A 128,291-nucleotide genomic window follows, 5' to 3' on the forward strand; every position below is an offset into this window, starting at 1 on the left:
CAGTTGGTGAAAGGGAGCCATAAAATTAAAGAGCTTTTGCCCTCACCCATCCCAAAAATCCTTCAATAGGTACTTTTCTGACAGTAAGTATTTCCTAAAATGTTGAAAGTATTTTGTCAGCAGTGATATGTTAAAGTTTATCAGTCTATGGCAGTGACATGTCTAGAAATACGTGTCAGACTTTCTTGAAGTTTACATTTTATTTATTGGAAGAGGTCATGCTGTAGGAATGTCTTGACTAGTTGTGCCATTACTTCAAATCAGCACATGGTGATTTCATCTCATGTTGCACAGGGGCATTCATACAAAATGAGAAATAACTCTCTGAGTAACAAACCGCTGCTGAAGTGCCTCTTGTTCATTCTTTGCAGAGTGAGGCAGTCGTTCTCTGTTTCATACTGACAGGGAAGGCAGGGTCGACGGATTGCAATCCTACTGATATGTTTTATTGTATAAAGTCATTTGTCTTGAATATTAAATGTTGGTTTTAAGCTTTGTTGCAGACATTTCCCTCTGGGAAGACAGAACTAAGTGAAACTCCTATGAAAGAGTCTTGAAAGAAACAAATAGCAGCCATAGAGCTAATGAAGGAGGGAGCCAAAAAGCAGTATGGGAAAATAGCCTGAAAATATGTGTGTGTGTGTTAATTAGTAATAACAGTAAATACCTGCATAGAAGCCCTGTGTGATCAGGAGCATGTGCTGTAGAGTTTGAGGAATTAGACTCCCTGGAAGAGGAGAGGGTCTGCACTAACACAGCATATCAGTGAAAGGGGAAATAGAGTATTGGTACAACGTTTTTTTTTGGCTGTGGTTCAGCTGCCTTAATTTAGGTGTGAAAAAGACGTGCAAGCCTAAGTTAGTTGCCATAGTCTTTCCGGAGGGGGATTCACCTCGTTCAAAAATAGATCAGATGAAGGATCCTCTGGAGGTGTTGTGTTCCTCCTATTGACTATAAACAGAGCATCAGGTGACTATCTCAGATGTCGAACTGGGCAGCTGGAGTTAAATGAGATGAGATTCATCTTGCTTTATTAAGGTAACTGAACTAAATGTTTCTGCGTAATTCCTTCGGCTTTAAGCAGAGAACAGAACTGACTGGTACGCTTCAGCATCCTGTGAAGGTGCTGCTCAGGTAGTACAAAACTATCCTAATATTCGAAGAGCAGGCAGTGTGCTCCAGAGCTGAGATTCAAAGCGAAGCTCCTGGTCCAAGAGCAGCAGACCTTCCTGGTGAGCTGGAGAGAAAGGATGGCTTTTTGCTGAGCTGTGTTTCTTGTTTCATTATGGTCTTTTAGGCCAAGATTTAGTTGGCATTTGTAGACATGAATATTTATAGAAACTAATTCTCTCTGTGGGCTCTTGGGTTTGCCAGCTGTGAAATGAAATAAAAGAATTATCTTCAATTTACTTTTGAAAATGGGGGTGCATATATGATACAGTAATTTTGTTCTCTTCTGTCTGAACCAGGGGCTTCTTGTGAACAGGAGGTACCATTTTGCAGAACTGCATGGTTTTGTGGTTGTGTATGTGGGTGATGGAAACGTGGAAAAAGCACTACTAAGCATTTTTGCAGAGAAAAAGTATTGCTAGCTGCATAACTAAAAAATGAGCTGGTCAAGCTTCACAGCACAAGGCCAGTTTATTTTCTGATTAAGTAGTTTCAATGGAACAGCTGTAGGGAAGAATTTGGCTTATGAGTTTAATGATTAGTTGCTGTTTAATTGCTAGCTGCTCCTAATGACAGAAACTTGCCACCAGAAATGTTCTTTCTCTCTGATCCTTGCTAAGTTATTTTCAGTTCACTGGAGTTCAGTATTTACCTGGCTAAAAATTATATCCCATATATAAAAATTATATATGGTGGAAACATCAAGTGCATGTTCCTAAATCTCATTCCAAATTGTAAGGTATGCGAGTTCAACATGAGGAATAAGATCTCAGCTGATAGGTGCATGGATTTTTTGGAGGCTATTCACTGCCAGAATCTCAAATGTCACTGAAGGGGATAAAACTGAGGTAGAATAGATTGGGCAGATCTGGGCTTTCCCCTCCTTAATAACTCGTCTCTGACCTCTGCGATTTAATTGTCCAAGTCTCTCTGAATGGAGACAGCTATATTAGTTTACCGCACTACGTGTGTGCTCAGGGTTTGGCACCAGCATTCACTTTTTTCCCAGAAAAGATGGCAAATTCTTCCTGTATTCAGCCCAAGCTATTGATAGGAATATGCTTGGAGCTAAGACTGATTGAGGGTGGCCACAGACCTTTGGGAGCTGCAGCTCCAAACAGCTGCATTAAGGTCTACATTGACACTGAAACAGGCACTAACTTTCAAGTGGTAATCCCCTGTTTTCAGGAAGTTTGTCTTGGAAAAATTCTGAAATTCTTCTAACTCTGCTTATTTTCAGTAGTTCGTAACATGCTTTTTTGTTTGTGTCTATGTTAATTATGCTGGTGTCAAGTTTACAACTCTGCCACAGTAAATCGCTGCCAGTCTTGGTAGCAGAAGCAGAGTCCTAGTCTCTATGTGGGTCTGTGACTTTATGAAAAAGGGAGGTAAATATCCCAAATATTTTAAAATCGACTTGTGTGCATTCCATTTCCAAAACTTGTCCAGTGGATAAGCTGGTCTTTGCCAGAGGTTAGCTGGACACAGCTTTCCCAGAGCTGGCAGGAGAGCTGTAATGCTTGCTGCATTAATGTTGCCGTGAACTGGTATTTCCACATGTCATAATGCTGCGCAACTGAGATGTATCATGGTCTGAGGAGCAGAATAACCATCTTTGCTTATGGCTATGTGAGGCTGGGTGGAGAGGTGAGGTGGACCCGACTGCATTACTTCCATTTCTAGAGCAGGCTCAGTAAGCAGCCACGCTGTCACACGTGCAGGACTGCTGGCAGTGTTACCTAAGAGGGATTGCACAGAGAAGGGTATTCAGATTCCAAACCTTTTAATGAACACCTGGAAATGTAACATGTTTGAAATCCTTGTCTAAAAATTAAGGAGGTAAGATATTGCATTACCCAAGTCCAGTTGAGAGCCCAGTATGTTCATGACGACTTTGCTTGTCTTACCGTGTCACTTTCATCTTGCTCTTTTAGTTTCCGCATGCATAATTTGAAAGCAAGTAGAGCATACTTCTAGACACATGGAATGGCTGGTCACCTAATGCAGTTAAACTTTACGAGTTTTAACGATAAAACAAATGTCTGTTATTTGAAACTGAAGAGTTAGTTGTCTGAGAAGAAAAACAATAGTGAAATGTCTCACTGTAGGTTTTCCTACCCGACATGCACTGCTCCCTGCTATTCCAGTTTTGACCATTTACTCTGACAATAATGCCCCAGCCATTGAGTGATTAGCCATTGTCCATGTCTTTTTTTTTTTTTTTTTTTTTACTCTTAACCATTCTGTTTTATGAACTGCTGGTTGATAGGCTCGCAAATGCATTGGTGCAATGACTGTTTCTTTGAGCCATTCCAAGCACTGTGAAACCAGGGACTGTGCCACACTCTGTGGGAGCTGATTCATATGAATTTCAGTGTGTAATACTGCATATTTGTCAACAATCTGAAAGGTTTATAACTGGGCATTTGTGTCAGATTAAAAGATGAGCATCTCATGGAAGCCATACAATAATGTTGATGTTGACTGTTTGATGCTATTGAGCATGAGGTGCAACTGGTCCTTCTTCATGCTGTTGATACTGAGACTTGCAATGGCTCTGCTTGTAGCTTCCTCAGCAAAATACCGACTGTAATTGAAATACGAGTGATTTGCTGCCTCCATGTGCCACAGGGGTCCACCTCGCACAGTGTACCCCTGCAGCACTTACATAATCTCATGTAGATAGATGGCAACGTATCTTGGATTCCTCTGCTGGAATGCACAAGGTTTCCTGCTGTCTCACAGGCACAGCTAACTATCAAAGGGGTGGTACCATAAAGATGAGCAGCTGCTGCTCGCCAAACTAAATGATGCCAAAGCCTTGGTAGTTAGAAAGCAGAGTATTCTGGACTTCATTTTCAGCAAAGGGCTCTACCCCTTTGCACTAGAGGAAAGCCACCTCTTGTATTCTGTTCCTTGTGAACTTCCAGAGGTGAGTAAGCAACATTCAGGAATTAGTATTACCTCTCGTGTCGTCTTACTAACCCTGCTCTCTAGGTATGGACCTGCTGACAGAGATACTACAAACCAGGGCTTTTTTTCTCTCCTGAAACATGTTTCAGTTTTACTAACACCACTTCTTAGTGTGTGTTAGTAAAAACAAAACAAACAAACAAACAAAAACAGTAAACCGAAAACCAAACAAGAAAAAAGGAAGAATTGTCTCATACCCTCTGTTCTACATCATGCTAGTATACCATGCATTCTTATTTCATGTTTTGACAGTTAGACAAATACAATTAGACACAAACGTATTAGACAACAGTGTTGCAAGCATACTGTTTTGTACTATGTATGAATTTGACTTGTCAAGATCTTTGATTCTACTTTATATATTTTTTTTTAATAGTATATGAAATACTGTGTCTCTTTAAATTCAGTCTTCACTTGAGCATGTTTTTTTCTAGAGTTGTTTTTCATTCTGTTGAAACAGGAGTAGTCATGCTAAACTAACAGCACCGTCAAGTCTAATGGGTCTATATTTAGAGTGTCTAAAATAAAGACTGACAACAAATGTGATATTTGTGGATTGCCCTGAAGGGCTGCAGTGTCCTGGCATCACACAAAGTTGCATAATCTCAATTGACTCTCCAGACACTGGAAATGAGGAAAGACCAGTTGGATCATCCAAGGAATTTTCTGCCAGGGCAGGCTTGTTCCCTGTAATAGCTCTTCCAAAGTATTGTTTTTTGTCTGGATTTAAATAATCAAGCAGGACTTCCTGAAACTGGGAGACAGCCTCACATTTTAAGGTCACCTTTATATATAACCATCAAACAGGATCTCCCTTATAATGAAAATCCCTTTTTATACTTTTTTTCCTTGAAAAAATGCTGGTGATACAGCTTAGAAGTTATAAAAGATGTTGTATAGAAATACAGTTATATAGAAGTTATATATATATATATGTAGTTGTTAGTTATACGGAAATACAAACAAGGCTTGAACAGAAGGTGGCTTTCTAGCTCAGTGTTCCTGATCTCCCTTACCAGCCAACATGCAGCACAGGAAGACTTCTTTGCTTTCTTTCAGGGCTGCATCACTTCCTCTATGGTCCTTGTCTTCCTGATGCTTTCACAGTTGGATTCTGTGTTTTTCCCTCACTCTGAATCTGTTCTCCCGTTCTGTGCACACTCACAGCTCAGTGAGATGAATGCCCATCCTCTCCGTAAGCATAGAGCCTCCAGTGGAGCAGCTCTGTCTACAGAATCTAGTTTCTCCCTTGTGTTGAATGTGGGTAGTGTTTGAGGGCTTGACTTCTTTCTTTCTTTTTTTTTTTCCTTCCCCCAGCTTTCTTAGTCCGAAATTAGTTTAGTTGGCACTGATTGATGGTGACTGATTATACCCACCATTTTCAATGAAGATTTTAGATTTTTCACCTAACTTCTAGCATGAGCTTAGTTATGTAATTCAGAAGACAAAGCCCTGATTTCATTTGAAACCAGTACTGAGTCACAGGAAGAATTTTGCTGTCTGTCCTTCTACGGATGGAGGCAGGATCAGTTTTTGAGTTGTACAGTCAATACTGGTAAAGCAGTAATTTGTTGCAAGGCATATAGCCAATACTGGGATGTTAGTACCTGGCAGAACAGGATGGCATTTCATACCAGGATGTGTGTTTACGAGAAGAGTGTTTATCATGCAGCACAGCATTCCAGTAAACTTATGATCACTTACTTTTGTCGTTAGTTTCTTTTGTCGTTAGTCCCAGTTTAGAAGAAGGATAGGTACAGACGGGGCTTGTGTGATCTGTGTTCACCTCTTGACAGCTGTCTTCAGTGATGTCAGGCTGCAATGACATAGTTGGTTCAAGGTGATTAATTGTAGGACAGGGAAGGTGTGTGGCAGGGGAGTTGGAGCTAGATGATCTTTAAGGTCTCTTCCACCCAAACCATTCTGTGATTCTATGATTATGCTTTTTACATCAGAGAGATAACTTAAAAAACACACCTTCATAATCATTGCAACTGTGCAAGTGAAGTACGAAAGCTTTTGGAGGGTTTGGCAAATAGAATACATTGGGCCAGCTTGGCTGTGCACAATTTAGACAAGACTGTATGAAAGAATCAATATCAGATGTGCAAACCAGGGTGCTCAGTGGGAGCTTTCTTCTGAAAAACATGTTCCTTGTATGCTTCACTTTTTTGAGTTTGAAAGAAGAAACCAGTTTTCAAACCCAGTTCCCTCCCGATACTATGTATTGAAACATCACTTATTGTAGCATTAAGTTGTGCTGTAGTTGTGACTATTGCAGATTCACCATCCTGAAGCAGAGAAAAAAGTGTGAGAGACATGTAATGGTCAGGTGTAGAAGTCTGAGATCAGGGTGCTGCTTTGGAGTTCTGCCTCGTGGAAGCCTTGAGAAGACAAGAGTGGTAAGGACCGTGCATCTGCCCTCTCCTAAGGGGTTGCTATCAACCTCTTACCCCTTACTGCATTTAGATTTCTTGTGCCTACTATTACTACCGACAGAATTTTGTTCAACAAATTAAGACCTGATCTGTAAAGTGATTCTGAATTAGTCTAGCCCTTGGGAAGTCAAACTTTTAAATTAGTGTTTTGCTTATTTTTTTCTCCTATTTGTACAATAGTGACTGGAAAAAAAAATTTCCAAGATTTCAGAGATGCAAATGTTTTGCTAAACAAATTGGCATGTTGCCTCTTTCCTGTGATCTTTCCCAGTCTAGTTCTAAAGCACTGTTGTTCTATGCAATAAGAGAAGCATTTGGCTGATCTTTGCCTCAGATTCTAGTTTGAGTTGGAAGGCTGGCAGTTTGAGAAATTATCCTTCAAGTTTTAATGCAATTACATGACTGGATGTTTCAGTTACACTTTGAACGTATCATGGACCCACAGTGACCTATATTTAAAGTCCTGTAATGTAGAGAGCTTCTGTTTTCCTGATGTGACTGGGGATGTGAGCTATCACTACCAAACATTTTGTCTGGCATGCTTACTTGGTTTCTGCCTATTATACATTACTTCTAGTTGTTTAAAAAAAAAAATTAGATTCCCATTCCTTTTTTCCGTATTGCTGCTCTTCTACAGTGCCTTTCTACATTTCTCAAGTTCTTGGGAGTACAAGGAATAGAGGAAGAGGTAGTACAATTTTCTTCCAGTACCAGGTTTTGAATCCCTCTACACAGGATCTTGCCTGACTGGCTCTCATTATGAGGCATCCAGAACCTGTGAAGTATGTCTAAGCATGACCTTGGCAGGAGACTTACTTTTGCCATCTGTATTGCCTAAATATCCTGGTATTGCCTGCAGGAGAGTATCTTAGGTGTTTTCTTGCTCTCTCTGTCCGGAAAACAGAGGACCTTCTGTGGCAGATAAATTGTGGTGTAGAGAAAACAGCAGCTGTTGACCTTTCAGATATTAGCCTTGACACAAATATTCCCGAGGGAGATGCTTATGTCTTTCTTACCAATGCATCCCCTACAGGCTCTCTACTCTTACTGTCAGGAAATGTGAGCTCCCAGCAAAGCCGAGATGTGTATTTGTGGTGGTTGGGTTCTTGTGGTCTAGAGAAAATAAGGGCATTCCAGGTCACCTCAGCTTTAACTGTGCTTCTATCACTGACTTGCAGTGTGGATTTAGACAGATCATATCTATTGGAGTAATTTGGTATGGCCATTAATTAGTGTGGCTGCACTGGGTCCTGTGCTCAGGGAGACCACTACCACTTTTCTGTCATTCCAGCATGCCAGATGGCTCTAGTCAACTTCAGTACCACACTCTGCCTCGCTCCATCTCTGTCTAAAATTGCCAGGGAACAGTAGTAATGACCTACCTTGTAATGGCACAAAGCGGATTTGACCAGGCTCTGAGAACAGAGCACTATCAAGGTTCTTATTAGTGTTCACTTAGGTGTAATCTGTAATGGGCAAAGCCATCCCTGCTTCCAGAGAAGCTGCAGGAGTTTCACAAAGGGTGTCTCTTTGGCTCCCTTTGAGCCCTAATTCTTCCTTACATGTTGAGAGCTTTCATGTAATTGTTATATGCACCAGGTAGTGACTGAGCTTCTAAAGCTGCATGGGAAGTCATGGAGCTCATGTAATAGCATGCATGAATCAGAGTAAGTAAAACTGGAGTAAGTTCTAAAACCTAGAGATACCAGCGATTTTCTCGGGGGAAGTTATACGCTGGGGGAGCTGTATGCATGGAGAAAATAGAATTGTCAATATTAAGAATGCAGTAATCGAATGACCAAATATGACTTTATTCTGGTCTTCATCTAGGTCATTCATAAGGTAACTTTACCTCAGGCATTTAGGCAGAGGCTGGTGCAATGATTTTTTTCAGTAATAATAAAATCCAAGTCCAGTTGCTTTTTTTTCACTGGGTTTCTCAAGTTTTGGGGTTTTTTTCCTGTCCTTTATCACTGGGGTTTGTTTTTGCTGTGGCACCCTGAAGTACTTGAGACTCTTTTGATGCTTGAGGACAGGTTTCCAATTAGGAGTTTGTTTATTATTCAGGTCATGATGTGCTGATGGGCAGTGATTGTTACAGGCCAAGTTGAGAGGAAGAGCCATGAGCTCTCTCTCACTTGGAAATTTGCCCAAGGCAGCAATCATTCCTCAGTTCTGCTACTAGAGTTGTTTTGTCTGTACAGGTTTGCCAAACACGTGATCAAGATAAAATTACATATTTTTCCTTGAGACTTTTCTGGTGTTAGTGAAACTTGATTGTTACAACAAAAACTGTGATCAGAGTCTTTCCTTTTTTACTGTCCCTTTGGCTTAATTTCTTTTTCTGCTACGTGGAACTTAACAGCTTGTCTAGTTGGTTTCCCTTCCATGGTCCCCTACAATAACCAAATGCAAAGTGCAGTAACCAGTTAATGTTTAGGTCCCTGGGATTGTAAGGGGATGTATAAGCAAGAAAAACAGCATCACTGTATGGATTACAGGATTTTTTCAGTGGTGCTGCCATGTAAGGCAATATACTTAGAGAGTCTATAAATCTAGCACAAACTTGCTATTGGTACTACATTTGCAAAACCAAACCTGAATTTAATCCTCTCAATTTTTATTCTATTTTTTTTTCTCCTTCTGTTTTTCCGCGTGACTGTAATCTAGTAACTCTGGGTAGTGATGATAAAGCTTACTGTAGCATGCATCATACGTATGTAACTTGAAGCAATTGGGAAAATGACCCTTAGTGCTTAAAATTAGACTGTGCTAAGCTGTTTCTTTTGAGCAGAATTGAAATGTACTGAGAAACAATGTTCGAGTTTGCTGTCCAAAAGCATGAGTAATTAAATACTTTGAATGCTATGTTTACAAAAACACCATTCCATTACAGATACTTCTAAAGTGTCTCGATAGTACTATGAACCATTACTACTGTTGGTGTTCGTACTCATGTAGTGTGGTCCCACCTAAAGTGAGGGCTCATTGCACAAGGTACTGGGTGTGAGGCTTCTGGCACAAGATAATTGTGTCACTTGCTCAAGTATATGGTTTTGTCTTAACAAAATAAAGGGAGGAGGAGGATGGTCTTTCTTTTCATCTGTTGCTAGAGCAGAGTTGTACAAAAGGGCAGATAGGTAAGCATGTCACAAGAAGAAATGGCTATAAACTGTGACACAGATTTGAAATGAGAGAAGGTTTCTACTTATCAAAGCAGTGTTGTCGTTTTAGAATGAACCTTCATCAGTTTTAAAAAGGGTTTATGTAATGTCATTGACCAAAACATTAGGAGGACTAAACAGGCAAGGAGTTTTGATCCAGCTTGTCGTGGTTTGAGCCCACCCAGCTGGCAACAAAGCCCCTGGCAGCTGCTCCCTCACCCCTACACCCACCCCAGTGGGATGGGGAGGAGAAAATACAACCAGAAGGCTGGAGGGTTGAGACAAAGAACAGGGAGGGCTCGCTCCCCAGTTATGGTCACGGGCAAAAAAACAGACTCAGGGAAACATCAATGTAACTTAAACACCACCACCACCACCAGTTTACCCGTCAAATCAGAGCTGGATAATGAGAAATACATCCACATCTTAAAAACACCTTACCCTCACCCCTCTGGTCTCCCCGGGCTCAGCTCTGCTCCCTCTTCCCCCCCAGCAGCGCAGGGGCAGGGAATGGGGGTCACAGTCCGTCCGGCACAAGGGGTCTCCGCGGCTCCTTCCCCCTCAGGGAGAGGGGCCCTTGCAGCCCTCCCCTGCCCCACCGCGGGGTCCCTCTCACGGCAGACATTCCTCCTCCAGCTGCTTCAACGCGAGTCCTTCCCCGGGGCCGCAGCTCCCCAGAACCCCCCAGCCGGGTCCCTCCCAGGGCTGCCGCCCTCCCACCGATGGGCGGCTCCAGCACAGGCTGCCTCGGAGCCACGGCTGCTTCAGGCCTGGCCACGTGGTCTGGCCTGGGGTCCTTCATGGGATGCAGGTGGGCATCTGCTCTGTTGCTGATCTGCAGGGGCTCAGCTGCCACCCCACCACGGGCTGCAGGGGAATCTCTGCTCCGGCACAGCTCCCCCTCTCCTGCCTCGCTGGCCGGGGTGTCCGCAGGGCTGTCTCTCTCCCATCCCGCTCCTCTCCTCCTGTAGTAGTTCTGCAGATTGCAGCATCGTTGTGTTAACTGAATGCTCAGTGGCATTGGTATTGTGCTGGCTAAGGCTCCTTGGTTCACAGTGGGGTTGGCTTAGGTTGTTTTCTAAGGAGGCTATTGGAAAGTGAGGAGAGGTGAGAAAGAATTTGGGAATGAGGTTGTATCTTTTCCACGTAGTCTGCACAGGAGTTAGCTGTACATGATTCATGACTCTGTACAGGCATTTAGGTCAGGGGATGGGATTGACGCTTTTTTGTGAAAGCTGAGAGAATGCAAAATGCTGGGTTTTTTTCATATTTTTTTTTCATCCTAACATATGCATCCTCCAAGTGCTTCTATTCTGAGAATCTTTGACATTAAGATCTACTCAGGCTGACTTTTCTCCCTTGCAGGCTGCTTGTCTAAAAGTGATGATAACCCTGATAAGTCAACACAATCTCCTTTACTTACCAAACTGGGAAGTCTGTAGAAAATGCCAGCCATGGGGAAGTTGTATAGCTGGAGTATGCACTTCATGCTGCACAGTACTGTGATGCTTTTCTGGGCTCGCAGTTTGCACTGTCCATTTTAAGGTTAAGTTTTCCTGTCTGGTACTGAGTGGATTTAGAAAAGTATGCTTGTCATGGGGCAGTAGGGTAAAAGAGCAAATCCATCCTAAAATAGTGGTATAATTCTCCCATGTATCTGCACAGCTGAAACAGTCCATTTTCGTGCTTTCTTTCATGGCTTTTTTCCCTTGACATTTGAAAAAAAAAAAAGAGGAGCTGTAGTGGAGTCTGCGCATTATGGGCAAGATAAACTGTTTCCTTTTTTCATTTCCTGCCATTTCATGCTTCCGTCAGGACTTTTTCAGGAGAAAGGAGAGGTCAGTATTCAGTTGTTTGGGAAAAGGAGTCTTGGTTACAGATACTTAAACAAGCCCAAAACAAACAGCTTAATTTGTCACACGAGGAAAGGAAAATACCACGGTCATCCTCTCCTTCCCTCACATGGCGTCCAAGTGACCCTAAACATCTGTTTATTCTTTTTCTCTTAGCTTGCCTCTGGTTTTGGCTTTGTAGTTTCTATTAATAGTACCCAAAATGGATGTTATATGAGGTAGGCAAAGGTACCTGCCCACACTGCGTGAAGGCAGATGTCCTGCCATGGGAGTGGAGGAAAAGGGATTGGGGCTGAAGCGCAGCTGTTTCTCCAACATCAGAGAACTGGTTGTGTAACAAGGGAAAGATATGGAGGGTGACTGGCCTGTGGGGTGGCCATAGGCTCTGGAAAGTCTACGGAGAGAGGATCAATTTTTCAGCAAATTGCACTTAACGATCAGGATTGTCTCCAGGAATCCTTTTTTGTGTTTGCTGGAAACTATACGTTTTGTGTTCAATTCTGCTTGAAAAGATTAATCTTCAGACAGTGAACACGGACCTGTGAATTCTCTCTGGGTGTCAGACTTCCAAACTTTTGCAGTTTTCAGCTCTTCCATGCAGCTCTTATTTGCTGACCCGCCTTCAGCAGACTAATAACTTTGTGACCCTGAAGAGAATAATCGTATTGGAAGCCATTTAATTTTCTACTTCTTGCAGAAAATACTTAAAGAGGGAATGTATTTAAATATCGGTATGCTCTTTGGACCTAAATATTATTAATGTAAGGTAAAGGAAAGTCTCAGTGAAGTATCTGTTCTTGTACACCAACGTGAAGTTTCACCCAAAAAACCCCTTTGGTTAGGTGAGAGACAGCAGGCCAAGAAGCTCTTGGCTTAAAGCTCTTTAAAGTAGCCGAGCCTGAGTTTTAGTATTTTCTAGTACTTGAATACCATGGCAACAAGAGCTTCAATGCTTGAGATAATTGGGACAGAATTCACACACTTCCCTGGGAGGAGGCAATAGTCCTCTGAGAGTTTTGAAGTGGTCTGCAAGTCTAAGGCAGTCATGGGAGTTTGTCAAAGAGAATTACTCTCCCTGGACTTGACCTTCCCAGTTACTAGTCAACAACCAGAGCACTTTGCAGTGCGCTATTCCCTCTAGCGGATTCCCAGATCTGTGTGGGGTGCATCCTATTGGAGTGCATCCTAATTAAAGTTGCTGCATCTGAAAACGTTTGCTGGGCTACAGCAAAATCATGCTTAACTCCAGAAAAGATCTATGATGGTTTTATTTTTTTTAAATTAAAATGTGAAGTTCAAGTCGAGCTGCAGAGTTGAAAGCACAGGTAGCTGAGAGGGCATCTCTTCATACCCAGACCATGATGAGAATCATGGGTAACCCATCTCAATTCCAGAACCAGCTGCATGAATGTTATTGATAATGAGACATGCAGCTTATTGCTTGCTCTTGAGGGGGATCAGACATTGTAAGTAGCAAGATGAGCAAGGACATGCTCACATCTTGAAACTGGGATTGAGTTACATCATAATCAAAATTAACTGTTTTAACATGAAGATGTTTGAAGATGCTGAGATGCTTTAATCAAGGAGTTGCTCAAGTGTAGCCCTCCTCTAGATACAGGTGACATTGCTGTCTCACAGGTGGCAGTATTTTGACAGTACTGTGCCTGTGGTGCATAAATTGGTGTAACAGTCTGTATTATTAAAATGGTGGCACTCATTTCTCCTGTTTAATTTTCTGACAGACTAACTTACTCCTTTCTTATCTTAACAGCACTTGAAAAGAAAAGAAAGTGCCAAGGAGGTGTTTCCCTCCGTTGGCTCATCTTCACCGTGCCTCTCTCCCATTCTGCTTCCACCTTATAATCCCCAAGTGAAGATGAGTAGCCTGCTGCAAATATGACGTCTCTGACTAGTGTCATTGCCTCCCACCAGTCTGAGTGGGTGTCCTTCACTGATGAGCTGCTCCTCCCTATTAAGCCACGAGGTAAGCTATCTCTTGATTTTCTTTGTTTGAATTAGACCAACTACTGTCACATATTTAGCATCACAGAGCTTGCCTTCTAAGTGGAAGCAGTGTGTTCAGAGTTTGAATTATCTTCTGCTGCCTCTATATAATAGGAGAATTTGGGCCAGAAATGTAAAGTACTCTCCTAATGTGAGATTTCCTTAGCATAGATCTTACATGGGATATGAATCTGTTGTTCGAGATTCAAGGTAGTATCCATCTGACCATGGAGAAGGTCTCACCTATTATAATCTAGTGCAAAACTATGTTCAGTGTTAGTCTAAAAACAAGATTATGTGAAGGAAAATTTTCTACCTACTTTTAATAGCAAAATTTAGATATTTCAATAAAAACAAATGAAGTAATGGTGAGTCCTACCAATCTTTCTTTTTTGTCTCTTACTTTAGGTAGCACTGAGGAGCCTCTGGAGAAACGTTTTTCTTCCTCAGACACCTCCTCAGAAGAGAACCACAATGCGGATGGAGAATTTCAAGACTCCTCCCACGCAGAGCTGGAAGATGCAGCTGACCAACCCAAGGTGGATTCTGCTGTGGTTGGGAACCATGTGTGTCCCAGTGCTGATCTGTCGTCATCCATCAGCTCTTGGGTTCAGTTTGAAGATGCACCATGGACCAGTGCTCCATCGACCCACCCACAAGCTGGTGAGGCAAATGCACGAAAAGGTCCATTCCAGTAACATAACATAATACAGGGATTTTTTCCTTGCTTTTTGATTTCTCAAACGTTGAACTTTTACTAGTTTGTACTGTATTTTGACACACTTAGTATTATCAGAGTTTCAAAACCAGCTCGTAATTTCGCTCAGGGCGAACTAGCAGTGTTTACTTTTTGTAAAGAAAATGAAAGGCTTCTGTGATTCCTTCCACCTGTATCTTGACCCTGGAGACTGTCAAAATGCATTCATGGGGAAACAGCATAGTGGTGTTTTCAGTAGGGACATTTCTTATGTACCAGCATGAATAGCCATGTAATAAGCCTGAGCCATCTTTGCCCCTGTGATCTGGAACTGAAGGAATGGTGATCACTGTCCTCTGTGGCTGTAGTCTTTATCTGCTTATAGTCCCCATACAGTTTTTGCTGGAAGCTTAGCGAGACTAACAATTAGTGTGCCAGTGCCTGTCAGTACTTTCTGCTGTCTTTTAATGCTGTGATTTAGCAGCTGGAGAATTACAGAGACAACTGAAGTTGACCCTGATTCCAGGACTGCATGCAGTTTTCTTCAGATGTAAAAGTTCTTTCTGACATACTGTAAGTGTGCATGCAAAGCCCCTGGATTGCCACCTCAGCTTGTGCTAACCGGTACGGCTGTATGAGCTTGTTGCTTTTCTGTACGAACAGTCTTCTGTCCCTCCTCACAGAATGCTGCGGACTAATTGCCCAAGAAAACATTAGTTTACTTTTTCATGTTTAAATTGAGATTCTCTCTTAATAATTCCACTTTGTAACTGCTAGTTATTAAAGCAGTTTAAAGAGTTACAGCTCTACTCTGCTCACTGAGTCCATCCAATACTCCCTGTGATATGAATAATACTTCTGTCAGAAAACTTGGATTGGCACCTTTGGGTTGGATTTTGGGTAAAACACAGGAGTTCTACATCCGCCCTTTTTGTAGGTGCTACAGACTAGTCCATTTGAGACAGTGGTTAGGCCTTGTGCAGGAGAAATGGGTGAATCTTCAGTTTCTCTTAAGCTCTGCTTGAGACCTTCTTATCTTTATTTGTTGGTTATTTTTCTTAGTTGTAAATACTTACTGATCCTCGTGATGAGGAGAGAAGGAAGACCACCTGTAACTGTAAAACTGAAGTGCTCTACCTCTCTGTTGTTTAATTTCATGATGTGATGGGTTGACCTTGGCTGGATGCCAAGTGCCCACCAAAGCCACTCTATCACTCCCCTACTCAGCTGGACAGAGGGAGAAAATATGACAAAAGGCTTGTGGGTCGAGGTAAGGACAGAGTGAGATCACTTGCTGATTACTGTCATGGGCAAAACAGACTCGACTTGGGGAAATTATTAATTTATTACCAATCAAATCAGAGTAGAGTAATGAGAAATAAAACCAAATCTTAAAAAACGCTTTCCCCACACCCATCCCTTCTTCTCAGGCTTAACTTTACTCCCTATTTCTCCACCTCCTCCCCGCTGCAGCAGCACTGGGGGACGGGGAATGGGGGTTGCGGTCAGTTCGTCACATGTTGTTTCTGCCACTCCTTCCTCCTCAGGGCAAGGACTCTTCACATTCTTCTCCTGTTCCAGTGTGGGGTCCCTCCCACGGAAGACAGTCCTCCATGAACTTCTCCAACATGAGTCCTTCCCACGGACTGCAGCTCTTCATGAACTGCTCCAGTGTGGGTCCCTTCCATGGGGTCACAAGTCCTGTTAGCAAACCTGCTCCAGCGTGGGCTCCACTTACCACACAGGTCCTGCCAGGAGCCTGCTCCACCACAGGCTTCCCACAGGGTCACAGCCTCCTTTGGGCATCCACCTGCTCTGACATGGGGACCTGCACGGGGTGCAGGCAGATACCTGCTCCACTGTGGACCTCCATGGGCTGCAGGGGGACAGCCTGCCTCACCATAGTCTTCACCCCCGGCTGCAGGGGAATCACTGCTCCGGCACCTGTAGCACCTCTTTCCCCTCCTTCTTCAGTGGCCTTGGTGTCTGCAGAGTTGTTTCTTTCACATGTTCTCACTCACCTCTCAGGCTGCAATTGCTGCTGAGCGGTAGCTTTTCCCCCTGTCTTAAACATGTTATTCCAGAGGCGCTACCACCATTGCTGATGGGCTCGACCCTGGCCAGCGGCAGGTCTGTCTTGGAGCAGGCTGGGATTAGCTCTGTTGGACATAGGAGAAACTTCTAGCAGCTTCTCACAGAAGCCACCCCTGTAGCTCCCCTGCTACCAAAACCTTGTCACACAAACCCAGTACACCTGATTAGGTGATTCTTACTCATACAGCCACATACTTTTTCAAACGTAGCTGTTGGTTGCTCTGACATATTTCCTTCCTAATGTTGTGATGTCCTTGTTGACTGGAAAATTCTAAGTGTACCCTCTTATTAAACAAACAAAAAAAAAAAGTCTTTGATCAGCCTAAGTAAAGCTAGCCGTAACAAAGAGATTTCCATAACTAATTTCATGCTGTATGACTTGATTTCCCATCCTTAAAGGGATGTGTCCCAGTCTTAAGACATGTGCTTAGCAAAAGCACTGCCTCTTGGTTTCTCTTTTCAGTCACAGGAGACACTAGGTTGTAGGCAGAGGTCTAGGATATCCAAAAGAGGTGATCAGAGAAGGCTTTTCAAAAGCATTGTGGTTTTGAAGAAGGCACCCATTTGTGCCCCTGTAAATGCTTGTCCTAAGTGATCGCTGCCACTGGGGGGGTGTTTACAGGCTAACTTTTAGCATATGACTGAGATTCATGGAGGAGGATGGTTCCCCTGACAGTCAGATCAGGACATACTCCATGTAGTCCTCGCATGGAGATGTTTTTCTTTCATTATATAAGAACCCTAAGAAGGTGATGTGGGTATTTTAAAATCCTTATTTATGAGCCAGTCCCACTCCTATTCTGGACCCTGTATTATAAAGGACCAGACCAGTGCAGCTAACAGCATCTAAAGGGAAGATTGTGGGGCAGAAGAAGTGACAGCCCTTGGCTATCTACTCTGAGGGGCATTTGACAGCAAGAGGTAGGATAAACTTCAGCTGCCTTGTTCTCAATTAATCTGCAGGTCACGTCTCTTTTCTATGGGTGGCAGCAAAGCTGGAGACTTTGTGTTACAACCACAATACGCTGACACGCTCAGTGGAAAGCCCATGGTGACAGCAATTATTCATTTCCAGTAGCAAACAGACCGCGCAAGAACAATAGTGAATAGCCAGATGGAGGGAAGAGTATAAAGGCCAAGTACGGACGGACGCATCGGTGTGAGAAGGATGGAGATGTTTGAAACCTGTTTCCTGTACAGGCAGCTGTGAAGAGCAATGTCCTGAAGGCCCAGCACCCCTGGCCGCGTTCCTGTCAGGGCTCCAGTGCTGTTAGGAAATTGTCTGTCTATCCATGCTGAAGCAGCTGCACAGCTGACTAGATAATTACCCAGGCTGATGGCCAGGCTGCCTGGAAACACATTTTGAAAAGGGCTTTGCAAAGTGGCATTTCCAGAGTGCTGTGAAAGCGGAGAGGATGGGCCCCAGGAGAGAGAGGTGCTGTCTTACTCTGACCTTAGGGCTGCAGCATTTTTGCACAGGCTTCCCTGAAAGCAAATCTTTGTCTCAAAGTGCTCACAAACAACAACAACAAAAAATTAAAGACAACTGCCGTACAGTGGTTATCCTGTAGGAAATATGTTCAAAAGAAAACCAAGGCTAATGCTGGACCCTTGTTGTCCTGGGAAAAGTGAAGGCATTATTGGCAGAGCAGAAATTAAGGGGACTGTTAGCAAAAAACAGGGCTGAAAACACAGACAAAGAATTTGGAAGGTGAGAAGAAAGGTCAAAACCTGAGGTATAGAAATTAAAAGCACCCATTGTGAGCCTTATAGTGGAAATTATCTTTATTTAGGACATTCTTGTAAATGATTCATTCTACCAGGTTCAGGCAGAGTAAATGCTAGGCAAAAATCTTTCTTTCAAAATATTTCTGCTTTTCAGGTTTGTGCATAGATAACTGACAGCTGCCAAATGATGTGGATTTCTCTCTGGGGAGCAGTAAATCTTGAGCAAGGCCACAAAAATATTTAGTCACAGAAATGATGCATTTTCCTTTTGCTGGTAAAAGAAGAAATTTTGATTTTGCCATAGTTACTATCAGGCTAGTCAAACTGATACCAAAAAAGTGAAAAATGAGATTTTTAGGCTCACCCAAATGTTCCTGTCACAAATGTTACATAATCTGTAAATGATCACAGCCAGCCGGTGACATAACATTTGCATTTGTTACACAATGGGCCTCCAGCTCACAATCTCGTATTCGATCGGTGTTAGCTGCGCTCTTGAATTCAATGAGGTATTCAGCAAAGCACCAAAATTAGAGCAAGGCAAGATCTGTTACATCATCTGTTCCACCCCCCACCCCACCCCCTGCTTCTTCCCGAGAGCTTTGTGTGGTTTTAAGTGGCTCAAGTAACTTGGACTCCTACCATCTCCCCTGAGACACTATTCCACAATAAGGCAAATCTCAATTTAACAATTTTGTGCTGTTCTGTCTGAAAATAGGAAGTACATGCAACACGAAATCAGTAGCTGAAAACTAGACCGACTCTGATGCTGTCCTAAAATCATAAAAATCTGAGGTCCTGTGTGATAGGAAAGGAAATGATGCTCATGAGGTTGATGGCAATACGGTGTAGGGATCAAGGAATTGGGTCCTCAAAACGTCAGAGAGGAATGAATGCTTAAAAGTAAATCTGCATATTAAAAGCCAATCCATTGTGTTATGAGCAAACATGTCAAGTAAAATGCATGTGGAAGGAAACATTTTTTAGTTTGGGAAACAATGAGTTCATTTTCGGTATCCTACAAATGCTACAGGGTGTGGATGTTAGGGACAGTTGTGGCACTGGTCTTTCAACGTAACCAGATTCCTGAGAAATTCCTGCAGCTGAAGGGTCATGACTCTGCATCTATTGACATTAGAGACCAAATTCCAAATTTCTAGGAGAGTTACCCTACCTTATTTAGGAATTTGATTTCAGCACTTCCTGGAATCTGGAGAGCAGCAGGAGCATCTGAAGAGGGACATAAACATGTGTAGATGTTTACTTTTGTCTGTCTTGCCTTTTGGGATTGATATATAGTTGTTTGGCTCAGCATAGGGGAACATGCACTTTTACTAGTTCCAAGGGTTGGTGTTGGGGAGCCTAGAACAGTCATAGGTGGAAGTGGACTGTAGTAAAATTTTAAGGAACATCTGTTGCAGAAAAAGCTCTCTATGGTTATGGTTTTCCAAAGTACAATTCTCTTTCTTTAGAAAAAAAACGAATAATTACATTCTGCCAAGTGGCACAACTTATCTGCAATATAATTAATTTGACCTTATATAGAGGTATTCTGCAATACTATTCCAGTCAGTCTCCCTCTCAGACAAGAATTATTTTTGGAAAGCACAAAACAAGTTGACAGTACAGGAGTTATTAAATCTTACATGTTTCTAAATTAGCTTATGTTTTTCATATTGCTGTGACTGACTTTAAACAAAAAAAAAGAAACACTGCAAATCTGAGATCTTTTTTATAAAATAATTCCACGTTTTCTAGAATTCCAAATATAAAACACACTTTAAAAAAACTTGGCTCTTGCTAGTGGTTCACATATGAAGCTCAGCTTTTCAGCCTGTCCTCTGTGTCCTAATAAAGCACTCTGTCAGAGGAATTTCAGGTGAAGTTTTAAGGGTGGCTTTTCAGGTGCCTCATGCTATGTTTAACAAAAGGGCTGAAAGAGGGACTGACAGATTATAATCATGTACTTGCCATCCTTTCTCTACAGGCATCAAGCACAACACAGTGCAGAATTACTGGAGGGAGAAGTGGCGGGGGGAGGGCTGGTCATGTCACTCTATAACACGACTGTCAACGTGTGCGATAAGGAGACAGATCTCCTGGCTTTCGGCTCCACATCCTTAGGGATGACTCTCCTCAGAAGCGGCTCAACACAGCTCACAGCTGTGTGAATATAAATATATTAGTGCCTGCTTACCTGAGGGAACAGTGCAGCTATACAAAATAAATTTGTGCTTCTCAACTGGCAAGGCAGGGAGCACTGTTTGGATATTCCATCCATACAGACAGCAAGGTTTCCATAATGGGGTGGTCTCCCATTGCACCACTTGGATGGAGCAGAGAGATAAATCCTCTTTAACATTAATTTACCATTTTCTTCCAAAGTATCCGTCAACCTAACGTATTACATCCTGAGAAGCGAACCTCTGTGTTAGTTCTGTAACTGCAAGATTTGGGGTGCACTGAGATCTTTGTTGTTTTAAAAGATAAACATAGATGTGCTAACTTAGAAAACAGTTATTATGCTGATGTTAAATTAGAATTCATTAGAATTAGTTTCTACCAGTACACTTTTCCTTAGTTCAGGAAGATTTTTTTACTGCCTTTTTTTTTTTTTTTCCTTACTAGAATCACCCGTTGTTCCTAATATTTGAGTGATATTGTGGGCAAAGAATATACAATACAAAAAGTATACAATACAAATTCATAGCAGTGGCTGTATAAGATTGTGTTACAAACTCTGAATGATGATTAGGCAGGACTTAACTGTTTGACATGCAAGTCTGGCAAGTGAGTAGAACAGGATTTTTGGCCTACACTGAGCAGTTTGTTCAGACTGCGGCACTCCATTCTGCATGTTCAGAAACAAAAGCCATTTCTAGTGGATATCAATAGGTCAACGTCAGTTTATTTTTATACTCGTCCTCCCATGTGGAGCATTCCTGAGATGATGACTACATTTGAGTGGGTGTTGCAGATAGGGAATGCTTAATTAAATATAATAAAACCACTTTTTAAAAATCTATGATACTATAAAAACCCCACTCTGTTGCACAACACTGATATTCAGATCTTGTCAGCAGTGGCAGAAACATGAAATCTTCCTGTTCTGAAAAGTCACAGCTTCTGCAATACTTGAACAGCAGCAAAACATACAGCTGCCAGCAGTATGGGATCTAAGGCAGACAGCTGAATAGTGCTGGAAGGTAACAGCGCCAGGCACTCGTTAAGTTGCTGTGTGTTTGTTATAAAATAACTGTGTTGCTGTGGATGTTGGAATTTATATTTGTGGAGTCCCAGTACACTGATACGGCATGTCTTTGGAATAGTTGTGATCTTCTGGAAGACCGCCCTGTAAGTCTCTAACCGATACCTATTTGTTTTCTGCATCCAGTGTCTCCATCAAAAGCACCCAGCTGGACTTCCCCCTCCTCCAACTCTTCTGAGAGGCGAGCCCGTGCCTCAGAGAGCAGCTGGACAACCAACTCAGAGGACACCAGCAGCCCAAGCATTGCTCCCTCCTACACAGATCTGCAGTCAATTAATACTGAGGACTTGACCAGTGGTGGAACGTCTGCAGCAGATTCAGCTGGTAAGAGGGGAGCCTTCGAGCTTCCATCTCTTTATGTTTTTGATGTTACTCAATGTAGTGAGCTACAGAGAATGGATCCAAAGCAGAACAAACTCAAGGATTAGGCACACTAACACTTCGTTCTAGTCCAATTCTCAAAAAAATCACACCTGGATGACACACTGGTGGTATGTGCAGGATTCCAAAGTAAGAGCCAAATGCAACTGTGTGCCTGTTGGTGGACTTGTCTGAGTGAAATGTTGGAGCATTTCTGGTTTTCTCCTACCGCATCAGCTTAAGCTGATCTAGGACTTAGTTCTCAGTATATTGTAGGAGAAGCTGGATGCCCTTCCTGAACTTCTGTGCAGAAATTTTCTTAACTTACCAGTGCATTCAGCTGAGGCAGGTCCAACTCAGCATGCCCCTCTGTTTCAGGGAGTGCCAAGACACAGATCCAGGCTGCTGTATCCATTCTTTGCACTGTGCTTTGCACTGTTGCTGTAAAGTAATTGCAAGAGAATGTAGAAGACGACAGAGGGTGGTTCAGTAGCAGATTTTCATCGTATAAAGATCCTTTCTCTGACTTTGTAGGCATCTATTCAGATGGTGTCCTGATTGTGGAAAAACGTGCTGTATGGTATTGTAGCTTGTTGCTCCTCAGTTGTACTCTAGATAATCTCTGAAGCAGTAGAAATAAAGCAGAGTGGTGCCACCCATGTTGTGCAGGGTTGGGGTAATGAGAGCTCCCGAATGACAAAGCAGACTTTCACAGAACATAAAAAGAGCTGGCATATCAGGACACAAAAAGGAAAAAAATACAGAGCTCCAGGAGGAAGCACCTGCAGTATGTTGGAAGCTGTTCACCCCAAGCTGAGGAAGGTCAGTAGCTACCCAGTTTGGTGATGAAAATTTATTGCTGGTGTCATGATAGCTCTGACAGAGGTATTTAGTGTGTTTTCTCTCAGGTGGTGAATGTAACAATATGTGTGAAATAAGATCTGGTTTGGTAGAATAGACTTCCTAAGCCCCACTGAGGTCATATGTCCCTTCCATAAGAAACATATACATACATCACCTGAAAAGAGTATTATTTGATGGTTCAGTGAAGCTGGATTGGACATCAAGGCAGGTTCATAAGCAGCAGCATGGTAGGTACTGGCTGGATGCTTAAGCCAAAGGATTTGTGGAGAAGTAGTATTTACTTCAAATATGTAGAGACTTTTCTTTCTTCAAATAATACAGTTACCACAAGTCTTTCTGACCATTTTTATTTTAGAATGCTCTGTCTGTACCTCCTGAGTTTGGAATGGTAAAAAGGTAGAACAGGCAAGCTGGCATCGTGTGCCAGCTGTTTGGGTGCCAGTGTGGGCATCAGTTCTGTTCTGACGAGCTCATGTCTATTAGGATGAAGTGTAAGAGTTTTCATCTGGACTATGTGCTGGATGTTGCTGTTTTATTTATTTGGTATACGTTGCGAAAGAGTGGCTGTTGTCACTGGGACTGTCTCCATGTGAGCAAGGGAAATGAGGGATGCCCAGTTCATATGTAACTTTGCGTCATATGGAGAAATGGAAGGCAAAAGTGCTGCTGTGTATCGCTGGCGTATATATGAAATTATTTGCTATATATGGCCAAAAGAGAAGTTGACAGTTCAGTAAAAGCTTTGTGTGCAACCTTCTTACTCTGCTTTCTTTCCCAGTCAGTCACCAATGACGTATTTATTAGCAAAACAGTTATTAAAAATCCTTCCAATCACCTCTAAATTTTTAAAAGTAAAAAAGTAGGTAATATAGGCAAGGCTGTGTCATTAGCTAAAACATACGATACACTACCTTAGTAGTACTGGAACTTGAAGTAAGAAATACATTGAGTCTTCCTGCCACTGGGTATGGAGTTTGCAAAAGGGCAGCATGAAGAACGTGCATCTGTTTGTTCCCGTTCATGGGGTGGCTCACAACCCACCCCCTGCGGTGCCTGCTGGCATCAGGAAAGGTTTATGGAGGTGAGGAAGCTGAGGACCTTGTGGGTATGGAACTGTTGTACAGTTCTGGCTGCTTTTCTGTTGTTTACTCCACCTTCATCCCACCCTCACAGTGCATAAGTGGACAAAAATGCGTGGTCACTTTCTTCTCTGCTTCCTCTCTGCCTGTCTCCAGAAATTTATTCAATTTATTTATTCAAACCTGACTTGATTCAGCATTTGATTTGCATTTCTCTTCTCAAAAGACTTGCTGCCACAGTCTGTAGTGGAGTTTGAAGGCTCCATCAAGGCACTGAAATAACATTTATTTTGTCCATGAAGAAGAGAGGCATCCTCATGCTCTATGTGATGGTGAAGTTACGTTGACTGTTAGCCAGTATGTTGACTACGAGGTCAAGCTTAATGGAGGGGAAAAAAATCGGATTCATTTCACTGCTAAAAAACCCAGTGAAAATAAGATCTACTTAGTGATGGCAAAAAATTGAGTCTATAAGAGTAGCTCAGGTTTAGTATTGTTTCAAGCGAGAAAAACCTACAGTGAGAAAAGTGTGAAAAATTCTATTCAGTGGTCAGACACTGGGTAAAAGAACTGTATTAGCAATGGTGAATTTTTATTACCTGAACAGCATAGAAAAGAATCCAGGATACTCTGCTCTGTCACTTCACCACTTGTCTTTATTTATCCTGCATGTAAAATGTTTAAGCGTCGACCGCCTGTCAAAGTCCAGGGCACAGGGTTTTGCATGGGAGGAGACAAAAGCCTGAGGTAGGTCTGACTGCAGGCATATGCAGAGCTGAGTCCCAGCAGTGAGAATGCACATCTTGGTGTCCAGGGTTGGTAGGCTCCAGGCAGGTGAAATTGGCTGGGAATCAACTTTCTCACAGCTGACACAAGATCTGAGTGTGAAACAATTCCATGGGCTTGAGCTTTATCTAGCACATGTGTTTATGTAAGATGCGACCTAGGAAGATACCTGAGAAAGGTGGTAGAGACCTGAATGATCTCTCATCATGGGGCGGACTGCAGAAAGGCTCCTGGCTGATGGAGTCAGGATAAGCTCAGTGACCTCCTCTAAAGGCAGCAGAGTTCACAGCAGTGAAGGTAAGTATTTCACAAGCAGAGCTGAATAAGAAGATTCACATTTCAATCAAAAAGTGCAGCTAGAAGATGCTGCACTTTATTGCCTGTGCTAGTTTGAACTCTGGCACCAAGAAGTCTTTTATATTATCTTCATCTTGGTCAGCATGAGGGGCTATTTTAGCATGCAGCAGCTTGCCAGTAAATTTGGGTCAAATGACAGCAGACTGCCCGTTTAACATGGGCATGTTTATATGGTTATAAAAACAAGCACTTTACAACAGCTGGGGTTTCACAGTGTGTGTGAAGCTGTATTTGGTGCTGGTGAAGTGGCCCGTTGCCTCAGAGCTTCCTACCATGTATCGCCGTGTCGCTCAGCTTGGATCAATGAGCACAGAAAGGAGTAGGAACTTTAGACGTTTGTGCTGCATTCTGCAAGATAAGTAACACAGGACATCTCTGTTACTGATACAATACAAGTATTTATTCACTGTGAAGCAGATGCCTGTCTTGGCTTTCAAAAAGGCCAAATATCTACATGTCAGAGGAGCAAGGGGGAGGCCTTGTAGCTATGACTATAGATCTGGAAGCACTGAGATCTGTTCTGAGGTTGTGCACAAATACCTCACAGCTTGCTTTGGATTTCTGCATTTCATTGTTCATCTCTAAAATAATATTTATTTATATAAATTAAAAATAAATATTGACTTGTATACAAAAATAAAACTAATTATATGTGGTCAATATGTATATAATAAAATAGATAATATATATTTGTGTAGATAATATACTATATATTCTATTATAATTTTAATAGAATATATAATAAAATCTATCTATATTATATAATAATGCTCTGTGCGTGTGTGTGTATATGTAAAAAGCTGATTAGCCTTGTAGACGTAATTTCCCTGATAATTATTTTAGGTATGTTGTTGCTAGTTCTGTTGTGATTTGTATCTTAGGAGAGCTGCAGCTACGCCGTGTTTGATGTTGACAGTTCAATTTGGTGACCAGTTGTTCTGTTTGGCATTCTCCTGAAGCTCTGGGACTATTGGGATACTGAGAAAATCACTGTGTTATTATTTTCTGAGAACATCTGCGTGTTTGGAGATAGAAAGTTTCACGTGTGACCTCTAACGGCTCAAAAACCAGAAAGTTAATAAATAGCACAAGGAATTAATTTTGCAAATGTTGTTATTTTCAAAATAAATTGCATGGTTTAAGGGGATTCTGCTGCCTCTATTTTCAAACTTGGAGATGACAATTCTGGCAAGCTCAGCTCCAGCTATTTGTTGGAGATAATGGAGGGCAAGTACTAACTTGTCTTTTTTGCAAACCTTTTCCCAATGCTTTCCTGCCGTAGTTTCTTACAATTATTTTTTCTGTAACTGTAGCTAGCTAGGTACTGAGTCCTGATATGATGATTGCAAGAGTGGTGTTCGGGACGTTTCAAACAAGCAACTTTGAACAGATTATATGGCTGTGCAGTGTGTGTGCGCACTGAATTCCAGAAACAGGCTACAAGCTCTGAAGATACTCCATGTTAATTACCAGAGCAAGGGGGGAAGCAGCATACGTGGATGGTTACCACCTTCCACCCAGAACTGCACTTAAGTTACGCTATGCAACTATTAGCCAACTTGTTCTGGTGTCCATGTCCCAGACACATGAAAAAATTTGTATGTAAGAGCCTGCCAAAGCCAACTCGAGAGACTATGGAGGGGAACATCAAACCCTTGCTTAAAGGAGAAAAGGACTCCAGAATAGCATGAAGAAATAGCACCTAAAATGTGTTTCTGCACAACTCCAACCTGAAAGGGCTAAATTCAGCACCAGGGGCAGGGGTTTTGTCCTCGTCATGTCCGATATGAGACACCAGCTAGCAGTTCAGGAGTTTTCTGTCCTAGTTGATGTCCCATATTTTTCTCAAGGCATTTCTAACTTCTTTAAGAGTAATGCAATTCTATGGCAGAACTGGGAAACTACGTCTAGGTAATTCACAGCAGTAGAAAAGTTTTGATCCTAAATCAGAGCTGTGTCCTGAAAATCATCTCCTCTTCAACACTTCATGGCCGCTTTAAGGAATCCACAGTATCCCAGTGACCTCTGCAGCAGTGTTGAATCCTCATCCCTGTTTTGCAGTGGGGGAGCCTGCAGCTCAGCTGTGCAGGCTGGACCTGGGTGAAGTACAAATGGTCTTTGCCATATAGTCTGGCAGTCTTCCTCTCTGAGGCAGCTGAAGATTGCAGGTATAAGCAATGGACCGGAGTCACTGTCTCAGTCCTTCCTTAAGGCAGGAAGGAAAGGCACAGAATATCTTTCAGGAGGAAGGGGGAAATGTTAGAATGAGGAAAGAACAGGTACAACAATAAGCAAGAGTTTATTTCTATCTATTCAGTAGAGAGAATTACAAAATAAGCTTGGTCTGCTGTCATCTGATTCGTAGACTTTAAGGTCAGAAGGGAGGACCATGATATCATTATTATCATTTAATCTGGCCTTCTGCATATCTCAGGCCAAAGAACCTCACCCAGTCATTTCTGCACCAAACCCATAACTTCAGTTTGAGATATAGCATATCCTGGGCAAGTATCTTCTTAATATCTTTCTGATTAACATCAACTGCAGCAAAATTTGCCAGCTCAAAAGGGTCAGCCCTTACTAATTCCTACTAGGCTAAGTCTTATCCTGCTTACTCCTGTGAATTACTCAAGCCTCCCTCCACATTCTGAGGCCACCAGGTCTAAGACAGGGAAGAGGCAAAGTGTGAGAGGAGAAAGTGGTACCATGGAAGAACTAGGTTTGATTTTCATTATTGCTTGGAAAGGTTTTAATTAAAAACATTTTTTGTTTATATATATATATATATATAAAAAAATATAATGATTTTTCTGTTTAATGGAGTGTTTTCTTGCCTGCCTGCCAGGATAGAATCAGTTCTGATCTCATCCAAGTCATTGTCTCTGTGCTGCAAACAGCTAAAGGGGCATCTCTTAGTTCAGGTGTGGAGTTTTCTCCTTCTGGCTGTTCTGAAGTGCAGGCTACAGTAGCTGTGGATTTGTAGCAGGGTTATACTTTGTAATAAAAGAGCTAAGCGCTGAGACTACATGGTCTTCTTGATGAATTTCACTCTTTCCGCACCTATTCACTGATGGTTTTATATAGTCAGATCAGTTGAAAGGAAAGCGGACAGAATTCCAGCCCCAGTCATGGGACTGACCTGCTGATCTCCCTTTATGTAGGCAATATCCCAAGAGAATAGATGTGGGTAGATGCTTTGTAGTGTATCTCATGCCAGTGAGAGAGACTAGGTGGTACGAAGCCCTCTATTTGTGTTTGTAAGGCTGTGTGATTCCTCAGCCACGGTGTTTACATTGGCTCCAGTTGCTCTCTAATGCAGTGCGGAAAGCCACATACCTATGTGATAAGCCGGAGGAGTTTAGTAGGAGATTTTGCAGCTGGGCAGGACATTTCAGTTTGAAGCTTAATTGGAGATGGAACACTTAAGTTATCTCTGATTGCTGTGTTGAAAGAGGAAAGACTAGGTTTGTTTGGAACAATTCTGCAGGATGCTAAATAGCTTTTGAACTTAAGGCTGCTGGGGGGGAAGATCACCAAGGCATCTCCTGACACCCAGCTCTTTTGAAGTGGAAAACATCAGTGGCAATCTTCAGTGCCTTTTGCATTCAGTTCCTGGCAGCATGCTGCTGTACCACTGACAGGAGGCAAAAGTGGCACTATAGCAGTATAGCAGCAGTGGTGGTGCAGCGTCCCAGCTTTGTGCTGCGTGGTGATGTAGCCTGTGCCGCACGGAGCTGGCTGCACCCCAGGGAACCCGATTCTGCAGCTCTCGGACAGCAGCGGGGTTCACCACGTGGAGAAATCACCCACCTGAGAACTCGCATTTTCCACCATCAATTCTACATAGCAGAGAAGCAAACAAGGTTTCAGCAGTAGTGCTAATTAACAGGAGCTGTAAATCATTTCATTTGCTCTTAATTGGAGATCCCAGTTCTGTATGGAATTTCCTGTCTGAATACGAAGGGGCTGAATAGAACTGGCAGTGTAAAACAGCACGTGAAAAGGCTGGCAGGAGCAGACAACAAGTAAGAATGAGAAATTTCATGATGCCCAAATGCATGGATTTGCTTGTTTCTCCCTTACTGTGATATCATCTGAAACCTAAGAAAGGCTCAGGGATTCGCTGGACTACACAGCACAGGAATCGGAAGAGTGATGATGAACGCCTTTAGGCGATCAGTTATAGAGTCGTCTTCTCACAGAACAGCGTGGGATAAAATGGGAAGGAGGCTTGTTAAAAAAAAGAAGAACGTAGGAATCATTTAAGCAAAACCTCCAGCCTCTATGTTGACAATTTTTGTGCCCACTTAGGAACTTTTTGTGATTAATTTTAATGTCCATTTTTATCAGAACTTCTGCATCCTTTACTCTTTTATTCGGCCGCAATGTTAGGGAAAAAATGTAACGCTTTCTGCTCTTTCAAGCCAGAAATGAAGAGAGTTGGATGAGAATACTGTAGGGAGATTGATGATGTATGTCTTTACTTCACCATCTCCCATTTTCTAGCTGATCTACCCTTGATCAAACCAAACAGTGTTGGAGCTTGCATAGTGAGCTTGTTCATCCGTTATTAGAAGCAATTTGGTCTTAATTGTCCTTATGTTTGACAGATGAGACTAAAATCACCTGCCTATAGACGTAAACTGGCATTTGCATTATGACAGTGCTCATTACGTGAGAAGAAGAGGAGACGTCATACTACTTTCTTCGTTCTGATCTCGGTTACCAAGAATGAGAGTTGTGATCCTGGATTTTGTGACGTGGATGCCAGTCCAATTTACTTGTAAACTTCCTAGTGATATTGCAGTAAATCTTATGGAGACTAATTTGAACTAGTCACTTAGTATTCAATTTTAAAAAATGGTTTCAAGTGCTCAGCACCTATTGTGAAGGAGTACAGGTCTGGTTTTGGCACCTAAAACTGTTTCCAAAATATGCAGGTCCGAGCTATTTCTATTATGGTGCAGAAAAATTTTCAACATTCTCTGTGTACTCCTCTCCAAATCTAGCCATTTAGTTTAGTGCCTAAAAGTAGAGTGGAGATCCTGTCAACATATGTCCTCTGTGTCCTCATGCACATTTCAGGCTTTGTAGAACTTGTGCCATTTAAGTGCAGAATTTAATCACCATTTTATTGAAGCTGGTGTATTTTCACATGTAGACATTTCAGAAGGCTTTAAACATGATTCCATTAAGATTTTTAGTAATAGAAGCTATTTCCCAGGACTCTGGTGTAAATGTATTCACGACCATTTCCTATCTACGTGTTCCTCTGCCAATACTGTCTTTCAAATAGCTTTTTGCCTTCTCCAGTGTAAGCCCTTTAGTATATTTATACAGTGTAATTATATCTCTCTGTGTGTTCATTTGCTAAACTGAATGAAACAATCTCTTTAGTATTCTGGTTCTCCATTCTCCTCCTCATCCTAGCAAGCCCTTCTCAGCTCATGTTCCTGTTTGAACTAATCCTTTGTGGATGTGGTGACCGAAACTTTGCACAGACTGAGGTCTCACCATAGCCTGATACCAAGATATTACTGTTTTTCCATCTTCTGGAATTCTCTCTTTGATACATCCCAGGATCTTACTTCCCTTTGTGATACTGCATCAGGCAAGTACCCTTTCAGATTGACTGTATATATCCTAGATTGCTTTCTGTCACACATAATTGATTAGTTCCTTCATTATAAGAAATATATCTGTCCTTAAATGCCTCATTGTGAACATTGTATTATTTATTACATTTCATCTAATTTCTGTTACTCCAGTCCTCAAGATGAACCACTCCTTTCAGAATGATGTTCAAAGTTTTCTTTATATACCCAGTTCCTCCAATTGTGTGCGTTCAGCAAATACCATTAGCATGTTCATTTCTGTGCCATGATCTTTATTTAAAAACATGGATAAACATAGTCTTAATCAAGAAATTCTACTTATAGCTGCTCTAACCTAATATTTCTCATAAAACTCAATGGCTATCTTCCTTTTAGCTTGTTTTTTCCTTCTGTCTTAATACTGGTATCGGTCTCCATTTTAACTCCTTCGCAGGTGGCACCACATTAGATGCTTTTTCTAATACAGACAGATCTATTTTTTGTCTCAAAAGTCTGTTGTCAATGAAATCTGTTAGGTTTGGCTGAAACAAACTACCTCTTTTAAAGCTAGCTTCCATTCCCTTTTTTATCTTAGGCTTTTCACTTTTTCCTTCTAGTGTCTTGCATACTATTGCAGTCAGACTTCAGCATCGTACTTTCTGAAGTAATTTTTACCCCTTATAAATATAGTTACTATATATGCACTTCTCCAGTTGTATGGTACAATCCTCAGCTGAACCAATTCCTTTAAAATCCTTGTGATGAAAGCTGTAATTATGTATGTCAGTTCTTTCAGAGTTTAGGAAGGGAGCTTATCAGACCACCTGATCTGAGCACAGTAACTTCTCCAAAATGTTTTCTTACCTCATTAATGCTAATTTCCATTTCCACTCCCTCCTTTTGGTTATCTAGCCTTCTTCCTGTACCCTTATCACTGTGCTCTGCATCATCATTATTATTAAAGAGCAGTGGCAAAGTATTCATTAGGTTTGGCATGAAGTCTAGATGCGTTAATGTTTAATTATCACCACAGCCCCACTTCCTTGCTCTTTATATATATGCATATATGTGGTTTGCTTTAGCTCCAGTATGTAATATTACCACCAAAGATTATTTCTGAGAAAGGTAGGGCCCATTGAGACCCAGCTTTCCAGGTCGACTAGTCCTGTGTTTTATTGAGCTTTTATCTTCAATAAGAGTTCTAGTTGGAGGGGAGAATTAAACAGCAAGACTGACAAAATAAGTAATCTCTCTAACAAACAAAAATATCCCTCATTTTGGTGGCTTAAACATTAAACTAGGGATGAAGCTAAACCTGCTTTGAAAATCAAAAGATTAGGGCAGGATCATTTTCTGCCAATTAGTGCATGCATAACTAAACCAACATTGGGACTCAAGGGAAGAAATAAATCTTCAGCACTTACATTAGTGCAATGGCACAGCCGTTACGTGTGCTGTGCACTCTGGTCGGGTGAGGAACATGAGGGGAGGAGCTGGAGCTGGGCAGGGGCATCCAATGGTGGGGAGAGGGGCTCCATGTGGATGAAGGGTCTGATGTGCCAGGGAGCTGCGGATGTGGTCGGGAGTCCCTTTTTGTGCTTCCTCTGCTTTTTCTTTTCCCCTCCTTAGTGCCTTCTGCTTCACCTTGCCTTAGGATACAGGACCTGTCTCCACAGCATCCCATACTTGGCTCCTCATAGTGGAAGGTGGGAGCAGGAGAGGAGTTGGGGCCAGGGTCCATTTCCACTGCAGGGAGGGGAGAAGCAAGGTTAAGAAAGACAAGGTTAAGAAGAGCAGGAGCCGGAGGCTTTCCGGTCCTCCTGCTGTTAAGGGTGTGAGAACTGCTGTTGGCAGGAGAACCCCACACACCCTTGGCAGGACGGGGGCAAGGACCAGAGGGCAGGTGGGAATCAGCTGTTGGAAGCAGAGCACACAATCTCTGTCTCTGGCACAGGGTGACCAGCAATCTGCTGTGCTTGGCAGTCCGATACCGTTGGCTGCCATTTGCTTTTAGTTGGCTTCACGTCTGTAGACGCAAGTATGCGCACTGGCACTCGGAAGAGGCATAAGCTCACTGAGCATGGACTGTGAGATTGTGACCTCTGTGGGTGCAACTGTCTGTAGGAATCTCCTCTCTGGTTGAAATCTCGGTGTGGATAGCATTTGAGAAGGTCGGTGCCTGTAACAGACTCCTTTTGGCTCCAGCCCTAGGGTTTGTTGCTCGTTTTCACAGATACGGTAATTACAAAGTGCACTGTTTCTTGAAACATCCTAAGGCAGATTTTGGAGCAGTGGAATAGTTTAATGTATGAGCAACATAAACAGATAAATTAACACTTAGGTGTCTTCAGTGCTCCATACCAAAAGTGAGAAGTGTAGGGCAAGAAGAGATCGGTGGTTACTAACAAAGGGTGACTCATAATATAAAATGAACATGTTGAAGTAAGTGTTTCAGCAAGTAGCTGTTTTGATTATTATCTGAAATGCAGATAATGTGTGAGCTTAGACTTGCCACTTTCCCAGGTTTCAGGTTATATTAAAACAGACCTTTAAAAGTCTTGGTTTTCTGACGACATGAAGAAGATGGCTCTCCCAGCAACACTGACACGGCCAGAGAGAGCAGAATAGCTCTGAGTCTGCTGTTTTCAGACTGCTCTGCTAAATCTGTGAGTCTTTTGAAAAGATGGGGTATATGCCATACTGTCATTAACTGCAGACATCTGATAGTCATTAAAATAATCTGCACAACTGTCCGTACAGCTCTGTCTCTACGCAAAGAATAGGTACCTAGCACAGGCAGATGCCAAGATTTAGGCCACTTTCTATATATGTTCTTTAAGTATGTCCTGAATTTAAAATGAATCCTCTTTTTCTGAAAATTTTTAATGTGCTTGCATAATGGTGAGTGTGGTGCTGAGATATACATGCTTTTACAAGAAACGTATGGTAAGAAGAGTGTCATTTTGAATGAAGTGAAATAAATTCATGTTCTTGCATAAGCACCAAGAATATTCTTGATTCTCTTCACCAAAACATATAGCCTGGTCTTCCACCTGAGAAGCCCAACAGAAATGTTCGTTCAGTGCAAAACGGACAAGGATTTCTATGTGGTTGTGCCTGCTACGTTCTGCCTCCACTAAACGTGCATTTATATGCTTTGTGGTAGGCGTGAGTCTTTGGGAGGGATCAGGATGGAAAGGGAGCACATGCCAGCGTGCATGGTGCAGAGAGGCACATGGTCCACCTGGCAGAGCAGACAACTGGAGGGTGGTAGCACATTTGACAGGCCAGCGAGCGTGCCAGCTTCGCTGCTTCGCTGCACTTCAGGGCAGCACAGTGCCGTCTCCAGCACAGCGAGCTGGCTCTGGAAGTGGGGCATGAGGTTGGCCCAGGGTCCTTCATTGTGCCTCCTCTGCGGCAGGCCCTTCGCCAGCTAGCGAGAATTAGGATCTGGGTGGGAAAGCTTACACAAAAGAAGTAGAGGGGCTTTACTGGAGGCTTTGCTTTCATAAACCCATCACTCCTCCTCCCCCAGCTTGATGTGTTTGTTCAGGCTTGGTTGCCTCCAGCAACGCATTATTAGCATGAACTGTGGTGTATCCTGGGAGACCTGTAGGATTCCCTGCAAATCTTTTGAGTTCTTCGTCTCTGAGGAGGGAGAGACACAAAAGCATTTTACTCCGTTGATGCAGTTGTATGTACATTTTCCCCTTCTTTGAATATTGGTGTGTCTCTTCAGCAAATGCTGTAACTAAACTCCACAGTCTTCGTCTTGCTTCTTCGTGTCAGTCAATAGAATATACTTTTATTGGTAAAGCCACCAAGCTGCACTGCTTTAAAGGCTGTATTTGAAACCATGCTTAGCTGAGGAGGTTTCAGCAGGGCTGTGCACTTGTTAGCTCTGTACGCACAGGTCAGTCCTTGCTGATGGTAGACTTAAGGCTTTCAGGGTAAATGTGGCCTTAAGGTAAATGCAGATTGCATCATTTTTGAGCAGCTTTCTGCTTGATTTAGCATGGCTATGAAACCAGTGAAGACACAGTGACATGGATTAGCAACATGGGTGTGTACTCAGGGCTCTGCTAAGACCATAGATCTTTGCTAAAACCTGTGCCACTGCAAATGCTTTAGATATAAACGAGTGTTATGAGATCCTCCCCATAATGTGGTCAAACCCTGCAGGTATGCTTTCCATCTGTGCTTGGTTTGAAATTACAAGACTCAATGATTTTCCTCAGAAATCTGCTTCAACTCCTTTGGTTGTTTTGTGTCCTGGGCTTGCAGGGACGAACGTGTATGTCACATCATAGTTAAAACATCATGAAAAGCACCCTATTTCCTGATTAGTCACGTATGTGTCCAGAGATGGACAGCGTCAGATGAACTGATCTCCCATAAAGGTCAAGGCAGGTTAGCTGAGAGAGGTCAGTGCTCCAGTAGTTAAGGCATCAACACCAGATGGCATCTCAATAACTGAGCAGAGTCAGAGGCAAGGCACATTCGTGTTCCCATGAGAGTGATGCTGGTTAATGGGGTGCTATTGGGAGGGCAAGGGGGTTAAGGAAATACAGAGAAAGTGTCTTGAGTATGGTGTACTTTCACCAGGCAGTTCAGTTACCAAGAGACATGGATGCTGAAGAGCTGTGCAGTTTCTTCCATGTGCTCTGCGTGCATTTTGCAGGAGTTTCGCAGCAAAGGACGCTGAGCACAGCTGGTTTCTAGAGGCTGTAGTGCAGAGCTGTGGGCACACTCACTGCCATGCCCCCTGTCCTGCAAGGCTGCATTGTACCTGTGCGAGCTGGCTGCTGCCTGCAGCTGAGGCTTCAGCTCTGCCCTCCATCCCCCTGCCAAGCTGCTCCTAGCCTGGCAGGGGCTGGGGTGCTGCTGGGGCGCAAGAGTTAGCTGTGTCTGCTGGGATTGACAGTCCAGCTGCATCCACAGGCTGTCTCACGCCTCTGAAAAACCCAAACCTGAACTAATGGAGCAAACAGGTGTGAAGGGAGCAGGGTTTTGCCTGAGCCAGTAGCTCCTTGTCTGCTGGATAAAAGGAAAAGCAGGTTGATAGGGATCACCACAACCCAAGACAGCAGGGAGAGGAGTTGCTCTTCAGCAAGCAAAGGCACTTGAGATTAACCCATAAATTCCCAGGGCTCACTTCCAAGGAGTTCTGAAGTCAAAGAGCACGGGACCAGGTCCTGTCAGGCTCTTCCTCCCGGACCTGGAAACCCAGCTCAGGTGCCTCTTGACTTCTTTTTTCAGGGAAGAAGTGAGGACGAAGGAAATATGAGGACAGATGGCTAGGCTATAATTTTTCTGCATTTTAATTCCTTCCTGACATGTTAAGTAGTGAACAGCTGTAATCCACAGGCTCCAGCCTATCCCCTCCTTTACAGAAAAGTTTCAGGGTGGTTCTTGAGCCTCCTGGCTGCCAGTACTTTCTGAGGAGAAAAGGGAGCCAGCAAAGGCTTGAAGCCCTGGTGAAAGACAGCTCTGTTTCAGGTACGATAGTTGTAAATTATACTGCTTCCTTACATGTTTTTGCAGTTTAGTTTTAAGGAGATAAAGCTATTTTTCACTTGCTGATCTTTGTACACTTCTAGAAAGACTTTGTATTCTTTCTCAGCAGTGACTGTTGTTTCACGACACAAAGTCTATACTTCAGTTAGTGAAGTCTGTGCAGCACTCTGGGATCATTTTGGTTGGCTACTGCCGTATTGTATGTAGATGAGATCGTAAGTCAGGTCATTCTTTTCCTCCAGAATTGCCAGCCTTATGCATTTACTAGATTTTAATAAAGCACTCTTTATGCATTTTCTGAACAGCCCAACAGCCTGTCTGTTGTACAGACCGCACTGAAATACCATCTTAACAAAGACGGGTAAAATTCCTACCTGTGTGGGCTTCATCCAAGTTTCTAGTGTTGTCCAGGATGTCTTTTGATGACTTTTATGCACCTATGATGCAGAGGGATTCTGAGCAGAGATAAAACTTTGCCTTCAATTGCTGAAATATCTTAAAATCCATCATCTAGCTCTAAGAAATGCTCTTTTACCCACAGGCTCCCTTTTCCCTTCCTCCACTACAGGATTTTCTCTCTTCCTGTCCGTTTTTCCTCTTTTGGGTGCTGCGTTACTTCTATTCCTTTCCAATTTAAAATAACTTAAATGTTTAAGCAGTGTGATGCAGGCAGCTTCAACTTGTTCCTAGTTGGTGAACCTGCTGCATCTTGCCTTCTGGCAGTGAAGGTGAAATGGGTAAAGAGACTCTCATTCCCCTTTACTTGGCAGAAGACCCCTCTGTGTGCAGAAGAATTTCTTCATATTCTGCTTGAGAACTTAAATTGCTGTTCATTGGCTGGATAATTACAGTAGCACTGTTGCAAAGTAATGAAGTAATGGTACTCTGAGAAAATACACACCAATTCTAGCAGTAGCTAATGCTATGCTTAAGTGCCCTGCAGTGTCATTTAAATTTCATCAGTGATGATAATTCTTGCGCCTTACAGGAACCTGAAACTGCAATTTCTAGCTGTTTTCTCTTTCTGTATGGCACTTTAGGACTTTGACTCTTATATCTGAGTTTCTACTGTTGCATAAGAAAAGTGTCTTACCTTTAAAATTCAATTTCCTGGATGAAAAATTTTATGGATATTTTCATTTTTCAAAATTCGTTCAGTCATTCTCCCACCCCCAGAAAAAACTTTATTTCCTGTACTCTAACACCATGACTCTACTCCCACTTAAATTAGCATAAACTGGAAAAATGCCACTCAAGTTAGTGAACAAGTTTTGGAAGCAACTGACCACTACACTTAACAGTGTAATCATATAGTGCCCTGTGCAACATGCTAGAGAGCCACATAATACAGGCAAATTTACTAGAGTTGCACTAAACCTGTCCTATAACCAAAATGAAAGTGTAAAATAAGTTTTTGTGGCATTTTTAATCTAATTGCATAGTAATCATCAGGAGGTAAATACTCCTCACTGTTTTTCCTCAAAAATTTAAGAACCTACCACTGCCTTTATACTCCTGTAGGTTTTTGTTTTGAAAGCCTTCAACTCAGAAAATCACAGCTCTGTTTGGAAAATGCTATATTCTGTATTTTTTCATATAAATGGAGCTGGCTTTGTGATGCATTTAACGAAGTCAGTTTCCGCATTGACTATGTGCAACCAGAAGGGAAGATGTTGAAAAAAGAGGAAAACATGGTGGTGAATATACAGAAGTGTTTAAGGTCTCCAAGCTGTATGCTGAATCTGCCAGTATAGTTTATTCTAAATTTCAAGTTAACACCTGTACAAAATGGTGAACAAGGCATGTTCCTTGCTATCTCACTTTCCTCTGTGATGAGTGGCAGGACTTTTGATAATACTCTTTATTACTAGTCCTATAAGGATAAAGTAATTTTTAATTCCTGTGATGAGGTGAGATGGTGGGAACAGTGGTAAGGTGGTGGGAACAGTGAAGATCCTCCAACGTGATTTTCTACACTGTGGTTTCTCCCGCAGAAGTTTGAATACAAAGGCTGCCTTTATCAACTGCATGTTTATTTTCCTCAGCTCCTCATACTTTATAATTTGGCTATGCATTTTAAAGAGCATCAAATGGAGCAGAGATTAGAAATCAGCACCCTTTGTGTCCTATTGAAAGCAGAGCAGCCCCTCCTCCTTAGGCACTGCAGAGTTCTTTGCTAATAAGGCTGACTGAATAAGTCTTCATTAAACTCCATGTTGCTGGGCTGGAGAATTTATTTGGCCCTGTCATCTGGTCAGACCATGACCTGGACAAATCAACCGTGATGCATCAGATGCAAAAAGCCTTTGTCTGGCTTCTCATGTTCTTAACACAATTAGTAGCTCAGCTCTGTAGCTCTTCTCCTTGTGCAAGGTAGGGTTGCGCCATTCCTTGGTGCAACTACTGCTCTCAAGGTATGTCACTTGGAGCATCCCTCAGGTAATTCAGTAGCCTGTGATTTTAGCCACGTAACTCCCAATCCCATGGAAATGAGTGGCAGATGAGGATAAAGCTGGTTACACCCAGTTGTCATAATCACTCTGTATTCTCTGTGCTGGCAACCTGCTAGGAAACTTAATAGGCCAAAATTTCCTCTAAATCGGTGTAAAGAAACTCGGTTATGCAATATGTCTGTCATTAGGGTGACTGAGGCTTTCCTCCACTTCCAAACACTGTGGTCCAGGTGTTCACCAGCTCTTTTATCAACCAGGACTAAGTTACAATGGGTGTGACTTCTGTGTATCATAGCAGACTACACACAAGTCTTTGAATAAAAATCACCTTCCACTTGAAGGTAAAGTTATTACAAAAAATACCAAATTAAGCAGACAGATTTTTGTAGCGGTCATTAAAGCCTTAGCAGTTGTTTCACAAATATGTAATTCCTAGAGCATGTCGAAGTTTGCTTTGCTCCAGAAGAATTAAAGGACAGAGTTTTAAATTGTATTTCTTTGTCATAAATCCTGAGGATGATGCTTTTACTTTGGCACTGGTTATGCTGCTTCTTCAAATTAGGTGTCTGTTCCCTTTAGTGTTACTGTACTGAAGGGAGTGGTATGATTTCCATTCATTACAGGTCAGGAGTTAAGATTTCAGGTTTCTTCCCCCAGGGACTGGTTGAAGCCTTTCCCTTTTCTGTGTCTTAAAGTCACAAGGTAGTGGAAGCATGCAGTGGGTGAGCCAGGATGCTCCCTCCTTCTGTGTGTCTATGCATATAATTATAGATATTTCTATATATGTGTGTATGTGCATGTATACATGCTCTTATTTGTAGATTCTTGCAGGATGTCAAACAAAAATCTAAGTAGCATTTTTTGTTGGAAGGGATGGGTGAGCATCAGACAAACCCAACTGAGTGGCTGTTGAATCAGACGGGTCTTAATGGTGCTACAAGTAATACCCCTGTCCCACCCCTGGCTTTCTGGCCCACCTCCGTCCCTCTACATACACAGATCCAGGTCTCCTCAGCCCGCAGCACAGATGGTTCGCAGCACCAGGAAAACTGTTTTCTGTCAGGTGGCATCCCTCCAGTGTGTGAGGAAAATAACATTCTCAGACTCCTCTGAACCATCCTCGCCTTTGAGGGGGACAGAGCTCCTGCCTGCAACTCGGAGTTGGAGAAGGGCTTGGTTACATGCGATAGGAGATGCATCCGAAGGGATCCATTTCTAACCACAGCAAGGTTGGCATGGATTTGAATGGCAGGCATGGTCAGGACACCCTTGGGGGTGAAGGAGACGTCTCTGAGAGTTCCCAGCATCAGATACGGACCAGCTGGGCAGTGGTCTGTGCCCTGTGAACTTCTCTACACACTCTTCTTCTCACAGACCTTAAATGCTTACCGGCAAAATACTGCTTCAGCCCCGTGGAAATACGTAACAAGCAGAAACCCATCTGAGACCATGTCTCAGAGAGCTTCTGGATATTAGTGGGTTTGGCTATTCATATTTTCGGTCATGAGAAGACATACTTAGCTGTAACTAGTGCCTGGATTGAGTCATGTGTGATATAGCTGAGGATTATCTGGCATTCAGTTAATCTTTCCTCCTAATGTATCTTGATGCCTTTCATTCCTAATGAGCTTTTTTTGCTTTGAATATACCCTGGCCTAATCCATCTTGTCCTAACAGGATAGTACTCCAAAAGCCTGTTCTGGGCCACTGAGCTTTAATTTTGCCATCTTTTCCTCCCAAGAAAAGGATCCTGGGATGGCTCCTCTTCAGAACTTGCTGGTTGCAAGATAAATTATAAACACAAGCCAAATGCAGCTGACAGGGGACTGTGTTCAGCTAAATTGTACAGGCTGGGCTTAGTTCCTTCTCTCTTTCTCAACTGCTGCAGGATGAACACAGGCCAGCAGTGACAAGACACTGCCTAAGAGCAAGTCCTTATCTGCTATCTATGCTTCAAATGCCTCAGGAAACACACTTGAAATAGGCTTTAATCCAGGTTTCATGTTTTGTAAGGATGAATATGAATAAAACCTGGTGAGGTGTGGTGAAGAATAGACTTTGTCCTGGGTAGCTGGGAGAGCCTAGGGACTCTGCAGTGATTTGTTCTGCAATGAGATCCATTACGCTGTCAAACCAGGCACCAGCAATAAGAGTAAAAGCTCCACTGGTTAGCTAACTACAGCAATATCTGCCAAAGAAGTGTCAAACATCAAAAGGACAATCTTGGAAGGGGTGAACTAGACACTCAATATTGATAAGCTGTTTTTAGTTTTTCTGCAGGGGTTGTTGGAAAAGTTTTGTGGCCGTACCAGTTTTGACAGAACTTCCATCAGGATCCAAGGTGAGGTTTTGGCAGACTGGACCCAAACTGGCAATAGCAGGGTGGGTAGGGTCCTTCTCTAGGATGAAGGACATGAAGCTCAAGTTGCGCTCTTGTGTAAACAAGAATAGAGTTGAACCTAGGTTTCTCACAGCCGGGTAGAAAGCCTGAGTCACCAGCCTAACAGGCATTTGGGAGTGAGTTTATCCTTCTGATTTTTCACAAAGGCAGTTGAGAGTCTTTGAGGTTCTCAGCTTAGAGATAACAACAGCACTTTAGTGCATTTTTTTTCAGAAAGCAGTATTTTTTGTGTGTTTGTTTTCTGTTTTTTTTTTTTTCCCCCACAAATTTGGTTGTACTCCTAATTTGACTTAATTGCTGTGCGCATTTAAAAGTTTTTAAACAAAGTTTATCAGACAAAGGGTCAAGGGACTAATACCCCATGAGGAAAAAACCTCTGTTTCCTAAGAAACAAGTTTGCTTCAGTATGTCCACGACATCCCAGCACCCCATGCAGTGCTCCATCATGATAGCCAGATTAATTATGGACTTTAATTGGGAACAAGAAACAAAAGAGGGAGTCTAGGGGAAGATGACTTCATCGCCCTGCTCATCTTACATTTCTGTTTCACACAAAAAAGATCGAGGCAACAGACAGAACAGCAGACAAAATTATCTACATAAAGATTTCCCTTGGCTGAGGAGAGGAGAGGAAGGATGAAATGAGAAAAGGATCATTGTTCATCTGGGAAGTCACAAGAGCAGGTCTGAGTTTTCATCTTTTCCAGCCAGCATGCTTGTTTAAGCCCCACACCTTTAAAAGTTTTTGTTCAAGCAGTTTGTCCTTGGACTAGTTTCTCCATCTCGTTCTGCCTTAGCCTCAACTTGCTACAAGCCTGGGAATTTTTAGCCTCTGTGAAACAAAAAGTGCTTTTTCTTACACTGATAGGGAAAGCCCTATCTGCTATGTGAAACTGTTACAACAAGGTGCAGAAGGGAAGTGAGCAGTGACAGCGTTGCATAAGGGACAGCTTTATGGTGGGCAGACTTGAGGGTATTAAAAAACAAATGTTCCCGCTCTGCCATTAATTATCTAATTTCAGATAAGTAGTATAGGCTCAAGTTTGCAAAAGCCTAGAGGGAGAGGCTGGCACAAGGGGGGACAGTATGTGGCCACTCTTAATTTGTTTGGGTTTTTTTTTCCTGGGAGGCATCTAACCGCTGATTTTGCCCTCTTGTCTGCCAACACAAATGTAGCCCATGAGTAAGGCAGTCATGTCTGTTCTGCAGGCACCAGCTTTGCTGCATGCTCTTCTGCACCTTTCCCACCTGAAAGACTCCTGTACGACACACTTGTCGCTACAGTAGTACCTGCTCATGTAGTCATTCGTTCCATCATCTAGTCCCCCCTTCGTCGTTTAATTCACACTCACCATTTGACCAAAACCCGAAACTGTAGCTTGGTCTTTCCTTGTTGACTCTGCACGCTGTCATGCTCCACCATTCAAACCATAAAGCCATTTACCTTTTGCATTTAATTCAGTGTACTTAAAATGATTTCTATACTGATTTATTTTAATGATTAAATGTAAAATCAATAATTTATTTGTAAGCCAGATACTTTCTGGCATGATTTCCAAATTATACAGATAACCTTGCCTTCGAACGCTGTTTGTTTTCCTTAGTTGTCAAAATCCCAAATACATTTTGTTTCTCCATAGTAACCACTAGGAGGAAATGAGAAAAACCTGAGTAATCCTAGATAGGTCACAACGGAGCGGAAGGATTCTGGCTGTTCCTCAGAGGCAGTGACAGATTGTCCCTGTGGTTTTCAGTCTTACATCCAAACTGCTTGGGGCAGTGGTGGGGGCAAGGACAGAGATGATGTAGGCTAAAATGGGACATTTGGGAAGACCTAGAGGTGTTTTTGGCAGGTGGAGCGCTCTGTGTTGATGGACTTGTCTGTTTGGTGGGTAGGTTAGGTTCCTTTCTTTTGTTTGGCTCTTATGGGAGGAACTGGCAAAGATCTTCCGGGATTGTGATGTCTAATTCCCTGCTATCACAAGTGGACATATCGTGTTATCACCGGCATAAGTTCGTCTTGTTTGGTCTTTAAAAACAGGATTTTTATGCCTTTTGTTTTCCTTCTGTAAGACTGCACTAGAATCTCATATATTTCCAATCATCAGAAACCGCCCTCTTTTTCTATCCTTTAGTTCAAGGGAGACATAGGAAAATATGCAAAACTAGAGATTAAAAATGACTGACTGATTGATTGAGTGACTGACTTCTTTAAAATGTGGTAAGTACTTTGCGTTTAAAAGTTATCTCTGTATTTACCCAATCTGGAGTAAATCCAAAACAGTTCACCGGAGGGAACAATGGAAAATCCCAGTCCTAAAACCAGCTGGTGTCTGAAGAGTTAACTGGACAAGGTGATTCAGCTGCTGACACAGGGAGCAGCCTGCTGCATTTCTTGCAAGGTGATCAGCTGAAACGTTTTGGGGTTTGGTTTGGGTTAGTTTTGCCCCCTGAAAGGTAGCTTTTATGCCAAAGAGACAAAACCAGAACTTGGGGTTTTTGCTTGGCAGGGTTTAACGTGAAGTTTCTCACCCATCCCGCCTGCCGCCCCCAGCCTTTCTGTCTGTCTCCCACCTCCTGCTTTTCGGGGTGTGCCAGATCTGAACGTAACCTGGACATTTTTTCATCTCTCCGCCCTGCCCACCCGGCAGAGAGGGGCGGATTGGCAGGCGGCGAGCCAGGGCTCCTGTCCCGGCACGCAGGCTGCATACCTCCCCGCTCCCCACCTCCCTCCCGACCCACCTCCCGGCTCCCTCCCCGCTCGGCTCCCGCGGCCAGGGACAAATGCAGGCAGGGGCAGCCGGCCAGACTGACACGGCAGCGGCTGGCACCGCGAAACTGAAGGTATCTGAGCCCCGGGTAAGTGCGGCAAGGAGAGAATCTGTTCATCCGAGCGGTCTGGATTTGGTTTTTTGGTATGGGTAGGAGAAGCAGGCTCTGGCCTTGGTGTGGAAGAAGCGTAGGGTACCAGCAGGGGCCAGCCAGTGGCTGGGGAGGCGGGCGGGTAGGAAGGATGGCTGGTGGATGAGCTACAGAGAGAGATGACTGAAGAAACGTCTCAGCTCATGAAGTCCAAGGGATCCTCTAACACACTGCCACTGACTTGGGAAAGTTTTGTTTACAGGAAGAGTTTGATGCTGAACACTGGTGGGATGAGTTAGAGGGTTGGGTTTTGGTACTCCTGGACCAAATGATTACAAAGGGGATTGTAAGTGGTAGGTACACAAATAAATCAGCATGTAATGTCCTCCTGTGCCTTATTCTGAGCGCCTGCTGCTCTGGTACAAACGCAGCGTGTCTTAAAGCCGAGGAGGATGTGGGGGAGGAGGGCAGTTTGGTTCATGAACTTTTGTGGGAGGTTTTTTCATTTCTGATCAGACAGAGGAAAAGTAGGCTGTTTCCTTGTTGGTAAAAGCTCTGTGGTATAAGAAGATAAACTGAAACATACAAAAAGAGCTATATTAATTTTCTCCAAATACAACTGAAGGGATAAGGGAATTCTGTCTGTGCCTGCTGAGGTGTTCAAGAAAGGGAAGGTTTGGAAGCAGGTTTTGCTGTGCGATTAACAGCTCTGAGCTGCTCTGTATAGAATGTCAGTGGGTGAGTGAGCAATTCAGATTCGTCAAGCGCTGCATTGTTAGGGGGACTTCGGCATTTGTTGAAAACACAAGACATGCATTGCCCTCGTGTACGCAGGAATAAGCAGCTGGATTTACACGTAAGCGTAAATTTGGAACCGAGTTCTGAAGTGCAAAAAGCAAAATTGAGCTGACTATGTTGTGTTCTATAAGAAAGGATAATTTGATGCAACTCCTTTTTCTTCTGTTATTTTTAAACAGCATTTTGTACTGCAGTGCCATTATGTGTAGGAGCATGTACGTCTGAGCACTTTGAGATCAGGTTGTGTGAGGACATTCTCACAGTTATGATTATATTTGGCCTCCTGAATACTGGCCAGGCTTTCTTTCTAACTTTTACTTTCCACTCATTACAGCCAATTCCTAAATGCTAAGTTTGACATCACCTCTCCATGCTTAATCTAGTTACATTAATGTTTTTCTGTGAGGGAGCAACACTAAAATTCATTCAGGTATTTCTAAATTCATCACACAACAGGGGAGTGAGATGGAGCTACTTAAATAACCATTGCTATATTTTTTCCCATGCAGATTAAAAGGTCAAAAAGCTTTAAAGCAATTGTAGCTGGAGGTTCTGCATATCACAAACCATAGCACATCCCTAACTTAGTTCCTGTGAGAACTAGAATAATCTTACCTGCCTATAGCACTCCCATGACATGGGACTTTGCTGCAGTTTTTGGTAAATCAGTTCAATGGTTAATTGCTCTCACTATTAAAACTCTGCATGACTTCTAATCTCAATTTCTCCATGTTGCCTCCCAAGTATCGCATATCACTCACTAGATCACAGCAATTTTTCTTTTATAATTTTCTGTGTAGGTGCTTACAGACTGATTGTTCCTGAATCTCCTGCAGAGCAGATTTAATAGATTGAGCTTTTGTCTTTTGCTGTGCGGTAGGGTTTTTATTCCTTTATAGTAGCTGTGGATCTTTTCTGAACTCTCCTCAGTTTTTCTACATCCGTGAATTCTGGACAAAAGATTGGGTCATAGTGGTCCAGCAGGATCCAGGCAATGCTACGTAGACGAGTAAAGTGTTTCCCTTCTGCTTCATATTTCTCTCTTCCTAAATCCTAATATTACATCAGTTCTTTTAGCCTCAGGATTGCACCAGGGGTGATAATCATCCAAATCTTTTCCAGAATCACTGCTTCTAAAGGTGCCCTCCATCCCTTAACATTGCCCTACTTCTCTCTGACCCTCCTTACCCGAGTGGAATCCATACACAGTATCCCTCAGTACATACTATTGAGCACACCATTCCGGGTAAAACACATCTACAGGTGACAGTAAATGAGATGTACAAAATTATTCCCATGTAAAAGTGGCTCCTACTGGCTCAGTGTCGCAAGAGAGGCTCCCATTTGTCTCTTCAGCAAAATTGCTGCTCACAGAATACAGGACTTCTGCTTTACATCTCTTTTATCGGCTGCGTCGTGCAGAGTGCAGACAGCCTAACCAGCCGAGGAGCATCTTCACTGAGTAGTGAAATCTGCTTGGCATCTGGCCATCGACGGGCAGGCATGGCCGTCCCCTTTCCAGGTGGTCCCTTGTTAGGAGTGAATGAAGTAATGTAGATGAAAAGAATCAACCTGAACTTTCTCCTTCCCAAATTTAAGCCAAACTCCAGAGCTTTTGCAAAGCTGGAAGCTGTTCAATTGAGCTTAGCTTATTGTCTGATTTGCAGCTGCCTCAGCATGTACAGGTTCCAGCTGGGACCAACAGAGAATCACTGAAATGTTGTCAGGAATGCTGATCCAGAAGACTTTCTGTCCTGACGTGAAGTTCAGATACTCTCATGATAGCTCCTGTTCTCAAGAGATTTTCAGTCTGCTTTGCAGGCCAAAAAAAAGATGGAGAAACACTCAGACTTCAGTGTGCTTACATGAATGTAGTTTACAAACCATTGGAGAAGACAACTGCTGCAGGCAGGATCCTTGTTCCTCCAACCGAATCAAAAGGAAGGCCGCTCTTGGCTGAAAATGGAATTGCTTTGTCTGCTGGACGTTGTTCCCTCCATTTCTGTACATGGGCATTACAGTGAATAAGAAGGGAAATAAGATGATAACAATTGATCTCTTTTTTTTTTTTTTCAATCAAAGATCATGAAAATGTCGTATCACAAAAGCAAGCATAAGATTTCAGTTTGGACAGTGAGTCTTAGGTGTGGACTATATCAATCTGCATACTGTAGAGCTGCATGTATGTACAGAGATTCGATTTTGAGAGCCAAAAGTTAGTTAACGCATACAGGATTCCAGTAAATGCCCTCCTATTAAAGTCTACACTGAATTTACAGAGGGCAGTGCTACCAGTGCTATCTATATTTATTCTTTGTGCTCAGGCAGTGTTTGCCACTTCGATTAAATGACTTGCTAATGGATCAGACTGTAAGCATGCTGTGCGGGAGAAAGAGATAAAATATGCAGAATTAGTTCTTGCCAGTATGTTGAAGTTGCAAAACCACCACTCGGCATCCCTGATCAGCCAGAGCTTCCTGGAAAGTGACTACAACTGAGGACATCCTGTGTTTTCTCCATGCTTTCTGGTGGACCAAGTAGGATGCTACATTTTTAACCTGTTTGTGCTTGTTAGTTTGATCTATTTTGAATTCTGTAATTAGTGCCAAGGCTTGTCTGCACAAGCAGGTACTCCAGAGGAAGGCCTTTCCCGAAAACTAACCTGCACCCACTCGGCACCACCAGCGCCCTGCAAACCTGCTGGTTCTGCTGCCTTCCCCATCTGGAGGAGACCCCGTTCCTCCGCAGCACAGCAGTCGGGCCTCCTTCCCCTTGCTGGCAGAGGGCAAGCAGGGATTAGCATTTCTGCCTGTTCATTAATGCCTGTGCACAGCCCTGGCCGGGCGGTGGGGCAGCCCCGTGGCGGGGGGCAGCCCTATGGTGGGGGTAGCCCGCGGCCCGGCTGTCCTGCCCGTTCACCCCGCTGCTATAGCAACAGGTCGGGAATGCCTCCGGCTGGGCCATCCCCGGCTCCATTCACAAGGGTCTGGTTTGCAGACAGCTTTATTGTGTGCCGGACAGTAGTCTTTCCATCGGCTTCCAGCAAAGCAGCCTCTTCCGAAGACAAAAGGCCCCCCGGCACAAAGAAGAGGCTAAGCAGGGCCAGAAGTTTAAAGGGGGGGGAAAACGTAGGGGAGAGAGGAGGAAAATCATTCTGGCTTCTCCTAAATGATAGCTTGTGAAGGAGGAGAGGGGGCATAATTAGGTTTTGCTGGGCTTCGGTAATTGCTTCCTGATGCCTCATGAAACGATTTAAGAGGAGGCCGGCTCGCCCGCAGGACTGTGTGGCACAGTTTTTACTCCAGCATAGTCAGGCTGCTGCCATCTGACAGCTGCTCAGATCCTGTAATAAAAGAGTTGAGTTTCAATTTGCTTTATGGGTGAACCAGTTTTCATATCCAAAATCAGCAGAGTTGACCCGAAGGAACGTTTTTGTTCAGATCCAGCTCAGAGATCTCAAGCAGAGATTTCGCCACGTGTCGAGTAGATACCTTGTTTTCTAGGGTTGCCCTCTTATGTTGTGGTGCACAGATGATGGGGAAATTTAGGGGGGAGGATACTGCTGAGTTAGTGAATTTAATCTTCCAAGCTGTCAGCATTTCTAGAACATTAAAATTCTGATTCAAATAAACACACTCCCTTTCAGTACAAGCTCTTTCCTTGTCCCAAGCAGAAACACACTTTTGTTAAGCCAGAGTGAGGGCAGAATTCTCCTTTATGCCTTCAAGCACTCATATGCGTGTTCCTTAACAAATCCTACAAGAAATACCATTTCCCATGAGATGTTAAATTCAAAGCTTTCCATAAGGTGCGTGTCCTTGTCCACATGACTGGCCTTTTTGTTTCCACCATTTGATCTCGATGTGACCTGGATGAGTGGTACCAACCTGCAAACTGGGGAGATGAAGTGCAAAGAAGATCAGATTACATCATGTTCCTAAACCCCTTTAGATATTTCTTCTAGACTTGTTGACCAAGTAGATGTCCACTGATGGTGCATTTTCACCTGATATCTATTTCTGCCACTTTATCTAAGTACTTCATCCACCGTACCCAAGTAAGCCAGCGGGCAAAAAAATTCCCCCCACCCCACATTTACATAATGTACTGAAACAATTCTGCAGCATTATCTCATGAAGAAAAAAAATCTCTTTTCCTAGGAGAAAAATGATTTCTTAAAACATTAGAATGTAATGCTCACTAGTGAACTGAGGCAGTCATTCTCGTCCATAGCAGTGGTGGTGTTCTTAGGCAACTCCTGTCAAACCTCCTCCAGCAGTCAGTGCCAAATATATAATAAGATACTGCTTTAGGGTGCTTTAAATACCTGTTAAGTGTTTGTTGCCCATTCATTTCTTGAATGTCCATTTGATCTGTTTATAGGAATACATTAATAATTCTTTTTTATCATCTTATAGTCTGGGTACCTTTCTTTTCAAGCTCAAAAAAATCCTCATATTATCTTATCCCATGTTCCTCATTTCTGTAATCCCTGTTGTTTCCTTCAGGCAGACCTCAGTTCTTTCAGGGCTCTGCAAAATCTCACATGGCCCTTCAGAAAGCCGCTCTTTGTTTACAGGGCACAGCAGCTGTGGGGCCCCTGTTGTTTTCCTTCACATCGGTCACAGTCTGTGCTCAGCCCTTGTCTCTTAACCACCACTAAACTGGCTACGCAGTTTGGTGGTACAGGCAGCAAGGTTTCCTACATTGTCCATCTCCCCGCCCCCCGCCCCTCATCTTGTCCTGTGCCCTGAAGACCTGCTAGGTCTCATCCACATTTCAAGAATGCAGAAGTTTATTTCCACTTAGTTTTCTGTGGTGTATTTCATACAGCTGTTGCCCTGACTGCCAGAGCCCTGTCCCATCCAGCCCCTGTACCCTGCCTAATTCCTCACAACTGCTATCCCAGCGTGGAAATTTTCAGGATTCCTTGTTCATCACCTTTAAAGCTGACAACTTACTCTCTTACGTATATGGGTGTGTGCAAGTATACACATATATGGCAAGGGTCTCACTAACTGAGATAGCTGACATTTGGGGTCTCTTCTTCTCCACAGGATTATTTTAATGTTTTTTGCTCATTGTTTCTATCTTACAAAGAAAAAAGAGATGACTTGGCAAAGCCACTAGCTGAATTCCTCCCACTCTGTACCCCCATCAAAAGAATGGGGAGCATCATTTGGGGAAGAAAGAGGACACACAGATAAGACTAGGCGGTGATGGAGGGATCTAAAACGTAACAGTAAGAGAAGTCGTCAGCGTGGCTGAGAAGTTATGCAGCACTGGCGTAAGGGAATTTGGGCCCTGTGTACCCTGTGTTTTGCCCCCAGGCAGAATCATAGCTTGGAGGGGAAGATGCCTGCTAGAGATGGGAAGATGGGAAGTTACAATTTGTGCAGAGAGGAAGGAAGTATGGGTTTCCTCTTCACTTACTGCCACAGAGGGCTCTCATAACATCACGAGTTACTTCATTCTTCACGCATGGGTCTCTTCTGGTCAACCTCTCACATTTAACAGTGAGGCCATGCCTTTCTCTGTTCACTGTAGTTACACCAGCATGGCCCAAGGGAGAGAGGAAGAAATGGCTTGTTGGATCATTTCTGTTTGGCTGCTTCTGTGAAGCGACCCTAAATGACCATGTACTGTGGTCGCTCCAGACTCACATGCAAAAGGGAAAGCCAAAACTCCAAATAACAGAAGATAGGTAACAGCCCAGTATTCGGTTCTGTTGGTTTCCTGCAATTGTGAATAGCTGCACGACAGCTGGCCTTTTATGGTGGGAGCCTGGGCTGAAGGAAGGGCTGCACTAAGGGAGTCCCACACCTGGAACAGATGAGTGTGGAAAGGGGGGCAATGGCTTCATCAATCAGAGCAATAGGTGATAAAACAAGCCATTCCCTCTTAACAGCCTCCTGGGCTGGTCAGCAGCTGCCTTGAGGTTGGAGATGAGGTGCTGATAGCACCAGGGATGATAACAAGACTCAAACTGGGTCAGAGGGCTGTACAGCAGGAGCAGTTAACTAAAATGTATTTGGATGAACATGCTCACAAGTTTTCTGTCTTCCGCAATCCTTGGGAGTCCTTTTCTTATAAGCATACGAAGAGTGAGGTGGGTCAGCTCTGTTAGTTTCTGAAGCTGGCTGAAGTTGTGCTAGTATAGTTGTGCTAGTCAGACTGGCAGGGCAGGCGTGAACTCTGCCGATAACAGCCATGCTTTTAGAAGCACTCTCCAAGACAGCCCTTGTAACATCAGTATGGTTTTCCTGGATGGGTGAACACTGAGAACAGTGTCACCATAAAGGAGGTTGAAGTTGGGTTACCACCAGTGGGAATATCCCTTCTTACTATGTCCTGTCTCCCTAAACTGTCTTGCTCAGCATATATCCAAAACACGTCTTTAAAAGCCTCAAGAGGTGAAAACCAGTAATGCAGCACCCTAACTCAACCCTGGAACCACTTTAGCAACAGCATAATACGGATTATTTCCAGAATAAAGTGGTGCCTGTCTGACTGTAACAAGCATGTTTCAGTATTGCAGCAAGAGTTTGCTTTCCAAGGTCTTGGTAACTGGAAACTACAGAGTTTCAGTATTTTTACTCAATGCAAAGCTTTTCTTGTTTGGGATCTCTCAGCAATCTGCTTTTGTCATCCTAGTTTCTACCTAAGAAAATACTTAGGTCTCTCAGGTGTGCAGTTAAAATAGCAGGTGTAAATAGTCTTCATGCCCTTATAGTCCGAGGGTGAGGAACGACCCTATGTTCAATTTACACTCCTGGAAAAACTCCCAAATCTGTTTCAGTTTAATGAAAGTTCTCCAGCCCACCTTACGTTCGATCTTGGTGTTCCAGTCCTTGCCATTTATTTGAAGCAAAATCAGGCATGAAATACTTTGTTTTTTCTAACAAAATAATAGGGATGTTTTCTGTATTTTGTTTTTGTATAAGAACACATCTCCCAGATCATAATTTTTAGTGTTCCAACATTGGGCATGGCAGATGCATTAAAAAATAACTGGATTTTAAATCAGTAATCCATAGAATAGTTTCCATTGACAGCCAGAGAGAGACATTCTTTATATCATCAGTTTTGCCCCCAATTAATATCAGATCAGTCTTGGCAGGAGGAACCATGCCATACACACTCTGTATAGAAAAAAACGGTATTTGTCATACTTAGATCTCAGGCAAGAGTATTGCTGACTGGTACTAGAGGCCTGTTTTGGCTTACCTCCAATATTTTTGGTGGAGTCCTTCTTGCTTGTAAATAATGTGGACAGTGCTCTGTTTCTCAGCATATGGCAGGAATAACGGCAAGAAGCAAACGCCCAGCATTTCTCCTTGCAGTTCACAGCCAATCCTGTGCTTAACCATCCAGTCTTAGCTGTAAACTGCAGCTTCTCCACCTTGCTATTTGTTCTTATCCAGATACCCCTACTTGCCAGCAGCCAGGGCACAGGGAAATTCCTTGGCACATATGAGTTAAATTTTGCTCAGCCAAGGGCCACAGCTTCTGCTGTCTCCAATTATTTTATTCCCTACAGGAGCTCACTTGCTTTTTCCGTTTATCCTGCATGGTCCCTAGAAAGCCCACAAGCTTTCACATGATTTATGATAGCCTATTCATCAAACACATTTGACAACAGCCATTATCACTTTCCATTACATCAGTATTTTTGCCTTGCTATAGAGAGAGAAAACTTGCAGAGCAGAGGGCATAAATTGCTAGCTGAAGGTCACTTAAGACAACGACATAGTTCAGATTAGCACCTAAGCCTTTTGCAGCCCATTCCTGTGTCATATCCTTCGCATTATGCTGCTTCTCAAGCAGCTATAGTTATCATCATTTGTTGAGGGTGGAGGTGTTGAGTTGGCAGGTGCATCCTCAGTGGTACCTACATGGGTCAGGCATTACATGTAGATCAGCCTGTCCTTTATGTTTTCCCACACTATTTCCTTCAGTCCTTTGATTATGTGTAAAAAAATCCCTCCAGGAGTTAAAAAAAACAAATTCACCTACATATGGCTTTGTTATAGCTCCTCTCACCTTTGCATTGAGCACCTCACCTGTTAATTCGTAAAACTTCACTGTAATCTGGAGCTCGCATATGCTGTGAGTCAAGAAGGACTGGCCAAACTGGCCCCCCTCGCACAGTTACATGGTCTTCTCGGCAGTTAAAGCAGAAAATGTTTGCATAACAAAGCCACAGGGGGAAGAAATATAAGCATAAGCTTCAGGCAAAAGTGGAGCACTGTTAACTTCCATCATTGTAAGTATGTATCAGCGATGTTGTCTATGGAACAAATCTGTCTTTACAGTTCATCGGGGAACTAAATTATTAAAATATCTAGCTGAAGTTGAAGTTTCCATAGACCCTTACATGAGAAATTGGGAAACGAGTCTTTGGGTTTTTTTAAATAACGGCAGTGGCATAACTTTTAAATCATTTTGCAATTGCTCAGGGTAAAGGTAGTGTATAAATACAAGATTACCTCTTGCTCGGATAACCTGATACACGCATACAAATCTGGCAGACAGGATGTGAGCTGCTGACTTGATATGATATAAAACTTGATCCTGGGAAATGCCGTGGGTGCAGGAATGAGGAAGTTAGTGCTACTATTTTTAAATGTTGTGGAGAGCCAGAAGTGTTGGCAATAGTGCATTTAGAAGATGTAAAATAACAAATGTCTGGGTTTTCCCCTCCTTCCCCCATCACTTTTTTCTCTGCAGCTTAGAGGTTTAAATCTTTCTCTATCAACATACATTTTAATTTTGTACCTTTTTATGTCAGTCATCAAGCAAAACACATTCCTTCTTTCTCTGATATACCTTGACCTTCCTCTTTAAAAATGATGTGCAGAGATGAACATCAGCATTTGTTTTTGTAAGCAGTGAATTGAGCACTGGTACAGGCTTATTTGACATCCCTATGTATTGACTTGTCTTTTTTATTCTACAGAATCAGCATAAGACTGAGCACATATTTGGGGTGATGTTGGCTTCAGTCAGGCTGGAACTGCCCATGTAGGAATTAGAGATCAGCCAGTTATTTTGCACTGACTACCAAGCTGTCATCAGCTGACGTTACCATTTGTGGTCACTACCAGTACAGTTTCTGAACTGATGGGCTGGCAATAGCGAACCCAGAGTGTCTCAGACATCTAACACACATGATGGTCTCCTGCCTTCAGTTTTCTTATGGCTGTGGGAACATTTCTCACATTTATTCAACACAGCCAGGCCTCCATGCTTATGCAGTACTGCAGCTGCCTTTGGGATCCATAACTTGATGCATGAGACCATAGTGTGTTGCCTTGCGGTCAAAGGTTATGCTGCTTAATGGGATCCTGAATTCTGAGAGGATCCAGTAGCTGGCACATTTCCACCTGCAGTCTGGCACTGCAAATGTCAGGCTTATTCCACATGGCACTGAAGACAAAACTTAAAAGGGCTGCAAACCTGTGTGTTTTGTTACCAGTCCATCATATACTGCTTGTGAAAGTACAGCATAATGAAGTAGCGTGTTGTCGGTGTAGGAGAGATTTATGTAACTGCTCTTTGCAAAAGAGAGCTTGTTCAATGGATGCTCATACGAGCTTCTCTAAGATAGAGTGGGATTGTCTTTGCATTTGTAGGATTGGCTACAGATTTATTTTGCTTGCCAAATATCATTAACTTCCTGAAACATCCTGGGCTAGCAGGAGCATTTATCTTTCCTTATTTGTTCTCAGAATATTCATGAGCTCCGTGGTCTCGTCTCAGTGGCAGTTCCACTACTGAAGGATATGCTGTATGTACTGGTGATTAGAATCAGAGAGGAAAGCAGACCTGCGTGGACAGAAGCAAAGTCCAAAGTACATTCATAGGCAAACTGACTTCATTTATCTTCACCAACGTGCTTTGAAAGGAACTCCTTTTGAAAAATGCCATGCACATGTCTTCTGTTGTTCTGTTTGCTCCTTTTTCTGCTTCTGGACGAAAGATGAAGCAGAAGGATTCATTCTTCTCCAGAGAACCTGTCATTCTCTTATTGATCCCTCTGTTGGAACAGGTTCAGCTTTGTGTTTCCAGCTCTGCTTTGTCCCCTCACACAGAGGCTTTGTCTAGCCTAGCCAAACCGGGAGCACAAGTACTCCAGTGGTAATAACAATGACGCAGGCTAGGGTGTAGTCATAGTCTTGGTAACCTCCGGACTGAGCGCACCTTGCTGAGAACAAAGTTAGATGACACAGTGGTAAAAACATGTCAGTCGTATCTATGCTATGTCTTTAGGGATGGAAACCAAGTTGTTTTGTAATGAATCATGTAGGTATGCTTAGTTGCTAATGTGTTTATATTATGTTTGTTTAATAGAAACAAGTTCTAAGGAAAAACAATCAGGTTTTAATGCTTTCTCCACCACTTAGGTGAGATCTGTTCACAACTTGTCTCAAATGATTCTTAATTATAAAACAATGGTATTATGTTACGTATATATTGTGATTTCTTTGAACAGGCATAGTCTTGTCTAAATCTTGTGAAAATCTTGAAGACTTTTTCTAATTATATCAGTCTTAATGTACCACCTTCTGGCCAGCTAATGGAAGCACATGAACTGATCTTGAGGAAAAACACGTGCTTTCTAGATCTGTGACTCTCAAATGGGTTTAAATCAAAAAGACCTCTTTTCTATAATACTTTTGGGACTTATTCGCTTACCATTGTTTAACAGGTAAGAGAAGACATCCACTTTTTTAAGTATGTTATAAGAACAGAACGTATTTACTTCAGTTTCCTTTTAAAGTAGCCTTCTTTACTGAAAAAAAACACAACAAAGAAAGCTGCTTTTAAGTGATAAACAGTGCTTTTTCTTAGAGTACCTAATGTCACCTAGCTATTGCTATGAGAGTTTTAGTCCCTTTTAAAGTTACTTACCACCTCTAACTTATTGCCAAGTAATACATACCTGACGTGAGATCCAACAGTGTCTTCAAGACACTAACAAGCTTGTCCATGATTTGCATGAACTATGTCTAATTTGGAACCTACTGTTCAAATGATAAATTGGTATTAATATAACAATATATTACGGCACTTAGATTTTAAAGCTATATATGTGTCTTTGCTACAATGTTTTGATGGTTTCTGGATAGGTTGTGTGTTTGTTCTTGACTGTAATTCAGTCTAAGAGTATTAGTACGCTAACTTCAAAGTGTTTACAGACTAAAACCTAAGGAGTATATTTGGAAAGGATTTTATGAACATGGGTATCTGCTGGAGGTGTCTAATTTACCAGTTTTGTGTACAAGCTGCATTACAGATGCTTGGTTTTGCTTTAAGACTAGCCAGATCCATTCTGATTGCCCAGCCTACTGCACAGTACAGACTGCAGAACATGTAAGAAACTTTACAAAACTGTGGTTACAGCCAAGAGAAGACAGTGTAGCTGAGATCTGTGCAAGGAAAAAGGGAGTTAACTGTACATAAATGATGAGTTGCTGAAATACTGTTTCAGTTATTCTATACCGCATCTAGGGTTTTTTTCATGAACCAGAGTTTTAAGTACTCAATAAACATAACACAATAAAAATATTGAGTATTTTTAAATTAAATCATGCAGGAAAGTTTTAAGTTGCAAACTAATTTTGTTATCTTGAACATTTTCTTTACTGAAGGAATAATGACAGGGCTCTGATTGAATTTCAGTCTTCGTTTAATTTGTTTCTCCAGTTGAATAAACAGAGGGGAGGAAAATAGGCGTGACAAAAAAAGTCACTCAAATAGCATCATACATAGCTGGTTGCGATGAGACTTCCAGCTGCAACTACCACTGTTCTTACAGGTAGTTGATAGCAGTTTCTTAATGGTTAGGTCAGGCTCAGTTTTGGGGAAGACGTTCTCTTCCCTCTTCAAGCATCAAGAAGCAGCATGAGTGAAGGCAAATATTTCAGGGCAATGAAGCGCAGTAAGCACAAGTGCCTGAACTGCAGTAGTCCTGCCTTCCCATATATACATATGTTTGTGTAGATATAGAATAATAAGAAAATGTCAAAACATCAATGAACAAAGTCCACAAAAACTTCTAGGGTCCTTTAAGGTAGTACATGGAGGACAGTCTTTTTCAACAATTTTCTTGCAGATGAGGGCTGCTGCAATCTATCTGTGAGAGGCTAAGTCATAATTTGCTTGTATTTCATCTTCAGTTTAGTATCTGCATGGTGGCTTACATTTAAAATTAAATATAGCAGTTCTTATAAAGATTAGAGACTCATGGGGATAAATTAATTGAACATAGATGAAATTCATTGTGTTTTAAATAGAGCTAGAAGCTCTGCGATATGACTTCTTTGTATCTTCAGACAATTTAACTTCTTTTGACAATTAAGCTTCTTTTGGGATTTGTAATGAATTTGCGATAGTTAACAAAGCAACAGGCATCATGTTTAAGTAGTCATTAACCCACTGCTGGAAACGGACTATGTAGTACTGCAGATTTGGGATAAAACCACACTGGGTTTAATCAGGCCACTGACTTACATGGTCTAAATTTAGACACCCAAGTTCAAAGGGATGTAGCCTGCCCAGGGAGGTGGTGGAGTCACCATCCCTGGAGGTGTTCAAAAGACATATAGATGTGGTGCTTAGGGACATGGTTTAGTGGTGGGTTTGGTAGTGTTAGGATGATGGTTGGACCTGATGATCTTAAAGGTATTTTCCAACCAAAATGGTTCTATGATTCTATAATATGACAGAGTATGATGAAATGAAAAGTTAACTAAGGATTAATCCATTCAACATGAGCTGAGAAGCGTGTCAAGTGGGAGGAGAAGGAATAAGAAAGGGGACCGTAGAGCTAAGGTCTGTGACTTCAGTCCTTCATCTTGCACCTTCTCCTGCTGGTTACTTAGTCTGTGATGATTTTGAAATGTCTCTTAGCTGTGCCATGAAGTATGAAGTTAAAAACATAACTTTTGCATTCACAGTTCAGCATGCTGGAGAACTAGCAGCACACTGGAGAACTAGATTGCTGTTAAATTTTTGGATGTGGCGTGTTCAGCAGCAGGCATAGAGGGCAAGGACTGTGTGAGCACTCCTCTTTTCCACACATCGGATCTTGCAGAGACACTCAAAATCTGAAGGAAGGCTTACAAATCCATGTTCCAGCATGTCGGGTGTTGGTGGTCAACGAGTTTGGGGCTTTCCAGCCCCTCCCCATAATTCTTTTGCAAGGAGGCAAGGTGATTGCCTCTTCTTCTGTCTCCAAAGTCTATTCTGAAGCTCATGGGAAGAAAATGCCCTGCATTTTGCAAGAGGACATTTCCAGGTATTCCCTTAATGTTGCCTAATGTTACCTGATTGATAGCATAGGTACCCAGGAAGCAAGTGGAGGTAATAACTGTTATCCTCACAGGGATATCCTCTGTTCAAAACAAGCAGGTAGTAACTTCCCATTGACAAGAAATCTTCTGTGCTTTGAGTTGCAGATTCTTGCAGCTGATTTCCATGGCACTTTTCTACTGTAGCTTTATTTAGCTAGTGTTAAGTTAAGCTGATGTCTGCAGCAGTAACAGATTTGACCTTCCACCAGTAACAGAGCTGGGATAAACAGGAAAGCTTACAAAAACAGGCCTGGCTTCATAGCTTGTGCCAAACATGAAACTCTTTGCAAGTGCATAGGTATAAGAGAAATATTAATTGAATCATTTTGTAGGTTTATATCCAACTCTGTGATGTTTACACACTTGCACTGTGTTCTCTGGGAGTCCTAGAAGTGCACTGGGTACTGTAGTGCAGAGGACAATCACTGTTCCACATTTAACGCTCTTATAGTCAAAAATTACAAGAAGTGGGAACAGAGCCAGAAGCTGTGATGTGATGTGGGAGTGATAAAGCATTTTTCCCGGAGCCACATAGCAGATCAGTGGCAAGGCTGGAAAAAGGAGTCCGGTTGTTTCACTTCATATTGATAGCCCACTCACTTTAAATATCTTTTAAATTACGCTGTCTTGGGAAGACCAGAAACATGACAGACCACTAAAAAAAAAAAGTTGACACAGTTGTTGTGATTTGGATGTGGAAAAGAAATGCAAGGAAATGACCAGGTACGGATGCCACAGAAAGTATGTGGAAGTATAACCTTAGTCGTGGAGGGATAACTGCATGACAGCCTAGTCCATGATTTCTCCCAGATTCTGTCTATCAGTGCTTTCTGCTTTTCTATCATTGCTTATACAGAGACATTACAAGTTTTGTCAATGCATCCTCTCAACCTGGTTGACCCTTGAAGGCCAAGTCTGAAGTACTACCTGCCTGTATATCAATGTCTGGTAGACTTCATGTAGATTACTTTCCCAGGAGGAGTCCTAGAATAGTTCCAGCTATGCTAACAGAAAACTTAGCAATGCTTACTTTGTCTGAGGGACTGGTGTTGGCTAGGTCAAGGAAGCAAGTACCCCATTGGAAGGTGTGACCATGTTAAGGGTATGCTTGTACTACAGGCTAAAGTGTAAGCTAGAGCTATCTATCTGAATTAAATGTAAATTAATATATTCAGGTAACAGAAACAGTCATGGCATGAAGCTCTGAACTAATTTCTCTCAAGAGGCAAAATAGATGAGTACTCAGAAATTTGAAAATCCAGGCTTTTGCCTGGATTGCCTTGAAGTTTTTATCTGCCTTTCTTTTCGATAGGCGTGTAACACTCTCCGATCTTCTTCCTGCTTCTGTGGCACAGAAGTTTAGTCATTAACAGTTTGCAATGTCAATGTCCTTTAGCAGCTGGATGGCTGCCATTCCCCCAGGCATAAGTAACACGATACTACCTGGTGGTTTTGGCCAAAGTAGTTTAAATAGAAAAATGAAAAGATAAATAAAGAAATAATAAAGAGACGACAAAGAGAACCAAAGCCTTCTTTCCTTGCAGTGAGTCACAAGAGGCCAATCACAGTGAGATGTTCTACACCCGTTACAACAATGCGGTTTTCCAGTTTATTATACCAAAGTGATTAACCGTTTTGCTACTGAACACTTTCAAAGCCAACGAAACTCTAAGAGGCCTGTATATGAAATGCAGGTTATTATTTTATTGTTCACTAGAGACTTAAGTTTCCAAATTATTTAATGGCTTGGTAATGATGTTCAGGCATGTGTATAGTAAGGTATGGCCGGTGCTTGTTGCAGGCACCAATTATGTGGGGGAATGAATGCAGAGATGCATAGTTGTGTGGGCAGCCTGAGGCTCACAGAGCCTCCTCGTGTGCCCCAGAGCTCACATGTTGCTAGTATCACTGGGAAAGGAGACAGAGCTCCTGTCTCTTTCACCTCCTTGGTAATTCTTCTCCTGTGTTTTGTAGCTGGCTGGAGCAACCTGTCAGGTTGGAATCTGGCATTGTCAAACAATTAAAAGATATTTTAATTTTGCAAAGTAAACACCTATCAAAGTCATTTGCTTAGGAAAGCAAAGTCAGAAGGAAAAATCAAGTGCTCTATTTTGATCACGTCTTCCTTTTTTTAATGCAGATCTAGTCTTTCTTGGTCAGGAGTCACTCTTGGTTGAAGACTGCCCACACCGCATCAGCAAGCTATTGTCTTGATTTATTTTGTAGGAAGGAATTTTGAAAACAGTTGCAAAAGCAAAAAGTTCATCTAGGAATGGCTTTCTTAAGTGTCCTCTCCCAGACCTACTGGGGTGCTGCCAAATTGAAGGACATCTGCATTTTAAACTTTTATCACCCATGTCCAGGAGCTCATCAAAAGTCAAGAAGGGAAAAACCTGAAGTAATTGTCTAAGTCATCCTCTAGCAATGTCAAGATTTTTCACCATGCTGTATTTGCCTTTGCAGCAGAGGTTCCAATTTCTCTTGGGATACACACACTATTTCATCTAGTTCTCAGGAACTTTCTTTGGCTGCTTAGCTGCATTAGCATATTTTTATTTTTATCCTCCCTGCTATTAGTCATTCTCTTACAGACAAAGCTAAAAACCTGTCTTTTCTAGAACTGCCTCTGTATCCTTCAAATATTTGTAAACCCAACTATATGATTCTTTGGCAGCAGAAGAATGTACTTTTGATTTTAGTTTGGGAAAGAAAGATCATTTTACTTCCCAGATTTTACACTTTGACATAGCTAATAAAAGTTTATTGACTTTTTTCTAGAAAATAAAATTACACAAATGATTACGTATATGAAACCATCTTCTCTTAATGCTTCTGATGTATTTCTGGACGTCTAGCTCAAAAAAGCAGTTCATTTTATAAAACTTGGTCAGTTTAGAAATAAGTTTTTCAGGTGATTTCTGTGTGGTTTTCACATGGACTGTCAAGGAGGTCTTCTCATCTGCCTCTCTCAAACTTAACAGAAGTGTTAATACTGTATTTGTGGAGCCACATTGGGTTTCTGCAATTCAAAAGCTAAGATACAGGAAAGGGGAAAATTTTAATTGCAGGCAGGGAAGAGGTGGTCCGCGCTTAAGAAACCCTGATCTTATAAACATAGGACTTCTAGAAGTCCTAAAAGAGATAGGGAATGTTTTCCAAAAAATACCATAAAAACAGAGACTCTTAACACATCTTTCATTGCCTTTGCTTTGCTTCAAAAGACTACATGTTTGCTGACCAGAGTACTGGAAAGGTATGAGACAACATAGATGGTATTGGTGTGGACATGCGGATCAGAACAACGTCAGATTATTCTTGGTGGTTTTTTTATTACTTTCTCACTTAGGTTGTGGATCATAATTAGTTGGCTTGTTGTCCCACTCCATCCCTTCCCCAAATCTATCCATATTCTTGTGGCAAAACTTAACAGATAAAGGACCCACCACTGTACCCAGTGGTGCAGCCACTAGCAGGGACTACAGAGAGGCATTATGCAAAGCTGGGAGTGAAATGGCAGGGTAGAGAAGATCTGAGAAATTGAGATGGTGCCATTTCTTTTCAAATACTCTTTGAAATGCATGGATAGTCTGTAAAAGCTATCTGTTCTTATTATTGGTTTGTTATTATTGTGGCTTGAAAACCAAATTGGCATCATTGTGCTTCATATATAATTCTCAATTATAATAATCATTAGAACCTGCATTGATGTGTTTTGTCCTCAGATCAAAAGGCTGGGTGAACTTCCATACAGCTGGGATGAGAGGCCCAGAAAACCAAGTTACCCAAGACATTATAATGAGCTAATGACAGGATTTTGGCTAACATGAATATTCCCTATTTCATATGCTAAATGGTAATTGGAATAAAATTTCAAGTTGTCTATTATGATTGAGGCAGGATGGAAATCAAGCTCATCTCTTTTTTGGGATCTGGTGGCAATTTAAATAATGACTTAAATAGTTTGTTGTTGTTAATTTTGTAAAATATACTCAAATCACAGGTGTACAGAGATACCAAAGTGCTACATTTTACACTCACTTTTCTGCTTGTACTGAAGAACAGTGACTTGTTGTCTATGTTTAGCCCATATCTGGGGCTAAACTATAACAGTTGTTCTATCACCCACTGACCCCTCACCAGCCAGGAAGAGGAATCAGGAAAAGGAGAGGAGACCCATGGGTTGAAGTGAAAACAGATTTAATGAAACATCCGTAATACCAACAAAGGCATACAAAATTATCCTCGGCCAAATGAATACGCAGCAGTCACAATCAAAAGGAGAGCAGTCCTGAGGAGCAGGGAGAAGCCAGAGGAAAAGCAGGAGGAACCCCAGCAGGAATCCCACTGGAGCTCCTCTTCCTCAGCAAACCTTCCCTCTTTCTAATGACCATGACATTGTGGTATGGGCTACACCTGTTACCAACTCAGCTCAGCTGCCCTGGCTGACTTGAAACCGCTAACAGCCTGCCTGGCACGGCTGGGCTGTGATTCTGTCCCAGCCAAACCAGGACATTTGTGTAAAACATGGGATCTCTATATCTATCAGAGGCAAAAGTCACAAATGCTAGCACTGCAGTATCATATGTAGAGCAGACTTGTGGTGCAGCTGCAGAGTATAATCTCATGCTGGCTGCTCATTTTGAGGAGCAGCCTGATTCATTAGTCCAGTGGGAAGAAAATTGGAAGAAAATCCTTTAATTTCTGAACTGTAAGAATTTATGCTCATTTTAGGAAACACCTTGTTACCGCTGCAGCTATTTCCTCCAGAAAAAGCTGGGATTGAAACAGCACAGTGTGATGCAGGCTTCTGGGAAGTGTTCTGGTAGCGCCTAAGACTAGGAAAATGGCAGTCAAAGGTGCCATGTCCTGACAGAGGATGAGGACATCTTCCACAATACACATCAAAAATGTTTTTTCTTATCCTAATGTACATCCCACAGCTTCTCCGAGAGATTTTTTCGGTGACACCCAAGGAGTGGCAGATTCTTTCCCACTCAGTAAGGTAAAGAGTCTCTTCACTGAACACATCCTGGGCAAAAATGCTGCCTAGACACCTTTATGGTGCCTTCACCATATCCCTGTGTGCTTTTGTGATAACAACAAATGCGCAGACAAGTATGTGGGGACAGAGTGGAGAAGTGCTCTTCCTCAATGTTCATTCCCTCTCCCTACTGGATTCTTCTCTAGAGCAAAGAGTATGGGGACAGAAAGGAAAAAAATGAGAACAAGAGTGAGAGTGAACAAAACATGCAAATGGAGAAGTGGAAAGAAAGGCAGTGTGAACGTTTATATACGGAGGTTTAAAAAAATCATTACAACATGTGGGCTAAATTTCTTTTTTAGGTCGTTATGTTGGAATGAGAGCAATACAATCATTGGTGTCATTCCTTTTGTATTTCTTCTTGCATTCCTTTTCTGTGTTCAGCTGTCTGTTTCTTCATTAATTCTTGCCAGACTTTTCAGCATTTTAGCCAAGTCTTTTGACTATCTTTCTTGCCCAGCATATGAATAGACCTTTCTTGAGCATGCAAACTATTGTGCACACTGTGGTTTTCTTTTTGCAGAGAGAACTAGGTAACTTCAGAATAATTGGCTGAAATTTCTTCCCCTCCCCTCTTTTTTTTAAAGACAATTCCTCCTCTCTTCAGGAAGATGAAGAGATAGATATGGAGGCTGTCAACTGGCAGCTGAACAACACCTCCATGAATGGCCATTCATCTACCCCAACCACAGTTCGCTTTCCTAGCTGGGTGACTTTTGATGACAATGAAGTCAGTTTTTCACCTCAGAACTTGTCTCCCGTGAAAACAGACACCCCACCTGCAGAAACACAGACTCCAGATGTTAACTTTAACCTCACTACATCCTTTAAGAAAAGAGAACGTCCTAAAAGCACATTGGGTGACCTCTCCAAAATTCAAAAACTAGATCTCTTCTCCTTAACCAAGTTGCCTTCTGTTGAAACACCACCATGGAGTGCTACTAACCCCTTCCTGGATGAATCTCTGCGAGATGTCCAACCCTCACCCATCAATCCATTCAGCTCATTCTTTGAGGAGCGAGACAGGCGTTCCAAAAGCTCTTCTGTCTCCAGTGCTCCAGGCAAAAGCCAAAGAGACTCTCTCATTGTTGTCCATCAAGAGCCTGACACTATCAGTTTCCATGAGGCAAACAAAAGTGTAACCCACACAGATGCTGTAGAGCAGCTCAAGCAACTCCAGATTGGAGACCCAGATCATGTGAGCAGCCCTACCTTGCCTGATGATGACCCCATGATGCCATATGATCTGGGTGCAGCCTTATTTAACCTGGCACCAGCTCAGCCAAAGGATGGATGGCCAATGATGCTCAGGATCCCAGAGAAGAAGAATATTATGTCATCCAGGCACTGGGGACCAATATACGTCAAGCTGACTGACAGTGGATGTATACAGCTTTTTTATGAGAAAGGGCTGGAGAAACCTTTCCGGGAATTCAAACTTGAAATCAATCATGAGATTTCAGAGCGCAAACTCCAGAACTATGATGAGAATGGAAGGATACACAGTGTGCGGTTGGACCGCACAACCTACAAGGAGAAAAAGAAGTATCAGCCTAAGCCAGCCATTGCTCACACAGCAGAGAGAGAGCAAATTATCAAGCTTGGGACTACAGATTATGAAGACTTCCTTAGCTTCATCAGTGCTGTGCAAGACACACTGATGAACTTGCCAGCCTCGTCAACAGATCTGAGCACTGTGGGACTAAACTATCAAGAAGAAGAAATCACGGTCGATGTGAGGGATGAGTTTCATGGCATCTTGGCCAAAGGAGACAGTGTGATTCTCCAGCACAGTGTGCTGACCCATATCTATGTTCTCAGCTTCCTTTCTGGCCTGGCAGAATGTAGGCTGGGCCTCAATGATATCCTGATCAAAGGGAACGAAATAGTTGCAAGGCAGGATATTATGCCCACTACTACCACTAAGTGGATTAAATTATACAGTTGTCGGTTCCATTCATGTGTGGATGAGGATATGTTTAATAACTCCCGTATTATCCTGTTCAACCCCTTGGATGCCTGCCGGTTTGAACTGATGCGATTCAGGACTGTCTTTGCTGAGAAAACTTTGCCTTTTACTCTGAGGACAGCTGCCAGCATCAATGGTGCTGAGGTGGAGGTGCAGAGCTGGCTGATGATGTCCACTGGGTTCTCTTCCAACCGTGACCCATTAACTCAGGTCCCTTGTGAAAACGTGATGATCCGCTACCCGGTGCCAAACGAGTGGGTGAAGAACTTCCGCAGGGAGAGTGTCCTGGGGGAGAAATCTTTGAAAGCCAAGGTGAACAAGGGGGCCACTTTTGGATCAACCAGTCTGTCTGGTTCTGAGCCAGTAATGAGAGTAACTTTGGGAACTGCCAAATATGAGCATGCCTTTAATTCCATCGTATGGAGGATAAACCGACTGCCTGACAAAAACTCAGGTGAGTGGTGCATACCATCTCTGCAGGAGTAAACTGGAGTTGCATATTTTGGAAGACAGGGAATACTGGGTTTACATGGTGAGGGATAAATCATCCTCTATAGTATACCAAAGGACGTTAGTTAGTTGCATGAAGCATTTATTTGACCCTTCATTGCAGTAGTTTTATATATCCTACAAACATTGCTAATGATAAAAACAGGCTTAGGTTTTCTGGGTGCAAAAATACGCCTTCCATCTCTGCTTTTATGAGTACATTAGGCATCAAACATCTCTGTGTGATTAGCACTGTTACTGGAAACAGGGCTTTTTCAGTGAACTTGCAAAGGCAAGATACTGTGCTACGGGGCTGAATGACAAGACCAGATAAATTGCTGTAGTTCCAGCACATGTGATTGCTTTTCCATACATTGCCAAGCATACTGGGCCAGTGCTATATATTTCAACACATGTACCACAACTAATGCCTATAAAGTAGCTGGAATAGGGATTGTAAGAGGCCAGAAGATATTGTGCAACCATTAAAAACATAAATTTCCAAACACAAGTTTGTGGCTATGTTTCTGTAGTCAGTACAGACAGGTAAGTACAGCTTAAACCTGAAGAGAGAATACCAACATAAAACCTACAGGTCTCTATATTTCTAGTAACATGTTTGTAATTAAACATTCAAATAATATGGGTAAGCTACTGTTGCCTTTGGGCATCACTGCCAGTCATTCTACTTCCTGCCTTTCATCCATGGTATGCAATAAAGCTAGACAACTCAGGTTTATTTTTAGTTTTAGTGAATTCTACTTCTTGATTTCTCAGATCTAGACTATCTTTCTACAAACGAGATGGACTTTTTAGTATTAATGCTGTAGTAATGCAGCTGGGTGACTAGGAGGGTTTCTGTATTCAGCATTCCCTGAAGGAAAGTTCAGTATTGTACTAAATTTGGCACTTTCTAAGAACATACGGTTTTCCTGAGTTTGAGCTATAGTGTCAGCAAAACAGCGATCCAAGTCTTCTAGTCTTTTGGATCACATTTCAGCCCCAGGACAGCAGCTTACACCATAGGTTACAAATTTGGAGGGATATCACTGACAAAAGTGAAGGCTCCATGTTTCTGTAGTGCAAGGCGTAAGAAGAGAGAGCTTGGGAACTCAAGAGAGATAATGCAATGAAATATTAACCTCAGGCTGGTTATGAGCAATAACGTGCTTGTGAGGAAATTCTCACTATGCCATCTGCATGATGAGCTCTGTGAACAAGATGCTGTGAAATTGGTCCTTCTGTGGCATCTTTTCTCCAAAGATCTCAGTATACCATATAGACATTACAGCTGGGAAAATGTAAGCACCCAGACTTTAACACAGTCACAGAACATGTCGGTAGCAAACAAGGAGAAGAGGCAAAACTCCTGGTTCTACTGCCTCCTGTGAGGTGATGCTCCCTTACCCATCGCTACTTTGAGGGAGATGTTGATTTATGTCTCTTGTTTCATTGATCTCGTCTCTCCCACTGTGAGGCTTTATTATATATACCCTGTGTCAGGGGGAAATGCATCACAGACTTGGCACTGCTGTTGGAGCCCTGCCACAGAGCATCTATCCATCAGTGTCACCGTGCAGAATGCAGGGCAGTTAGTATTTGTTTACATCCTGAGAGGAAGAGAGTGTCCTCATCCGTCCGGTCAGGTCAGATGTCATATCAGGGAAAGGAAGGGCCTTGCAAGCACTGTCTTGGCCAGGACACGAGGTATGTGAGAGGGAGGGAGAGAATCCCAAAGCGATGACAGGGCAGGCCAAGTGTAGTTTAAATCTGACCTTGCCTTTCAGGGACTATTTACATTTCTTGACGGTACTCATCCCATGATTTTCCTTACTCAAAGTATATGGCAAACAAAGAGGGGTATATATAGTACTCAAAAGCATTGATTCCCACTCCTCCTTAGATTTGCCTGATGGACCACATACACTCATGTGTGGTCTGCTCCCAACCTTGTGCATGCTTGGTTGTATCCAGCCCTACCCACAAGTCGTATAATAACTCACCTCCACCTGTTTGCAGAAGTCACTATAAATGATGCAGTCCTTAAGCACTAAGTATAAAAATATTTCCTTGACTCATTTCATGCTTTCTTACTGTGGCACCTGAAACTCATCCCCAAGAGTGCTCTTGGTCCTCTGTAAATGTCTGGTCTGCTAATGAACTGCTCTGGTGCCCGGGACTCTAGAGGAGAGAGGTAGTGGCATGGCACTGCAGCTGGGGGGAAATGCTGCAGGTGGCCACCGTCTCCAGCTCCACCCTGCCTCCAGAGGCCACACAACCTGCCCACACGACCTGGAGCATATGCATTGCATGACTGCCTCCAGCACATGTGCCTGTCTGCCAGACCCGTGTGCCTATCAAAGGAGCACATACGTTGGCACTCATTGTGGGACCCTTCGTTCATCCATGTTGTGTGCACCAACACATCAGTCCCTTGCAAACGTGATCGCAGGAACTCCAGAGGTCTCCAGGTAGCCACGTGGACCTCTTGTGCTTCACTTCATTCTGTGAATGCAGACTGGTGCAGGCTCTGTGTAGATGTGAGGTGTGTGACACCATCAGCGCTGGCTGTGGTCTGCCCTGACGGCCAGTACCACAGCCCCGCACAGGAGGAGAGATGGTCCGTTCTGAAGCTCACTGCTTGCATTCAGGTTGTAGTATCCTAGCACCCAAATTGTTAAGAATTATTTCAGCAGCTTTGCTGTCTTACAGAAAATGTTTTCTCTTTGTGCTTTCTAATGGGTTGGGGGCCCTTCGCACTCTCACTATAGGAACTTGTTATCAGCCCTGTCTTTATTATTTTGTAGCCAAAGCGTCTGCTTATGAGTGGACATTGAAAAGCATATGAGAAAGGAAGGTCTGTGTGTTCTCTGACTATGACTTGACCTAAGAAAAAACTATGGACTGGATTCTATTGAGCACATTCCTGAAATCCTTTCCAAAATAGCTTGCTAAACTTTATTCCCCTTATTATAATCACAATTAATATGATCAAAGCAGTTGATAAAGAAAGCCCATTTACAGGCTCTGCAGAGCTTCAGTTGCACCTGGCTGGGTGCCACACCTTTGGGGTTTTTTAATCCACCGGCAGAATATTAGCAAAACATCCATCCCATCTTCAATCATGGGAAAATGCTCTTCCAGTGAAGCAGGGATGTAGCCTTTATGCAGAGCCTTGGATCTGGATATTTGAACTTTGCTGTAGTTTGGCTGTGGATCCCAGGCATGCTGCCTGGTATATTTCCGAAGTAAATTAAATCCTTTAATGCAAACATGTTGGGACATCAGAGTTGTTTGGAACAGATTCCCTCCAATCATGGTAACCCATGCATATATATGAATTATATTATCAGATCCTTGATTGTCAGAGTGAAATGTTAGTAGCCCAAGGAAGCAAGAGATGCAAAACAAAATAAATTAAATAAAGCTCTGTATGAGCCTGCTAAACAAACAGAAAGTCTGCAGAAGTTGTGCCTTGTGTGCCTCACACTCAGGACACTAATGAACACTGATGTGCTTGGTATTTTTGCTCTAGCTTTGGTGGAGGAGTTGCTTTCATAATCAGTTTGCCTGGTTGCCTACCATGCTGAGCTGGTTTAAATTAATAATTTGCATATTTTTTGAGTGTTGTGCATGGTCTATTCTGTTAGTGGACACTCCTACTAGAAGAAATTCAGTTATTGAAAAATTGCTTTGTTAGTTGCATTGCATTAAATCTTTTTTGCCTTTTTTCCCCTTTATTCCCCGCCTCCCCTTTTATTTTTTGAGCCTGTGAATATCCACCAACATTCAGGTGTGTTTAGAAGAGCGGTTGCTGGTTCCATGCGTCCAGTTGAAATTATGAAGGGTTTAAAAGCTCAGATCTCCACAGCACCTGTCACACAGTATGCCCAAGCCCTGTTAAACACTTGCCAGTGTTACCTTCGTAAGCATCCACCCCAAAAACAACTGAGCACATACCAGCTCAGGATTGTAGCGGTGCAAGCTGAACATTTTGTAGCTGTGGATGTGGCTTGCGCCAGAGCAGAGCCGCCTCTTCTGGGCTGCTGTGGGTCTCCGCTGCAACCCAGGCAGTCTGAAGGAGGGAGCAACCCATGGCAAACTAGAGGAGAGGAAAAGCGTAGCAAAGCAGGTGAGCAGGAAGGATTACAATGAGGAGTCTGGTGAGACTGGTACAGGGTGGGGAAAGAGATACAAACAGATAGGGAGCCCGAGACTGGGAGCTGGTTGCCAGTACTGAGTGCTGAATGCAGCATTTTTGAGCCAGGAATGACTCCTTTTTAGGCATCTTCATAATGCAGTACCAGAAAGCAGCGATTCCCAGGTATGTGCAGTGGCACCTGAGTGTCCATGGCAGAGGCTGAAGTGCCCTGCCACCACAGATGTGCCCAACACAGCCAAGCGCAAGAACTGGCCAGAAGCAAAAGCCCTGCGGTGCTGGAGGGCACAGTGAATCTCCCTGAGAGCACGCGGGGCTGCTGCTAGCCCGTGTGGGGCAGGGTCATCTTGAAAGTCTGCTGGGTGCCACTGTTTTTTATCCAGAAGAAGTGCGCTCCAGGTATGAAATGCTGGGAAGCACTGTCAGAGAGAGATCCCAGGATTTAGAACCAGGCAACAGAATTAGCACTCTGCTTGGGATAATTAATCCTGATGAAAAGCAGGTGGATGTATTTTAATGCTTGCAGAACTCGAGCTTTTACATCTGCTTGATACTGCACTCACTCGTAACTTGGCCTCAGCTGTGGTGCTGCCTATCTCTGCGGTTTCTGCTGAGCTGCATCGCCCCTCATTGGATTTGCTGCACAGACATAAGTTTATAAACCTTCCAGTTGTGAGGAAACTCTGGCTAGACTGTTTGGAAATACGAGGCTGATTCTAGATGAAAATTTTACCCAGACTTACACTGAGCTGAAATTTTTTTTGAACTGTATTTCAGAGGTTAAGCGGGATGTTGCAATCCCTAAGCCCTGTAAAGACTGCTCAATTTCATCCTGTTGGGACAAGTAATATCTCAAAATCTTGCTTTTCATGCATCAGCTCAACAAGGCTGGCTTTTGGGCTACGTTCTGGATGAGGAGCTGACTTCCTTTTCAAGGTCCTGGCTTGCAAGTCCTTCGCAGGCAGTGCTCTCCTCCTCTTCGCAGGGGGAGCTTCTGGGCTTTCCCCACTCAGTTCTTTTTACTCTGCCTGCCTTCCTCCTTCTTTGTCTCTGTCCTGTATACCTTGCTGAGCTGTACAGAGAACTTTCCCAATGAAAAGTATCAGAAATCCTAAAGCCTATAACAGCAGTAGGCAAGGATTCTGTTCATTTATTTATATGTTACTTTCATTTACATATACTTAAATAATAGTATCCCTTCAATCAGAAAGCCCAAGGTGGCTTTGAAGGCTCTCATCCTCATTTTGCAGACAGAGAAACTGGGGCACAACCTTAAATGACTTGCTCAAGAGCTTACGGAGGTGACAGCAGTCAGAAATAAAACCAACCTAGCTTGACCAGCAGTCCCCTACTTTAGTTTTTAAACATCACTGCTGTCTAGCAAAACAAAGGGGAAAAAGTAATAATAAAGTTTATCATTTACAGATGACAGAGCTAAACATGATTACTTCCTCAACCATGCCATCTTTAACAACTAGCCACCTTGTCATGGGTTAGAGTAAAGAATAAACAGTTATTTCCAAGCTGTGCACAAATTTGCTTTTTGAGCCCAGGAAAGTTATTTAACCTTACCCGGTATATTTTTCTTTTGCTGAGAATGGGGATAACAATTTCGAATAAATGTGAAATATCTGAAAAATCCCATCTTTCCTTAATAACAATACATGACATTTCAGAAGGATGTGCCACAATGTACTTAGCACGTTACATGCTCTGAGGGAATGAGAAGAGGGGAAATAGCTTTACCTTACTGTGCTTGATTTACATCTTGTATTTTCACCCACTAAAAGCAAACTAGAGTGCTTGGCAATCTTTTTTGCATTTTTTTAAAATTCTTCTGGAAACTCCCAACAGCATTGAAACAGGTAAGATACTGTCACTTGCTACGAACTAGTTCACCCAGGCAGATTCTCAGTTTCATGCAGTTCCGTGATGTTGCTTCCTTCTAGGTGTTGTGTTTTCTGATCCATCCAACACAACTTTCATGTCTGTTTGCTATCTTTTTCCAGCTTCTGGCCATCCTCACTGCTTCTTCTGTCATCTAGAGCTTGGCTCTGACCGGGAAGTGCCTTCCAGTTTTGTCCGCTATGTAGATGTGGAATTTGACATGCCCACCACATCTGCGTCCAAAGCCACTGTTCGGTCCATCTCTGTTGAGGACAAGACCGACGTAAGGAAGTGGGTCAACTATTCAGCACACTACAGTTACAAGGTAAAACTGAGCATGTGACAATCACCATGGTTACTTTGCGTACCTCATTGTCTTGAAAAGTGTGGGCAGACAAGTAAAATACCATGGGTAAATGAGGTGGGAACTTGGCACATGCCAGGCTCTGTGCAGTTGCTACCCGTGTGCAGCCTATCGATTCATGGCAAACAAGCAGTGGATTATCCTTCAGTGAAGATGGAACAAACTTGCTTGCAGTTGCTTTGTGGAAGAGCATACACACAGCCAGCTACTGGGGATTAGCTGATACAGAGTGCGAACAGGGAGTTCTGCTGCTCTTCATAGCAGCTGCTGGGGGAGTTCTACAGTGGGAGTGCTACGGCAGACAAAAGGATCACATTATTTCTCTGCTTAAATATTTCTTCTTCCTGCCTGCCCTAAGGAGGGGAGCAGATGGGCAAATGCACCTGCCAAGAATCTCAGCATGTTAAAATTTGCATGTTAGCTGATCACTCAGCACAGAAATTGGCATCCTACCTGCCTTCTTTAAGAGCAATGATGAGAAATACTGAAAAGATTCTCATGGCAAATATTTTTAATAGTAATTGTAATTACATTTTTAGTAGTCTGAAATTCCCTAGAGATGCTATTTGATCTTCCTGAGTACCCCTTCTAAGAACTAAACATTGGATTATCCTTGAGTTTTCAGAGGTGTTGAAATTTAGAACACCAATGTAGATGAGCATTTTGAAAATTAATCTCTGCTTTATATATCAGTCATTGCAGAGTTCAAAATTGAGCCTGGTCTTCTACTATCACTTAGGAAGCCACCTGACCTCTGTAGATTTGGTTCTGGGTTTGGATTCAAAGTACAGCTGGGGATGGTAATGAATATAAAATCATGTGAGACCAGTTCTCTACATGACATTATCTCCTCTGGAAATTATGTCATGACATTGTTGAATCATAAAACTGTTTGGATTAGACTGAAAATACTTATAGTAAATAAAATCTTGCTTTCCCTTCTCAGTCTCTGTCTATTCACAGCCCTCTCGGTTTACTAAGTTTCTTCACCTGAGCAGGACATGAGCCACCACTAAGGAAGATTTTTAAATCTTTTGTTTTCCATTCTCATTACCAATGTTCTCCCTCTTTTTCCTCTGCCAGGTCGAAATAGAGCAGAAAAAAAGCTTGAGTGAGGATCCGAAGGGAGAAGACACTGCAAATGTCAATGAATGTGCTACTCAGTGAAGGAAGATCAGTCTGCAAGTTCGAAGAGGGGTGGTCAAATTAACAGATCTGGAAGAAAGCACTTGCAGGGTTTTGGCATTTTTCTTTAAAAAAGTATGGAGTACTGCTTTTAAAATAATGCTTTGAAGAGTATTGGTTTTATTTGTGATGATCTGTACTTTGAGAAGAAGCTCATCGGTGGTTTGTTTGGAACAGACCCATGGGCTTTTGCTGCAACGATTTAGGTACAGTTGGGATATAGACAGAATGACTCGTATTACAGTCAAGCCTGCCTTTTCTGCCTCTTCACCGTCTGGGTTCTGCACTGAAGTATGGTCTGGCCGCCATCACAGCCAAACCAGACAGCAGCCTTTATCTCACGATATTCTTCTCCCATGTTAGCATTTTTTTTGTATGCCTGTTGGTTTGGTCATTGGCAGATTCACTTCCTTCTGAACTGCCAAATAAAACCCAGGGAGCATCAAGTGAAAAATTATATGAAATCTCATTTCTGAAGTGGTCAACAGAGTGAAAACCCTGAGCATCATTCTAGAGCGTCAACAAACTCTTCATCTTAAACATCGTAAATGGCCAAACAGATGAACTACAGACAGGACAGCTAATCATGTAGCTGTTCTTCTATTCGCCCCTTTCTGTCTCATCCCCTGGATGACAACGTGCCGTTGTCCACATTTTCATGGCATCCGCACAAGTTACAGGAAAGCCTCTGCGATTTCTTAAAACTTGTATTTGTTAGTCTGAGCTGTTCTGTTGTCTTGACTGAACGTGGTTATGGCTGCTAGTAACAGGGAATGTGTGTCACAATAGAGGTGATACAGGAGGGACTTTGCTGAGACTAGATCATTCCTGCATAGAAAGATACTTAAGGGAAAACCATTGGGGTTTTTTTTTAGGTTTGGGGTTTTTTTGTATGTTTTCTTGGATGAATAAGGTGTGTGGTTATTCAAAATGTCAGAACACGGCTACTTTAACAGACAGTGTTTGCCTTCCTGAAAATCCTTGGAAGTCTGTCCAGCACAATATTACTTTCATGTTCTATCTTGAACCTACAATATAAGTAACTTGTATCTTCATAAACCCCCCACTAACTGGGACCCAAAATCTCTTTTCAAAAAATAACGAGCTTCCATCATGGAGATTTTTTAATTTCCATTTAGCTGAAAGTAACAGCAAGTCTTAAAACTTCTTTCTAAATAAAAATGCAGAAGGCAAAAATCACTCATTCATATATATTTTCAGAGAAAACAGTGTTTAAAGTACTCGGTTTTTATAGTTGTTCCCATGACTTGAGTAATATTTTGTCTCAAGGTAATTTTAAATGTAAAAAAACTAATTTATTAAACCATTTCTCATTTGAAAGGTTACTGCTGACTTTCAGATCACACATTTGGAAAGCCTTGGCAATGTAATTTAAAATCATAATGAATTAAAATGAAATTTTTTATAAATTTATGAATTTATTTTATTTTACATTTCATATAACGGAAAATTAGTACACTCTCAATTTACTACTTTCTCTGTGACTCCTATAAAAATCACTACAATGTTAAAATCCCAAAGGAAACATGAGATTAACTACTTTGAGTCTAAAACTGGTAGTGGTAGAATTTAAAACAAATTATAGGGAACTTATAAATGCCTTTTTATATGCACCTAAATTTCAGCCTAGTGATAACATATTTACACAGGTACACCTCTGTAAATACATAAAGTCTCAGTCCTTCCAGGACTTCTTAATAAGCATGTAATGTTCTATTGCAGGTAACCTACTGAAGCCCAGGGAGCTCCTTAGAGCACACCAGTTAGTACTAAGCATTTGCAACATCTCTCTGTAAATTGAAGAATGCTATTAAATTTATGAAGCATTTTGAGATCAGTGGATTAAAATTACTGATAAAGTGCAAAAAGTTATTATTTATTAAATGATAACTTGTAGAAGTTGTGAAATATCTGAGAGCACGGGGCTGAATTCGTGACTGATTCTCACCTCTGTTACCGGCTGCGATGAGCTGCATGGCAACTCCTCTCTACAAAATTCACTCTTCTTTTCAAAGGCATTCAAAGAACTTCTGGTGTTTTTCCTGTTTTTCCCTGCAGATCATAGTGTACAGTTTGTGAAAAGGCCCAGCAAGAAATCCAATGAAACCAAGCTCTTCAGCCAAGATGTTGCTGAGGAATTGTGAGAATGTTTTGTGAAAGAAACAGTCGGGAGAGGCTCAGTGTCAGAATTTTTGCTTATTGCCCCTCAGCCCTTGAAAACACAAATAAGTATTAGCAAATAAACAACGTTATGTCATACTCCTTAAAGAAGGGAGAAAATAAAAGGAATATTATTTTCCATCTCTGTTGAAATCTTAAACTATTCAGTCTCTGTCATACTCCAGCCACAGAATATTTCACACCCCAAAAACTGAAAGATGAACATACTGGAGATTTCTGGATTTACTGAATTTCTGTACCTCTTCATCACTGATTCTTTTTTTAGTTCAAAGTCAATGAATGAAAGAAAGCATATGGGCCTGACTCTGATCTCTCTTATACAGTTAGTTGTACGACAGATGCATCTCTTCCAATCCTTATGGAATTATGCAGGCAAAACTGGAAAAGTGTTCTGGTTTATAAAAAAGCTATTTTAATCCATTCTGATCTCCAGAGAATATTTTTCTGCTGTACCTGCCACTGAATTTTCAAGAGTTTAGGATTAATACCTCGGCCAGAGTTTCAAAAGATCTTGCTTCCTATCAAAGCACTGGAGTAAGTAGTTTGATTTTTCAGAAGAGCACTATCAACCAAAATCTTCAGAAAATCTAGTGTTGGTATCACCAAGTGTCACCACCGAATTCTTTTTTCAGTCCAACACCGTTAGGAGCGCTGAGCATTTGAACACTGGGATCCTAAGTGCCCTTTTTGAGAATTCCACTGTTCTTACTTCATTAAACAGTGCCAATTTTTCAGTGTTAGATACTGTCACGTATGAACTTTATGTACATGAACTATATACTCTTCATCTATGTGGGTACAGTAGTAATTTGAACAGATTGTTGATGGGAGTGAGGGGAAGAAGAGCTGAGAGGTTTGTCAGTCTTAGAGTAGCAGAAATTATTTAGATACAAGCTATGCCTGTAGCGGGGATGATTAGTTGGTTTTTTTTTTTTATCTTAGGGAAAAATCTCTTTGAATAGTTTCAGTTTAATACTGTTTTGGAGAAAGATATAATCACTGTCCTTTGGTTTATTGGAAAACTTTGTAGTACTGAAACAGTCCATGCAGGAAATGTGCCTTCAAGGTAAGTATGCATTTACTGCCTGAAGCTATTCCCTCTTTCAGCCTTCTTTCTATTTCTCATTATGGTTTTGTTTCATTTTTGTACTGCAGTAAGACTTGAGGTATTGCAGGGAATTTTGCCTAGAAAAATGAACACTCTTTGATCACAAGGGGTAAAGATGAACAACATCTCTGGGCAGCTGAGCTTATTTTAGTGAATGCCTTTTACGTTTATTAACTATGGACACTCTGCTAGCAAAGGAAAACGGGCAAATTCAGCTGAATGTAACTGACTGACATTATTTTTGTCCTTTATTTTATTTAGACTCAAATTTAGTCATCCTATGAAGGAGACAGATTTTAGGTTCTTCATTGTAGCAGTATCATAGGAAACGTTGCAGAAGTAATTTACCTTTTCCGGTGGGTTGCTGGCTGACATATTTACTTGACAGGACATCCAAGACCTGTTGGCCTACTTGTCCACGTGACTTCATAGCTGCTAGATCTCCTTGATCATTCACCTCCCAGGACAGAGATGCATGCAAAAGAGCATGAAAGCAAGAGGGATATGTTTACAAAGTTCAGCCTGGAGGTACTTGCTCTATTGCTTGCATGAAATTCTCAGTAATTTCCTTGGCACTTGAATGAACACAAACTAATAAAGCCCTTGATAGGTCACCTCTGTTCCAGAGGGTGAAAAATGCCTTTCAGTGACTGTTAGCAGCTGGTGTTGATAGCTGTATTCGTCTCCAGAAGTGGCCAGCACAAGAATTTGCAGCACACAGAGATCACTTACGGATGAAGTACTTACCCTTTTCTGCCACTAAAGTTAAATCTACATCGTGAGTTGTCTGATATAGAGAATTTTGTGTGGTAACAGGCATAGCTGTTCCTAGCCTTCCTGTTTTGTTCAGCCAGCCACCCACACATCCATCCTCCCATCTGTCCTACCCTCCCTCTGTCTCTCCTATACTTGCAATTCATTCTTTGCACTATTGACATTGATTGGTTTGATGACTATTTTGTAACATGTTCCTATCTTTTTGTTTTGTAAAGTAAGAGAGTCTATACACTGGCTAACTTTGTAAAAGTGGTTTGGTTTTTTTTTCTGTTTTACCAGTTGAAATGGGATGTCATGTTTTGTTTGAACTATGGGAGAACTTAAATAAATGTTAAGATGAAAGAGCATATCCGCATTTTCACTGTGAAACTGAAGTTGTATGTGCTGTATATTCTGCTAAGTCGTAAGTCTTGCATTCAGAAGAGGAAGAGGGAGTGTATTGAATGGCGTAAGGAGGGACATAAATTAGAAGTAATGGGACTATATACAGAAAAGAGATTATTTCATTTGATGGTCCAGACTGAATGACTGACTGTAAAGGAAATGGAGCAGGCCTAGAGCTGCAGCCACGTAACAGATATGAGGAGCAGTGCTGACGTAATACAGAAGTGGATGCAGCATTTGAATGAAGCCATCCTGAAACAAAGTTACTAAGAATTGAAGCTTCTGCTCAGTGGGTCTCGTATACTTCTGTTCTCTGGCAGCTAAAGCCAGGAGTACAAACGAGGGCAGCGTCTTCCTGTGATCAGAACGTCTGTTCACAAAGCAAGTGTAAGGATAAGGTCTAAACTATTTAGAGAGTCCTCTGCTATGATTGTGTTCTTCCAAAGTCAAGTAAGCCAGGTATCATTTCATACATCTTTCCGCTTCTCTCACAGTCACTGACCAGTCACAGTCTGCTGTTTTTATCGAAAGGACTCCCCAAATCAGACTGAAGAGCTGGGTAGTCTTGTTGACCACAGAAAATCAGCTACCCATCATAAGGGCTGCTCAGCTTATTGCTTTGAGCTCAGCACATTCTCCATAGTATGCCTCAGTAAAACAGACAGTAAGTCAATCATTTTACATGATAATAAAATGGAGGTACACAGGGAACAAGGCCTCATGTTCATTATTCAAGAGTAAATCAGGTCAGCGAGAAGAAAGAAGGAAAGTTAAATAGAAAGATTCGGGGGCTGTTAGTAATAGCAGTTTATTTATTATAATTCAGCTATTCAGTGACATTTGGAAATGATACTATCAAATCGGGAGGGTAGGATTATATTAACCATATTGTTTGATAATATGCAAAATTGTTTGAAAAAGAGAGAGTTACAGAAAAAGCTGAAAGTTTGAAACCAGGGAGCTCAGAGTTCTTTGGCAATAGTGCAGTCCTTCGAGACAAGCCAAAATAACAGCCTACAAGAGATGGAGATGTCAGAGTGCCAGCTCAATGTGTACCCAAACAAAAGACATCACTGGAGTGAGATAGCACAATTTGGAGAGAAAAAAAACACCACAGTTTTCTTTCAGTGCTTAGTTGCCATGATTGCCCTTACCATCTAATCCAGATATGTTGTAAATTTATGAGTAGGACAAAAGCTGCTGAAGGTCAGCTGAGGTAAAGCAAAAGAGAGAGAAGCAGCCCATTGTTTCAGCTGAGGTGCAGGTCCCAGAAGAAACTCCTGTCCTTTTGGTCACAGTATTAGAAGCCTAAAGCAACTCCAGCAAAAGTAGTTGGTGTCATATTTTAAACACCAGCTGTGAAAGGTGTCTTTCTCAACCCTGAATAATGGGACAGCAAAGCCTGATGGAGAGGGGTGACTATACCACTGCCTGCAGCTGCACTGGGGTGCCACAAGTGGCAGACACATGCCGGGGTTCAGGGGGTGTGGGCAGACTAGTCCTTCCCTGGTCAAGGGCCTTCTGCAGTCTCCCACTTGCTACTGTCCCAGGGCCTGTAGATAAACTGGGAGCAATCAGCTTGGCCTAAAGAGCTTCTGAAGGAAAAGGATGAATACAGGGTGAATACAGCTGAAAGTAATTTTCCAAGGCAAGAGCCTCTTTTGTAAAGGTTTCCCTTATGCAAAACAGAAAAGGAGATATCTACTGCTCTGTGTGGAAGTGAAGAAATCTGTTAGGACATGGTCAGTTCAGCAGTTGTATTAATACAGAGAGTACTCTGGCTAAAAGGGAACAAAATGGGAAAACCCCATGTCAGTGCACAGATGCAGGCAGAACTGTAGTGGAGTTCTGGCTTCTGGTCAGGAGAAACAAAAGAAAAATTGCAGACAATTTTCAACTAAGATTAACAGAGGTCAACCACTACAGTATCCTCTGTCCCCACTTCGTTTTGATCAAAATCTTACTGAAATTGCACTGCATCAGTCAGCAGGCTGTCGTCCGTGTCCCCCCCACCCCAAGCTGTTATAGGTACCCTTTGCCCAGGAGGACAAAATGCCCCTGGCAGTCAGGAAGTGACAGCTGGTGTGAGAGGAACAACCAGTGGAGTGGGGGTGGCAAAAAATAGGATAAGCTGAAGTTACAATCTCAACAGACAAAAATGCGTGTTAATACCTCATGGAGTCCCGTGACAAGTTAGGAACTATGCAAAAAATGTGACTTGGGGAGTCCCAGTCTACTGGGAACAAAGGAAAAATTAGTAAAAAAAAATAATATGAGTATTATGAAAGATTGGAAAGTTTGTGAACAAATAGAATTGGGTTTGGAACTCAGACCAGCTCTCAAATTGTACAGGGCCAGAGGATCCAAAAGACACAGGACGATGTGAGTTGACTGTGACATTTCTGCTGGGTAAGTTGTGGTTTGTGGTATGGGTCCTGCCTGGAGAAGTGAACTCCAGATTGCAACCATAAGGCCTTCAGCTGTGTGTTCACGCCCCCCAGGTTCGCAGGAGCTAAGGGACTGTTGCTCTCTAGTGGTCACTGCAAGCTGCCAGGTTTTTGCCTGGACTACTGAACCACTGCATCGAGCAGGCTCAATGAAACATGAGTCTCACTGATGTTCAGGACTGTGAACCCCATGCAAGATTTGGCCCATTGTTGACATGCTGAAAAACAGTTAGATCTCAAAACTGGGTGTGTAAGAACTGACTACCTCAATTGATTCCATGTTTAGCTGAGAAAAGGCCAACAGACAAATTAATTTTTCAGTGGTGTTGACTGCTCTTTTCTCCCAAGTAATCCCTACCTGTCTGCACAGTCATGCACAGAATCAGTTTAAATTTACATCCGTAAAGCACTTTAAATACCTTCAACAGCAAATACTGTAAGGACAACTTTTAACTACTGTCTATTAAAAAAAAAAGTATACATGTGTGTTGTATAGGCCTGCATAGGTCTATACAATTAAGCATTGTATGATGGGAAGAACAGTAATTTCACCTTTTTATATTTGGTCCACTCTTTAGAAGACAGACACCGCCCACCGCCCCGAGGTACACCAGTGGGGCTAAGTCCAAGTCTGGGCAGCCAAGTCCACCACTCCCATCTGATAAACCCCCTGCGGCCTCATTCTGGAAGTACCAACATTCCCAGGAGCTCTCATGAATTTGATGAAAGATGTCCAGATACACCTACTGTTCCTGTGCGTGCCTCAAACTACCACAGTCCTAGATGGTTTTCAAGCCAAGTGTTCTCCTACCTTCCATCTCTCAAGACTTCTAATCTTCTGGTTTGTGTCCCTTTCTCCTCCTTGTCTGAGGGTACCTGGAGAGCTGGGACAGAGGTGGAGACAAGACTGAAAAGAGCGACCGAAGACTTCGAGGGTTTAGAGTGCTGACCGGGTTTGTCAATCCTTGACTGCAGTTTCTGAAATGCTGTTGAGTAAATCATGGAATTAGTCCTTGGAGCAGGAACTAGACGCCAGGCCTGCCCTCTCCCTCCAGACTACCTTTCTCTGCTGAGCTCACTGAACCTAGAAGGCCTGCTGCTCCATGAAAGTACTTTATAGGATAAGTAATAGCACCATTTGAGGATAGTGTCTTATCTGTTTGCTGAGGTGCTATGGAAATAGAAGTGTTTAAATACATCCTTCTGCTGTATTTTCTAAGGAGTAATTTGTTATTAAAAGTCTCCTTCCTGAAACAAAATGATCCTTCTGTATTAGAGCCTGGCAAGAATACATCTATATGCCTTTGAAATAAATCCCTTAAAGCATGGGGACAGTTTTCCCTTCCAGCACCCACAAAAAGCACAGAAAAAACAGTTTCAATCTGTCCTGAAGTAATTTCTTACCTAATATTTAGGTTTAAGAAAAGTATGTACTAGTTACTAGTTTTCAGCTTACATTAATCATTTAACATTTACTATGCATTATGCATCTACTTTTATAGAAGTTACAGCCAATGGTCATTGCTCTTAATGAGAATGCTAGTGGACGATTTTAGCACAAAGAGAGAAATTTTGAAAACGTATTTCTCTTATTTTGTTTCCTGCGGGGCTACTACACTGGCATAGGAGTTCTGCCTCCCTCTTGTGGCTGCATCTTTCACTTTCGACCTGGAAAAGAAACATTTACAGTGCAGCCATAGTCAGAGTTCATGATAGCTACCTTCCTGACATAAGCCTCCTCCTCAAGTTTGGTAGAAAAGCCCCATTATGTTGGGAATCTCCCATATAAAAATTCTGTGCCTAAGGGAGAGGTTCTTTTTCATGTTCATGTAGGAACAACAGAACATGTTTCAGAAATTCAGTGGTAATTCATGCTGATTACATCTTGTGATTGATTCTGAATGTTCAGATTCAAGTCAGCCAAATGCATGAGCTCCACCTTGGCGTTATTAAGGTACATTCCAGGTGATGTGATATTTTCAAGTAGTGCTGGAAAATCTACGCAATTAACTTTAGAGTCAACCGCTTTGATGCCACAAATCTGCAAAAACTCATGGCCTGTACATTTTAGGATATCACTTTGTCCTTTCCTATCACCTTCCATTTAAAAATCATATCGTCCTTTTCAAACATTAAGCTATCTGAAAAGCTAACTGAAATAAAAGCCTGTAGATAAGAAAGCTAAAATAGCATTAAATCACTGCCTTGGAATGATAGATCCCTAGCTGAATGTAGATCTAATGTCCCTCCATTGTTTCCCTAACCCAGAAGAACATCTTCTCCCTTCAAGGTCCTTAGCAGACTTACAGCATTTGTAGGGTGATTTCCCTTGAATGTGTCTGCTCTATGCCCTTGTATTCTTCGTTCCTTAGCAATTCACACTGTTATCAATACAGCACATTGCCTGCTGCAACATTCAGAAAGACGGGTGAATTGTGTCTTGAAAGCCATAGCTGGAAACTGGGCAGGCAGGATCTGGAAATTTATAGCAGAAGTCTACAGAGAATAAGCTGCACAGCTTAAACACTACTGCTGGTCTTCTTGCTGTGTTAGTTCTAAAGAAAGTGACTCTGTAGTTCTGCACCACTGTTACTTGGTCGCACCCTCCAGCTTCATCTCCGATTTCAGCTGGCTTTGGCAGCAGGGCAAGGGACCTGCTTTGACCACTCACACATTTATGTAACTGTCCGGGTGATGTGGATAGAGATATTATCACTTTGGCTTTGAAGGTACTCGCATCTGCTTCGCGATAGATGATACCCATCAGCACCTCCTTGGCAGCTGGACAGTGAAAACATTCACAGGAGCTGAGCCCAGCCCGATGCAGACTCTGCCAGGGGCTGGCTGCAGCAACAGCTAGAACTTCTTGGGAAAAATCATCCCTGGTGCCTACAGACCACATCCAATAAAGGCGGTGTTGGGCCCTTGCCCTACGAACGTTAATACTGCATCTGCAGCTAGCCAGATGGGTCAGAGCATGGATCAGTCCTTCCAGCACAAATGCAGCTGTCTGAAAACTCCATAAACTGGAATTGCTGTTTTCTCCTCATCACGTACTCTGCCCATACCATAAAAGAGGGTGCAAGGAAAACTGCAGGTATAGCGGGTGCGATGGGATGCCTCACTAGAAATGTTTTCTTTCAGCAGAGACACCGACGTGCTGACCACTGATCTGCCTAGAGTCAGCCTGTGGGAGAAATGAGATGGCCAATGACAGTAGGTCATATTGCAAAGCTAGGAAGATTTGTAGTGGAAGATGATGCTTAAGACGGAAAAACAATTTTTCTCCTAAAGCAGGGAGTAGGAACAAGCAGCTGAGGGAAAATGTGAGCCCCAGTCTATAAGTGCAGCTTTACATTTTTACATTTGCAGCTGTCAAAAGCTTGGTATGCCCAAGACTCACAGGTTACACATCATTTAGCGTGAAGACTGGAGCAGAGAGGAGCTCTGGAAATGGGTCACAGGTTAGAAATGGCAGTAAATGCCTAGGGACCTACAGCTCCATTACAGGATGAGTTGGGCTGGCTCATTCCCGCTGTTTTCCTTTCTCTCAACACCAGGGACCCTGACTGCCCAGCAGTCCTCACACTGGTATGGCTTTGCCAGTTAGATAATTAGCCTCAGCATGGGAGCTCCACGTTCACTGCTCATAAGCCATTGGCTGGCCACAACTGAGTTCATGATCGCTGCTCCTTGCTGGGAAGGCTGAGCATAGCCAAAACCGACCTGGAGTTGTTTCCTGCAAATTCCATCCAGTTCTGTGAAAAACAACCTCACCACTCATGTAGGGTGAAAAAATCAAACCAAAACAAACAAAAACAAAATGAAAAAAGTGCAAAGATTTGTCTTGATTGCCTGATGCCTCTCATGCTGGGTCCCAGAGGAGACATATGGTCACCTCTGAGTAGGCTGTAAAGTGTAGGGCGCACCACACCCATGGTTTTGCCATGAAAGCTGTAGCCTCTTTGCCCTTAAAGCAGCACTATGTGACCCTCAGCAAGTCAGAAGCTTGCACGATTTGGAAGGCCACTCACTTGGGTGCGGAGGAACGGACATGCTAAGCGGGAGGCAGTGAGCATCCGAAGCAGAGCAAACTGCCTTGCGCAAAAGCATTTTTAGTTTACGGGCATGTGAGTATGTGGCCGCAGGACAAACTGCTGGGTAAAATACACAACAGCACATCCCCGCTTGGCAGTGGCTGCCTGTGTGCAGCCTCCTGCCCTGCCAGCTGTGTGAGGGAAGCCGAGGCTACACAAACATGCACACGCTTCCGAAGGAATCATAGGGTTATCGCGCACGCAGACCAGCACCATGCCATAGTTACATGCTGCATATTTGTATTCTGGCACACTCTGGGGTGATTACTTTATCCTAAGTCATCACATGGAGCCCGAGGTATGTAAGGCTTGGGAAGCCACAATATAGATCGCTCTGTGCCAATTTTTCTCTCTGAATATTTCACTCTCCAATGCCTGTATAAATCAGGAATAACTTTGTTGAAGTGAATTCAGTTTTGCTGTGGACCATTGCACATCATAGCCACTGGCTGGAATATATGGCAGTAATCAGTAAAAACATTTATCAGCATGCTGGGTAAAGCTTTGCTTTAGATCCATAATGTAGGGCTTTGCATGTAGAGACAATCTAATTGGTATTTTAAGTGCAGATTTTTTGTTACCTGACTTCTTTGTTGCTCAGCTTCATGGATCAGAGCCAGCAATATTTCGGCTGTTGTCAGAACCTCATCACAGTTGAGTAGCTGTGATTCATAGCAGTTGCAGTCAAAGTGATTAATGTTACAACTTAAAAAGCACTTAAGCAAGGTAGTACTGACAGAATGTGTAACTTGAAGGTACTCCTACAGCTCACGCCCTTGCAGAGAAGCTCTAGCCTTCAGAATTTTAGGGGCTTTTTTTAGCTATTTAAGAATCAGTACTCTGTATTCACATTATGATTCATTCAGTCTTTAGAGACCTAAGCATTAGGCCAAACATGTAAACACATGCAAAAAATAAAGGGGTGGGGTGGTCTCTGCCCTAAGACCAGTAATCTTCCTACTACAAGCATTATAGCTTGCTTACAGCAAGCAGGGTGTGCATTTTAGTAATGGCCAATTCTTCTTCAATAAAAGGAAGCCTGGAGACTTTTCTACATGACAAAGCATTTGGCAACAATGTCGTTTTGAAGCATTTCCTCCTCTGGCCACTTATTTCTACTCCTGTCAGCTCTTTCAGTCGCACTAACACGTCTTTTGTGGGGCTGCCCTACGAACCAGATCAGGAAACTGATCCAGGTTAAAAATTAGCCAGCACAGAAAAAAAAAAAATAAATGACACAGTAAGGAACTGGCACAACTGCAAAAGCGTGGTGGCACAGGGACGGAACGCACACACAGTGGTATGGGAAGGAAGTACAAATGCCTGAAATCCTCATTATCACTGAGTGCTTAGGGGTCGTGGGAACGACGGGATCAGGGTCTCAATTAAGTTCTACCTTTAGGAATTAAGCATAGTTTTGTCAATCAGAGACGTGAAAGAAACAATCTCTGATCCAGAAACCTCTGCTAAGGTGTAATTAAATGCGGCACATGGCAACAGCCTAGAAAAGATCTTGTTGTCTCTTCCAGCTGTAACTGATCATTTACCAGAAACAGCTGTTACAAAGACCATGGTGCAGCCATGTGAAGTGATTTTTGAGGGGTGGGCTGAGGGAGGCTAAGAAAAGCTAATTCTCTAAGCAGAGGAGGCACAAGTGGTCTTAGAAATGGAATAGTTTTGTAAAATCTGACAGGGAGCTTGTGTATAAAACAGAGAGGGAACTGTGATTCTGCTAGAGGAGAAATCAGTGTTGATAGGAGACATCTAGCAGTCAGTGACAGCTTGAGAAGAGCCTTCTGACAGGTGTACAGGCCTCTGGGTCTTTGAAGGCCTGAGAGGTCCGTTGGAGGCATATGGGGACAGAAGCAGTTACAGTAGCAAAACAACTATAGTAGCTGGTCACCTGCTAACATAGTCTTCGGTGAAGATGCAACTTACATATTTTGTTTGGAGGAGGGAAGATGGCTTTCTAATTTTGGTAGCTATGTGGCTTTGACTGTATAACTAAGCACATAGTTTTAGTGTCCTGTTCAGACATGCCCTGATGAGAAAGGTGTACATGTGAGTTGTTTTCAAACAACTATATATATTCTAATAGTAAACAGTCTTAGTCTATATTAAAGAAAAATTCTTTGTGCTTCCTACTTTGCTTGAGTAAGCACTTGGTAAGAGCAGAGCAAGCCTGAGACTCTAAAAGTCTAATCATGAAACAAAAGCTTAATGTGTAGCAAGCTTCTCTGAAGGCCTTGCCTGCTCTAGCACTTCAAGCTGAGAATTTGCTGAACCATTAAATTTGCCCTCTGAAAGTTCACTAGAGACAAACCACATTGCCTTAGAATGACAAGGTTTGGTTCTCTGTGGGCTGTGAGGAGAGTGGTTGAATTGTGCATATGTTAGTCCCTTAAAAGTGGTGTTAGGGTGCTTTGGTAAAGCATGGTGTTGTGCTTCAAACTCTAGATGTGAAAGTACATCCATCTAGAAAATCAGAGATGCCTTGGCATAAGGGCGGTGGGAGCTATTTCAATTCATTTCTGCCTTGCTTAGAATTTTTTTTGGGGGGGAAATCTAGTGCTGAAGGCAAGAGGGATATGTGTAATGGATTTTGTTTCTAGCTACTAGATTATGGCGAGCAGGCTATTAGAAGGAAAATGTCACTCTCTCTCTCTCTCTGCCTTTTAATTACAGAATGTTTATACAATACCTGAACACTGAAGCTAATATCACATAAGCTCCATTAAGCGTCAGCATCTCTTCTGACTCCTGAGGGCTGATTGCATCCAGAAAAGCTTTGGTATGATGTGTCTGTTGTTTACGTCTGCCTGTGCCCAAAGTTTTGGACTGTGGCTTGGGCAACTTACTGGGTTTTTTTCCAAGCTCTGTAGGGACAATTAGAAAATAAAAAAAGACAACCAACCAAAAACTTCTGAAATTTTATTTGAGGTTATATTCTCTCTTTGGTACAATGAGTGGAAGCAGGAAGAGAGAGTTAAACATAGAGGTGAACATAAGCTCTAAACTCACAATGTGTGAGCATAACTTCAAGCAGCTTTTTACGCATTAACATTTTCTAGACTGATTCGGTTCTGTATATGCTTCTGTTTCACACACGCTGTTGCAATTTAAAGTTAAATGTGTATCTCCTCATTCTTCTGGAAAACTGTCATTTCAGAGACTGGGTCAGAAAGTTTACTTCCTTGGCTAATAATACTATGTTGCCAAAACCTTCTGGAAAGTGTTCAGTTGCCTAGCTTGTTTTTAAGGAAAGAGTGTAATACACTGGGTGAAAATTGTACGCTGTCTTCATGCCCACAGTGGGAGACTTCGCCAGCGCAACTACAGTAGCACACTGATAATGTGGACAAGACTTACGATGACAAATCTGGAAGGCGTGCTGATGGTTAAGCCTCATTCTGTCATCTAGGTTGAGATTTGCACTCCTGTAACACAGTTAAAACCAATTTTTGGTTTTCTGGCTTAACCGCACCCAGGGGGGAGGGGAACCAGTCAACACAATCACACTTAACAAGCTTTTCTGTTGTTCCAAGAACAAAGAAATTACAAACCACTGTGTCAGCAACACCTCATACTAGGTACTCTATCCTTTGCTGTAAGACCAGAAAAGTTTTCAAAGAAAAAGGAGGGCATGCTGATACTGATCGGGTACTGATTTCTCCAGGGGCAGGAGATCAGGCGTACTCATGGTCTGCTCTTGGGAGGCAAAAGAGTAGCTTCAGATTATTATATTTTTTTACCATTTTCAGATGAACCAAAACCTCCTCTATTTAAAAACAAACAAACAAACAAACAAACAAAAACCCAACCAAAAAACCCACAAAGAAATAAAACCTGAACATCACAAATTTAATGTGTTTTGACTTAGCATCAAGATTTTGTGGTTCTTATTTTCAGCTGAATTGCTAGCTGGTGGCTTTCAGTGGCAATCACAGGTACTTAGCACTTTTGAGTTTCTAAATCCAAGCATGTCTCATCCCTCCCGCCACTAACAAATACTTATACATCAGTTATCCCTTTGCAGAATATATTCTCGATAGTTATGCTGTGAAGAACAACACGGTAATACTCACCAAGAACTTTAGAATGGAAGTGCAATTAACCCAAAAATCCTGCTGAAGAAAATTTATTTATTCCTTCCCTGCCTGCCCCACCTCCCCCAGCTTCCTAATCACAAGGTCAAAAATCTCTCTTCTAAAAGATATAGTTCTCTGATGGACCACAAAGGAGATGAACTAAAACCATTTCCATATCCTTGATCCTTTACAGGAACTCAGCGAGCTCCTGTTGCAGTAGTAAGTCACTTGCTCTGCTGAGAAGAAGCAACGGATGCTTCTGGTACTAACAGCACAGAATCACCCAGGGCGCTTGATGCAGGCTGTGTGCCTCTGAGTGCAGAGCTGGCTATAAAAGACAATCTGTTTGTCTTTGTCTCAAGAAAACTTGGTAGAAAAATGAAGATGATCGTGCCCAGGATTGAGTGGAAATTTTTTTTTTTAAAAAAAGCACACCAAGGATCAGCTTTTGATCTTGCACACAAATGTGCCTTTGCCTACACTATCCCATATGCGGCATGATTTTTGCAGTGAAGGAGAAAGTTTACCCAAATGCCATCGTCTCTGCTCTGGGTACAATGTCCATCATCACTGTCGAGTTCAAGTCTAGACAGTGCAATGGCTACAACAGAAGTGTCCAGCCAACAGCAAAGCTGACATTATTGCTAAACCTGGTGAAGCCAACCTGAGTTGTCAGTGGTAGAAGCCTTAGGGAGAAAGAAGACAGACAGGACAGCGCACAAACTTCACATGATTCATGCCTGATCGGCAAACAAAGGAGAATGCTGGCAGACAAAAGCAGTTAACTATAAAAGTAATGCTGCTACATAGCTTATTCCTACTGATGCTGTCCAGATTACCAGTGTTGCCACTGCACTGTACATAAACACGTACCGTTATTCCAGCCTAACAAGACGCTAAATGAAGCAGAATCCCCTAACATCGATATAGCAGGCAGCTGTGATGCTGGGGAAAACCAAGGTGAACAGACTTCAGCAAGTGGCTATCTCGCTTGCTCTCCCCAAGCAGTGGCTGAATTGCCATGAATTAGATGGACCATTAGTCTGACTCAACGGGGCATTTCTCATGAGGGCTTGATTTTGTTCACAACAATATTCTTTACAGGCACGCAGGGGGTTTGCAGCACTGCACCGCAACTTGGTATTGGTGCCTGAGAAACTGTGACTTGCACACAGGTCTTACCTTCTGGGAAGACAAGTCTGCTGAACTATGGAAAGGAGCATGATACTAGGCTGAGCCATTACTGCTATCATGCCTATATGTTAATTTTTTTTTAATTATTCAGTAAGCCACTCTGAAAAACAGGGAGAGGGTTCCAGGGAAGGTAACTTAGCTATCCCGTGCCTCATGTCGAAAAGAGGAAGGGTATGAACGGCAATCTGATTCCTTCCTGGTGGCATACCAGTCACTTCAGCAGTTTCACTTCACAGTGAAGTACAAACTGCCTGCGACAGATTACTGCCTTCTGATCGGAGGCATCAGAAGTCAAGTAACACTAGCACCTCAATCAGTCCCTGCAGTTCTCACTCATCAGACCATGAATTATGGCTTCTGAGGGGGCAGACCCTTTTCAGTCCTGTTGGCTGTGCTATGCAGGTAGAAAACTCCACCAAAAAAGGTGGGGTTTGACAGCGGAGAACGGTAAAACTTTGTAAACTATGCTATTTTTTGCCGGGGCTACAGCAGTAAGCACAGTGAACAGTAGCTTCATCAGCCGGCCCACTGTAAACCAGTCACATCCCTATACAAAGTCTTCTTCCCCCAGAAGGGAAGAAGGTATTCACTACTGTAGAAATGAAGGATTTAGAGGAATGGGAGAGGAGGGACAGGTGTCCTGTACCCACTAACAAACTCCTTCCCATGAAAAGATACCAGACATGAGTTCCTGAACTTGCTACTTGGGCTAGTTAATAGGTAAGACTTTAGGCTGAAGGTAACGTAACAAATGTAGTCCGCACACAGTATTTGTTGAAGAGATGTAACCTGCTATGTCTTGTGCATGCCAAGTCAGACTTCAGTGTTATTTTTCACTTAGGCTTGAGTGGGACTTACACAGCTGACTTACTGGTGGAGATGTAAGGGACATGCAAAGGAGTTCAGAAGTTGTGCTAAGGAGGACTGAGTGAAGGTGGCACTAGTAAAGTTAACTGGTGGAACAATACTCATGGTTGAGATTTTCCTGTATTATGTGCCTCTCACAGGTTGCCATAGAGAAAGGGGATAAAGAGAGAGAATGGAAGAAATAAAGAAGGAAAAATGGAAGTTAAGCCAGCTGGCAGGGCTCTGACAACTTCTTGCATAGCTGGGAAGATCCTATTGCCACCGATTTTGTGAGGAACTGCTGAAAGCAGCAATCCTGCAAATCGGTGAGCACCTGCAGGGGGGCCATGGTGAGACCCTGATGGAAGGCATCAGTAATTTCTTAGATCTTGCTGCCTCCCTCTTCCTGATCAGCTCTGCACGCGGTTACCAGCCTAGGTGGTGGCACAGAGCCCAGAGGCGCTCTGGGCCCTGTGGCCCACAGGAGCGGCCCCTCGGGCTTCTGTTTAACGGCCTGCGAGGAAAGCCACCAGCGCTCACCGGGCCAGGCAGGGATTAAGGCCCCCTTCTGGCGGGCCAGGAAGAGCCATGTCTGCCCCAAGCAGGCGGCTGCAGTTTTCGGCTGCCAAGGATGAAGCAGCTCCCGCGGACTACGCTGAGGTGCGCTAACGCTCCCCGAGCCTGGCGCCGGCCGTGACCGCCAGCACGGGCCAGCTCGGTCCCGGCCGTCCCCCGTAAGGCCCGGGCGGGTGGGGGGGTGGGGGGGGGGGGCGGTGGCGGCGGCCCTCAGCTGCCCCGCCCCACCGCTGCCCGCCTTGCGGGCGTCATGGCGTCACGCGTGGAGAGGGGCGGGGCTCCGGCGCCTCCGGCCGAGAACACGCAGAGACTTCCGCCTCGGTATAGGCCCGGCCGCGCGGGCGCCAGGCAACGGGACCCTGCGGAGCTACTTCCGCCTCGGTAGGCGTCATGGCGGCGGGGCGGGCGCCTCACGTGACGGCGCCCGGCCCGGCGTGGTCTCGCGCGCAACTCTCGCGGTGCCTCACCGCCCCCCCCCCCCCCCGCCCGCGTCCCCCTCTCGCCCTGGCCGCTCGCGCAGCTGCTCGGCTCTCGCTATATAAAGGGGCGAAGCGGGCAGAGCGGGCGGCTGGCGGCGGCGGCTGCAGCCCCAGGGCCGGCGAACCAGGCCGGGCCAGGCCGCGGGGCTGCCCGTGAGCCGGGGCAGGACGCGCGGGCTCTGGGGGGACGCAGCCGGGCAGGTTTATTGTTTTAGGGGCGACTCCCCCCCCCGCGGTTGGGGGCGTCCCGGGGGGCTCGGGACATGGCGAGCTCGACTAACACAAACCCCGTGGTAAGGACCGAGTCGGGGGGCGAGGGGGGCCCCGGGGGCAGCGCAGGCGGAGGGGGCCGGCGGGGCCCGCCGCCCCCTCCCCCGCACTCCCTTCCCTCCCGCCGCCCGCCTCGAGCGGTCCCGGTCCCCTCCCCCCCGGCGGGAAGGGGCGGCGGGGGGGCGCGGGGCAGCATCGCCCCCGCGGCGGGGAGCCAACTTGTGGCGCCCAGCGCCGGCCGCCTTGGCGGCGGGGAGAGAGCGGAGCCGGGGGCGGCGGGAGCGGGACGGCGGGAGAAGGGGCGCGGGGCGGCGGCCCGGGGGCGGCGGGGCGGCCCGGCGGGCGGTGGAGCCCCGCGGGGGAGGCTGGGCCCGCGCCGCCGCCCGTGGGCTGGGGGTCCGGCGGGGAGGGGAGGGCTGGCGGGCGGGGGGCGCCGCCGCCGCCGCCGGAGGGAGCCGCCCGGGGAAGGGGCGAGAGCCGGGGCGAGCGGCGGGGGAGTGCAAGCGCTGCCGCCCGCCCCACCGCCGTCCCGGGGCGAGGGGAAGTGGCGCCCGAGACAGGTTTCGGTTTTGTGGTGTCGGTGGCGGCGGAGCCCGCCCGGGCTTCGCTGGAGCCATTTTATGTTGCTTTTATAAGGAGACGATGGTTGAAAAGCACTTATCCCAGCCCGGCCGGATCGGCTAAGCCGGGCGACAGCCCTCAACTTCTCTCCGGCGAGCGAGGCAGTATTTATTTAAAAAAAAAAAAAAAAAAGAAAAAAAAAAGAAAAAAATCTCCCCTACCGTTCCCTTCTCGTGCTTTCTGCACCTTGGCGGGTGGCTCGCTGCTGCACTTGTACTCACCGAGGTTTGCCACAAGCAGTCACACAAGCCTGCGCAGCCACCGAGCCCCCCCGGCCGCCGCTTTCCTCTCCGCTCCGCTCCCCCTGGCGCGCCCCCCGGCCGCGACCCCCGCCCCGAAGCGCTGGAGGAGACAAACCCGGCGTCCCGGCGGCGGGCTCGGCCCCCTTGTTTGTGGCTCTCGGATCCATCATGGCTTCCCCCTGCCTTTCTGCCTCCCTGCTCCTTGTGTTCCTCCTCCCTGTGGCTGCCCTGTTTATATAGAGCTATTGCCGCTCTCTAATATAGACTCTGCTAGGATGGGAAGGTGCTTTCCAGCCCCACGTCACCGCCTCTCCATTTAAACACCACATCAGCCTTTAAATAGGGAGCGAGCCGCGGAGCGCGGGCTGGGAGGTGCATGCGTCCGCCGCGGCGGCTGCGAGACGGGCGGCGTGTCCCTCGCATCGCGACCGGGCTTTTGCCGGGTTTCCCTTCCCTTCCCTTCGCGCCGCCCGGCCCCGTCGCCGCCGGCCTGCGGAGCGGCGGTGCTTTCTGCCGGCGGGGGCGGGGGGTGTCTCCTAGCCTTGTAAGTGGATTTTCCTTTGCTTTTACGCATTGCACAAAGGCAGTTTTCATCCTTCCCTGCGTTTGAAACCGTTTACCTTTTTTTTTTTTTTTTTTTTTTTTTCCCCCCTATTTTTAATTTTTTTTTTTTTGGTGGTGGTTTGTTGGTTTTGGTTGTTTTTTTTGTTTTTGACCCTAGCATACAGCTAGTGCGTGTTCCTGTGCTTCCATAAGGTCTTCAAAATAGTTTTCCTGCTGGGTGGGGAAAGTAGAGTTTAAACAGTTCTCACCCAGTGCATCAAGGAGGGATGTGGTACTTCATGGCACTTTGCCAAGGTCTGACTACAGCTGTTGCCCTGAAAGTAATGTTAATACTGAAGTTTTGTCTATGGGTCATGGGCTGCAGATGCTACTCAATGATGTCTGTGCATTTCTGGTGACTAAAGTATACCACTGTTTTATTAAGGTCCAGGCAGACCAAAGGTTTTAGGATTTTCACTAATACTTGGTTTAATTACAATATTTAATATACTGCAAAACAATGTACAGGAGAAAATGCAAAGCAACCTAGTTTTCCTTTCCAAATCTGAAATTTTACAGACCCACCTGTGAGTTAGGGTCATGCAATTGCAAAGTAGCATTGTTGCTTTTGATATTTTGGCAGGTTTTATGTCAGAAAATTTTAGGAAAGTAGTTGTCCATTACATGCAGGGCAGTTACCAGTAGGGTGTGTATCAAATTTGTGTGATCTGAATCTGTTAGTTGTTCTTCTGTTAATAAACTCTGGCTTGTATTTTTTGATTGCAAGAAAAGGATCTGTTTCTGTATGTTAACTTAGAGGTTTTGCTTCTCTTTTTTGACCAAGTTAGTACTGAACAGCGAAATATATATGTGTGTTGAATAATCTCCAGAGTACTTGTAAATATCTTTGATTCAACAACTTCCTCGTTTTCTCTCGGCTGTGTTTTGGGGCTGGCATAACTTCTGTAAAGTTCTCTTGGAAGGTGTCTGTGTTTGAACATTATGTTTGGAATAGCAAAAGCTAACCTTAAAATGAGCCTGCTTCAAATAGGTATGCTTTAGACTAATCTTCAATTAAGTAATAAAACCTTGTGGTAGTGTATGGTCAACTTTGTCAAATTCAGGTTTCGTTCAACAGCAAGGATCACGATGCTTACCCTGGGGTTACGAAAGATGAATAGGAACATTTTGAAACGCTGCGACCAGGTGATAACTTTAGGAAGCTAGACTTGAAGCCTCATGTGTCTATAGCATCACATCAGCAACCGATCAAATCTGAATTGTTAGAAATCTGTTCTTCCTAATAAAGAACAGATTTAAGACATTAACAGTTATATGCACTGTAAGATTTTGTGGGTGACAAAGGTAATTTATTTGTAAAAGTCCACGGCCACATAAAAAAAGCTCAAACTTTAATGCTTACAGTGCAGATTATGTGTGTTACTTAATTTTACGCACATCTTTGATGTAATTGTGACTAAAACTGTTTACCTTTACAGTGTGCTCTTCTAGCTGTCGTATAGCTAGCTTCCAGTGGTAACTGCATAGACAGGAGAAAGATTAGCGACATTTCAAGGATAACTGTGGAAGCAGGGAACAAACTGCTGTCAAATGCACAAAGCGTGCCGTGGTGTATCTCTCCATAATGTGTTGGTTATTAGAAACCCAAACTGCTGAAATCCCGAGTGTTGTGATAATAATTACCAAGAGATGCAGTTTTTGTAGCTTTGAAACTGCAGGAATGTAGGAAGTGTAAGCCCCCAAAGGCATGTGGCATTTCTTAAAATAGCTTACTGGTTGCTCCTCGGGTTTGGAGTGTGTGTGCATGTATAGCAGTCTCACCATACTCAGAGTTTTCTTTACAAGATGCACAGAGAAAGTGAAATATAATAGTTTCCATATGTTCCCAGAGGGGGAAGTACTAGATTTCAGATCTTTCTATGTGTTTGTGGTTGTATCTAATAAATCAGGAATTTTAATTGTTGTCTTTAATCTATGGTAAGTGTTTGGAATAGTGTTTATTGAAGAGTGATTTGAGTATTTTGCTCTTAAAAGAGCTTGAAGTTTACAGCAATGTACTCTTTATGAGGGAGGCACTTTAATATAAACCAGATGAAAGCATGATTATTTTAATAGCAATCTTTAAAGTTTCCATTATGTTCTCATTGCTTTCTCTGACTGAATGTGGAAATCTATTGGAAAGCTTAACTCACCTGCTATCCCATCTTTAGACTTGTTCAGTAATTGTGTTCCCATGTTTATTTTTGGAGTAAGCAGTGTATGAAAGTAATTTTGTCATTTAACTCCAGAGACTTAGATGGTTTCTGTAAACACCTTGAGCATCGTATAATGCTTTGAGCCAACACTTAGTGCGTATCTAAAACAACACAGTGTGCTTTTCCTTAAGCAGAACAGGGCTTAAGGCTGTTTTGTGATTTTTACTGGGATTGCCTCTGTTGAGGTAGGAAAAGAGCTTCTGTGATATTCTTCAAAATTCCACTGTGGATGGCTCTTGAAGGCATTGCTGCTCCCTCTGTGGAAGGTGTTGCGTCCACCTGGGCTGGATGTTCAATAGGAGTGTACACAGGAGAATGTTTTCAACCAGACAGGATTTTTCTGAGTATTACATAAACATGTGCAGGTAGGATCAGACAAACAGTGTTCCACTGTAAGCCTGCAGATACTTTCTTCTCTGTTCCCTTCCTTCTAATCATACAGCCGTGAATATATCATATGCCATGATACTGCATGATTAGAACAGCATCTGATAATTCTGATCTGTGTTTTAGATCCAGTGCACTGTGTGGCTCATGCAGAGAGATACATGCTCATACAAACCGCTTGTGGGTTCCCTGACCTGCGTTGCACTAGGCTCACTGCACCCGTGTGGTGCTCTTCTCTTTTGGGGGGCTGAGCCACTTGCTTGGGCTGTTGGCAGAGTGAACATCTATGCTCTTAACCTGCCTTTCTGCAGTCTTGGTAGACTGGTGCTGGACACTAGAAACCAGTATCCTGCTGTTTGAATTTGGCTTTTCCCAAAAGGAAACATTGCCAAGCAGACTGTTGGGCTGCAGGGTCAGTTTGTTGTATGTGAATGTTGGTAATTTTTTCTAGGGCTTTATAGACTGAGGAGGCTTTGTGAATAAACCTTAAAGTAAGTGCCTGATTGTGGAGATAGGAGGAGGTAACTGCTGGTGGAAATTATTAGGGCCTGTTTGTGTAAAATCTGTTTTATTAGAAAAGTGGACCTAATAGGTGATCTAAGGAGAAAATGCAGTCTCTATCCTGCAGGAATTTTGATTGTAGTTTCAGACATACAGGTAGTTCTCTTAAGTAACTCACATGCCTGAGGTTAAGCATGTTTATTTGCCAAGTGTGGTTTTGGCATTAAGAAACAGATGCTTTTAATACAATAAGGAACAATATATTGAATAAGTTAAGTAGCATTTCTGTGCTAGTTGAATCATATAAGCTTTATGCAATTTGTTTAATTGTAGAAATAATAGGACTTAATGTTATTATGTAGCATGTCTTTTTGCATCTCCTATGAATTGAATCTAAGAGGAAAAATAACGCTGTTACCGATGCTTGGTATTTCTAAGCTACTCACTATGCAGATTTAAAATACTAGTGCTCAAGAATAGTCTGGCTTTGAAATTCTGTTTCAAATGTCACCATAAGCACAGTTAATGCTGTAATTGAAGCCTGGATACATGAGCGTGTGGTATTGTTTTGAAAGAAAAAAAATCTGCAAGTAGTCTGCTATGGTTTTTGTTTCTTTTGGAGAAGTTAAGTTTTGGATACAGGTGCTGTAAATGTAGTTTTCAAGGATGGCAAACTTACCTTGTTACTTGAGGCCAGAAATTTTTTTGGAGAGACAAGTAACGAAAGGATGAATTCTAACGTTTCAGCTGGTTGATTTGCGGCAGCGTGTTTTAAAGCTAAAAACGGCAAACTGAGGAAATGTACAATGAAGAAAAAAATGGTGTGCTAATAGCACACTCTTTGCTGAAATACTGGCCCGTAGTCAGTAATGCAGAGCGTTATGTTAGTTTTTGTTGGTTGTTTTTTTCCTTTTTTTTTTTCCCTTCTTTTTTGTGGGGTTTTTGTTGTTGTTGATTGGTTGTCTGTGTTTTAGTAAGAAAAATCACTTGAGTATGCCCCAATGTGGCATTTGTTTTGAACACTAAGGACATAATGCACTAAGCAGCCATCACGCTGCTTAGTTCTCAGTTCCAGGATTCCAGATAGGTTTTTTTTCTTCTCTTGTAATATCAATGCATTTCTTTAAGGTTTTTGGGTTTATTGTTGGGTTTTGGTGTTGTTTTGTTTTTTTTTTAACATCTAAAAGCAAAGATATTCAACCTTTTTTGTACTTATTGGCCACTCAGCTTTTTCTGGACTAGTAAAACATGTGCTGCTATTCCCCCTCCATTATTCCATAACATAGGTGTAACAATTCCATGACATGTGTGCAATATAATCTTTAGCATATCTGTAACAAGTTCAACACTTTTGGGATGCATTAACCTGCCATGTTTGCATAAAATAAATGTTTCAAATGTGTGCAGTAAATTTGTGTAGTTCCAGCGTTGCTGGACCAGCTGCACTTGCAGGTTTTCTGCGTGTGTGTCGGAGGCACAGCCCTCCTGGGGTGCCAAACCCACTGCACGAGTACGGAATGATTGCTTTGCATGTATAAAACATATCTGATGTGTGTGGCATCATTTGGGATTTATTGTTTAAGGAGGTTATGGAACTGAGTAGAGGAAGATGTCAGCTTACAGGAAGTTGTAGCTACTTCAGATCAGTATAAAAATGGCCTACCCCCCAGCCCAAGGAACAGCCTTGGTCGCTGAGGTTTATATGGTTCACAGGCTGCAGATTGCTCATCCCTAATTTAGAGCTCGTAGTGCTACATTGCAAATTACATAGCACAGATATTTAAACCCAACCAAAATACTGTTGCGGTTCACATGCATGTAGAGATATCCAAGCTGTAGTGTTTAAAAGGTACAGCACATGCATAGTACGATTATCCTATGGTCCTATGAATTTAATTTTGTTCTTTAATTGATAAGGTTAAGTATTTATATTATCTTTTAAAAATTGTACCTGCATTTTAAAATTCACAAAATGGTTGAGGGACCTCCGGAGGTCATCCTGCAACCTGCCTGTATGAGCAGGGCCACCTAGAGCTGGTTGCCCAGGACCGTGTCCAGATGGCTTTTCAGTATCTCCAGGGATGGAGACTTCACAGCTTCTTTTGGCAACCTAAAGTGAATTGACAGTTCACTTCATCATTGATAGTTTAGGCATGAAATCAGTGTAATAGAATAATAATGTATTTGTAGTATTTCCCCTGAAAAATTTCTAGTGTAAAAACATAAGTACTGATTGAAAACAGAAGTCTGTCTAGCCTAATATCCTGTCTTCAGTAGTTTCTGTAAACACATGTGTAAGGAAGAACAGGACATTTGCAGTTTGCAAACGCTTCCAGTTTTTTGAGCCTTCAACGTTTTTCAGCTCAAGATCGTTCTGAGCTGTATTTGGTTCCTGTTGAGCTAGCAAGTACTTTCTTTTCTCTGTATTAATCTAATAACCTTTTTAACTTTTAACTTTCTTTGATGTGAATATTTTGCATGCATGCAAATTCAGTATGTACACTGGCAAGCAGGAAACAGATTTACCGAATGGAAAACAATCTCCTTTTCTCTGTTTTGAATTACACTCCTCAGGGGATGAAAACTCTTGTGCCATAGTTATATCACAAAAGATAGTGAACAGTCCCTTCCCTTTTCACCACATTTGAGATATTCTTTCTGATTTATACCTCCTTGGATATTTTAGTTACTCAGAAACATGCAGGGTATTCTGTAATGCAATTTTCAGAGGGTTTTTTTTGGGAGGGAAATGATATTTTACTGTTAAAGTGATAAATTTCTTTCAAAACAGTGCTGACTAGTTACTTTGGGTTTTTTAAAGCCTAAATTATACAGGTCTGTGATTGAAGATGTCATCAATGATGTCAGAGAAGTTTTTCTGGATGAAGGAGTGGATGAACAAGTTCTTATGGAACTCAAAACAGTAAGTTGCAACTTTAATGGGTTTTTTGATAGATCAATACAGCAGCTGGTTTTCAGATCTGCCTGCTGTTGTACACAGTAAAAATACTGATTTTTAGTTAGCGAAGCCTTGTATTAATCTGCGTATCTGTAGCCTTGTGTTGTTTGAATTACACTGCTGTATAGAAAGATCTGCTCATCTTGTTTACGTTCCCTAATCTGGCATGTCAAACTTGACATAAACTAACAGCAGGCGTCTGAATTCACAGTGTTATTTCAGTCCCTGAAATGTTACATCTTTAGAAAAGAAAGGGTAAAATATGTTTATGTTGGAGTCAGACAATTATTAAGGTTTCTGTGCAGGAAAAATAAAATGCATGCTCTGCTTGACGTTGTTGTCTTTCTGAAGAAGGAGAGTTGCATTGTCGGACGCATTGTCAGATTTATATGGTTTGTGGTTTTCAGAACTATTGGTTTTGGGGGGTGGTACATAATACATTGCACTGTGTGCATCATGCTTTTCTGAAGCTCTCAGATTCAGAATTGTTTTACGTACAGTAGGTTTGAACTGTTACCAAGGGTTCAAAAGAAAGGCAGGATGTTGACCAGAGGTCTAATGGGTCTCCTATGGCTTGCTTCAAATTCTTCCTGAGTAAAAGCAGCCTTTCAAAAGGAAAGAAGAAAGGTGGGTGGGGTGGGAGGTGGTGGGGAAAAAAAGTAAAAGGGAACTGGGAAAGTAGGTGCCTGCTTATCTTAGCTGTTGAATAAGGAATTATTTGGAAAGCAGGACATCCCACACTCTCAGTATTTTTGAAGTATTAAAAAAATGGATGAAGTAGGAAGGGAATTTTGAGTTTGGCTAGCCAGAAACAGGTGAAGACTTTTTTCTATGAAACCATGACCTGACTTGGTGGAAACAGAGTGAGCGCTGAAAGAAAAGCACCTCGGTGTTTATGTCACAGACATGTTCTGCAAATGATAGTAGAAAAAATCGAATGAGGAAGGAGGTAAGAAGGAAAACGAAGTATTGAACAGGGAGGCTTAGGTAGCCCTAAGCAGGATTCGAAATCAGGAGTCCTGGATGTCCGTAGTTTTTTGCCTCTGATGTATTACAGAATACTTACACTGCTGTCTTTTTGCAAGAGCTGCCTTTTTTTTTTTTTGCTTCTGTGGCTTTTCTTGGGAGACATGTCAGCTGACTTCAGGAACTGAAGGGCCGGAGAAGCTGAATTTGATATTGTGGTAGAAACTGTCTAAATGATTGTGCAGAGGCATTATCTTAGGTATACTGGTAGTTGAAGAGAGTTATGAGGCAGTAGTCTTCAAGCAACTTTTATTGAGGAGTTCCAAGAAGAAATGGCTTAAGGAAAGCTGTAATAAAGAATTATTTTTGTGATTAAAGAAATAAGAAAAAAGGTAGAGAAGTGAAAACTTGAAGGCTAATTTAAGTTACTAGTTTATCTCTATTCATGCTTCTATTAGGGTTGTTATGAGTCTTCCACACTTGGAAGAAGGAAAGCTTAAGCTTGGACTGGCAATTCTTAAGGGATATTTAATTCCTCTTCTTAAAACATTACCTCTATAGAGTTATCTATTCAGTCTGTATTTGCCTAAGGGCTTTTTGGGCTAAGTAGACTATACAAGACAAACACTGAAAACAAATTTAATTTTTGAGTACTGTTTTTGTATCGTTACAAATCCTGTTGAGTAAAAATTGTACACAGAGATTTCTCTTTCCTTTTCCAAACCAGCTGTGGGAGAACAAGCTGATGCAGTCCAAGGCTGTAGATGGCTTCCACTCAGAAGAGCAGCAGCTTTTGCTGCAGGTGCAACAGCAGCAGCAGCAGCAGCAACAGCAGCAGCATCATCACCACCACCACCACACACAACCTCAGCCGCAGCAGACTGTGCAGCAGCAGTCTCAGCCACAGCAGGTCCTTATTCCCGCATCTCAGCAAGGTCAGACTGACTCTCTAATCTCTCTGGCAAAAGACTCTCAAATTAGACCAACTCCTTAGCATATTCTAAATCTAGGGCAGGATGTCTATCTGATGGATAACATTGTTGTGTCTTTAAACTTTGTCTCTACTTGCCTCTATTTAACGGGTCAAGAGAACTGTTTTGGTGAAAAATATCTTGGTATTTGTGTTAGTCGCATTCTTCAGAAGATTTTGGAAAAGCTGAATTCTTCTCTTGGTCTTCTACTACATAACTTATGTTTTCAGAATACATGGCTTTCAGATTCTATTAAAAATCCATTAGTAGCTCTGTATTTCAAGCCAATATGCATATGCAGTTGACAGTTTAGTCATGAAGTAGTAATGTCATTAGGAGCAAATTAATTTAAAAAAATATATTACTGTCTAGCATAAGTGGATGCTAGGACGGAAGAACACTAGTATAACAGTCTGAGTATATGTAGGAGATGTTTTTTTGTGTTAGAATAAGTTTCAAGTGAAAAGAATAATGACTGGGTATTTTTGTGGTCTTAAAAGGTTGCGCACGGTGTATGTGGGAATGTTCAAGATACATTTTAGCTAGCCATAACAGTATTGTTTCTTGTGATTATTGTCTCGTGTATTTTCCGTTAGTAATTTAAGGGAAATGTTTTCGCCAATTACAATTTCATTTGAAAACTTAAGATAAATACTACTGGATTTCACTGCGTATATGCTGTGTAAACAAATCTGCCACAAGTGAAATGCTTGAGTTAAGTTTTCAGTGTGCTATTAAAATTGTGGCATAAAATCTGTGGTAGTCGGTTACAGGCTTCAGTCTTTTTGTCAGATTTCATGGATCAGAACCTGTGTTGTCATAGGCTCAAAAGATAGCTATGAGTTGTTTCCTCCCCTGCCCCACTCCCTAAATCCCCCAAAAGCCAACCATCATATATTCAAAACAGAGAAGTAGTGTGATAAGAACCTGTTGTTGGGGCTGTTTTTCCTTGGTTTTGTGGGGGGGGTTTTTTTGGTTTGTTTGGTTTGGTTTTGTTCTTTGTTTTTTTTTTTTTTGCGGGGCATGTTTGGGGGGTTTTTGGTTGTGCCTTTTTTTTTTTTTTTTTCTTTCTTTCTTATAGTACTTTGTATTTTGGCTGGATATAAATAAGTTTCGACTGTTGGGATAAAATTAATTTTGAGATTAAGACCCCTAAATACACATGGCTTCAAATGGTCTAGGTGTCTCAGCTGAAGTTACAGTCAGCAGAGCCTGGAAAGTCTCTCAAGTCTACTCACCGAGACCTCTAGTGGCTTCTTAGGTGAATAGCTGTGACTCTGCTGACCAGGCTTCCCTCCACTAATATGGAGGTCCCTGTCCTCCCGTTTGTGTCTTAGAGTAGAATAACGTCCTGCCTATAGCAATACACTTAAGAGTGATTTATTATTGCCCAGTGTTGTGGCTTATGACCAAATGACAGTGTGGAGGCTAAGTGAAATTAAGATAGCAAAGCACTTTAATCACAGACATGCAGTTTAATGAATTATTTGACTGATTGTGGGGGAGATGGTGTAGTAGTTCCTTGGCGTGAGCTGGTGCAGTCCCAGGGAGAGATCAAGATGATCAGCATGGTGATTCCTGCTGTCCCATGTGTAGTCCTGGCACAGGGTCACGAGATTTCCTTAGGCTCTTTTGCCCTCCCTGGGGTCCCTGAAAGTTGGAGAGATGGCCTCGGATCTTGGCACAAGGCTGCGGGGCTTCCCTGCCTAGAATCTTTTCCAGGAACTCTGTTGTCCCCCAGTATTCTTAAGTGTCATTGGTTGTAGGATTGGATGGAGAATACCTTGTCGATGATTAGTTTGTTCAAATTGCTGTGTTATTTTCCAATTTACTGTCAACTGATACTAGCAGTGTCAACCTAATAGCTGTGCTAACTGGACCTAACTAAAGCTAACTGGTGCATCCTGTCAACATACTCATCATCTGGCAACATCCTTGCTTAAGTCTGTTTTAAGAGTTAACCACTGTCAGTTGATGTTTTTGGAGAACTCTGATACTGGACGTCAGTAGGTTTATCAACATTTCACTAATAACTTTAATTTCAGAAATATATTTTAAATCTTGCTTTGCCTAGGGTCAGAATAGGTAACTGAAGCCTTTGAAGTAGGATCTGTAAAGCCAAAATAGCTGTATTGCCTCTCAGAGGTGCTTTTGTATATTGCCTTGAGAATAAAACTGAATAAGAATAGCGACTGCTCAGTAGCTTGCTTTGTTATGAAGCTCAGCTGATGTTTGGGTAATGTTCTTTCTAAGTTATTCTGGCTTGGATGTTATTTTGGGCAGACTGTGTAGTTTTCATGAAATGCTATTTTTTGTTGTTGTTGTTGTTTCTAGCACCTCAGCAGCAGGTTATTGTGCCAGATTCCAAGCTGATACCGCACATGAACGCATCAGGCATGGTAAGAAAAGCAGAAGTTTATACATGCATACATTGTCATTATGTAAGTTGTTTTGATTAACTAGAAAACACAAATCTGTTATTAGTCATCAGATGCTTGAAAGTGATTTAGGACATACTGGTAAGGCTGTCTGACACCTTTCTGAGTTTTGGTGCTGCACTGACAATCTAGGAACAGTAATCCAGAACTTTTGATAACAAATCTAGAACTTGCCTTGATCCTGCTTTAAATGTGTTTAACCAAAGCACTTTTTTAATCAGAAATTGGAGTACTGTTGGTATGCATCTGCATGATGATGTGCTCATTGTGTACCAACACAACACTATTAACTGGTGCAAGCATACTGTGTTTACTAGGTGAAGGAAGAAACATAAAAACTCCTAAACTTAAGCTTACATCAAGTGAGAGATTATTTAGCAATTAGTGTTGATTTTTTTCTGTTCAAATTAAAATTTGATTCACTAATTTTGTAATAGCAGATAAAACTGGGTCTGGTTGTTTACCCTTTTCTTGCAGTTTCTATCTCTAGAGGTTGATTTTGGTTATTTTGCTTTCAACACCCTGGCTTAATTAAAAAAAAAAAAAAAGGCAAACAAACAAACCAACGCAAAAACCCCAAACAAAACCAAAAATTGCTTGCCAAGTGGAAACAACAGCTAATACTAGTTAAATACGTGTATTAAGACCAGAATTCATTACATACTTACCACTTTTATAGTAAAAGCACGTGAAACAGAGTTTCATGATTAGTCCAAGCTACAGCAGCTTGCTTAGCCTTCGCTTCTCCATTACCTTCTGACCTTACTATAGGAAAGAACCTGAACTTCATTACTCAGCTTGATTTACCCAGAGGCCGAGAACACATTAACATCTACCTCTTTCTTACGTGTTTTACAACCACTTCAATGTGATTGTAACTTCCCAAGTCCAACAGTTAAACATTTTTTTCTGTCTCAGTCGGTTAGATCTTGTTGATAGGTATTGCAAAAATGAGTAGGCCATGCTTTTAAAACTTGGCTGCTGACAAAATGTAGATGAATTGTACACTGCAGAAGACTGCTGTTCAGTAAATAGTTGCAGAATCAATTTGGAATTGTGTGTGTTATTAGAAACATTTACGTTTCTACTTTAAATTGGTATTGAAGAACAGATCTGACAGACCTTGAATATCTTGGAAGGTGGAGAGTAATGCGAGTTTATTCATCTGCCCTTGGGATGTGAGGATGCAGACAAGCACTCTTCAGTTTTGCTCGGTGATCTCTAATTTTGGCAGTTGTTACTACTATATTGACCAGCCAGTATGGGGAGATCATATTTCTTCTGTAAACAGGCAGTATGTGGTCTACCCAGTGATAAAAGTTTAATTCCTTTCAGTAGCAAAGAACAATTGGTCATGGTCCCTTTATACTGGGGAAAGGGAGGCTTTTCAATAGGCAGCTGAACTTAGACCCTTGAAATGGAGAGGCCTTTGGAGAAGTCCATCTTCCTCTGTAAGTTAAGGACTTAATGCAGATTTTTGTGTTTGGAGCTCCCATAATTGTGTTGGAATTCAGTTTCCTTGTAAGTTCAAGTCATTACCCATTGAGAGTCTTGGGCTTTCTCTTCTAACCAGCTGTCTTGAGAGAAAAAATCAGTCATTCTCTGAACAGTTAGTACACTGTATATGTATATTCACTCAAAAGAGCTGTGTTATGTGGGACTTGGAATGCAAATGATTTACAGAATGAAGAAAAGTGCAAACCCGATTACTACTCCTTGTGGAAACAAGGCAGGTGAACACAGTCATTGCTTCTGTACCTTATGTTTCTTAAGATTTGTAGGCCCATATCTTTTAGCTGCTTTGGAAAAGTATAAGTAAAATTGCCACATAAGCAATGCAGTGGGATGCCCTAATAGTAGTTAAGCAGAGAAGGCAGAGGAGGAAAAAAAAGTCTGCTGAGCTTGCAGATAAACCAAGAAACCATGTGGAACTGGGTTAAGGTACGATGCTTAGTGATTGTTGCTTCAGTCTTCCTATTAAGGAAGAAGGAAAATAATTTTTATATGTAGTATAATGATTGATGCCTGCATTTTAATAGCTGCAGAAACTTATGTGCAAACATTGTAAACAGCAATAAAAAGGTACGTATTTTCAGGCAGTATGTTGTGAGATGAAACACTGACGACAACATCTGTGGTTAAAAAGCTTTTCTTGTATTTCAGAGTGCTGCAGCCACTGCAGCTACGTTGGCTCTCCCTGCTGGCGTTACTCCTGTTCAGCAGATACTTACAAATTCAGGTAACTGTCTTAACGTTGAGATCAAATAATGGTTTTGAGGGTGCTTGGGAGGGAGAAATTCTGGGGTGTATGCCCTGCTGTATGTTGTTGAAATGCAGAACCTCTGAGTCCACCCTTATGAGATAGTGCAATCTCTTCACTAGACTCTGGACTCTTTTGCTGACTGACTTGCTAGTCTTACACACCCTGGGGTTCTGACCCAACAGTGGTGTGGGTTAGATTCTGTGCAAGTTTTGCCCACTTTTTAGAGAAGATCATGAGTCAAGAAGACAGGCGTTGCTGTCTCTCCCCTTTGTGTATTTCTGAGCTTTGTGATGCATCATCTAAACTGGTTATAAAAGAACAGTATCACCTCACCTGTGACTTCAGATGAGGAATGTCTTAAGGTTACTTGTACCTGCTCAGCACACACAGTGACATTTCTAATTATTCTGGCAATGCTAATTTTATTTTAGATTTATCAATTTTTAAATACTGTCGTGCTGTACATTTAGAATATAATTAGATATTACTTTTGTGAACCAGTGTATCTGATGCTTCGTGTACTTCTGTATTATGCTGATTTTATAAGCTTGATTCTAGATCTCTTCTGTGTGGAGAGTAAAGGAAGATCTAGAAAGCTCTTTTTCTAGAATCAGTTGCTGCTTTTGCCAGAGTAATTAATCTAGTCTTCTCAGAATCACCTGGGACTTAACCTTCCTGCTTTAAACATTTGAATGTTTAATGGATAGATAGTTGAAGTAAAATTTAACTGTGTAGCTGTTCTAGAAATTGAAATCTTCCCAGTTTTTAAGGAAGCACATCTGTTTCTCATAGCATAGAATAATCTGCAGCTCAAGATTTTTCAAAAAAGCAGCTGCACGATAATACTGCGAAGAAAGTTATGCATAGAGGAATTTCTTGTAATGTGATAATCGGAGGGAAAAGAATCTGAGGAAGGGACATCATATGGCAGGACCCTGGAAATACCACAGTGTTAGCAGTGGATAGAATTTTTGTGATGTGAATACTTGTATTCTGTTTTGGTGTATGTTCATTTGTCTTTCTGTAAAATCTATTTTTTGAAACGTGAGATGTGTTCATAAGTGGGAGCTAATATTTAAAATACTATGCTGTGTTAAAGGATTAGACTTTGGCTTGCATATGTAAACTTATTTTTGGATTGCATACCTCATGATCGTATTTAGATGGTAAACAGCCCTATTACTTCTTTGTTTCCAACACAGCTGCTATAGCATAGTATCTTTTCACTGGTGAATGTGAAACATAAATGCTGCTCTTTGCCATTGGTGTTCTTCCAGGAAACAAGCTTCTAAACTAAGATAATTTTGGAAGTGAATGTCTACACTTCATTAATTTGATGTTTATTTTATTACAGGCCAGATCCTCCAAGTAGTTAGAACTGCAAACGGAGCTCAGTATATCATTCAGCCACAGCAGCCAGTTGTTTTACAGCAGCAGGTCATACCGCAAATGCAGCCTGGTGGTGTACAAGCACCTGTTATACAGCAGGTAAAGAAAAATTTTTGGATAGGTACACTTCAAAGCAAAATCATTATAGTAATTACTAAAGAGGCTTTCATTTTTGTGAGCAAATTGAGATAAAACACAAAGATAGAAATGGTATATTTTTAAAAAGAAGAGAAAATTGTGTTATGTTGGGTTTTTTGTTTGTTTTTTGTTTTGTTTTTAAATGAACAATTTTGTAATGTTGTTTTTCAATGTCACTTTTATTCTTGCCAAATTCTGACTGGCTGCAGTTTAAAAATTCTTGTTTGCATCCCCTGATGACAATGACATTATGTGCATAATCCTAGTCTACATCTTTTTGAAAATGTGTTTATTGGTTAAAATGATTGTGTCACATAACATATAGAGGAAAATACCTAAAACACACACACTTGCATGCGCCCCTTAGTTACTTTAGAAGTGAACACAGGATGTTTTATGAGGATTTTTGTTCAGCTGCAAGGTCGACTGTGTAAACACTGAATTTAGCATTGTGTCACAGTTCTGCAGTTTAAGCATGAATAACAATTTGTTGAGTGTTTAAAGTCAAATGTTTTATAGAGAAGGTTAAAAAATAATCTTTTTATTTGAATTTAAACATTGCTGTGCTTGGAATTTGAGTGTGGTGGTAGTGCTAGCGTTTTAGAACGGAAAGACAGTAGGTTTTCTTAGGTTTAGCCATGCGAAATGCAGGAAATGAACACCAAGTAGTAAAAGAAGGTATGTTATTGAAGATTAAATTTTGTATTTGTATCTGTATCTGGTGTATTTGTAACTCTTGTTTCTCTAATTAGTGCAAGTCAGATTGATAAGCTTTAAATGTTTTCTATAAGTGATGTTGTAGTCTGTTATGTTAACAGCCACTGTACTTGCAATGAATGATATTCCATCAGGTTTTGGCTCCTATCCCTGGAGGGATTCCACAGCAGACAGGAGTGATCATTCAGCCTCAGCAGATCCTGTTTACAGGAAATAAAACACAAGTCATACCTACAACAGTGGCTGCCCCTACACCAGCTCAAGCACAGATTCCTGCAGCTGGTCAGCAGCAACCACAACAACAGCAGGCACAGCCACAAGCGCCGCTTGTTCTCCAAGTTGATGGAGCAGGGGACACATCGTCTGAAGAAGAAGAAGATGAGGAAGAAGACTATGATGATGATGAAGAGGAAGACAAAGAAAAAGATGGGGGTGAAGATGGCCAAGTTGAAGAGGTAAACCTAACATGATTTCAGAAAACTGGAGCATGCATATGTTTATTTTTTTGCAATATTTGAAAGAAAACTGTATGCTTCAAATAATATTATATTCCAATAATTTTGAGAATATAACTTTACCCCTTGTACTTCAAGCTCTTTATTTCCCACACTGAAGTTGTGGAAACTGTGTATTAGCAAAGCACCTTGAAATGCAGCTGGGGAAGGTGGGAGACGCAGCAAAAACTGTTAATTGCTATGAATGCCCTTCTAAAAACTTCAGCAGTAATGTGTCTGATCTTACAGAGAAGTCAGCCATGAAATTATGTAACCTTCATAAGCAAACACAAATAGTCAACTCAACTTGGGACTGAGTGCATACAAAAGCAAGGTGTTAGGCAGGCTGACAAAAATGAGAGCATATGTTTAGTTCACTGAGGGGACCAATAGATGTTGTCAGACTTGTAGCTCACTGACTATTCCATTGCTTTCTGTTACACTAGAACAAGCCTGAGAACTCAAATTTGATTATAAAGCATTTCCTAGAAACACAGCTAACCTTAATTTAACGAAGTCAGGAGATAGGAGCAAGAATAAATATTCTTCGTAACTTGTTGCATTTCTAACAATATGTGCTTAATTTAGACTTTGAATTTGCCTGTTTTCAGACTTCAGCCAGTGGTTCTTACTAAGTTTTGGTGTGTTGCACCAAAAAGCCCCACAAGAATAAGAAATTATTAAAAAAAAAGGGGTGTGTGTGTGTGGAGTGGGAGGGATACTAATAAGCTAAGAGTACTGTTATGTCAGTCTCTGACAGGAAGCTTTGTGCTCCCTAGATCTGTCCCTAAAATGCATTTTGAACTGTCAGATCACTTCCACAGTTCTCTGCAACCTTTCCAATTATTTATGATTGCATTTAAAATGCCAGTATGAGGACCATGTGTAATATTTCGCCCATGTGGTATATGGAGGTAAAACTTCTAATTTTTATCAAGGAGTTAAATCAGGTTTTCTATAGGACATCTGCAGTGGTGTCTAACAGTATTGTTCTTTTACAACTTCCAGGTTGGGTTCACATTGCTTTTCCCTTATATTGGTCAGCATTGATGTCAGTTTGAATGTTTTAATAGTTGCCTTATTAAGTACAGGTCATCCACGCTTAAGTACTAAATGTTCTTTAATAGTGCCTTAATGCTAGCATTCTTGTGGAAATTTTTTGTGTGCCAAGACTTTATTATCAGCATGCCAGGATCTGTTGTTTTTGTTATCTTTGTTCATCAGAAGTTACATAATGAGTGGACCAGTTCGTTAAAGCTTTTGAAGTCACTTAAATATAGTGTTACTTTGGAAAGAAATAGGACCTCTAGTATTTCTTCTCTCACTAGCATCTCCCCCGTGTAGCTTAGGTATTTGAGAGTAGGTGGAAAGATGAGGATTATACAGAAGACTTCAGAAAAGTTGTCTTTTCAACCTTGTTAGAGGTTGTTTTAGCTTTTGAAATGTTTGTTACTTACATGAGATGAAAAAAAAAATCTCCCAATTTCTGCTGTAACAGAGTGTTAGCAGAAAGAGGAAAAAATGAAAGTAATTTTTAAGGGACATGAAAATACATTCCAGCAGGTCTGGAGAAGTTATTGTGTGTGTATCTATGCAAAATCATCTTAAAGCATCTTTTTTTTTTCACCTCCTGTAAAAAGTTTCTGCATGTGTTGAGGTCTGCTTCTGTTTGTGGTACATCAAACATAAGTCGTGGAGTTTCTGTATTTAATGGCACATGGGGAGTGATGTGACTAATGTTGCCTTTCCACTGCTTAGATGCCTTAGAAAAATGAAAATCTGCATAATGGTACATTTTTTGTAAAGATAAATTGCAAGCAGCAGAACATTTACAGTAAAGCAGCAAGAATGGTTGTGGTGACAAAAGGCTGCAGTGCCCAGAATCTGGCCTGGACGCTGCGTACCAGACTAAAATTGGTAAGGACATCTTGTCAGGGTGGAGGGCAGGAAGGAAGTGTGTGTACATCAGCCCTTGTTCGTAGACAAGACTGTAGCTGCATGTGAACAATCAAAGTAACAGCTTTGATCTTACTGAACAGCATAACTTTTTGCATGTGTTTCTTTCAGGAGCCTCTTAACAGTGAAGATGATGTGAGTGATGAGGAAGGACAAGAACTGTTCGATACAGAAAATGTTGTTGTGTGCCAGTATGATAAGGTAATCTTTACAGAACAGACCCCAAGAATTGTATTTTCTCTGTTCCTCTTCCTGTCAAATAATAATTTTCAAGTAATATCGTTGTGACTGTTAAGTACAGGTAGATCTACAAAGATTATAATGTGAATGGTAATACAAGAATATAAGCTATTGTTTGTTTCTAAAATGTCTGGCGTGTTTGTACTGAACTTGGTAATAAGTAAAGCTTAGAAAAAATTGGCTGCATTTTTTTTTTTCTTCCCTATGTCTTTTTTGTGACCTTAAACAAAAGGTCAGTCCTCTGGGCTCAGGAGAAGTGAACTATTGTTAAGTTTGTACATTTGCTGAGGCCATGAATGGAAGAAGTGGTCGTTATGATTTAGACTTGTGGAAAACGGTTCCTTGATCACTAAAAATATCTCTTCTTGATGATAGAATAGTTGTCAGAGGGAGGATCAGAGCTATTCGTAACACAGGTGAACATTCAGTTATTAAGTGGTGTGGCAATGTTCTGCAGTAGTTCATGTCTGCTTTTGACCCTACTGAACACAGGGCTAATAATGTTCTCATTGAAAAGTCTTAGAATATTGGGATTCCTGACTTGTAATTGTCAACTCAAACTCATCATTTTTTCTATCCATACAAGTTGGAATTGTTTTTTCCATCGTTACTACCTTCATGTACATTGAATGCCACCATTGTTCTATTACACAATGAGTTAGGGCAGTAACATCATTCTGCAGCTCTTCAGTAACTGTTCTTTTGTATCATCAGTGACGTTTTGTCATTTTCCAGATGATTAGTGAATTCTTAAACCATGCAGGCTCCAGCCAGCACAAATCTCTTCTGGAATGATCTCATTTCACTGTAAAAAGAGTGTTCTTACCTTTGTTTTTCAATCTTTATTCAGTTATTTATTCATCTGGGGACATTCCTTTTTACCTCATGACAACTCAAATGCTTCTGATGAGGGATTTTTGTTGAATGCCATTTGGCAGGGCAAGTAGGGTGTATAAGCCGGACCTTCCTTGTTCATTTATTTGCTGTTGCCACTGACTTTTTAGCTTAAAATGAGCACAGACCAAACAATAGTACTAATAATTGAGTGCTATGGTCATATCTGTTCTGGTACTTTACTGGTTGTTTCTACAGCCCTAGTAGTAGCTGATGAGACTTGCTGTCCTTGATGGAAATTGAAAAATTGCAATGGAGTTTCCTTGGTTTTATGCCTTTTGTAAAATTTTCTTAACTTTTTTTTTTATCGCCTAATTACATTTTTATGTTTTATCTGCAAAGGTTTATGATAATCTTTTCTCTTAGACAGCGTTTCGTCTTTCTGAAAGATCTTTACTTTCTTTGCATATCTTGTCCTGCTGCTTAATTCTACCACTGGCCTTTTGCCCTCTCTGATGCCCGTTTTGATAAGTGGCAGGTATTACCTGCTGTGTGCTTACAGTGTGTGGGGTTTGTGGGGGGTATGTTTGATTTTGGTTTGGTTTGGTTGGGTTTGGGGTTTTTAAATTTTTTTGCAAAATTTACTCTTCTACCTTTAGACTGAATTTTGTTCAGTTCCCTTTAGTTTTAAATTAAACATAAGAACATAAATTTAGTTAAACTCTCTTCTAGTGGATTTATTGACTTCTTATTACTCCTGGGAAAATGTTAATCTTGTATAGTTGCTGTTAGTTCTTGTGATACTTTCTGCTTAAGCCCTGCACACTTCTTGAACCGGGAAAAGGAGCGTGTGTTTTGTGGGTTCCTGACTTGGCGGCTTCCTGAAGTGGGACTTGTCTGTGTGTGTAGAATCTAAAACAGCATCAGTGCTGCACATTGATGTTTACTCAGTAGGCATAAGATAACTGAAGTCTTCCAATACTACAACTGTTTCTTGTCCTTATATCTTCCCTGATCTCCTTCCACCACATTGGTCAACGTGCTTCCTGTAGTCAGATAATATTTGGGGATGGGCACTAAGAAAGAAGAGTTACTTCTGTATGGAGTATTTTTATAAAGAGAATATGAATAAAACTGTGGTTTTATTCTTACCCTGTGTGAGCAGGAATATCCATTATAACCTGAAGATCCACTGTGTCACAGGCTCCGTAATATGATGAACGTCGTCTTTTTTTTTTTTTTTTCCCCCTCTGTCCTAGTGTTTATTGGTTTATTGTGAATAGCTGGACTGATCTCCCACTTAACAAAGCCTTAAAAGGGCCAGTCTTTTAACTGGGAAGACTATAGGTTAAGCTTCATGCCATCATCAGCAATGCTGGAGTTGTTACTCTTCTCACTTGACACATTACAATGAGAATTGGAATGTAAATCATATACAATGACTCACCATTGAGGAAAAATTGCAGAGTATAGGACTAGTACATATAGTCTATGTCATCTTGTGTATTTTGTACTATAGAGATTTTCAGACTGAAAACCTCCTAAGTAAGCCACTTGCCTTTTAACCGAGATTTAACTTTTGGAAACCCAGAGTCTAATATTAGAAGTAGAAAGTTGAATAGGCCTGCTATCTATCTATACATAGCATAATCAAAGTAGTTTTCATGTAGAATGGAGTTTAGGCAAATAATGAAACTTAGTGTTTGACCCTCTCTGGGCTGGTTTAAAATGTTGGTCTTTCTGTTACAGTGGTTGAAATGGGGATTTTTAGCTTTCAAGTGGGGTTTTGTGGCTGTCCTAATCAAAGATAATTTAATCAGATTAAAGCAGCACAGGTGGATATATCTCTCTTCTTCTTCCTTGCCAACCACCTCTAAAAACATGCCATACACTTCAGATTTTGGAATGCCTCTGTGCTTGCATGGTTTTGTGACAGTTGCTGTCCCTGGTTTAAAAAATGTAAACAGAAAATACTGCTAGATGCATAGTTTTTGTTTTTCATGCCGAAATGCAGAGTTGATTTCTCAAGATATTTGTAGTAAATTTAGTAATATATGCCTAATACTTATTTTCATTTTTTTCTTGCCCTTATGATTTACTTATGCGTTTTTACCAATTTGTGATGCATAGTAGTAGTTCAACTTTTTTCCCTCTTTTTAGATTCATAGAAGTAAAAACAAATGGAAATTTCATCTCAAAGATGGCATCATGAATCTTAATGGAAGAGATTATGTATTTTCCAAAGCCATTGGGGATGCAGAATGGTGAAGTTTTAAAAGACAAAACAAAACAAAAAAACTCCCTGTAAAAGGAAAAAAAATCAAGCAGGAAAGGTTGAGACTTGGACGTGTACTCCAATCAAAATGTGTATCTGCACATCAGAAATAAACAATAAACAAAAGTATTGGAACAAAGGTAAAATGTGGCAACAAAGACACTACTTCAGATGAGCAAGCCATGGACTGTAGCAGCTATAGCATTGTCTGGGAGCTGGTTTTGTGTGTTAGGAATACCTTAATTATCAATTCTACATACAGGTACCTACAGCTGGTATTTAGCATGTAAGGCTTTGATCCCCCTCCCCCACCCCCCCCTTCTTCCCTTGATTTAAGATTTTAAAATACTTCTTCCACTGATTGAAGGAACTCTTCCCTTTGATAGATTATTAATCTGAAAATGCTTATTGTGTGTACAAACCTTTGCTTTGAACACTTCCTTTTGGTAGTGAGGGTGGTCAGAATGTTACTTAAACTGCGTGCAAGCTTTGTACAGAAGGGTAAGAATTAAGGTGTTAAATTTTAAATAACTTGTATAAGGAAAATATTTTTAATTCTGATATGCTCATTAATTATTATATCTTATTTGTTGTTTTCAGTTCAGTTCCCCATAAACAGGTTGTTGTTCCTAGCAGTTACCAAATGGTAAAATGATCATTTATATTTCAAAATGATTTTGATTTCATGTAAGTGATACCTTTTATTTAGGGCTGTATTTTTTAAATACTAAGCAGCTGTAGCTCCCCCCCCTCCCCGTGAAAGTCAGATTGCTTAACTTAGATTCTCGCTGTTCAGTGGTGGTTCAGCATCACTGGACTGAAATGAATAATAACAGTTTCCATTGATTTTTTTTTTTTTAAAAAAAAGGCTGTGGAGACCTTTAGAATCAAAAGTGTAGGTAATGGCATAATAGATGCGTTCCTTCGCCTGCTTACTACATACGTAGTCCAGACATCCACAAAGAATTCAACAGACCATAAGAATGACTGAATTTTTAATATAGAAAATCACAGAACAATTCTAACATCGCGGCTGCAACTCTGTTAATCAAAGATCTGCTTTACTAAAAAGCGTAGCCATAAGTTACCTGCCGCAGTTAATCTCTCTAAAGTTTCCAGGTGGCATGAAGAGAGCTGCACAGCTTTGAGAACACAAATTTTGTTAGAGTATCTTTAGACTGGCTTGGTAACAGAAAGTCAAGCAGTCAGATGCACTAAACAATGTGTAGTCACTTTTTCACTTGCCTTTTCCAGAGGTGTGGTTTTGTGGTGGTTGGGGTTTGTTTTTTTTTTTTTCTTTTTTTTGGTCTTTTTTTCTTTTGTGGAAAGCAACAAGGTTGCTCCCCCCTCCTTCCCTTCCTCTCCTGAGAAGTGAAGAATTGAACAACTTTTCTTCATGCATAGGTTATTCTTGCAAACCCTGCTTTAGGAAATGCAGTTATTTTTGAACGAGGAGAGTGAATGGGCATTATATTTCAGAAACCATTGAGGAAGAAATGTTTGTGTAGCTCACCATTTCAAAAAAATGTTATGTTTCACTGGGTGCTTGGACAGATGATGAAAAAAGGACACAGCGAAGATAATTTTAACTAAATTGGGGAAGCCCTTCAGGAGCAGACATTTGAACCGTGATTTCAGACCTTTTTTTGCTTGAGAATGAAACTTTTTAAACATTGTTTAACAAAGTGACAAGTGTGGTTTTAGCAGTATATAACAGCTGCTGTAATTTTAATTCTCCCAGACTTACTTGCCTCCAAGTGCATTCATAGTCTCAGTAGTATGTAAAAAACTCAAAACACATTGTAAAGAGAGGTTTTTTTGCTGTGAATTGTACCCCTGTGCACTCATTGATACAGCCTAAAACTGCCTGTAGGCTATGTCTAGAGCCATGTGGTTGTTAGTAAGCCATCTAACGTACATAAGCTTTACGAAAAGTTAATTGATGTTTCTTCTAATTCATTCTTAATGGAGTCATCATTAGAGTGCATTTTTAGCTTGGGGCGTCAGGGTTTCTCAGACTGATGGGTATTTGCTTTCTTCTGAACAAAGCGGATATTTTATTTTTTTACCACTGTTGACACTTCTATGTACAACTGCAATGAAATCAACAATGTACCAACTAATTTCTTCCCTCACCTCTTCCATATCTGTTACGAGTAAGTCTTAAGTAGTGGACTTCAGAAAAATTCCCATAATGCTGCACAACCAAACCAATAAAAGGAAAAAAATCCCTTTAGCTGTAGATTCCTGTTTATACTACTGGAACCCAGATTACTTGTACAACACTTCTTTTTTTTTTTTTTTTTTTTCATACATCTTAGTGATTTTTTTTCACGTGCATACATATACTAGAAGCTGCATAGCCTTTTTATTTATTTTTAAGGGATAGCAGAACTTTAAAGGTAACTTAAGTTTAGCCTCTTCTGGAGGATGTTAGAAGCTTTCTGAACTTGCACAGTCTCTTGCAAGCTAATTGTATGGTATGCTTTTCAGATAAGAAGTTTTGTCTTCAAATACAAATACCTGTGAAGTTTTCAGAAAGCCAGTCAAACATGAACATACCAAACTGTGCTCTTATTGCTACATCAAGTGTTCCTTTTTTAAATCACAAAGCATGTTTTAATTTCATTTTATTGTAGCAGCTTGCTGTAAGAATGTAGTTTGCTTAATTTTATTATTGTACTTGAATTTTTAATCATGGTTTTAACAATGTAACTGAACAGACCATTTCATTAGGTTCCAAAGAAACCATTCCTTTCAGAGGGCAAGGGATTCCCATGTTCGTAGTTCCTAAAAGGTTCTCTCCCTCCCCGCCCCTTGGAAATATTTTTTTTATTGTTTTTGTTTGTTTGTTTTTTCCCCCCATTTAAATAGTTCAGTATTATGGAAACAATTAATGATTTCATGAGGGCTTATGTTAAAATTTGCACAGATAATGGAGCACCTTTTTATGATGGAAAAAATGGGGAAGGATAACTTCATAATTATAACCGTGATGGCTGGTGGAAACTTGTAGAGCAACTGGGCAAAATTGGGAGTCTTGTGCCTTTTCAGTTTGCTGAATACCTGTTTTGCCGGTATGACAATACTTTGTTTTGATGCTTGAGAGGGTAAATTTCCTGCAGTGCTTCAATCAGAAAAGCAGCTTTTTTGCTCTAATTCTGTTGGGTTTTAGTGTGTGCAATCATTTTAAAACATCTAAGTTGAAAACAAATTGAAATATGTTTTCTGTTAAGGAGAATAGAGAATTTAGTCACATAAGGAACTTTATATTGGACTATTTAAATAAAATATGTTTTTATTCCCCCTCAGTTGCTGGTTAGCGACAAGATTTCTTTGAGGCTTCATACTCCTTGTTCCTGCATTGTACTCACAAGTTGCATTTGAACATCGTTCCGTTTCCTAAACACAATTTAAAGTGGTAATTGTGGTCCGAGTTTATTTCCGGGAATACGATACGTGATTCTGAAGCACAGTTTCTAGAAAAAAGCAAAGAACATGTTGTGTCATGTAGCAGATTTTTTTTGGTAAATGTTTTTTCTATTTCTGCTGCACAATTAGGAGTGTTAAAGTAAACTTCATTGAGTCTGTGAAAATAATTCCACTGCTTGACAGTTAGCAGTAATTTTGTCACCACATAACACTACCAGAGTAAAAGTGCTTAATTCCAGTGAAGGAGTTAGAGACCTTATTAACTAAAGTTCATTTCGATTCAATCTCTTCGATTTGTGAAAGCTCCTTTAAAAACAATAAAGCCTCCCAAAACTTCCCCCAAAGCAAAAGCTTCCTAATAGAATACAAGATGTCCAGGAAGTGAACAGTGGTTTTAGGATATTGCACACTGGATTGATACTGGGCTGCCTTCCACAGCATCGTGGGGTTTACTGTGTGCCACCCCACCCATACACCCCCAACTGGAATTAGAGTTCTTTTCAGACTTTGAGATTAGTGACTATACAAGGTGAAGAAACTTGCATATTGTCACGTATTGGCGTCTGACATGTAAAGTCTTGTTTTCCCGTTGCTGTGATTGGTTGGGAAGTGTGTAAAAACCAGTCCGTTGGTTTCCCTGTTGTCTACTTCTTTCAGGCAGTTCATGCAGTGTGTCTTCTATTACTTGGTGGCTTAGACATTGTGGAACAAAAGGAGCTTTTTTTTTTTTAACAGGAAGAATGACCTTGGGTTAGCTATGTACAGTCATCCAATGAGACGTGTTCCAGAGTGCATAGGGTACCAATAGATAACGGAGTGGGGGAATATCCTTTTTTGCTGTTCTGAGCTACTATTGTCAACTGCTGTTGTACATATACTGTTATGTGTAAGGGGGTAAATATATTTATTATGTTTGTAAAATTCATTCTGTACAATTGCAGATCAAGGTTGCTCCTCTGTGATATACAGGATATTATGTTTCAAAGGCCATGCTTGGAATACGATTAGAGAACTTAGTATTTTGATGTACTAAGACCTATTTTAAGTTTAATATTTTGCCTTTGCAAAAACTTTAATTAAAGATGTTATTTAAAAATGTTTGTCTCTTCATTGACTATCTTGCATGTGCTCTTGTTTAATATATCAGGCTTAATGACTGCTACATAGTTGCACTGAAGATGCTGAATTTATTTCTGACACGTGCAGGTAACTTCAGCGTCACCTACATGTTGAGTTTGCCTTGCAGACTTTCCATGTAATGTCATCAGTGTTATAAAAAAATTCGCATTTTAATATTGAGGCCAGACTTCCATATTTATTTAAGAATTTTCTCCTTGTGGTAACTTGAGTCTTAAGTCTTGAGACAAGATTGGTTGAATAACTTGACGTGCTATCTGGGTATTTGTCCTGCAAATGGAAATGCAAGAAAACATTGAGAGGTGAAATACAGAGTTCTTGGCTGATCATAAAGATTTAATCTTTGTCAGTGAACCTGATTTGACAGAATTGCTCTAGTGTAAGCAAATGATGTCTTTTTAGTTCCTGGCTAAAAGCAGTATCTTGAGACATGACGTGCTTTATTTTTAAGCCTGAATTTTGAACTTGAAATTCTAAGTATAATTAGAAAGCGTGGAAGCTATAGGCTGTACTACCTGTATGGGGGGTTGTATTTTGGAATGCAGTGATTTTGAGGTAATCTTTTTAACTATAGTGGTGTAAGGGTATAGCAAGCCAAGAATCGCAAGGAGTGGTGTATTTTTCTAATACTGAAGGGGTTGTTTTTCCTAATGCTTTTCTTGCCCTCCAGCCCTCCACACTTGGGCAAGTCTCAAGAAAACAGTACTACTTTTCCCATAAAATTTGCCTTACTTGTCATCTTGAAAAGGATTTGGAGATGATTCTGGATAAATAACTATCAGAAACTGTGATGTTTTACCAAAAAAAAAATCATTGCTCTCTGAGATTGTGTACTGTGTAAGGAAAAAATGGCCTGTTGTTCTGGCCAAAATATTTTCAAAAGGCGTGTAAAAAGAGGAGGGAAAGCAGAATGCTGATGAACTAGTACTTGTGCTGTCCCAGCTGTGCATGAGCAAAGTACTTCATGGATATTTTTTGGGCAAAATCAAGTATATTTAAAAATACCTGATTTTTTTCCTTTCAGATTGATTTCTTTATGGCTGTATTATTTTAATTGCAGAGGTATGCGAGGGTAAGAATCTTGGCACAGCTTTCAGTATATCCCCATTTAGTTTGAACTACGCGTCATTCCTTACAACTTGTCTTAAACCCTGTCGGCTTTGGAGTTTGTGTTTTGTTTTGGTTTTTTCTAACCCAGGCTCCTGTTTGTAAAGTACTCTGTTAAAGACTCATTGTTTTCAGAGCAGACAGTCACTCTCAAACTATTTTTTTCACCACTAACGAGATTATGCCAAAACCACTCTTAACCCTTTCAGATGTAATGACAGCTACAGTCAGATGAACTGCGGTTGAACTACTTTTGACCTTCAGTGGGTATATAACATTCAGAAAATTGTTTTTATGACCATTTTTTTTGTTAGTGAAGAGTCTCCCAATCTTTTTGTGTGAAATGCCTGTGCAATTACATCTTTTTACATAGTGTAAATGTGCATGTCCTTGTGTGACGTCAGAGGGTTATCTGAAATAATGAGCTAATGTGGAGAGTGAATAAATAATTGAAAATAGCATTTTGCATTACAAATGATACAGAGTTGACTATTCGCTTCCATAGAGAAAAACCCCTCTCTGAAGATGGATATTGGTGAGCTGGTATTTTAAAATGCTTTTTAGCGGTAACTATTTTGAAAAAGACATAGCTGGGTGTATTTGGTTTCCACTTTTTAGTTCAGTTTTGTAAACAAAAAGTTAGGAAGTGTTTAATTTGGATAAGTATATTTCAATAATGAATCCATAACAAAGACTATCATTAAATTGTAAAAATAAAATAAAAAAACAACCCACAAAAAATGTGTTATGTGTGGACATGTGATTCTGTCAAGGTAGAAATGCTTTTCCTTTGCTAGAGGTACCAAGTGAAGCAGAACTGCACTGTGGACAAGCCCTCTGGACGTCTGGGACAGAAGACACAATCCCAAGGGAGCTGGGATGCCTCTTTACAAGTGCGGGAGCCGATAGGATTTAATGTGAAGGTAAAACAAAAACAACCCTTCCTAGCTGGTGATGGAGAAAACAGTTTGGACTAGCAAAGTAAGGAGGTCAATCTTTTCTGCCAAACCACCTGGCTTCCTGGTCTTTCCAAAGGCTTATTCCCATTTCTTCTAGGAGTCCTGCTGCAAGGTCCCTGCAGATGGGGCTCCTCGCATGTCCTGCCATGGCAATGTCTGAGGATTTCATGCAGACCTTTCCTCTCAGAGGAACAACTGGCTGACTCCAGGTGGGCTGTCCGAATTCAACAGGTAATGTATTCCGGGAAACGGCGTTCTGGGGAGTGCAGCATTTCTAAAAAGGATGTATCACAGAATTCACCCTGTGGAAATTCTGCTTCTAGGTTTTGTTCTGTCTTGGGTTACCTTTTTTTTTTTTCCAGAAAACTCAAATTTTTGCACGATGGAAGCTCTTTCCTTCTGAGCTTACATTGTTCGAGTTTTTAACAAAGACAAAGCTTTAGTGCTGGGAGTAATATTCCTGACAGGCTATTTTTTGTGGACTGAATTTGTCTGGTTGTAATGAGTAGTTTTCAAACTACAAGCAGCATCTAGTAAAATTCCATGTACATGTAGACCAATAGCTTGAGAAGTGTGATGATGATACTGATGTTAAAAATTAGTTAGCTAAAGAAGAAGTATATTCACATCACAGACACTTTGCGTGTATCGCTTAAGTTGGTTTTGGGAGGGAGCAGAGGGAAAGTGGACCAGTTCTTAATTTTTGCAGGTCAAGTTGCTGTTACTGTTTATTGAAAGTGTCTTTTGGTTTTCATTTTCTGCCCTAAGTCGTTGTCGTATCCTTAGACAGCTTTGTAATTTCTCCTTGAGGTTGCTGTGTATATGTTGTCATACAGCTTCAATAACTTTAGATAATAGGTGGAAAATGTAAAGTACTTCATCCAACAGAGCATGGGGTTTCTTCCATACTAGAAAAGGGAGACAGAAAGAGAATCTGGAAAGAGGAAATTGAGAGAGCACAGAGAATAAAGATAAAACAAGGTAGTCTTTAAAAAAAACAAAAACAAAACCAGAGAGTGCAAACATAGATGTTGAAAGAGAAGTCTATGTACGTAAGGAATAGAAAACCCTTTTTTTCCCTGGACTTTTCACGGGAAGGTGCGCCTGCCGGTGTGTCAGCCACCCCTCCTAATTTGCCTTTTATCAAAATATATTTCTTGCTGATTTATACTGACATATTGGTGGGTTTAATTGGAAAGCTGTAGCTGGCTAAAAAAAGAGTTGATGTGTTGTTTCCACAGCTCCCTCTAGGCAGCAGCAGTAGACCACATATGATTCAGGGAATTCTTTCACTGCAGTCAAAGTGAAACCAGCTTTGTACATGCAGCACAAGTACAGCCTCCATGCTGCTTGGTATTTCAGTGCATATGCCAGTCAGCAGCAAGCCATGGAGAAGACAGACATTCAGACAGTGCCTCAGAATTTGCAGGGAGAAATTTTTTTGTTAAAACCAGTGTTACTGCTGGGATTTGATTTGTTGCAGCTTTGCCTTCACAGAAGACAGGGAGTGCTGTCAGTTTTCTTCACTTTTCAAAGAAATCACTTCATCTGAAACTTCAGCTGCAAGACAGCCAGCGTGGGTTTGGCAGTCTAGTCGGTTATCAGTCTCAGTGTTTGCAACAGGGAGGCTGCTCTTGGCAGCAGAGGAGATCTTACAAGAAGTATCACAGTATATATGCAAGTAACAATCCAGCAATTCCAGTCACTTTGTGATGACTCTTTAGTGAGCTCTTAGATACGTGTTGTGAATGAAGTTGATGTTCACAACAAATTTCATTCCTTAGAGAGGAGTAGAGAACCCAGAGGAAACTCCTCATCACAGCTGCATGGTGGGTAGCTGAGAACCAAAATGAGTGTGGTTCTGACAAATTAACAAAGCTTCATGAGCTTCAACTGACCTGCACAGACATGCAACAGTAAGGGTATGACATCAGATGACCACATATCACAGGGGTTGGCATTGCCTATAATCAAGACAGCACAGAAATCTCCTACTCAAAAAGTAAGGTAAGATTCAAGTTCATTCATATTAATCCTGCAGAAGTTAAGCTGTTGGAAGGAGTACGTTCAGGATGGCCCCAATGAGGTCCAAGTCCTGTGCTGCAGTTGGTGAGACTTTTCCATGTTTTGGAAATAGTTACCCAATATTTCCAGGGTGGAAAATAAGGACGAGCAGTTACACAAATTACACATTTCCACAGGATTGGTATCTTGTGTAACCTGAGAACCTGATAATTTGAGGTGCTGTGGCAATTCATACCGATGTGTGTGCATGGGGGGGGGGGGGCAGGTGTGGGATGGGGATAGGAGGTTAAAACTCCTGAGTTCTGCTGCGTATTGACCTCATAGTGCCTCCATTTGTTCACTTTCACATCATGATTTCTAGTTGTACAAAAATAAGTCAGGTGAGATGGAAGGTACTAAACAGATCAAAAGTATTTCAGCTTTATGCAGATGTATTATTGAACCAGTGTGAATTCTAGGTTGATGATGCTGTCAGAATCTCTAGGTGTGCGTCACTAAGGCCTCTTAGCTGTCCTGTGTTCCAGGGCCTGATGATGGCCCTTCAACACCTTGTGCCTTGGCCCACGAAGCCTACATCAAAGTGCAGTATAACGTCATATGTTTTCAGAATCCCTACCAAGCAGGAGAGGAGTGCGTAATGGAAGGACATGGTATCCAACTAATTTTGTGCCTCACCCTGTCCAATTCTAACTGCAACTCAGAAACCATTTGATTACTGAGTGGTTTTAGGGTGAGGATGCCTGGCATCTGTTAGAAAAACAATACAGATTATGCTGCTATTGCTCATCAGCTTGCCCAGACAGCCTGGGAGAGAGGGTTTGGTTCATTTTAACACATAAGCATAGGAGGTCTGCTCAAATGAAACTTCACTTTTTAAGGAGCATTTTTTGGTACAAATTTTCCAAAGACTATTCTGTAAGCATTAATATTTAAATTATTCAGCAAGAAAGGAAACAAAAGTGCATTTCATTTATGGTAATAAACCAAAATGCTATGGTAGTAATTTGAAATTTACCTTTTATTGTGCTATTTTCAGATTCCTGGATACCATAGCAGATGTGCTTACTTTGACTATAGCTGATGTGTTGCAGATGGTGTCTTCTAAAACAGATGTCTACTCAATCATCTCTCTATAGGTGGAGAGAGAGGAGACTTCAGCAGAGGTCGTCTATAGCCAGTTTAAATTGCTCAGAGAAAACTCCAAGTTCTCATAACTAAGGCTCCAGCTCAACTTTACATCTTTTTTTCTACAGTGTCTGAGAACAAATAGATCTTTCATAGTGTATATATTACCCCCAAAGTATGCAAATAGAATCACAAAAGTTTATGCAGAGAAAATAATGGCATTGCCATCCCGAAACAGGAATTTCTATTTTGCAATCTCAGAGCCATCCGAAGCCCTGAAGAATGGTAACACTGGCTCTTCCCATTTCTGTGCAGGATTTTGAGAGAAGGCAGCTAGCCTCTGCTGTTTCACTTGAGCTACGAGGTCAAATCCAGTGAGGTAGTGCTGTGAACAGGGGATATGCTCTTCTTTACTCGTGTGGGGGTTTTTTATGTAGCTGGGCTTTGTGGTCTGGCCTGCAGAAGGAAGATGCATTTGAAGCCGTCTTTGCAGTCTGAATAGGGGAACTGCTTGAACACAAGAAAAATGGCTGCCATGGAACAGGCCAAAAGTCCATCTATGTCAGAATCCTGACTGTGATAGCTGCTAACAGTGTGTGTCAAGTGAAGCATAAAAGAATAGACAAGCAGATGTGATAAGCTCCCCAAGTACTCCCTCCCATCTGTCATGTGTTCGCAGTTCAGAAGCATCTTGAGACAGACAGGTTTTGTGTTTTAAGTATCTTTCCGTAGATTTCTCTTCCATGAATTCTCAATCTCTCTGTAAACCCATGTAAACTGTTACCCACAGTAGCCTTTGGCAAGAAGTTCAGTAACTCAGCTTCTACTGCCTGCTTAAGACTTTATCAAGCTTTGTCATCTCCCTTCTAATCTGAGGGGCCCTACTTTACTTAGTGATTCCTTAGCTGTAACTCCAAGCCTTCATTCTCCTTGCTACCCTACTCTGAAATTTTCCAGTTCTATTGTATAGCTTTTCTGTTGCACAGGTAAGAGCTATGTTACTCAAGGTGCAAATTTATACAGTGATATAATGATTACTGGTTTTATATTCTGCTCCTTTCCCAATAATATAATTTGATTTGCATTTTTGATCTCCAGGAAGCATAAGCTGGTATTTTCAAGGCCTTACCTACTATACCCCTAAGATCTTGTTCCTGAATTGGGGTGGTCATCTCAGAGCACAGCATTTGAAGTGTCAGATTGTCTTTTTTTTAACCACATGTATCACTTTATCTACACTGAATTCCTCTTGCCAGTCATTCAATCTTAAGAAGTTTTCCTACAGTTCTTCATAGCCATCTGTTTATCCTATTGCTCTGAGTATTTTAATATAATGGCAAACTTTGTCATCTCACTGTTCATTCCTTTTTCCAGGTCCCTTAAGCACGCGCTGAACAGCATAGGCCTCCTAGAAAGACCAATTTTTTCTGTGTCACTTGTTGGCCTGTTGAATTTTCTTCTTGGCTTTAAGCTTAATTATCCTAGTTGATGCCAGTTAGCATTTACAACTAAGAAAAAGCTTTACTTCCACCTTAAAGCTTTGTGTAGGGGAAGCACAATTACAGGCAGTGGCAAGGTGTACAGAACTGAAGCTGAGTTTTTTGGAACAAGGAGGGTATGTCAAGACAACTGATATTTGAGCACTTTGAAAGTTTTCAGCAGTGGGAGTTGTCCCTCGCGTGGGGTTTTTTTTCCCAGGTAATGCAAGGATCTATATAGCAAAGATAATCACTTTTTTTTTTCCCCGCTGGTGAGAATTACTGAACATAAAATTTGGCAGCATAAATTTTGGCAAATATGGGACAAGGGACATTTGCTTTGAGGGAAGACCAAGTGGGAGGGAGGGATGATCTGTGATGTTGCATATGGGTAGATTCATTTAGTTATTCTGAGAATTCCTGCAGTAGAGTCTCTCCACCACACAAACTTCTTACTATGCAAGTGTTTTCTCATGAAGCATCCAATCCTTCGTCACTGTGGCCATCACATACACAGTAGGGGACTGGAGCATCTCTCTTATGAGGAAAGGCTGAGAGACCTGGGTCTGTTTAGTCTGGAGAACAGAAGACTGAGAGGGGACCTCATCAATGCTTATAAATATCTAAAGGGTGAGTGTCAAGAAGATGGGGCCAGGCTCTTTTCAGTGGTGCCCAGGACAAGGGGCAACGGGCACAAACTGGAGCACAGGAAGTTCCACCTGAACATGAGGAAAAACTTCTTTACTCTGAGGGTGACAGAGCACTGGAACAGGCTGCCTAGGGAGGTTGTGGAGTCACCTTCCCTGGAGGTATTCAAAACCTGCCTGGATGTGATCCTGTGTAAGCTGCTGTAGGTGATCCTGCTTCATCGGGAGGTTGGGCTAGATGATCTCCAGAGATCCCTTCCAACCCCTACCATTCTGTGACTGGCCATTTAGGACATCCCTTTCTCAACTGGTGGTGGGGAAAAACCCAAAACCTCTGTAAAACCATGTGTCATGTGGTCAATCTTTTTTGGTTTTAGGCCAGCCAAGGAGAACAATGAAGTTGAATGCAAGAGAAATAGTATTAATGTCTTTTACAGGAAAAATATTTTAAAACCTTCAGAAAAAACTTGCTGAGCCTCTTACAATTTCAAACAAAACATTTTATTCCAATGCTCTGCATTATTTCTAAAATATTCTAGAGAAAACATGTACTGAATGCCAGAAATAATACATCTTGCTGAGACAGATTTAAAATACCAAGTATTACGTAAAAGTGTATGCAAAACCAAAAATGGCTGAAGGGATTGATCAGAGCAGAAATGGAAAAGAACATCTATAGGATACAAACATTTATAAGAGAAAGTCTGGCAAGTAAATTATTTAAAGTCTATTGCCTGGATCTTTCCAATAGCTTTTAAAACATTTTTTACCAAGTTAAACACAAGAAGGAATAAAGAAGAAATAAGCCAGAAATATCAAACTTTGTTTGTAAAGGCGATATCACAGAATTCTTATAATAGACAAAAAATATATGCAATGATGGGAGATTAAAAAGTTCAATAATGTGTAAATATATCTGTCATCCATTAGTACCAGCAAACAGCTGTATTAATTCAAAAGCACACTGCAATCAGTCCAACATACCCCATCTTTTTCCAATGTTATACTAATATCCACGGAACAAATATTCTGGTTTGTTTTAAAGTAAAAAGAGGTTTGAAATAAGTAATCCATGTTACTTTTAAAAGTACTTTAAAAATAAATATTGATTTAGTCTTTCCTCTCTTTCCGAAAAAGAATATGACTTGAGCTTGGATTTTCTTTTCCACTAGTATCTATGAAGCTGTAGCATAAATGTACAGTTTGACTATTAGAACTTGATTGTCTTAGTTGCTGCTGAGATACTGAATAAAGGCACTCAGGAAACTTTTTATCCCTTTATTATTTATTATTCCAGTATCAGAAAGGTGATAGAACCCAAGCGTAGGGGTTGCATCTCAACATAAAGCGTTTCGTATGGCACTCTCAGACACAGCCAGTTTTCCAATGCAGCTGTTTCAAGAGCAGGAAATTTTGCTGATCTCCACACTTAAGAAGCTATCTTTATATTCTGATTACCAGAAGAGGAGGTCATAATTTATTATTTGCATGGTTTTCAGCAGTTTTGGTTTCAAAGTTTGCTGAGAATCAACCAAAAATGGAAGCATGCCCCTCCCCAAAATAAGCAGCTGCATCAATCTCTAATGCAATATTGTAGATTTTTAATGGTGTTAATGACAGAACCTTTTTTTTTTTTTTTAATGAGACCATCTCACAGAGCTGCTGAATCTAGGCCTGTGTTTCTGCTTGCTGAAGCTGCCTTCATCTATAGTCAGGAATATGGAATCAAATTGGGTTTGAATTTTAGTATGTACATGGCATTTGCAATCATGCAATTTCCAGCTAGTAGCTAGCAGTTTGAAGGGCTCTACCATTACATTTTTCTGGATACTACTAACCACATAATAAAAGATCTGACTATTGTCTGTTCAATTTAATTACAGTTCCTCAAAGACTGTAATTCCATTAAAACAGTGTAGATATTAAAAAATGAACTTTAAAATACTTACCTGAAGGCAAAGATTCACACAATATTCTCTGTTCTCATGGTAAGCCTTCCAAATAGATGAGTGAACCGATCAACAGCAATCTTGGTAGCAGTCCTACAGAGCTAGTCTCTACAGTTGGCTGAGAACAGGTCTGACCCTGCTGTCAAAACCAGGCACTCAGGCAATACAAGCAGTAACAAGCAAGCAGGTGCAGAGCAGTCCTGATGTCCACAGCAGATGTACAGAGCCAGGCCCCAGTTCGTTTGTTTGAGGTGTATGGATTAACCGAGCCCAGCCAAGCTTGATCTTGGTCTGGCCCTGTCTAGCAGCAGGTATGGCAGAAGAATGCTTTAGGGTTCACTGGAGCAAAAGAGTGTGGGTTGTTTCTTGTATCTGAGCTTGGATTTCCTTAAGCACAGTGTGGAAAATGTGTGTCTAAGCTACAGACGGGCTATGGCCAACCAGAAGCCAACAAGTGTGGTTTATGTAGTTGTAGTGACAACATTACAGAAGTCAGGTAACAGATCTCGCTACAAGATGGAGAGGTGCTCTTAAAACATGTTGGAGGAGCTAGCGGTTAGCCTTCAGTTCAGTAACTGAAGGGCATGAAGTGACCCTTTGTCTCAGTGTAGATTTGAGGCAGTTCAATGCAGCAAGTGCTAAAAAGGTAAATCATTCTAGCCCTGTAAGAGAGGGGTAAGTAGGGAAAGCAGTAGTGGTGAGAAAGGAGTAGTTACAGGATATTCAAAGGAATAAACACGCTCAGATTAAACAGTACTGGAGTCAGGTAAAGAATAGATAGATGGGAGAAAATTTAGTACAATCTTAAGTTTCAGCCATCAAAAAAATGCAAGCATCGT

General features: G+C 41.8%; 2 protein-coding genes across 2 annotated transcripts; both read left to right on the forward strand.

Annotated features, from left to right (window-relative positions):
* The first annotated feature begins 13,497 nt into the window (after positions 1 to 13,497).
* STON2 (stonin 2) lies at positions 13,498 to 72,897 on the forward strand. The gene is made up of 6 exons (XM_086462128.1): positions 13,498 to 13,585; positions 14,014 to 14,268; positions 21,519 to 21,716; positions 63,450 to 65,285; positions 71,489 to 71,691; positions 72,814 to 72,897. Exons 1-6 carry the CDS (start codon positions 13,498 to 13,500, stop codon positions 72,895 to 72,897), a joined length of 2,664 nt encoding a protein of 887 aa, XP_086318254.1.
* An 18,459-nt stretch (positions 72,898 to 91,356) lies between these two features.
* Positions 91,357 to 118,121, forward strand: GTF2A1 (general transcription factor IIA subunit 1). The gene is made up of 9 exons (XM_086462129.1): positions 91,357 to 91,406; positions 98,775 to 98,876; positions 100,606 to 100,813; positions 103,184 to 103,248; positions 105,451 to 105,526; positions 106,905 to 107,038; positions 107,929 to 108,249; positions 110,356 to 110,445; positions 113,479 to 118,121. The coding sequence occupies exons 1-9, from the start codon at positions 91,377 to 91,379 to the stop codon at positions 113,584 to 113,586; spliced, it is 1,134 nt and encodes a 377-aa protein (XP_086318255.1). The 5' UTR covers positions 91,357 to 91,376; the 3' UTR covers positions 113,587 to 118,121.
* The last annotated feature ends 10,170 nt before the right edge of the window (positions 118,122 to 128,291 follow it).

The sequence above is a fragment of the Leptosomus discolor genome, chromosome 3, assembly GCF_034619465.1.
Source record: "Leptosomus discolor isolate bLepDis1 chromosome 3, bLepDis1.hap2, whole genome shotgun sequence".
In the NCBI taxonomy this organism is placed as follows: Eukaryota; Metazoa; Chordata; class Aves; order Leptosomiformes; family Leptosomidae; genus Leptosomus; species Leptosomus discolor.

Bases quoted from the DNA above. Each gene is read 5' to 3' on its own strand.
- GTF2A1 (XM_086462129.1), top strand. From the start codon at position 91,377: ATGGCGAGCTCGACTAACACAAACCCCGTG. The intron at 105,527-106,904 runs GTAACTGTCTTA...ATTTTATTACAG, and splicing joins GCAGATACTTACAAATTCAG to GCCAGATCCTCCAAGTAGTT. The intron at 107,039-107,928 runs GTAAAGAAAAAT...ATATTCCATCAG, and splicing joins AAGCACCTGTTATACAGCAG to GTTTTGGCTCCTATCCCTGG.
- STON2 (XM_086462128.1), top strand. From the start codon at position 13,498: ATGACGTCTCTGACTAGTGTCATTGCCTCCCACCAGTCTGAGTGGGTG. The intron at 21,717-63,449 runs GTAAGAGGGGAG...TTTTTTTTAAAG, and splicing joins GTCTGCAGCAGATTCAGCTG to ACAATTCCTCCTCTCTTCAG. The intron at 65,286-71,488 runs GTGAGTGGTGCA...ATCTTTTTCCAG, and splicing joins ACTGCCTGACAAAAACTCAG to CTTCTGGCCATCCTCACTGC.